The sequence below is a fragment of the Ptychodera flava genome, chromosome 5, assembly GCF_041260155.1.
Source record: "Ptychodera flava strain L36383 chromosome 5, AS_Pfla_20210202, whole genome shotgun sequence".
Taxonomy (NCBI): domain Eukaryota; kingdom Metazoa; phylum Hemichordata; class Enteropneusta; family Ptychoderidae; genus Ptychodera; species Ptychodera flava.
In genome coordinates, this window is record NC_091932.1 from 22,711,966 (window position 1) to 22,856,144 (window position 144,179).

Here is a 144,179-nt window from a genome sequence, read left to right on the forward strand (position 1 = left end):
TTACTTTTTAAATTATTGCTTGGACAACTCTACCTAACCATTTGCCCGACACGGATGTACTCATCTATACCATTAGACATGATTTTACATCCATCTGCACCATTTTCATCCCAACACTAATTGCATATCTAATTGCACGTCAGACCTTTGACAATATATAATAAATCGTTCTGGAGATGTAATTTAATCTTACTTAATTTTCAACAGGGTTTTATTCGACAATGTTACCAAATCCTCCGCAAAACAACTCAGAAGACAAACGCTCTTGTATATAATCTGTAGTCGTTGCTTCTTCATGAACGCCCTAAAAACTTAAATTGTTTTAGGACGTGTGTTCGTCTGGCAATGGTTAACAGACCTATGCACCGTCACAATCCTGAACCAACGAACAAAAGCAGATAACACGATAATGATTACATGACCTCAACATAAACTGTAATATACTAAGAGGACAGACAACACCAAATCAAACCGTAAGCAATATCAATATTTAATCGCTAAATATATTTTTGATCCTGGCTTAGTTGAGAGGGTATTAACAATAATTAGTTATGATGGATTATTGTAATACGGCCATCTTCTTAAGAAAATATTGCATTTGCGAATATTTCTCGGAGCTATCTCTGATAGCATTAAACCTATATGCAGGCAGCCAAGCGAAAGAACGAACTGAACCTTTGTATTGGGTATTAAATCCCTTTGTTGGTTCGGAAATTATCAACGGTAATGTAAACACTTAAGTACTTTAGCACTGTTAAAATTTCAGACTTACTCTCAATTTTAAGGGCTTGAAAACAGAGATACGCTGGGTATAGACGAGGAAACCTTAAAATCTTTTGCTGATGATGTACTTAATTCTAGTTGATGGTTGTGAAAATTTTCAAAATAAGCCGTCCATAATAATTAACATTGCAGATGGCGTTTTTGAATAATCGTTCTTTCCAATAGACGGTTTAACTTGTCAAATGTTTACTTGACTGGAATGCATAATGTTTGACAGGACGTTCACTACATAGAAGGTGGACGATGATAGACCTTACTAAATATTTAGCTGGGTGCGTTGTTGGTATTCATATACAGTATTGCAAAATGTTAACTTCAGTCAGATGTTGTAGTTCGGGCACAGTTTGGACAGGACGACATTGAAAGGATTGACTAGACAGGATTCTTGGAGCACAGATGTCTAGTCGGTGTAATGTTGCTCATAATGATCTCGTAAGGTCATTATAATGCACGGTTAATAAGGATTTAGTCTTTACGAGCAGGGGTATGTAGAAAATAAGCAACTGGTGAAAGTATGAAAATCAGTAACAACAGGTACTCAAAATATTCTAATCCATGTAGGTCCTGTCTTCATTACCAAGTTTGAATAATGCAATTTCGCTTAGTGGTAAAAATGTGATAAACAAAAACTGTTACAGTGATTTTTTTCCGGTATTCTTACTCTGAAATTTAGAAGTGTAAAAACACACACATTTATGAACCTCAACTTTAACAAAGTGCGTTTTTAAAACACTTTGTCAGTGAGAATCAAGCTTGATTAGCTGGCATTTGGAACGCTCTGTTGATGAATCCTGGCAATACTTTTTACAGATCGGCAAAAACCTGCAACGGGAAGTCTTCATTGTTCATTTCTTATCATCGCAAAGACGACATTGCCGAATAGGTGAAATGGACCAAAATAGCATTAATTGCTACCAAAGGACCGGTCTACATCACAAAAACATATACTTTCCTGTTCTATTGTAACAACGGTTTTTGCTCTATAGCTTATCTTAATATGCTATTACGAGCATATTGCTTGTTAAGGCACCTGTGTCTACATATTATGGTGTTTTTTCCCTAGGGGACTTAATTTTCAAAAGTGACAAGGTTTGCTCTTTAATGCGACCTCTACAATGCAAATGGAGAAAACAAACATCTTCTCCCGAGACGTTTTCCGCTCAGCGCTTGTACATCAGGCGTAAAATTCTATTAACCCTTATTTAGGTATGTCCGGTAGTAAAATGAAAATTAAATTATTTGAATGTGTGCTCCGAGCATATAGATTATACAAACAGTCATCTCGGAATAATGGTCTGAAAATTACGATACCTTGAGAAACGGGGATTTTAAAGGAGACTCTGTCAAGTTGATAAAACATTGTTAATTTCGGTACCTTCAACGTCATATCCAGTGTCGACTATCGATGGTTATGAAATTTTGGAAGATGATTTGCTTTCGGTGACGAAAGTACATTAAAGTTCGTGAGTTTTAAGTTGATTTTGTTGACTCATCGTGTGGTGGTGGATATCTAGAAAGCTATTTATTACAGAAGCAAGATATCAGGTAAAATGAATAATAAATTTGCAAAAACTGCAGCAATATATTCTCAGTAACACTAAATGTATAAGATCTGAGACTCCTTCAGCAATTGCAACCGCCACATACAACGACTCTTGTTTTATAGTTTTCTGTTATAATATATCATACCTCGTCTTACTCAGAACATACCCAGTGTGTTCGCGTATGTTTTCACCCGTGGCAATAGCATGGCCTTTAATTGTTGATTGCTGTTAGTCTGTAATTCTTTTATAAGGATTTGTAACACGTATTCTTTGGCTAAAAAGAACGCATAAAGATAAGGTACACGTATACCTGCCACTCCGATCACGAATATGACGTGATACAACAGAACTATGGAAAGTGTTTTCGCGCTCGGCGTGTAACCATCATCCTTGTCGCCTATCGGCCATAAGCTGTCGTCTTCTGGATACGCATCCGGGTCGAGCTCTGCCACCGTGGATACTTTTCCTTTTTCCCAAATTAGTCCAGGCAAATGAGGTCAGAAAATATGATCCGCGCAAGGCTTTGTCCCTCGGATATCCGATGTATGCAAATGAGCAACCAGAAAGCAAAATATCGACTGAAGCGCGGGCGCTATTTAAAATCAAATGATAGGAATAGTCTCGCGATTGCTGATTTGCTTTTAAATGGCTCTATCAGACCACCTTCATGTTTTTTCTCCATCTCTAAAGCCTACTGCGTAGAGTGAAGAAATACGGTACCGTTGGCAGAATCTTTGTGCTTTCACTGCCAGTCAATATTATCACACAGATTTATACATCATTCCCCGTGGGCTTTTGTCTCATTGGAACATTCCATCTGAGACTGGGTGAAGTCGATTAGCGATCAAACGAAAACGTGCGTCCACTGTGCAACACAGCCTTTCAAAGTATCCAATCATAAATCCAAATTACGATTAAGTTAAACTAAGTGTAAGAGGTTCGGTGGATCTGGCAGGGTGAATTCACGGTACAGTTGCACTACACAGCACGTTTAATCAAGCTGACACTCCTCCGGTAATAGAGTGTCTAGCCAGAGATCTGCCGCGCGACTTTTTGTACCCCCGTCCAAAACAAAGTATAGTAAGGGCTTTTTCCTGCGCTGTTCCTAAATTCTGACGACAAACATGTTCTCACTAAACGAAGAGCCGACACCAATACTGACCAGTTATACAATGCAAAAAGCAAGAAGCACAATAGAAAATCTACGGTCATCAAAGGAATATATTTATATCAGCAAAGAACACTGCGTAATCCTATACTTCTAAAGATACTGAATTACTTGGTCTCTGTATTCTTAATTTTGCATTATTTGAGCTTACATTTTTAAAGAACAACATCTCAAATTCCTTGCAGAAACACAAATCATAACCTCCCCGACCTAAAAGGGTCACCTAAGGTCGCTTATCGGATTGTTTATCACGATACAAAATCTGCAGTATGATGCCCTCAGTGCAACCGAAAGGTTTGTATGGTTTTTATACAATTTTCATCATGTAGTGTATCGAGACGGCGACAGACGAATAAATGGAAGATGTCTTGCAAGTCCCGGGGCTATCGGTGAACGGATTTATGACGGGCTCAGGATGGCGTAATTTCGAAGCGCTCTGCATATAGCCTGTACACGGATAAAGGCAGCGTTTCCGATCCCTGCTTCTCCTTATGATGTACTTATGCGTCTCCAAGGTATCAATGCCGGCATCCATCAGTGTAACATGGCGAGGACATTGCACATTTCTTGTGACAACAAGTGGAGCACAGTTTAATAATCATTCGCTTTGATCGTTTAAACGTCTGCTGATACCGTGACACGAACGTGCATTGCATGGCCGATTAAGCCCCACATTGTGTGGTCCAAGAATAGCATTGTGATACATTTATGGGTTCATTGTAAAGTTTCTCCTCCAATAAAATTAAATCAACATGTTAATTTGGCTCCATTGCGTTCAAACAGGAAATCCATGTTCCGCCGTTCGTTAAAAAAATCTAATAAGTATGGGTCCACAGTGGCTAAGATGTTGAGGCAGTTTACATTCACTAGTTTCATCCGAAAAATTAATAAGAGAAATCGGGGGAAAGTGCTCCGCGTAAAGACAGGAGCGTTATGAAACTTCTAACTACTAATAGATACGAAATGTAAAGCTCCAGTTGTTATAGATTTCAGTAACCAAGGACCTGTATTAGTATGCACAAGTAACGATAATATAGCATTTCCTACAAACTGCCACGTAGCTTTATCAAATGTACTCTTGCAGTATTTGGATGTGAAGTCCGCTAAATACAACATACAATTTCAAACTGTAGCGTGTATTTGTTTCTGTATTGGGGACACGTGCTTTCTGGCTCACTCACTCACAAGTTTTCAATCCAAATCACTCAACTGCTCGTTTTACCTAATCGAAAACGTCTCCCAATGGGGCAGGTCGAATCGAGAACACTTAAGCGCCCACAATCAATTCGTTGGTATTCTTGGCTTGAATGGGTTTGTTTTTTCAATTTTCTGGCGCGGAAATGAAGGCATAGAATTATCCTGTATTCTTGGATGAATGGCTTCCATAAACTAAGGTTAAGTTACATGTCAGCGATTTAGACATAGTGTATGGACACTGCTAAGTTACGCGAGACTATCGTAGAAACAATTCACTTATACATTACGTCAGCATAGCAATTTTCCATACATATCCTTTCACGCCGAATGCCCTTTTTTCAATTAACGCCGGTTTGTTTTCAAAATGAGCTCATGACATTCGAAGGGTAGTTGCATGCTTTCTTTGTTTCGTCTTGCAAGCGTGTTCCGCGAAAAATTGAGAAACTCAGCGTCTGTCCGTCAATGGACAGTACCTTTGACATAGGTTCTCAAGTTCCAATAGATAACATTCATTTCATTTTAACAACAGTGTCAGAAATTGGTGACGACGAACCGAGAATCGACGCTAAAACTCGATACCTTAACGACATTTCCCCAAAATGACAAGCATTGACTTTCAAGAATCAGAAAGAGGCTGGCTGACTGCATTACAACTGGAATAGTCGCTATTTATATTAATCATATGTGTGCACGTGCAAAGTACAATAGTAGCGATAATTTTTCTCAGTAATAATTATCAACTACTCGTAAATTTAGACTACGAGTGTCGTGTTGTGGTTGTAATGAAATCTAGACGTGTGTGCCCTGTCCGATATGAAGCGTACAGCGACAAATGGCGCCCGGAAATTTATGCAAATTTACCCTCTCCAGCAACATGACTCACTTTATTTTAGGTAAAGCACGATTACTGCAGACTTTGTCCGGTCATTATTTTGCGAATTCTTATCAAAAATTACCTTTTCTGTTTGTCGTCAGACAAGAAATAGTTGAAAAGCATGTCAGTCGGTATTCTATCGAAACTCGACACATATGTATCACCGCTTCCACATTTGCTCGTCTAAGTTAAGGTAGAACGCGCCCAGGGGACAGAAATTCGCGCTTTCAAATTTTATCAATTCTCTTCTGATCTACCACTTGTGGAGGCTCATTTTAAAGCTCTTGGTGAAAGGAAATTTTTCAACGTCTTAGTTTTTCGAAAATCTAAAATTTATTTTTCCCCATAGAGGTAACACAGGGATGGCGGCCATTTTGAATTTCAAATATCGGTAAGTCTTAGGTAATTTGTCTCTCTAGTACCATAATTTGCACGTTGACCCCCGATTTTTTTTTCTTGATTTTGAAAGTGAATAGTTGAAAGATAAGTTGAGGAAAATTTCAGCAAAAGTTCAAGTGTTTCACTTTCGAAGTAAGCTGCAGCCTGCTACTCTTTTGAAAGAGAAATTTCAGTCTGGAAACCAAAGAGCGTATTCGCAATAAATGCTTGGTGCAAAAAGTATCCTTTACTTTTCAAATAATGAAATATATCAGATACTTTAAGTCTGGATATAAATTTGAAAATGGGTTACTCAAAACAAAAAACAAGATCAGAAAAGGTAACATATTTTTTGTTAATCTTCGATACAATCATTCCTTTAATCAAACAGAGATATTAAACGGTATACAGCTATATTTGTCGTCAGATTGGAATGTTTAGGGCCGTGACAGCAGAAATATTTTTGTACAGCCGAATGCAACGTTATCCTCTCAATTCTCCAACGTGCCAATTTGTACGTAACTTGGCATTCCATGCACAAATCCACGGTAAATTGGGATATCCCCTCACTAATAGGAAATCGCTGACGGTGCACGGCAGTGTCAACAGAATGACCTTTCTGCTTTAAGGGATACATGTACATCAACAGTCAAAGGAATTGAGCCTTATTCCACATGCCAGTCAGATCGTTCCTGACAGACGAATCACTACTCGATATCAATACTCCTTCCTTAGCCGTATTATTAGACAGACTGTGACTCTTTTCTATGTTAACGTCTTTGAACAGATGTCATGTTGCCGGAAGCGAGGTTTGAATAAATGCTCATTAGTATATTTTCGACTTTCTTCCAATTTTTTCAGTGATATTTATCGCTAAAAGACATATATTTCGTAGACTATTTTCAACAAGAGCGAGTTTTCAAGCGATGTTATTAATTTTCCTTATATACAGACGCTGTTGCTTGTGTTGTTCAACAAGCTATAGCCATCTGAATTATGACAAACGAAAGCACCATTTTCCGTTGCTTGTGTGCGTAATTTTATCATGACATTATAATCAGCGATGATTAGCATAATAGTGTTAAAACCCCGATGAGCCACGTCCACAATGATTACAGAAATTAAAACTTAATACAAGAGTCACGTTGTCAACACTCTCTAGTGCTTTAAGGTTGAATTAGGTAGTCCTTGTGGATGACTTTCAAATTGCTACAATTCTTTCTGATCGACTCTCAAATTTCTACAATTCTTTCTGATCTACCATTTTTGGGGACTCACTTTCATGCTCTTGGAGTAAGAAAAACTTTTACCGTCTTAGTTTTCGAAAATCGAAAATTTTTTTTTTTTTCTCCACAGAGTGAACACAGGGATGGCGGCTATTTTGAATTTCAAATATCGTCAAATGTCAGGTAATTTGTTTCTCCAGTACCAAACTTTGCCCGTTGACCCTTGATATTTATGCTTGACTTGGGAAGAGTATGGTTGAAAGTTTCATTGAGGAAAATCTGAACAAAAGTTTAAGTCTTTCACTTTCGAGGCGCACAGAACTTTAAAAAAGTATTCCACATTTTATATAATCTGGCGCCTTGTCAGCCGACAGTTTTTATTGAAAGTAAATGCATCTATATTACGTAAATGTAAAATCTCTAAGTGGTATATGACAAATACATAGGAAATCTTGATGACTTGTCTCTATGCTTTAATATCTGAAGTGTCGCGATAGAAAAGGGGTTAACTATACACTCGACGTGAGTAGACTTTATGGCTCTATGCCTCGACACAGTCTCACACTTTGATTGAATGGCTATAAAGTAAATTTAATCCTGACATATATCTCTGTGGTAAACCTCACAAGCTTTATCGTTGACTGAATCTTTGGGTGGTGATATCGAAAAAAACGACCTGTATAAAAAACATTTATTATTCATGTTACGAAACTCAACGATGTAACTTTCTCTGAGCTTGTTTGAGATGTTAAATATAGTCTTGGCTGAAATGTTGTTTTTATTTTAACTTACTTTATTTTGAGCGCAGGCGTGCTTCGAGACAGCGGTAGGTTCGCGGGCAGTTGTTATGAAAAAAAGAATCTGATGAAATAATCCCTCCATTCTACCAGCAGCACGTCAATAAAAAAGTTGGTGAATTCAATAAAGGTCTGTAGGTTAGCCCATGTGTTGTGCATTTGCTATCGGTATATTGGTAGACAACGATCTGGTTCGCATCAAAGTAGTGTAATTCGAGAGTACGGGTCGATAATTACCGCTTGCTTTGAAGTAATATTACCCGGCTCATCAGATATGAGCTTCCTATTTCGAAATGTATATCATGATAAACGATGATCGTGTGTCTCTATTTTTGTCAATTGTTATCTGCACCAAACACCGCGGATGACAGACAGACAGACAGACAGGCAGACAGAAAGACAGGCAGGCATACATGCAGAGAGGCATACATGCATACATACATACATACATACATACATACATACATACATACATACATACATACATACATACATACATACATACATACATACATACATACATACATACATACATTCCTCATTTTCTTCTCATCTCTCGTTGTAAATGACGTCATCAGTCACTTTCCCATTGTCTTTGGTCACAGAATATGCACTCAATATGCAAATATTTTTCTAAGCTTGGGCTAGATTTAAAACAACAATACATACAGCTTACAAAAATATTTAAAACCCCCAAGAACCGAAAGAAAATGCTTAGTATGTAATTGTGGGCAAGTCGAGGACGAATACCACGTGTGTCCAACTGTACTGTATATAGAGAAATGCGAGCTAAATTCATTCCTAGTTATTTCTTTGACCCCCTGTAGAATATAAGTTTTATCAACTTATGTCAACACAAAACGTTTATTTACTGAATCAGCCGAGTAAATATATATTTTTTGCTTTTCAAACAAACCTAGATAAATTCCTCCTCGAATACCGTCAAAAAAGGTCAAATGCAGAGTTGTATTTTGTTTTGTATTTAAAAGGCCATTGGCCATATATATACGGAATAAATGATTATTCATATTCATATTCACTAAATATGCAAGACAGGTATACCGTGAAAGCGCACGCCCTATGTATGACCAGTGTATGTTGATGACACTTCAGAAACGCTCAGAATGTACAACAATCTACTTCAGCGTTTCGGTGATAGAATTGAATAAGGTAAAAATAAAGGAAAATAAAGTTGTCTGTTGAGCTTACGACTTAGTTCATTATGTGTTTGTAATTCTTAAATCTTTTTGTCTCTCTCTGTAAGTCCAGCTTTCTTTCTGTCTGCATGTCTGTCTGTCTCTAACACCCCTTTCCCATCTGTCTGTCGGTCCGCCTGTCCATCCGTCCGTCTGTCCGTCCTTCTGTCTGTCTGTCTGTCCGTCCGTCTGTCTGTCTGTCTGTCTGTCTGTCTGTCTGTAAGTCTGTATTTAATAGATAGACAGAAAGACAAACAAACAACAACACAATTGATAAACTGCAGTTTTGCCTTGAACTTTAATCGCTGTCATCATATTAGTTTCTCCTCGTCCAATTTGTCCATCTTTTCACACGATTAGAGACTACTTTGATCACGAAAGCTAATGCGCTGTGTTTAGTCAGGTGTGTTCATTTGGGAATTGCTGCATTGGTTTTGCTAACGCTAAGCCACCACTGAGCTTTGCAAAGTATCGTACATGTGTATCGAGTCAGCAGTTAAATAATCATGTTGACCTCGGCAAGGGGTAGCGAATCTTGCGCAATAAACATTACCTCGATTTTCAGACGTTTATCCAAATTTTTTCCCGAATTTTAATAAAGTTGCCAAGTCGCATGCATGTCCCGACTGCTCCTTGAGTGAAAATGGGGAAGTTTCTGCGTACATTTGATCTCAGACGACGACCACAAGTAAGTTGTCTGTTATTTGATGTATTTGATGCTTGCCAAACACCGTACATAAAGGAAATATTGAAATTCAACGGGGCTCCCGGAAAGAGCTATTTGCAAGGAAGCCATGGTTTCTTTACTTGAAAGCATTTCAATCACGACTCTTTCGACCACTTCATGCAGAAGATGAGTGGTTGAGCGAGGCGAGGAAAAAGACTCGATTCTTTGCGTGATCACAAAGTGTCAGTTGAGATTACTGCAGTCAGGCTAAAGTTTGCTAATGACTTTCTTTAGATGCTTGCACTGCATATTGAATCGGAAAAGAACCACACTGATATCACAGCAAAACACCAGTGTGTTATAATATTTGAAAACACGGGAGAACCTCGGCGGTTTGTGTTTATTTTCAGGGTTTTTCTTTGAAACTGCTAGGTCGCCGCCGATAACCCTGCATTCGAAATCGCATCATGTGGTTTGCAGTAAATGCTCAACAATCACTCGCGTTCTAGAAATCGATGGAATATCTCTCTAGAGGTGATCGGAAAGACCACAGAATCCCAATTTGAATACCCTTGTAAGCTACAAATCTCTCACAAAATCGTTTCGAGTGGAGTCCCCATGACAACCTCGCAGACAAAATTGAGTGGTATCGCACTTTCTCTCGAGCTCCCAGTCGAAATCTCTCAACTGTTGTGCGATCGAACGTGTGGACGAGGGTTTTAAAATGACTGGCTCGTCTACAAAGCCTACTATCAGCGCGTAGTTTTTCATTACAGGAATTTTGTTCACATCTAAAATTGTATCATAAGAATAATTAAGTGAATATGAGCAGTATGCGATATCAGATAAATATGTTCTCCGGTAACAGCGACGACAATCGTCAGCGTCAAATACACAACTTCGCCCCATGAACAAATATTATATGCGAAAAGCTGCCAACTCATAAAAACTGTCTCTTCAAGACAAACTATGCAGAGGAAATCGGTGCAACGGGAATTTCAGTCTAATATAATCATAAAGAAGCTACATTCGGTAAACTACCTTGCCGACTAGTTGACCTTAGTAATCATTGTTTTTATCAGCTGATTAACTCCGTGCCTTATCCGAGATTCAGATTCGCTCCACACATGGAACGGCTTTCACTTAAAAACCCAAATAACTAGGTTTTGTGGACTAGATTTGCAAGGAGTGCTACGTCGCCATTCTCAGGTTATTTTGTGGCACAAGAAAAGAGAGCGATTCCACGCACGCGCGGCGAAACAATCATCTGAAATGTCTTTAGTCAGACGACAACCCTATAATAAACTTGTTCGCAAACATGCCGTTAAGTCATCGATATTGTTTAATTTTTGTGTGATTTTGACGGCGGCTGTCAGATAATTGGCTGCTTCATATAGCACCGATCGGCGTACCAGAATCAGAAAATATATGCGAACAACGACCTACGGACAAAAATTAAGCCTGCAAGCTAACCCAGCCAACATCAATCATCGCAAAATTTGCATAAGATTAAGATATTATTTGCATATTATTTCGGCGAGCCTTATCATATGGGCATCAGCTTTTTTTCAATGCCAGGAATCTTCTGATCGAAGCGCGATATATTAATATTCATTTGCGCGACCTGAAGGTTCATTAATGATCATTTAAGTCACAATCCAGAGAAAGATTCATTAAATTGTAGAATTTTATTAACCTGTGAAAATGATCGAAGTTAGCTTCATAAATAACCAGCTTGTCTGATCTTTAGGACTACGTTTTAAAGTGGACTAGATCGCTAAATCTCATTTATTTGGTTTCATACGAGAAGACAACGGTTTCGCGTATCGTCGATGGTAAACATGTATCTGAACCGTCAGATATACCGGTGCTAAAGTTACCAGCAAACATTTGGGCGAGCATGTGCATTTTTATTCGTGTAGTCACTTCAGTCACCGTGAAATAAATATGCCAAGATGATCAAAATCTTATTATCACAATGTTGAAGCACACAGAAATACGCAACAAGACAAAGGTACACACATGCGCAGTAACAGCCCCAATACGTCGGCCTTGTCATCTTCAGCTTGCTTGACAAATCATAATAACGTCACCACGGAGATATGAACCATAAAATACAAAAATCTAAATCTCATTGCGCGCACGTCAAGTAGACATGTTATTTTGGTACTGAAATATCACCAATGAAATCTCACAATAAATGGTTTTGACAATGCAAATATACGCTACAACATCTGAACATCGTGAAACAAATTTTGTGACATACAATCATATTAGACGTGATATTTAATGTAAAGAATATCAAAGAAACAACATGGTTTTAACATCCTTTTGCCAGTTTTATGGCCGTTCTACACAATACATGTGGGTATAAGCCCACGTTTCTGTCAATTGAACACCTAAGGCGGTTGGCTTTGATGGACTGTTCAAATTAGTGCTGATTGAACGGAGATGAAAGAATTGAAGCAGTTTTAATTTCCTCCCTCCCTCCCTTCCTACCTCTGTCTGTCTGTCTGTCTGTCTTATAGAGAGAGAGAGAGAGACAGACAGACAGACAGACAGACAGACAGACAGAATTACAGACAGAGAGAGAGAGAGACAGACAGACAGACAGACAGACAGACAGACAGAATTAGAGACAAACAGACGGAGAGATACATGAACTTTTCCTCTTTTTTACAAAGTATGAATATCGGAAGAGTAATTTAATTGAATATTTTTTGAGGATTGCCCACAGGTAATATTTATCTTTTCATCACATGACACTTGGTTTAATCCAGGTTTGCAAGCGCTGACGATCATTGGTGATCATTAAACGGAATATCTCTGGAGAACACGTCTCAAACACTCTGATCCGGTTTTTCCACGCATTCAGGTGTACAATGCTCCGTTTTTAAATTGAATGTAAATCCAAGGCTAGCATTATTGCCTATGTCCACTGAAGAGAGCTTGAGCAGCACAAATGACAGCATTTTGAAAAACAAACCCGGTCTGAGCGTTGAATTCGAGGGACATGCCCTCTGATCCGGTACACCAAGACGAAAACAAATACAAAGACATAAAGATATATATGTATATTGTAAATAGATGTTCTGGCTGACGGGAGGAGCAGCACGCATGCGCACCGACTAGCGTCGCTAGAAAAATCAATAATCTATCTTTCAGCGAGATCTCACGAAACATGCGTGAATGGAAATTATAAGTGAAAAACGCGGGGGCTTGATCAGCGACGTATTTGTTCACAAACGGCGTTCTCTGGATTAATTGCCGGGAAAACCGTGGGCTGAAAATAATGGCATCAGTATTCTGTTACCTCGTTATCACCTATCTATTATGGAAGAATTGTCCATAATATCGACCGGGCTTTTGCGAAACGACTTCAATTGACAGCAATCTCATTTGGCGAACATAGTTTGGACTATTCGGACCAACACAGACTTGTGCTGGCAATCTTAAAAAGCAAGATTCTTTTACCAACATAAATTTTCAATCGGTTTTTGAACGCTAGTTATCTGCTGTACAACATCCTATACTGTACGCGATATATCTACTTCCAACCATATCTAGGAACTGGTAGCGTCAGTTGCAGAATAGAGAGAATCCTCTGGGAATCTGAATCCCGAAGAGAAAGTTGATAACGTGGGATGAAACCGCTGTGCCTCCCTGCTTTACTATAGTGACAACAAGAAATTACAATATCGCCCAATTTACTCGATGCTTAAACCAGATTGCATCAAGTTAATAATCCATTATCGCGTCCTAATATTCGATTTCTTATGTTATTCTCTTATCATCAACAATTCCCATAATGGTAAAATTTAACAGTTTTCCCCTAACACGCAGATAAGAACGTATTCATATATACATATATCACTGAGCGAAAATGTGTCGTATTCTGTGTTGAGACACAAAGTTGAAGCTCAGTAAATCAAGTACATTTTCAGGCATTATAAGAATGATCCAAATCGCTGTTTTTGTCAGTCGACACGCATATTAAGCATTTTAGTACTCGTGTCAATGATAGAGTTTAAAATGGGCTGGTTAATACATCGGTAAAAATTATAAAAGTCCGAATTAGAATTTGAATATACCTTTCACATTGACGATATTTCTTGACTGTAATTTGTTTAAAACATAGAAAGTATTCTCAGCATGCGTGTCTTGTGTGTGCGCGCGCGTTTGTTTGTTTACTTGTGTGCGTAAGAGACAGACAAAGATAGACAGGCAGGCAGGCAGACAGAGAGACCGACAGAGAGACAAACAGAGAGGTAGAGAGATAAAGACAGAGACATAGAGACAGAAAAAGACAGAGACAGGGCTTTGATCACGGTGATTTTACAGGGTAAATTTCTGCCTGTATCAGCTCCTTTATCTGTCAGACAAGCGGAGCTAGACCATAAAATGCTAGACTTGATTCTAGTCAGTGTATACAGTTCTCCGAAATTTGGCGATTTTGATTTTTCAGACCCTCCAACAGACCCTGTAAACACGATAATGGACACAGCTCTGCAAGAAACACCCATGCTGCAGTCATGAATTGGTCACAGCAATGATTAGTCAGACATTTTACCTCTGTAGGCCTATACAGTACTGTTCCATCAAGCCTGATTCAGTTCAGCTGATACACCTCTGTATCAAGTTTTCAGACCCTACAACAGAGGTTATTTCTCAAGGTCTATCACAGTTGTGATCAGATCTCGCTGCAGGCTTGTCCCGAAATCTTCCTGTGGTGTTGTAGCTAAGTAGTCGAGATAAAGAAAGCAATGTAGAGAAGCAATACAAGTCAGAGAGAAAGATAGGGAGAGAAATAGACAAACTGACACAAAGAAACAAACCAACAAACAGACACAGAGAGAGATGCAGATGGTTTCACGAGGTTGAAACAGGTACTTTGTATTGGGGATAGAAACAAATAATACCTTCTGTTTTTAAAACAAATTAAGATGCCAACTTCAGTCTGACTAAATCAATTTCAGAGAGAAAAGTATTTCAGTTTGTAGAAGATTTTAGCCAAAACGGGAAACGCTAGCAAATAATACGTAGTGGGAAGCAGATGGTCACATAATATAATCTTCAGCACGGGCCAAATCACATAAATTTCTAGGCCAGTTTATGCGTGCAAAGTGATTCCCAATTATTTTCCCTGGATGATTTATATTAGACTACATGTATGTAAGGTTCATGTAAAATGAAAGGGGGTCATCGGCAACAGTGTGCTTCCATCTCGTTTTTCAATTTGAAGACTTTCCGCAAAGTATATGGTGAGTAAAGATGACAACCATAAACTAATTTCATCATTTAATTTTCCGAACATCGCGATGCATTCATAATAAACTATAGAGAGTCATCTGTCTTTCTCAGAATCCATCGATGAATAAACGCTGTCCATATATTGAGCAGACTGTTAGAACAGAAATTGTTTGAGAAGTAAGGTTTCCTTAGAATAGTTACCCATGATTTGAAGGCTCTGTTTTAGACTCTCCTGTCTAGAAATGAAACGAACAGGGTCCGTAACCGCCCATTTTATTAGCAGAAGCCGTGCTAATTACCTTTCATATTCTCACTTGCTCATTTCAGGGACTCAAGGGACCTGTAAGGTGTCTCGTTAGACAGGTACAGCCTGGCATGGTTCAGCAAATAGTGTGGTTCAGTATCCGTTTTGGGGCTGAGGTTTCTAAAAGGTGCAGACTGGAATACGGAAACGTCCAAGCAGAGATGTAAGTTCGTCAGATAAAGGTTTTGGAAATATGCCATAAACTTAAAGTAACCAAGAAATACATATAGTGGTGCGGCATGGCAAACCCATTGTGCAATTTTTGATAAAAGCACCAAACTTGGCTCAGATGTGTCTTAATATGTGCTGAACAAATTCAGATACCGAGCCACTGAAAATCAACCAAAGCGTTGCCATGGCAACCATTTTTTCAAAATGGCTGCCAGACAGGTATTTCTCACTTAGTAAATATCAACTACATAAGTCGTTGGGTAACTTTAGGTTGAATAATTTCAATAAGAAACTGTGAAAAGAGTTATTTGAAAATTCTTTTAAATTTCTTCACCACCTGACTTGTTAAACGGGTAAATACAGGCAAAAACACAATTTCTATGCATAAAATGCACGGTATTAGATCCTATAAAAGGATGACGCTATGTCAGCAGTCAAGATATGTTAGGCCGTGGGCCAGAGGGGTCTACTTGCACCCCCAGGATAACAAACCTATCTTTTTAGAAGCCTTGGGATCCCTAGAATACGAAATAGAATTTTGACAGAAAAATATAGGGATGCAATAACTGTTATGGTCGACTTTTGAACGGTACCGCAAAATAACCATTTTGCTATCCATGTGCTTTTTTCTTGTAGTACTTGTAAGTCATCTGCTAAGTTTTTTTAACGTAATCTGACTTGTCGGATATCATTAGAATGGAAATTTATTCCTCTTTAAAATGACATATGTAATATGCAATATCTTCGATAGATTTTTTATGAAATGGGACCAAAACTTACCCAATACCCCAAAATCTGAAATTCTACCAATTTTTACCTTGGCATAAAACAAAAGGCAATGCTTTTTATGACATCTGTTTATTTGCTACAAGGACATGTCAAAATGTGAAATAGACTTTTGATAGGAAAAATATTGGGATGCTATAGGTCTACCGGTCATACTTTGAAGGGTACCGCAAAATTACAGTATTGCCAACTCGCATGCATTTTCGTTTAACCTGTCTTCTTGTAAGTCATCTGCTGAGCTTACTTTTTACATAACCTAGCTTGTGGGCTAACATTGGAAAGGGATTTTATTCTTCTTTTAGATGACATATTTTAATATGCAATATCTTCCATAGCTTTATAGAATATGACCAAAACTTAGCCTATACCCCAAACTTTATATTGCAAATCTTACTGTCACTGCTTATCTCAAATTCTACCAATTTTACCTAAACATATAAAAAGGGCAATTCTCTATATGCAATCTGTTTTATTTGCTACGGAGACATATCAAAATATGAAAGAGACTTTTAACAGAAAAAAATATTGGAAAAAGGGAACTGTAAAGTCAAAGTATTGCGAATCGCATCTTTTTTGTTTAACGTCAAATTCTACCGTTTTTTTAAATCTAGACATATAATAAAGGGTAATGCCTCGTATGAAATGTGTTTTATTTGGTATAACAGCCTGTCAAAAATACGAAATAGACTTTTCGGAAATACCTTGTGTGAAATATGTTTTATTTGCTACGAGGCCATGTCACAAATATGAAATAGACTTTTAACTGAAAAAATTTTGGGACGCAACAGCTGTCACAGTCATATGTTGAAGGGTACCGCAAAATCACGATTTTGAGACCCACGAACATTTTTTTAAACCTGCCTTTCTTTAAGTCATATGCCGGGCCTAACTTATACATAACCTGGTTGTAGGGTATTATTAGTAAAGCGATTTATTTTTCTTTAAGGTGACCTTTTGTAATATACAAATATCCGTTACAGTTTTCATGAAATAGGACCAAGACTTACCTAACACCCCAAAAGATTACATTTCAAATTACAGTTTATCTTACGTTCTACCATTTGTTTTGCTCCACCCAATACAGAAGGCAATATAATGCTTATATGAATTCCGTTTTGTTTGTATCAGACGTATGTCAAAATATGAAGTGAACTTAATATGATTTAGTCGCCACTGGGATCATATTTCTAGGGGTACACAGATACGGCAAATTTCCTGAAACATATAATTTTTTATCAAACACGTCTTTATGAAAGAAGTCAGCCAAAATCATAGTCACGGATGATCTCAAAATATTATCAGCATCGTATATTAAATTATTTTGTTTCAAGTTTGTTTTGTAAGATTTGACCTGAAAAGTTCTTATGTGGAACTCTAATTCAATATTTTTGGCAGAACAATTTTGAAAAGTAATTATGGTATGTGTTCTACTCGCTGTAATGGAGATGAAAAAAGAAAGGCATTATACTGATATTATACAACCAACTGCAACCAACTGCAAGGTGCGGAATTGAGCCTTTAAAGGTTTTTTCTAAACTGTATCAATGAGCACAGCTAACAGTTTGCTGATCCAATAATCGTTTCTAAACATTATACATTGCATCAAAATTACCTGGGCGTTCCTGAAGAAAAACTTGTATAGATATATCAGAAAGCTGGACTTTCTTCATAAACAAAATATTATGGAATAGATATGTCCAATATTTAGCTGCTCTAATGATAATTTCTAAACTTCATAAATAAACAGAAATTTAGCTAGCCATTCTTAAGTACTTTATGGCATTCTTCAGTAAAATATTTTCAGGATATATCCGATATTGAACCGATCTAATTATCGTTTCTAATCTTTACGAATTAAATCAAAGGATGTTCTATAGTTTAAAAGCATGTATCTGATACTTGATCGATCTCATTATTGCTTCTACACTCAGTATACTTTATAAAATAGTTCAGATTTAGCTGGGCTGACATGTTCAAAACGTTCAAAATTTGGTAATAGCTTTTCTGTATTCAGTATAGGAAGGTTCCCATTTGATCAGATAATTGGCCAGCCAACACTACCTTGCTTAGGTCTTGGGTATATGTGTCGAGTGGATAACAAGAAAATGATTGGAAAATAGTTAGGATTGTCGTTTAAACTTGTTGTCTTAGCCTATGTAAACACCATGTAAAGGAATAAAATACTCGCCAGCTGACTAGCCATGTAAAAGCAAGCAGAGATCCGGGGAGTGCCAAGCACGGACATGACGGAAAAAAGTGCAGCATTGTGTTTTAGCTGTGCTTTCCCTACCTTTAAAGTTTGTTAAAACAAAAGAAAGTGGAGTAATACAATTTAATTTATGGTGTCACGTTTTTGCATTTCAACAACAAATTATGTACGACCAAGAAATTAGTACCAAAATATACCATGTTCAAAATATTATAGGCATGAATCTATATATATGTTTATGCAATAGACCATTGACATTGACATTGAAATAACTCTAAAACCAATATCTAAATTATGAAATAGATATCAAATTACACTGGATCAGTTTCATGTGAAATGAATTATGAAAAGTAATGTATAAAATATAGTACATACAGCCGAAAAATAATATAAAAATATGATCGTGTTCTCCACGTGGTCAAAATTTAAACAGCTGCACTTATGTACTAATTGTAGTTACATGATAAATCTCTAACATTGACAATTATGGGGATATATAAGAGATTTCCGCCCGGAATGTTTTTGTTTTTAAAGTTAAAACTAGAAGGTTTGTTATACAGTAAATATCATTGTGCTTTTTGGTATGTAGGCCTACGCGTGAATGTAGATGAACAAGAGTGAGAGATTGGGTTAAATTCCCCCACAATTTTCCATGTCAGGCCTTGTGATTTAACACCCTGCAAAACTTGTCAATGGCTGACTTATAAAAATTAGAAAAGATAATTAGTCAATGTCAAAATATTGCACATATTCAATATTTCTACTCAAGAACACTCCATCCATTAGTAGAACATGGAACAGACCGTTTTTACACTCGGACGCATTATACTCTCCCCACCACAGCCATTGGGCCGATCTAGGCCTATTTGCAAAACCTGGTGAGTGTCGCACGTACCAGCTACAACTCTAAAAACGATTACAAATAAGAATAAAATAAAAAAAAACTCGAATAGTACCTTCTGATAGTCTAACTACACAGAACAGCTGACAGCTGATCATCGTAGGCCTATAAAACATTCAATTTGACAATTTTGAATCTTCCACTTTTGCCTTGTTGCAACCATATTGTAAATAATTTTATTAAGAGAACCCATTTTTCTGGTAAAATGAAATTATAAAACAATAAAAAATGCAAATAGTAATCTTAATATGCATTTATGATGGTAATACATCCACTATTCACCACAGAATCATCCGTAAGAGCAGCAACTACGGGATTTTACAGTAATTGATGGTCGTCATATTTAAAAATGGCCACCACACCAGAACAACGCTCAACCTGTTGGAATCGGTATCCAAATTGATTTTAAAACAAAAACATATGCAAATGGTAATCTTAAAAGGCATTTATGATGGAAATACGTCCTTTATTCACCACAAAATCATCTGTAGAGCAGCAACTATGGGATTATATAGTGACTGATGTCGCCATATTTAAAAATGGTCGCCACACCAGAACGAGGCTCAACCCGTGGTGGCTCGGTATCCAAATTGATTTATATCATGATAATCTACATTCGTACCAAATTTCATGCTTTTATCACAAAATGCACAATTGTTATGAAAATTTTGGTTATGCCGCACCACTAATATACGTGCCGCTGTCTCAAGCTTTTTTTGCTCAAAAAATGAATGCTTGATTTTACATTACTTTATGCTACTGTCTCAATTGCATTTTGAGAAAAGTGCAGAAATGAATATTGAGATTTATAAACAGCTAGGGGGTCTTTTCATCAAATGCCCGTGTTTTCCCGTATTCACACGGCTACATTGCATGTGGAGGTGATACGTACGGTTTCAATATATGCATACGATAACGAAAAACGCGCCTAGTGGCATCAGGGGCTGCTCTCAGAGTCTCAGGACAATAAAAATGTAATCAATTTCTCATGATCACATGGATACTATCATTGTTGGATTGGCAATAAATGCCAGGGGATGTATATATATCCCTTGGGACTTTGTAGTCGTTCTTGTTTTGTAAAGTGTCCATGCAACGACTTTCAAGGAAAGTGCTCGAAATTGGCTTGACTCACGGCAACAAGCAATGATCATGAACAAATCGGCGCGCTTCAAAGGAAATTCGTAAAAGAACCTAAAGGAACCAATCAACTTGCTCAGTACTTATCCCGAGGCGCGAAAATAGAGTTGTTTGATAAAGACGGGCAAGATACAGCTTTTATTCAGCCTGGGTCGTCAGCCAGATACGTTGGCAACGGCATGTTTGAAATAATCACAAAAAAATGTGAACGGCGGCGCTGCCTTCTGACGTATACAACCATACTTCATTCTTGATTCACTGAAAATCGTCAAGAAATAGTGCACGGTACGACCTGAAATCTCGCCTTGACCACCCGGTAAAGAAGCTGAAATTGATTCAAAGCCAGGCAGGCGCCTTCACGAAAAGTTGCATTCCGCAGTAAGGCACGTCTTTCTGCAGGGAATTTACGGAGACAAGGTCACAAGGTGTAACGGCCTAATTCTGTCCGGGAGGCGAGCTTTCAATTTACCGGAGTTTTTTTTTCTTTTCTTTCCAGCGATATTTCCAATATCTAGTCCCTTTGATCATTTTCTGGTCGACCGATAGCATTCGTTCGCACGTCTTAAATTGCGTGACCCGCAGGGACTGCATTTTGCCATACATCTTTTTTCATTCAGGAACATACCATTGAAGCGAAGGGGAGGTGGAGAAGATGGGAGACATAACATAATTCATGCATATTCTTCGTTATTCGTGTCACTGTTATTCATGGAGAGCTAACTATAATTTTAATTCCACATTCTAAGGTTACGAGTTTGTGTTGTTCGGTGCTGACTTTATAGAACTTTTCAAAGTGCCAGGGTGTTTTGCGTCTAATTCTTATCACCCCTGCAGAGTTTTTGTGAGCCATTCTTTCGACTAAATGGGACTTCATGCAGTATGTGGTTCCTTTGCAGTAATTCCGTCTTAAACTTCAACAGTTTTTTTACCGGAGAATTGTGCTTATCTATCCGGCTGTGTAATGTTGGCGCTGACAATTTCACCCCCAGGCGAGTGTGTGAAAATTGTAACGGTCGACTGCAGAAACACATTTTGAACACCTCGGTAGAAGAGACATTTGGAACCTGCAAAACGCGTACATTCGACTCACTTTCCACTTCATGGTCATGGTTGAGTAAATACACCTTCAAGGGGTCAAGAGTATCAAAAAAGCGGGAATGTCCCTATTCTAATGTTCCCACTCTTCATAATTCCGAAGCAATTTAGGACAAACTTCTATCAAATTTGTTGGTACTGTAGTATGGAACAGCATTCCAGAGGATCTCAAAAACATCACTTCCAGATTTAGATTCAAACGAGAGCTTAAAAATTATTTATTGGAGTTGTAGTTTTGTTGATTTTGTGACTCAGACCGTACATTAACTTTCTGTAATATCTGTCACTGTGATATATCAATCTTTCTTGAGTTTGGGGCTGAACTCGATTAGTGCCTAGGGCAACTATTTTTCAGTCCTTTTCTCATTGTAACGCCTTCAATGTGTACCAAATTATTGTCTTTTTTTCAAAGAGAATATGAGAAATAAAATTATTATTATCATAAGTCAGGTTCTTTTAGGGAGAGGGCCGTGGACGAGGTTGTTGCAGATTTTGCCAAGATATTGGTAAGTAGCATTCGGAGGGGGACAGCAACAAAGTCAGGGCAGACGACGTCATCCCCGTTACACCATTCCAATCTCTAACCAAGACTAAAGCCCAATAAGGTGTATCTTTTTGCATAGTTTACGATAATATGGTTTGAAATCAAATGCAGGTTAGGTACAAATGTTTTCTGAAGTGTGCACAAGGCGTTTTTAAAACATTGGCGACGAACGAGCAACTTAGATTTCAAAACAAGTGAATAATTTTTCACTTGCAAGTGTTACTGTGAACAACCGACCGAATTGATCGCGAAGGATTTAAACAGTAAGATGTTATTTTCAAAGACAATAAGGCTTAATAATAATCAATCCGAAGATTGGATGGTAGCAAATGCCAAACGACACAGTTAACGACAAATGAAAATTTCAAAATTAATAAACCTCAAATATTATATTCAGATTTTCATTTTTAGATACCCGTCATTTGAAAATAGGAATCAAATTGTTGACAGACAAAGCGTTCACAATTTCAAGTATGATTTTCTCGTCAAGTATTTCCGCCAATGGGGAAAACTGAAATTTTGGTCACATGACAGGAGTTACACAATATGTTTGGTAACTTACTTAATGTTGTTGCGCATTATTGCAACCCTTAATTTGCATATATCCAACATGGTAAAAGTGGCATGTTAGTAATGTTTATCTACTCTAAATGGCGCATCTTTCTGGCGCGACCAACGACTTAGAAATCAATGTTTGGCTACTTTAAATAAATGTCACCAGTTGAAATTTATCCCTTACACGATAGGGTTATTCGCGCAGGGTAGATGCTATAACCCGAGCCTGAACGGAGAAGGAAATCTTCCCAACATCTGTCGTTCACAGCTGCCATTAAGTGAGACAGTATACATATAATTTATAATCAGACATTCTTGTAACGTGCCATTATTGCAATAGATACGTCACGGGGGATCTGATATTGACTTAGTTGACATTATGAGCTCTGAAAACACGCGTCGAATAAATCAGTTATCAAATCGCCATTGTAACTTCAACGAAACTTGTAAAATGAAAAAGAACACATAAAATAAACTCACAACAGGTTGACTACACTAGTATTTTACATATTACACGTACTAAGTTAAGAAAAATGACTATTTGCGCCTTATGAATGACTGTGAAGTTTCATGTTTTAGGATGCACATAATTACGATATCCATGCTATTCATTAAACATTGTATTGTCCAGGTGTAAACAGTCACTGTTTAACTGGAATGGGATAAGGTTTTATTCTGCCGCAATCAGCAACTAAATCCACTGTCTTGTTTATCATTTTCGCCCACGAACTTCACAAAATGATTTACAATAGCTGGAAATTGAAAAAAATAATACAAAAATTCCAGTAATATCAAGTATTTTGAACAAAATCAACTTAGTACGACACAGAAATAAAATTGTGAGTTGATCTTGTGCCAAAATCAAATGCCAGGATGTAGGAAATCCTCCAAGCCGATTTCTTTTCCCGTATTTTTATTAGCCAATTTGGTTTTTATTGGATCGTGAGTCTAGCGTGATTTCCGATCTTGTAGTTTTATGGTACAAGCCTGTGCCACGCGCACATGTAAGGTGACGATGTGTTTTAACGTACGCGTTTCAGGGGGTTAGTCGGTACACCGAGATTTCCTTTGACAATTTTACACCCGATTCTGCGATAAAAGACACCGAGAGACCGTCGTAAAAAGCAAATTATGACTTTTACTCCCACTGGGAGTGTTTTGGAAGTGCCGCAGAAGATAGCAAAGCAATGGCGAGGTCTTTCCAATATCGTCGTGGTAAATATTTCATAGCGTTTTATTGCGTTACCGAAATTGGCAATTTCCGTCACATCCGAGACATTAATTCTGTCCGAGTCTTACATCATACTTTATTAATCTTGCCGATGTTTGACGGAACGCAATAACATAATTGCTTCTCCCCGCGCGCTCAGGCTTGAAAGCTCTGTGTTAGTACACTAGTCGGGGGTGGGGGAGGGTGAACGACAGGCGTAACTATCAAGTTCTGTGCGTCGCTCTGCATTTACATACATAATTGTAATTTCAAAATACATTTTGTTATTCTCCTAGTTTTTTAATATTATTTAGGTCAGAAATTCAGAAATACTCTGTTTTTGGATGCTGGAAACAATTTTTCACGGCCATCGCAGGAACACACCTTGATAAGTCTTTGAATTTTGTAAAAACACAATAAGCCAACAAGGTAACGTAGTACAATGTTATCTAGAGGAAGTACACAACTCATTAATTTTTTGCAGGCGCGGCGATTAAGTTTTATTCAGCCCATTTTCCGGGCATATTCATTGCAATGTAGAGGTATTAATTTCAAAACATTAGGGCGGAACACACAATGTATGCGCTCAGAAATGGCTCCCTATGGGGCGTCTACAATGCGTCTTTAAGACAGAATGCTCATTGCATGGGGACAGATATTTGGACTCTCAAAGCGTTCAATACGTGTATTGTCTACCACTTGTGAGGGCTTATTTTAAAGCTCTTGGAGTAAAAATAACTTTTACCGTCTTATTTTTTTTTAATTTACTTTTTTATATTTCCTATAGACTTAACATAGGAATTAACAAATTTTAATCATTTCAAAATATCGGTAAATCTAGGTTATATGTTTCTCTAGTACTAAACTATTGAATGATGACCTCTGATTTTTATTTTTGATTTGGTAAGAGAATGGTTTATATTTTCATGAAGGAAGATTTGAGTAAAAGTTTGTCTTTCAATTTCGAGGAGCATAATACATTAAAGCATCTCTCCTATTCCTACTTACATGTAAGATGAGGTCTTGCTTCAAGCGTTCATTGCAACAACCATAACAGCAATGAGAACAACAACGCTCAGATTATATGACGGCCCAAATTTTGATCGACGGCAACGGTGCGACATCATTGAACACCTCTTTGTAAGTACCAATTCAACAGTAAATGTCTCGTGATCAGAATAATAATGAGGGGTTAATGACAAAGATATGGTTTTTGACAAACATGTATCAGAAAAACAATCAAAGAAATTTGGGTCATTTGGACAAAATACTTTGAATGTATTATGTAGTTATTCTTTTCATACCTTAAGGCACAAAAATTACAGTGCTATTGGGCTATGATGTAAGAAATAACTCTGAAGTCGGTTGCGTATCAAATAACCCTGAAAGCGACGTACAGTGTTTTTCCTTAAATATCATAGCCTTGGGCATCTCCATCTAGATATGTGTTCCTAGCTCATGTACACGCCGATACGAAATAATTGCAGGCAAGGCTATATATGTTTTCGAGCCGACTGGTTTTATGATAGGCGCGTGTTCGCGACGCGACAGGTGGAAGTCCATGTTCCCGGAAAAGTCGAAGAATCAAATAATGAAAATTTATTACAAGAGAGGGAATGATGTGTAACATCATTGTGATAGATTTGCAGAATCCACCAGGAGAATCTTGGCCATACCTCTGAGCAAACGAATCCGCCTTTCTCACAAATTCCGAGACTGAAAGGCAAAATGAAAATTCTAGATTTTCATATTGACTGAAAAGTACGCGTGAACTCTAAGCCTCTAACAGTACAGATGGTTTGCCGTTTTACCGCACCAATACCTCTTGGTTACTGAAATTAAAAGTGATGCCGACTCGGCGAGCAAGCTACTCGGGCAAATCTAATAAAAACCGCGACTGAAATTACAGAAGAGTTTTGGCAGCAACACGTACTGCCTCTAGTGGGTTTAATATTGTCTTACTAAACCGCCTTCAAGGAATCTTGGCAGATAATTAAAATCGGTCGGGTTGAATGTAATTCAAAGAAGATACGTGTGCTCGAAGTTGCAATCCGTGACACAGAAACGTGTGCACACAATATCGGAGACTTAGGCATTGTAATTACAGCTTATTTCGTTATTAACTCGTTTACTAATATTGCATCACAAGGATTTGGTGAGTTTATTAACACCCCTTGACGAGTTATTCTTTATCGAGTAACGCGGGATGCCTTACCTTGCTTCTCGTATACAATAACTCAAAAAATTAGATCCCCAAAATATCATTGTTCCTCGGATTATTTGGAAAAGCTATTTTACTTTATTTTTTACTGATTGCTTGTAGTATGTATTTTAAAGACTGGCCACCATAATAGAGGCATTACATATACAGGCAGTGTTGACAGAACAAATTCTGAGCATTTCCGCATGCTCTCAGAAGAAAAAAAATCTGTAAAATGTGCGCTACAAAAAATGCCCTAAAAGTTGCAATACGGAAGTTTATATTTGCCACAATTTAAAGAAATAAACAATCGGCTACAGTAGAAACTGCGATCCGAGGAACAATTTGATTATTCTTCATTAGACTTACCCAGCAGCAGAATACAATGAACAGTCATGGCTATATGGAATGAACGCGATACTGAATATTGGAAACTCTATAACACTGAATGTCAACATTAAAGCCCGTTCATATTCATGATACATGGATTGAAAACCGTACGTGCTTTGCCGCACTGTCTACAAATTACATTTTCTTACGGTCCACAGATTTGCGTATGCTAAGTACAGAGAGTGCCTTCGAAGTGGAAAGGCGGTAATTTGGACCAAGTGTTTCGCTTCCTCTGCTGGCCGTCGCTACCTTGAAAACGTATGAATAAAATCGGCCTTAATTTTGAGAAACTAAAGCGCACTAAATGAATCAGAGATCATCGTCTGTGAAACTAAGTTAATTCTTACAGAATTGAAACCTTTAGATAGCATCAAGGTGACACTTCAACAGCCACATCGGTTGGTAAAAGAAGTAAAAATGAAAAGGAAGGACATAGAAAGACGACGAAGGACAAAGAATGCCAAAACAGGAAAAACCTAATTATAAGTGGTGAAACATGGTATTTTATGTGCGTAATTAGGCGAAGGACAACATCTCCAGGGCAGGATAAGATGAAGAGTAGTATTGTCACCCCATTCTGTTACGAAAATATTGTTCCTCGCCTTATTCTGCACTAATCACATAGTCCTTCGTCCTTTTTTGCAGTGAAAATATGTCCTTCACCTCATTGTGCAGTTAAAATGCTGGCCGATGTCGATATAAATAGCAGTCAAATTAAAGCGACCTGGTGCATATGTTTTCAAAAGCGATAGCTTTCAAACATGTGTGTTAAGTTCGCAATTGACCTTCAAACCATTTTAGGGTAATGCTGATCTTTTTACTGATTACGAAAACCGTGTGATAGTCTGGAATAGAAGCACTCATTGTAAAAACCGCTTTCCGAGTAGTATGGACAAAATCTCACACAATTAATACCACTCTCGCCCTTGGCTCGGGCATCATAATATTACAGTCGTGAGCGCTTGCGCCATACCATTGGCAGGCAATAAATCATGATATGGCCGGTCATCGTATGTTATTATTAGTAGAAATCTAATGAAATTGCTACCGAAATCTAAGCAAAGAATTCACTAGAAGAATAACTGGGCCGTCCCTCTTCTGGAACAGACGCATTAATTACAGGTACCTAATTAGTTTTTACTGCTTTAAAAAGGACGTGCATGCATAAGTAACTATTTCAGTTTACCTTCAGTAGCCGTCAAACATAAGCTTATCAGTTTAAGTTACACCAGGGTGGTGAAAGGGTTATACGCTATAGTGTACATATTCATCTTAAATCTACCAAATGCTTTCTCACTTATATTTTGTAACATGCCATATGCTTCCTGAATGAGTGAAGAGTAAAACGCAAGACAGCATAGAAAAGAAGATTCTCACCATTTGACACTCCAGGGCATCCTATATACATACATACATACATACATACACACATACACACATACACACATACACACACACACACACATACACACATACACACATACACACATACACACATACATACATACATACATACATACATACATACATACATACATACATACATACATACATACATACATACATACATACATACATACATACATACATACATACATACATACATACATACATACATACATACATACATACATACATACATACATACATACATACATATACCACTACACTCTCTATTTCACTAGGATTCAATCGTTATTGCAATACATTTAAAGGTTCGAACTGGTCTTCTTCAGCATACAGATGCGACTGGTGTTCAAAAGTATTATGTTATATACATTTCACTGCCTTATGTACACCGTCTTAATCCTGGAGTTCCTGCACGACTGTTCAATGTAATCAAATATGCTACTTCCCATACGTTGCAATAGTTCAACTTGTCACGACTTCCTCAACAGATGGTTCCTGGTCATGGAGTTTCAATCAACTCATGAATATCCAGAGATACAATATCGGTAAACGTGGAAATAACGAAGTAATCTGTATTCACCATGCCTAAGTCTCAAATATCGTGCGCACACGTTTCAGTATCACGACTTTCAAATTGTAGTAAACTTATCTTCTTCAAATAACATTTTCAATTCTACCTTTTTCAATTATCCGCCAAGCTTTCGTGATGTTTGTGTGAAGGACAATATGAAACCCTCTTGGGGGAGTGCATGTTATTCCGAAACCTACTGTGTAAATTCAGCCTTGGATTTTAATTAGTTTTGTCCGAATAGCCTGCTCACCGAGTTCGCGAATGCCAAACACTGCACCAGTTTCAATTTCAATAACCAAGGATAATTTCTCTCAAAAAGACGAATCTTCGTGCTTATTCAGCCTGGGAGTTTAAGATTGTTTTTCCGTCAACGTGCAAGCGTAGAACTGTTGTTATATATTGCCGCTTTAAGTAGTTTGCAGAAAGTTTTTGCGGATTTACTGCAATGTCTTCTTTCCCGGCAACATGGAATGAGCCATCATTCACCGGGCAGTTTCGTTATCGAAACACTGGCTTGACAAACCATATGAGGTGTGGCTGTGATTTTTAATCGGCAAGTCCATGCATTAAGAACTTGCAATTTCACGGAAAGGCCATTCCAAGCCAAACTCAAGATTTCTTTCCACGTATAATAGAACTTCGAACCTTCATTCTTACAATTTAACCTAATCGCATATTTTGTACGGCAAGTTAAGGCAGTGACGTTCCATAGAATACATTTGAGATAATTAGACAATGTCCTCCAAATGTTATTAATTTCTGAGATCAATTCTCCAGTGCACTTCTATTTGCGAAACAGTTCATTTGCCAACGGCCTCTAGGGTAAGATATGATGATCATAAATTATCAACTAGAATATCTGCATATACGGTTGTTCAGCTGTGTCAGTGCAATGCAATCGAAGAGACCCTTGCACATCAGTTTTTGCTGTTCTTTCAGAATGTTTACAGCCTGTCAGATCATGAGTAGTTTAGAGGTGGCATTAACAGAACTTTGAAGTCACATTTCGTCATTGCATGCGTCCGAGTCCGTTGGAAGGTATATTAGTTGTAACTTTTAATAAGATTTTCATTGTTTAAGTTCCGCGAAACAAATGCATATTCTTCTTCTTCCTATTGCGTGTTAAAGCGAAAGGTATTCATTTTGAAAATATGCATTCTTGGCAAAATAATTCTACTCCACGCCAAATTCAGTTGCCAACGATAATATCCGAAATCACACTTATGTTGATTTGATTACACGTTGAAGATTGGGCTATTCGACTTGATTTTGGAAGTAAAACAATTTCTGCAGATCGAATAAAATGCTAGAAAACACGTCAAAACCTTCGAACTAATGGAGCTTTTTGTGCTTTGTAATAAAGATGCCTGTACCAGATCTGTCTCACGTTGAATCTTGACGCTTCTATAGTGATGATTGACGTAAGAAACCCTTTAGTGAAATAAGAATGGGACTCCGAGCATGTGGTTCATAAAATCCCTTTTCGGTGTTTATCGCCGGTAAAGTCTATTGTTGAATTCACAAAGGTTTTTGGTTCGTATTACATAATCTGGGAAGTCTTTCCAGTCTGATATAATCCACTGTTTGATGGAGAAATACATCCAGATTGAAAAACGTTTCTGCACTTGCTATCTTGCCAAACCCGTTAATCCATGATCACTTCTGAGTCTTCTTTCCCATAGTGTTTTCAAGTAAGTGTCTCTTCAGCCGAGCCGTGTGACATAAATTCTGCAATTACTCTGGCATTAATTTGATACTCAAGAAATGTACAGAAGTAATGACGTGTATAGCTTCGTGATAGGGAGTAAGCTTATTTGGCGTTACACGGAATGTCATTATCCTGTTGGCGTGGTCTTATTGTGACATTGTCAAAGATAGAAAGATGAGAGAGGCCATAACTTGCTTACAACTGTAAAAATACGAGTGTGTATACGAAAGTTCCAGGCTTTATGATTTTCGTATTAAGTGACGAGCGTTTAATAGGACAAACGACATCTGGCGTACATCCTTACGCTAGCGATATACGCAGGTTACTCCCCTGTAGGCGCGCGACGGGGGCAATGTCACACCTTCCGTCAAAAATCGGCCTCATTTAAACCTGACCAGAAATTGTGTTTGTTTGCTTTTTAAGCAACGGATAAATTCAATCGTGACAACATGCTGCGGCACCTTGACCATGACGATAGTGAGCAACGAACTTGTTCTCACTTTCCTACATCTAAGCATCACTTCCATAACACTCCCAGGGGTGTCAAAATCATAATCTACCATTAACATCGGCCTGCCGGTGTCTTTTGTGGCAGAATCAGGCGAAAAATTGTCAAAGGAAAGCGCAGTGTGCCGACTAACCTCAAAATCATAGGGTAAAAAGCACCGTCACCTTACGCATGACATAAGCTATGTACCATCAAATCACTACCTTTGAAATCGCATTTGAATTTATGATCGAATGAAAACGAAAGTTGTTGATACGGAAAAGAGAAATTAGATTTGATGATTTCCCACGTTTTGGAATTGGATTGAGCTCAAAGGTAGTCGACCTGACGATTTTATCTCGATCTCGAAATTTGATTGGGTTCAAACCGCGTGATATTATGGAAATCGACTTGCATATTGTGTTAAAGTGTTTGACACAGACGTAACAGCATTGCCACTTTCCTTATAATTGCAAATGTCATTAGCTATATAGGGTGACTAGACAAGAAATATAAAGAGAAAAAAACATGCTGCCATGTACTTTTTTGAGCTATAAAAATCGAGGGTACATGCTTATTTCATACGGCCCAAATTTCTCAAATTTGAGCTGTTAATTAAAGATGTGGAAGAATTACTATTTCCTTTCAACAAAGGTTTCTAAAACGTCTCTCCGCAAATGCATTTAAATTTGCTAGAAGAACAATTGAGACGCTGTCCAAGCACGGAAGATGCACAGTGATTTATTTATCCAAAGCACAAAGAAAACTGCTTTGTCAGCATTTGTCATAAATTCATTTGTTACAAATTAAGAAAAAAGTAAATCTTGCAATTTTTTCTTAAGATATGACTCTCAAAAATCACTTTTTGAATACATTTTCCGATATGGTTTCATATATAGGTTGGTTGTCGAAAGTTTCAAAAATAAGACAATATTACAATGACACCGTGTGAAATTTCTGCATGCAAATCAACGGAATTGGATGGCAACGCACCATGCTATCAGTGACATAATTTTTCTTTCGAACGAAAGTGGCAGGGAAATAATGGTGTAAGAATTTTTGCAACTTCTCCCTGCCTATTTAAACTAACAACCTAAATGGTTAGAGTACTGGAACATATAGAAAACATGAAAATATCTCAAAAATCCTATAATATCGGAATAAAAATTCTATCAGTCTCGGTTAAATGGGTGGAATTTCATATCACAGGCTAATGTGGAATGCTCTTATTTTTTTCGTCTTCTTTTATCCTCCTCGTAAACAAGCGAAACTTGTAACAACCTCGTCCACAGCCTCTTTCCCACGAAAAAGAACCCGATATAATGAGAGTCAGCAAATTAGAATACCGACATATCAATTTTGTAAACTCTAACCCACAAGGTTATCTTTGATCAACCGTGCCGATAGACGGGGAAGGGACCAGCGTCTGCGCGCGTCGTGAGTTCAAATTGTCAATTCTATCGTGGTTTGAAAAATGTGTTCCTTCAGGAGATCATAATCATGTCACAATCTATAGGGGGTTGAAAATGTTAGCGCCAGTATTATACAGCTGGACAGATAAGAACACCGCTCTGATAAAATGTTGAAACTTCAGACGATATTACAGCAAAGGAACGGCAGACTGTGAAGAAGTGATTTCTGGGGTCATTGAAAGGTCAAAGGATGACCTGGTGCATCTCGGGAGAGATGTACAAGATTGGGCGCGATAGTCACTGAAAATTGAGTACACAATATATATGAGACCTTCATTGAACAACTTGGTGAGGTGTGGAATTGAGATTAATGTTTGCTTTCTAATAATGAAAATTAAAAAAAATATCGAGGAGCAAAAATATAATTTGAAAGGTGCGTGGTCTCACTCCTGTGCCTTACTGGCATTACGCTTAGTGTAAAAAAGTTAAGATGCATGCGAGTGGAGTCTCCATGGGTCATGTATTTTAAGAAGTGTAAGTGAATGTTCCCGCTCGACTGAAAAATTATCAAAAAAAATATCATAAAGATCACCAAAAAGAAAAAAAAACTGAAGTTAGTTGAAAGCTTGTCTCCCCGAGTTAATTAGGCCGTCACAATGCGCGACCCTGTCTACGTAAATTTTTTCCTTCAATCGTGAACTTTACCTTGGCGGTACACAAGTTTTGCGAGAACACCTACGAAGGTGTCAATCAATTTGAAGCTTATTGGGAGATGAAGGTAAGTTTTCAGAAAGTGTAGCGAATCAGTCACCTCATATATTTCACTAACACAGGATGAAGTACCATTATCAGAGCCATAAATGTATATAGTAATTTGAACGTGCCGTTGCTAGCGTCTCCGGCTGACGAACGACACCGAATTGAATCTGTATCTTGCCCGCCTTTGTTTAATGACAGGATGTCGACAGGTTTATCAGTTCCTAAGCTCATTTTCCTTCGGAGTATTCTGGTTCACGTACGAGCACTGTTTGTTGACACGAGACTCAAGCCAATCTGCATAGCTTTCTTCAAATGCTGTTGTATAAAACAGTTTACAAAATACAACTACTGCAAATTCGCTCGCAAAGAGTGCTGGCACATTATTATTGCCAATAAATCAATAAACGAATTAGTGAGACTTTGAATACATTTTTGTGGCGAGATTCTGAGAGCAACACGCTATGTCTATGTCCACACAGACTTCAAACCTTGCGTATCACGCCAGATCGCCTTAAGAAGGCAGAGAAAGATGCCCCTACCTGTACATTACTTTTGACGTCCATTTATGCAAAATTTAAAAATCAAAATCCGTTCATCGGCTATTTAGTTAGGCAATATTTGAAAGTACAAACGAGAAAAGGCTCTTCATCGGCTATTACTGGTGAGACAACGGTACCCGAACATATTTATAGGTTAGCTTTGTTCTATAGTCAGTAATAAACTAGTTTATTGCTGTTTATGACAAACTCTCATACTTTTACCTGTACGTGTTTTCTTTTCAGGTAACTGATCAAGTATGACAAATCCAATCTTTATCACCGAGCTATTGTGTTTAAGTAGCATAATACATTCTCTGGTGTTAGAGGGCCTTCTAAACGTTCATTTTATCGACCTTGACCTAGCGGATTTTTTCAAACTGTATAAAGTCCTTGTTGGTAAAATTTACATTTGATATATATTACCAGAGTATACCCAAATCTCATGCAAATCATCGTCGTATAGTCGGACACCACCACAGTGCACTTTTTACAATTTAAACTGGACTTAACATTATCCACCCAAAACACGCACAACTGTACATCATTTTACGATGTCTCGCTCTGATATTATATTGTGGAACAATCTACCGTCAATAGTTTTATGTCGCGTATGTCTTCACACATGTCTACAAGTTAAGGAAGAATTCAGCTATCGTCATGGATTCTTGTAACAGCAGAAAATCACCCATGTGTTGCCAATCAAAGCAAGTTTCGATATGAAACGTTTCAAACTTTCCCTTGCTACTCTGTCAACTATGTTTCATCTGTGTGTTGCCTTTCATACATATGGCTGTGACGTTGAACTATTGTCATTTATACACAACGATGCTTATCTAAACCTGATGGTAGCGATGGTCGACGGTGCTGAAACGATAGCATCGCTGTTCGCTGAATCCTGGTAAGATGGCTAGCTAGCCGGTACGAGCTGATGTCATCGGGAGTCGTGCAATGCGCCATTTAGAATTTGAAACGTAAATAACACGGCTTTTGCTAATCAAATAGGCGGTAAGTAACCCAACGTGAGATTTATAGCAAACTCTCCTCTCCGTTAATAGGGTCATCTTCTATCTGACGAACGGGCCTTCAAATTACAGGTAACTACTCTCATGAGATTATGCTTATCTTCTTCAACGTTCAGTTCTGACAGCCAAGCTTAATACACAGCTTTACATTCATCGGTGGCTTCTGAGAAAAGACAAATGGAATTCATTCTCGCAGTTTGTTATAAACACTCCAAGATGCTAGGAAAATTAAATGATGAAATTAGTTCGTGGTTGTCGTCTTCACTTAGAATCTAATTTGTTGGAGATTGAAGCACGGGCTAGAAATCGCTCAGTTACCGATGACCCTGTCAATGCTAAAGATTAACCCCACTCAGCTTTTCTAGATGCTCTACCAGTAATTACTGAGGGTCATTTATTAGAATTGTTTACCTGCCTGAGCCACAATGTGAATTACTTAGATTTGTTGACGTGTACTGAATAGTGACTGCTCATCTTACGTGAGCATCTGCTTTCTATTTTCAATGTTTTCTTGTCGGCTGATATTTGTCTTTTATAACTTGCATGTCGTTTTTCGCTTAGATCGTCCATCCACTTCATGCTAACTCTCTGAAATTTATTCACATGGCTAATGTCCTACGCTGCCCTGTGCATGCTGAGAACTAGTTTTAATCCTACTAACTTCTTTCCTATCTGTCTCTCCATCTCTGTCAGACTCTTCGTTCTGCTCCCCTCTCTCTCATTCGCTCTGTTTGTCCCTGCCCGTGCCTCTGTCTGTCTGTCTGTCTGTCTGTCTGTCTGTCTGCCCGTCTGCACTTGCTTACCCCATATCGTCTGTTTAAACAAGTACTATCGGCATTGAATTACGAGTGAAATTATTTTCTGAAACAAATTGCATTTTGGGTAACAGTCTTTAATACAAGAGGCGTATACGGGTCATAATTATTTTCTTAACACTCTGTGTAAACGTATAGACGAACCTAATTTTAGGTTCATTATTTAATCAAGAACTGAAAGCTAATCGTGGGTGCTTAGGCTTAGTTATTTGAATAGTTGTATCAATGTTTGAAAATGATTTCAATGTACTGAACTCAAACTGAATACTTTAACACATACTTGCACACCTCGTTGCCATGCGATGCAATAGAATACGTTCTTATCAATGTGTGGATGTGCTGCATATCACCGTTATGGGATTTGGTGAAAATATGAAAATAACTGTTGTATGAAATTGAATATTTGGGCTATGATAATTGGTTCGCAACCCAATGCAATTTCCCCATAAAATTTGATAAACTGGCTAATACTAATTCCATATCGTAATTCTTTTGGATGGTACAGCGGTACATGTAACTTCTTTCCAAGCCATCAATCACTTGTCAATCACTTCTTTAGGCTCACTTTTCTTAAGGAGAATTTTTATCCTGCCGTTGACGCTATCAGAGCCTACGTAGGAAAGGAACCAGATAATGAATAGCCGGCGTTTCGAAAACCTCTCGATAATTTATCGTTAAAGAGAATCCTTGTTTCAGGAAACTTAGATTGCTCAGATTGCCGACAAGCCCTCCCCAAGCCCTTTTTACTCGAAGTAGGCCCCTTGAATGTTCGTTGAATGAAATTGTCGTCAATTTTACTCGTTTCGTAAAACACTAGATCAATATTACGGGCAAGTCCTCGACAATAGATAGGCGTTAACGATAGGTTAAGGACTCCAGCTGCCATTATTTTCAGCCCACAGATTTCGTGAAAATCAATCCCGAAAACACGCGTCTGCGAGCCAAAGCACTCATCAAGTCCGCACGTTTGTCACTTTAAATTTCCCCCTGACGCGCGTCTTTCGGGAGATGTAGCCCTGATACTTTATTGATCTTTTGGTAAGGACAGTCCTCTGTGCGTGCTTCTCCTACTCGTCGTCTGATTGCTATATACAATTAGTTGGCTATTATTTGTTATTGTCTACGTGTGACAGATGTGAGGTTATATGCCTTCAACATGGAGTTCAAATCGATAGTTTGTTTTTCTAAAACAATGATTTGTGTGTAGCTTACGCTCTCACAGGCCTCATTTCCAGCACAGAGACAAATAATCTCACATGCCAGCCTTGGATTAACGTTCGGTAGGAAGCGAAAAGCACCTGGGATATAGGGGAACGGGTAAACGAGATGGCAAAGATTTTGACAGATGAACAGGCAGGCGGATTATCTGTTGTACAGTAAGTATACATGCTAACAATTAATCATGGCTCACATATCTCATTTAGTATTGGCGATTCACGACGTGGTCCATTAAAAATGCATAGCCGAGATGAGTTCACGGTCGTTGCCTTAGTTCAAAACGAGGCTCTCAAGTTCCGGTGTGTTCATCGTTGGTATAATTTTGATTTCAGATTCGCTCATCCTCCCCCAGAGTCTACAGTCACTAATTACAAAATCATATAATTTTAGAAAATTATTAGAAATAGCTGACATTTCCGACTGATTTGAGGTTACATTTTCCTGCAAAGAGGATTTCTGTAGACTTCAACATTATACCCGCCGTTCCAGTATACGAGTCTGAGTTTGTCGACTTAAAGTTTCTTGAACATTCTTGATTCTGGCTATGTAAACCTCGCATTCATTTACGATGGAACAACTTACTCCAACAAATATTCCGTGTATGGCGATCGCCTAATAATGCATGTTTGACTTTCCCTTTCCGTTGAATTCACTGTCAGAAAAGGACTGATTATGACTATTTCCTATTTAGAAATATGCAAAATTATTCGAAAAAAAAGATGTCTCGAGTGAGATCCATTCTTCACAAAACATGAGGACTATTCCTTGCATATCGTCACGCACATTCACCGATAACGAGAGGGAATACGGAGCTTCTTCATAGAATATGACATACGGTGGTATAATTTTAGCGTGATGCAAAAGGTATGAGCCAGTACCGAGTAAAGCTGATGAGATAAGAGCAACCCTGCATCAAATCTCTCATCTCCTAACCGTAATCACTAAATAATCGGGTTTTATTTGAATGGTCCGTCAAATCCAACAGTATCAGGTGTTCAACTGACAGAAACGCTGGCTTATGCACACCTGATTGTATTCTATAGCGTTAGACGAGGGTAAAACTAATAAATATTGGTTAATCTATTATTGCTTCTTCGCCATTCTTCATAAACATCTCATACCTGTCATGATTGCGTTTTGCATAACGGATTTCTCGTCATTAAAATGGTGTCTCGTGTCTTTTTGCAATATCACGGTACTGATACTGTCGGGCGTGATTGATGATGTTTCAGCATAAACATGAATATTAGACAAGCGTATGGTGATACAATGATAGATTGTCAGTTATTGTGGTTCGTTAGGCAAATATGACAAAGCCTCCGCATCGGGACGACTGCTGCACGTTGGCTTATCTTTGTCTAGTTTGAGGTCTTCTGTTTGCTGCAACATAGTCAGGTGATATTGTCGGTCATCACGGCAAGACTTTAATTTAAGGAGGAATCAAAACTCACGCACTTGTCAAAATGTTTAAGAACAGCTGTTTAAGAGCTGGCGATTTACGCATGGGCAATGCGCAAAATCGTTCTCTTCTCATACGAAACCAATGACAGAACGCGAGATTTGAATGACTTTCGACCACGGAATCGCACCTTTCTGGTACCTGCACTGTAAACTGAAGTGTTCAAAGATAGAACACCAATTAAACGCCTTTTTGTAACACTTTTTGAACGCGTCTAGACGTTCAGAAATTTAACACTACGTGTTCAACTAACGTTCAATTTTTGAACTTACGTGTGCAGATTTTGAACGCTACGTGTTCATCAGACATGATATTGAACACAATGGTGTTCCATATCTGAACACACGTTGCACATGAAATGTGTTCAAAAAATTGAACGCATTTACGCGTTCAAAGGGCTGTAACACTTTTTGAACGCATGGACGCCGTTCAACGATAAGTGTGTTAAAGGCTAGAACACATGATGCGCGCTTGTTGAACACCTTTAATTCGGGGCGTTCAGGGGGTGTTCAAGCCTTGAAATAACATTACAGACCACTGATATTCAGTAAAATTATTTTATTCTAAAATTACACAAAACATTTTTAGAGTAAAATACAATAATTTACTGTAAAATGGGCAAATAAACATTGCCACTTTGTATGTAAAGTTTGTCAGAGGAAAATACCAACGGTGTTAACACCCTCCTATCAAAAACAGAAGCATTAAAAAATCACCATAAACACTGTAGATCGTTTTAAAAAATATGAACAAAGTAATGACAAAACAGGTTTTACTTAAATATTGTGAATTACGTTTTATGTTCATGCTTGTTTAAAACGTACAAAAAATCTAAAAAAGCTCAAAATTTGGAATACTTATTGTGTTGAAAACACGTATATGTATGAAATGCATACTCCATTTTTGTAAGATGGTTTCTTAAAGACATTTCCTCTTGTATAGACAATTGTAAATTTTGAAGGAAAAAAAGTTAGTCAAGGCTTCTCTAGTGCACATGGTATATAGTTGTCCACACTAAAGTAAACACAAGATGTCAAGTTGTCAAAGTGTCACAGTAAGGCACAACATGCAGAAAGTGTGGAAAGTGGGTCCTTGGCAGGGTAAAACCTATTTCCTTGTCCAACAAAGTCCTTCATAAACAGAAAGGTTTGTTTGTTTGTAATATCTTTAAATAAACCCTGAAATAAATCTGTGACATTTCAAAATCTACATCTCAGAAATTTAAAACATACTGATTCGTAAAGACCTTTCAAATTCTGGTGTACCCTGCTATTAATTTTTTATACAATTTTTTTTACCAAAATGGTAAAAATCACCCTTAAAATAGAAAAAATGTAGATTTCATCATAACTTGGATATTATGGTAATCCCTAATGTCTTAAAAATGTCTGAAATGTCTTTAATGTCTTAAAAATACAAAGTTGCAAATTTCTGCATAATTTGAACAATCTGAAAAAGGTTATCAGTAGAGGTCTATGTCCAAAATATCAAAACTGTTCAATTAGCAGTTTTGAAGAAGATTTTTTAAAGATTTTTTGACCAAAAATGACAAAAATTGACATGAAATATAAAAATTTGAATATTTCATCACAACTAGCACAAATTTGACTGAGGTCATTCTTAGAGACATGTTTACCAAATATTGAAGATATCAGTAAAAGAGAAGAAGATTTTTGCCAAAAAATAGCAAAATTAGCCTCAAAAATATAAATTTGCATATTTCATCATAATTTGAACATATCTGATTAGGGTATCCCTGGGAACCTGTAATCCAAATATTAAAGGATTCGTACATGTACAGGATGTTTGAAGAAAAACCTTTGGATGTACAAATTTAAGGACAATGCTACTCATCCACCTATTTAGCTGACAGCAAAGCTAAAAACCAGTTGCTAAGTACAAGAGACGTGTTGAGCTACAATACAAAATAATCTTAGGTTTGGTAGCAGGCTATGATCAACTAAATGTTACAGGGGCATAAGCTTTCAAAGACGTGAAGTCTCCTTCATCAGATACACGATGGAATGAAAAATTGAAGCAGAAAGTGACAGAAAATTCAGAGTGAAAATTTCAGAACATTCAGTAATTCAGAGTGGACATTTTTACTCTGAATTTTCTGTCGCTTTCAGCTTTAATTTTTCATTCCACCCTTGCATCTGATAAGGGAGACTACACATCTGTGAATGCTTATTCTCCGGCAACATTTAGTTGATCATAGCATGCTACCAAAGCTTAGATTAATTCAGAACAAAAATACAGAAATTTATCAAAATTCAGTTACTGACCCTTGGAAGTTTAAATCTACATTATAGATGAACTGAGGTTCTCAAGCTTGTTTCCAGACAGCTACCTGTACACTCATCTTCTTCATTATCTGTACCACCAGCTTCTGTAACAACTCTTCGATTTTCAGTTAAATCCAACTTTTTACATCCTGAAAATAATGCAACAATAGGTAATGGCGAGATGAGACTTTAAATGAAAGACAAGGAGCTGATTAGGTTAAGGAAAAGGGGAGACTTTCATATACAGTGCCTCTCTTCAATACTGTTACAAAATATTTGCTGCTTCTTGTCATCAACTGATTAAAATAAAAAAGCCAAACTCTCATCTGCTGAAACAATACATTGTATACTCTACGATGTTTAACTGATGTTTTACATGCCATTGTGTCTACTAAAAGACATGTGTTAGCTGTGATTACGCAAGGCGTATCGATCGCGCTCAGGTCAAGGTTATCGCTATAGTTGTGTTCGTTGACCCTTGACCCGAGTGAGATCGATCGATAGGCCATGGCCAAAAGTACCAATGCGTATTCACAGCTAGTTGTTTGTATACCAGCCACTGAAAGAAAAAAGGTTTCTTCACGTAGTTAAGCTATTTCAAGGTACAATACAATTAATTTCAAAGGATAATAATACAGATGCTTCAAAATCTAATACCTTTTACTGTTTTGGAGAGGAAACTTACCCTTTCTGGTCTTGCTTCCGCACGATCACGACTTCAGGGTGCGCTTACAAGAAAAATGTCGCAACTTCCGTTTTGATGCATCATGGGATAGGAAAAGGCACCAAATTTGAACACCAAGTGTTTAGAAGTAGAACGCCTCTTGCACGCCGATGTTAAAATTAAAACGTTCATGGTGGTTTTCTGATTTTCTTTTCAAATTGTGAAAATTTCAACCCGTAATAAACGTGTAAAATTATTTTGTATACTTCCTTTTGTAGAAAAACATGCTTTCAGCAATTGTAGACCGGAAATATTTTTCACTTAGTGTGAAATTCGTTACACCAAAATCCGTGTACGTTTGCCGGACAGCGAGGCAGTAGTAAATTTAATATAGCCATTGTAAAGTAAAAATCACAAAAGATTGTTAATTGTTTCACAGTATTGTAAAATTTCTGTGATGCTGAGTTTTTGAACACTTGAAGGAGATGGTTGTTAACACATCGTGTTCAGGTTTAGAACATCATTGTTAATAATATGAACACTAGTGTTAACAATATGAACACTAGCCGTTCAAATTTGAACACCGACATGTACAGTTTGAACGCGTAAAGACGCGTCTAGCGTCCACTATTTTTACAGTGCACAGTGCCGTGATCCATGGTACGTGAAGTTTCTACACTGATAACGAAACTTTCTCCAGACTTGTATACTCGTTGAAATTATCATTGATGAACTTTGCACAAATGAATACCTGTCCAGCGAGTAGTGTACTCCTCTCTGGTTTTTCAAACAGTCAGTTAATAGTCGCGCCAGCGGCTTACTGACTACGCATGCGCTTATTCATAATATACTATGCGAGTAACCGGAAGTGTACCCTTCTTTCTCATGATGGGCGCCGCCATGTTTTTTTTTTTGAGTACTCGTAAATAAACAAATACGAAACAAAGTACTATGATATAACATGCCTTTTATAAAATATACCTCTTTTATTAGCCAGTAAATGTTATTATACACCTTGTCGCTGATACAAAGTATCGTTGATATAGATAAACGGAGAAAACTGTCGTGCATATGAACGGGGGCATACGCAAAGAATGCTGGGATTGAATTATAGAAGAGCGCCCCCTGTGTCAATAATTAGATTCAAAAATTGCAAGTTTTTAGACGGAACGCTATAGTTTTCAGCTTGCAAGTGGAAGGTGGGCAGTGCGGTTACCATTGCAATGATAATTATTGCATAGTACGTCCCTTGTTTAACGCCATAGGCTGTTATCATTGTAAAAATTGCAAATTTTATCCAAAATTTTTACACGCTACAGAAAATCTATACCTGCCCTGCTGCAGGGTTTGACGTCGTGTAAGTACGTGAACTGCTTTCATCAGAGGGAAACTGGGCATAGTTGTCATATAAACGTTTATGAAGTAACAATTACAGTTTATCATGAATCAATACAAATAACATTGCCAATCTTAACCCCTGGCGCGACACCAAGGGCTAAGCCCTACATATAATATTAGTCGCGCCAGCGGCTTACTGACTACGCATGCGCTTATTCATAATATACTATGCGAGTAACCGGAAGTGTACCCTTCTTTCTCATGATGGGCGCCGCCATGTTTTTTTTTTGAGTACTCGTAAATAAACAAATACGAAACAAATTACTATGATATAACATGCCTTTTATAAAATATACCTCTTTTATTAGCCAGTAAATGTTATTATACACCTTGTCGCTGATACAAAGTATCGTTGATATAGATAAACGGAGAAAACTGTCGTGCATATGAACGGGGGCATACGCAAAGAATGCTGGGATTGAATTATAGAAGAGCGCCCCCTGTGTCAATAATTAGATTCAAAAATTGCAAGTTTTTAGACGGAACGCTATAGTTTTCAGCTTGCAAGTGGAAGGTGGGCAGTGCGGTTACCATTGCAATGATAATTATTGCATAATACGTCCCTTGTTTAACGCCATAGGCTGTTATCATTGTAAAAATTGCCAATTTTTGTCCAAAATTTTTACACGCTACAGAAAATCTATACCTGCCCTGCTGCAGGGTTTGACGTCGTGTAAGTACGTGAACTGCTTTCATCAGAGGGAAACTGGGCATAGTTTTTATATAAACGTTTATGAAGTAACAATTACAGTTTATCATGAATCAATACAAATAACATTGCCAATCTTAACCCCTGGCGCGACACCAAGGGCTGAGCCTACATATAATATTAGTCGCGCCAGCGGCTTACTGACTACGCATGCGCTTATTCATAATATACTATGCGAGTAACCGGAAGTGTACCCTTCTTTCTCATGATGGGCGCCGCCATGTTTTTTTTTTGAGTACTCGTAAATAAACAAATACGAAACAAAGTACTATGATATAACATGCCTTTTATAAAATATACCTCTTTTATTAGCCAGTAAATGTTATTATACACCTTGTCGCTGATACAAAGTATCGTTGATATAGATAAACGGAGAAAACTGTCGTGCATATGAACGGGGGCATACGCAAAGAATGCTGGGATTGAATTATAGAAGAGCGCCCCCTGTGTCAATAATTAGATTCAAAAATTGCAAGTTTTTAGACGGAACGCTATAGTTTTCAGCTTGCAAGTGGAAGGTGGGCAGTGCGGTTACCATTGCAATGATAATTATTGCATAATACGTCCCTTGTTTAACGCCATAGGCTGTTATCATTGTAAAAATTGCCAATTTTGTCCAAAATTTTTACACGCTACAGAAAATCTATACCTGCCCTGCTGCAATTCCCTGCTGCAGGGTTTGACGTCGTGTAAGTACGTGAACTGCTTTCATCAGAGGGAAACTGGGCATAGTTGTCATATAAACGTTTATGAAGGAACAATTACAGTTTATCATGAATCAATACAAATAACATTGCCAATCTTAACCCCTGGCGCGACACCAAGGGCTGAGCCCTATATAATATTAGCAATATGATTAGAGTAACGAAAAACTGAACAGTATGCAAATATTGTCCCAATTAGATACAAATTTGTGTTTGGTTCGCTATTCACATAGACTTTAAAACCGTCGCGCTGATATAAGTCATAGTATACACTAGCCAACAATCTGACATCCACGGTCCCAATGTTCGATCGCACAAGATTTAAAACATTCAGAGAGAGAGAGAGAGAGAGAGAGAGAGAGAGAGAGAGAGAGAGATATCAAATTTGTTTGCGGCTTGCGGTGACGCCACTAAAAACGATAGCGTGTAAGTAAGAAATTTGGAGCTTACACCGTCGTCAAGTCGGCATTCTGTAGTCTTCTCAACCATCTTTGAGAGATATTCGATCGATTGCTGGCACGCTGATAATCGTTTGACATTTATGGCTAGCCATACGACTCTGAAACGCAGGCGGATGTGCGGAGAGCTAGTATTTCCACAAAAGAAAATAAGCCGACATTTTTAAGTCCCTCGTGTATTCAAATATCATCACGCATCGATGCTTTTCCTGCGATATCGCTTAGGTTAGGTGTTTTATTTTTCGACATTCAGCAATTCAATACAGTGGTTGAAAAAACGTAGACACTTTTACTCAGCTTTATACCATGCATAAAGGTGAATAATTTAGATGAGCCATTATACTCCTTTATGCACCAGCATAAAGGTGTAAACAATAGGAACACTTGTCACCTCCGCCACACACCTTTATGCGGGTTCATAAAGACGTTTGCAACAGAAGAACAACTTTATGCAAAATTATGCAGTTGCATAAAAGGGTTTAAATCTGTCTTTTGGTCCTGTGAAGCCACGATGAAAAAAAAATCGTCTGTAAAACTTTTGATTCGACAGCGATAATCCTTTTCTCTCAACATTCTGTATTCACGTAAAAAAGTGCGTTTTTTACTCAACTTTTCAAATCCTCAATTTCTGCATGTCGTTAATAGATTACATGTAGCAGTGTTCTCAAGTCAGCCACCCATGCAATCGTACAATTTCTTTCCGCTAGCCCCTCCCCACTTCAGCTTTAACGTTTACTTCTATTTTTGCTATACACATCGATGTTTCATTCAAACGATGATATATACTTATGATGTTTTACAAATTCAATGTGAAATCATTAAAAGAGTCACTAATAACGGTGATTTTCCCAAAAGTACTCAAAGCTCTTTTCAATGTTGCCAGAAATTTCCCTAAGATTGATTTTGGCTTCTTCGCGAGAGTAACGCTTTAAGGAAATTATCATAGAGTAAAGTGACTTTCAACATGAATTTCTCGTACTACTCAAATCACCCGGTGACATTAAATGTTTGTAGCATTTTTTGTATTATTAAAACCAGCAATCGGGAAGATTGCGCATATTCTCGAAGATTAAAAACAAACTATGTGAGAAATTTCGTTCGGCGTCTGATCGTCGGGTGATATTTATAAATTGTTAGATGTCACATCGAGCATCACGTGATTCTTGATCTGCTGAACTGCGACGTGGTGAAATATCTGCATGACATGATTTGTAAAGCTCGATGGTGGCTTGGAGTTCGCAAAACTCATGCAGCAATTACCTGGTTAATCCGGCTGACTAAACACAGCGCATTAGCTTTCTTGATTTAAGGCTATGGGGTCGGTTATCTCTAATCACGTGAAAAGATGGACGGGTTTGACAGGGAGGAAACAACGTGATGCCAGCAATCAAAGTTCAGAGTAAAACCACAGTGCATATCTATGTGTGAATTAGCTTGAGAGAGAGAGACAGACAGACAGACAGACAGACAGACAGACAGACACGCAGAAACAGCAAGACACGGACAAACAGACGGGCAGACAGACGGACGCACAGACAGATGTAGACGTACCACAAATAGAGACAGATAAACAGGCAGAAAGACAGACAGACGGCTGGATGGACAGACAGACATACCACAAATAGAGACAGACAGGCAAGCAAAATCGGACGCATAACTTGAGAATGGTACAGATAGATATGTGAATCATGCAAAGCGTGGCAGCTAGATTTTATCCGCCCTGATACAGAAAAATATTGCAATAAAAGGTTCATCGACATGCCAGTATGCAGATTAAGGATATACACTTTCACTGAAATCTTCTCAATCTAGCTATGTCGGCCCTTGAGACAATCCTAACATAGCGAAGTGTAATGTTATGTTTTTACTTCCAGCATAGACCGGAAAAAAATCTACCAGCGCGACAATATTCGTCATAGGTCGGATCGATGCATAGGTACAAATACAGACACACGGCCTATTCTCGAGGTTAAAGTAGCTCGAATATTAAACGACGAGTCGGAAAAATGTTCTTACTTGACAGAAGGAAACCAGGTTGTTTATAATGCAACTAATGCTAGACGTGTTTTTAATCTTGCAGTATTAGGCATACTGTATTTTTATCTCATTCAACCTGATCAATTTTACGATGCTGTCGAGTGCCGAAGCTGCCAATAACCCTTTACAACCATGTGTAATGTGATCAACATATACGCATCAGATGCACGATGATCATGCTTATCTTGCATACAACACAGCGTAAACGTGTTAACGACGATGGAAAAGTAGCTCGCAAATTTTCTGACGTGTTATTTAAAGCTACATAGGCCTCGGGACAATAGCAATAGGGTGACAGGAGAGTGAAAGAAACTATTTTTGTCCAAAAGTGAATGACTCGTTCTTTAACATAAGTTGGAAAATTGTAAACCCGTAAGTTGGATGGTCACGCATGGGATGTGACGGTAATTTGTTTTACATTGAAAGCCGATGTAACTTGCCACCTTTCATTTTATGCTCTGGAATATCATATTGTATAAATGAAATGGGAATTACTATAAACATGTATGTAAATATGTATGTATGTATGTATGTATGTATGTATGTATCTATGTATCTATGTATGTATGTATCTATGTATCTATGTATGTATGTATGTATGTATGTATGTATGTATGTATGTATGTATGTATGTATGTACGTACGTACGTACGTACGTACGTACGTACGTATGTATGTATGTATGTATGTATGTATGTATGTATGTATGTATGTATGTATGTATGTATGTATGTATGTATGTATGTATGTATGTATGTATGTATGTATGTATGTATGTATGTATGTATGTATCTATGTATGTATCTATGTATGTATCTATGTATCTATGTATCTATGAATCTATGTATCTATGTATCTATGTATCTATGAATCTATGTATCTATGTATCTATGTATGTATGTATGTATGTATGTATGTATGTATGTATGTATGTATGTATCTATGTATGTATGTATCTATATATGTATCTATGTATGTATGTATGTATGTATCTATGTATGTATCTATGTATCTATGTATCTATGTATGTATCTATCAATGTATGTATCTATCTATCTATCTATCTATCTATCTATCTATCTATCTATCTATCTATCTATCTATCTATCTATCTATCTATCTATCTATCTATCTATCTAACTATCTATTTGTCTGTGTATTGAATTCATTTCCGCGATAGGTAAAACTCTTTACATATTAAGTACAGTAACATACAGAATAGCATACATGAGTGCATGATAGATTAAACCTAATATGTGAAGAAGAATAGTTTTCAATGTGGAAAATAATTGATACACATAGGGGTTTATCGTGTATCTACGCCTCAAACAAAAATCCTTTATGTGATCAGCCGGGTTACTTCAAGCATTAGGCAGTTCGGAGTAAACCTAATTATTGACCCGTACTCTCATATTACAGTATAATCCTGCAAAATAAGATCTTTCTCTATCGATATAATGATAGCAAAAGTACAACAAATGGGCTCACGTATCGACCCTTTTTTCATTTCAGTAACTTTTATCGATGCGCTCTTCAGTGAAGACAGGGGATATTTAATCTAATCTGTTTTATAACAGACTGAAGACGACAGTTTCACTGATGTATACCACATTCCAAGTTACCCTACGGTTAACTAGGAAGTTGAAAGAAAGTTGCATTGCAGTCATTTACACTTGCGCCATCCTAATGATTTGTGCTCCGTTCGAACGGATAAGTAAATCGATGTTCCCGTACAAGTTTGAAGCACCAAGTTTTTTGAGAGGCATTGAAAACCGTTGTAGGTTTGACTCGACATTATATATAGAGGTTAAAACTCTCTCACCGGTGCTTGGTTGTTGAGCCGCATGGTTTACTCATCGTGAGAATATCATTACGCCTTTACCACTGCGGAACATCATATATTGGAGAGCCAAGACAAGTTAACAGAGTTTCCTATGCGTGGATTATATATCACACAAACATTTTTTTTATTTAGACGTCATTTCATGAATATTGGTCAATTGACTCGGTACTAGATGATTTAAAAAATGGGACACTCTTCTTAAGACAACAGAGCGTTAATAAGTACTTTCTAGATGTACGTATAAGGGAACATAAATTTTATCATAACTATAGACTCAGTCAGTTAGTTATTTGTTGATGCTGCTGATGATTAGTCATTGGTAAATTTACAAGGGAAAATACTATTTTTGGTTCCGGGACTAATACCATTTCAGTGTAAGTAATGGGCAACCATTGAAGAATTTATCAATTTTATTCTTCAATTTATTGATTCAGAAGAATTTATTTATTTCACCTCTCTTGCAAACTGTTAAATCAAGGTGACACCAGAGAAAGACTTGTCTCGACATTCAAACGCTTTTTGGCAGGTATCACAAGCTGGTAAATAAATACGATATCTCTCTTCGACAAATGATCGCCGATGGCATCAGTGACATTTGGCCTTAGTTGGTGACCACTACCTATTTGACTTACAGATTGATATATGGCGGGGGCCACATGTAGGGCAGGATGCGCTTACCATTTTCGAAATACCTGACATCACTTCTTGGTCTTTTGGCCAGAAGTCCATATATCTTTCTTTCATGATTTTTACTTTGTTGTGTGTACCGGTGCGTTACTCTCTGTTCTGCGCTGTTCTGTGTCCGTATAGCTAGTGTATTATGAATTTCGACCTAGGGGTTTCGGATTATGGATTGGTATGATTGCGATTACTTTACATACATTTACATGTCTACCTGGAGGTGATTTCAGTTCCAGGACTACAAACTACAAATGCTCACGGCCTCTTAAAATTCCTAAGCAAGACAACATTGATAATCCTGAAAAACTGACAGCAGCAGAAGAAGTCAATACACCCGTGGCCACTTTAGTGTTGATTAAGCCTGTCTGGAGCAAGCAGAAATTCTGTTTGTATAAACGAAACAAAGTGGCGGTCGATGTAATAAATGTAAGGTTCACTATCGGCACCCCACTGTTAGGATTGAGATAACGTTCTACTAAAATGTCTCGCCTGCCCAATTCAAATCGATCACAACACTGCACTGTAGACACGCTGTAAGTCTGCACTCCGACAATGAACATCAATAGCAACGGTCGTGAATATCATACGGCAGCTTGATTGTTCAAAATATAAGACATTGTGGTGGCAATTTGGCATCCAGCGAGGTACCACAAGGAGCTACAAAAAATAAGCAAGCGACCGTTTTAAGATAAGCGTGGAGGGAGCCAGAAAAGTTTGGTAGAGATATACATGTATCAGGACAGGTTCCCTTCAACCGGAATGAGAAAAGTGTCGTTCATATGGTTATACACATGTGAATACATGTACATGTAAAATGCTACCCCGACTGTACTTTACTCTTACCTTTTCTCTCGTACCAAGTGAAATTGGAATACGTTTATTCACGGTTTGTAGGAAAGAAACATGGCTTAGTGCAAGTGAATGTTTATTTCGAAAGTTTTGCAGTCAAGACGGGCGATGTCTGTAATTTAATTGCTAACATTTTATCAGTGGCATTTTCTCAATTCCCGCGTCTGAACAAAGTCTGAACACGACACTTGCGATACACGCTGTAGTATCGTTGGTATTCATTCAATGCAATATTGAAATCGACACAAAATGTGTGATGTTCTGTAACACTGACTGCATTTGAAACACATGAGTTTTACCTAAAACAAATACTGATAGGGCAAATGCTGTGGTCAACATCATTTGTATACAGTGTATTTTATAATCACTCCCTAATTTCAGGCTAATCGGCGTGTCCACGGGGTACCGATAGTAGGATCATTATCACCACTGATACAGGGTAAAGTAACCGTTTTATCACCCTTCTGCAGACAGAATTTCTGCTTGCACCAGACAGGCTTGATCAACACTAAAGTGCCACGGGTGTAAATCAATTTCATTTAATGTAGGTCACACCAGGCCAGAACTCATGTATCAGTTATTAGTAAGCCTTAAGACAAAAAATGGCACGTACATTATTTGAGGCTCAACGGATGTTACATTATTTTGCGGATAAATTCTGTCCATTTAATCAAATTTTGTATGGTTCACATTGCTCCTGCGAGTTGAACGATACAAGCTTGTGTCCGTGGGAACGGGAAATAGATGTTGGCTTTAAAACATGGCAACCAAAGCATAGCGAGGACAAGAATAAACCAAGCGAAACTTAGTAAGAAAACAAGATGACTAGGATCTTTGATAAGGCTTCAAGAAAGTCATAAAGGCGCTAATAAGCACCTATTCATACCCTGCTTCCGCCAACAGAGCTTTGCTTTTCTGTTGAAAAAAAATAACAAAGAGGGGGGGTTGCAGTCTCTTCGCAAATACGACTGAGGAAGAATGCTAAACTCCGCTAATGATTTGGCTTTAAGAAAAGACTTGCCTCGCATCCAGAAGAAGGCTTTATTCCTTTGATGGTTCGGATACATCCATCACATACAGAGAAAAGGTCAGCCTGTTGACACTGCCGTGTACCGTCATCGACTTCTTATCAGCGAGGGGATATTCTAATCCACCGCTGACTTTGTGGATGAAAGCCCAAGCAATGGATGACTTGGTCCTTTGGAGAATCGAGGAACGTAATTTTGCATTCGGCTGCACAAAAGGTCTTCTTCGGTCACAGCCATCAATGCTTCCAGGTGAAGTTAAAATGAATCGGCACAAAGTTATCTCAATCTGTAATCCGTGAAAGAAGGGGATAGCTGAATGTTTGCTCTCAGAATTGTTCCACGAAGATGAGCCTTGAGCTGTTGTTGATACTTCGCCTGCATTGCCCATCACTCTCTGAAAGTCGAAAATCTTTTTTGACGTTATTGCAAAGACAAATTGTTTTTCACCCTGACAATATTGCAAACTTTTTTTTTAGTGTTTTCCCAATATCAATTCTGCTCGTCTACCAATCGCCGTAAGCATATATGCACTCTGCGGTAGCCGAGACTAGTACACCAGGAATAATTATGGCCGGATACCGTCATAGTCTTTGCAAGATATTTCATTGTATTGGAAAGTCAATTGTTTACGAATTCGAATGTTTTACGAAAGAGAACTGGCTGTTGAGTACGGACCAGATAACGTGTGCAATGTTATATGGTGCTACTGACCCGGGGATTATATTGCGACAGTGTTTACATTTGCATAAATCACACTGCATATACACTGTATACGGGCGCCATTTGTCGCTTTGGTCTCGCGCTTTTAGGCCTAAAAAAGACACCATGGCACCAGTTTTCAATATTTACGAGAAATGATCGGTTTAAAACTTTACGAAAGATTTTCATTAGTATCACTCTAAAAGCACAATGAAGTACGGTCAATAGAAATATAGAATCAGTAATCAGATACAATGGTGTCGCTGGTTATTTATTGAATTTTTAATGCCTGCCATTTTTATTATACGTGGAATATAAGTAAGGCGTCAATATTTAATCTGAATTCTAAATCCGTCTTAGGCTGAGTTGCAACTGTGTTCATCCAATGCAGTCGGCACAGCTACAGTCTGTTGTCTGTACTCTCATTTTAATGGTAAGCTGTTAACAAGAAATGACTGTCAGCTATTGGAACTTGAGAAACTGTCAGGGTCTCTTTCCACTCACAGGCAGATGGTGATCTTCTCGGGTTTTTGGCGGAGCACACTAGCATGAGAGAAACAAAGCGACCACGAGATCTGCTTAGCAAAACCTGCCACAGGCTTCAAACCTCATGTTTCATTCCGAGCACTTATCTGCCGTAATTGGAAAAAGTTGAATCTCAGCCTATAACAAGATGCGTACAGAAAATTGCATGGCGGTCCTTCGACGTTGGCCAGCAGCCTAGGCGATGGAAGGCTCGCACAATTTAGCAATCTCGGCACATCCTGTCTGCGTCGCCAACATGTTTAACTTAACCTTAAGGGTCATTAAACGAAACGGTTGACTCAAGCACACAGGATATTTACATTCCTTCATTTCCGCACCAGAAAATTGAAACAACTCTAAAAGGTTCTTTCAAACACAGAATATTAACCGATGGTTCTAGCCACCAAAGTGTTATCTTTTCGACCTGCTCCACTAAAAGGAGATATTTCAGATTAGAAGAAACGACCAGCGAAGAGCTTTTGATTGAAGACTGGCGAGTGGGTGAGCGAGAAAACCGCGTGTATTTAATATACAATATTTTACCGATTTCCCATTTCGAATACGTTCAAAAAAAACCATTAGATACAGGGTGGCACTTCTCTGGAAATAATCGAAAGTATCTTTCACATCTACATGATCTGTAAAGAAGAAGATTGTCACAACTTGGGGAAGTGTTTTTACATTCTCTTGAAACACGATAAATTAGCAGTAAGCCCTTGTGTTTATATATCTACAAAACACACACTCTTCATTTAGTTAGAGACTTATACTGTTCTTTGCCTGTGCAGTGAGAACGTTTGCCCTGGAAAGATATTGCACTTACTTTCCCTCTCTGTCTCTCTTTTGCTCCTCAAAGATATATATTGATATGTCTCTTTCAAGCATATTACATATATATATACACACACACATCACACACACACACACACACATATATATATATATATATATATATATATATATATATATATATATATATATATATATATATATATATATATATATATATATATATATATACAAACATACATACTATAAACTTTTGAAATCTTCACGGTGAAAAACAGTGCTCAATACTTGTATGGCAGAGCGATTTACGGTAAAGATAGATAGAAGTAGAAACAGGACCCAGGCGTTACTCAGAGTTTCACGCTACATGTGTCGTCTGATGATCGCTACAGAGGACACATGTAGCGAGAAACTCTGAGTGACGCCTAAGACGCCTAAAAATGCAATTACTCCTGCCGTTCCATTACAACTTGATTATAATATAAGAAACAATACTTAATTCAAATGAAAAGGAATGAAATAACAGACAAATATTTCTATTAAACAGTTAATATCACTTAATATGTTGAATTATTAATTCATAGCCCAGTGTGTTGACGCGCACGAAAAGCAGAAATTAAAACCGGGAAGAATCTAATAATGTTTAGGGTTGAAACGAGGGTATACATACCTTTTACTTGTATGAACGTCAAATTACTTTGAATTCAGCTGTGGAGCGGCAGGGAGGGACTTCAATTGAATTGCCGACATGGTAAAGTGGGGTCAACTTCATTTATCGATTGAATTTTATCGGAAGAGTAACTTTATAATGATATCAGCGAGAATGTAAAATACAGTGGTACCACTGCTCTTGAATCACTAAATGTGGGGTTAATTGACCATGCAACGCATGCGCTCTGGTATCAGCAGGCGTTTGAATGAGTAGAGCGAATAATTACCTTGACTGCATTTGTTGTCAGCAGAAATGTTGAATGTCCTCAGAGTGTTAAACTGACGGATGTCACCATCGTTGCGCCGGAGTCGCCCATTAGTATTGCAATAGGAGAATCAAGGGTCGCTGGCATTGAATACATCTCCCCTGATATATATAGTATCACTGGTGCGTCGAAATTACCCTGTCTCAATTCTCTCCTATATCGTATTTTCTAAAGTTTACAAACAGCCATGAGAATCAAATAGCAACTCCCAGCTATTCATCTGTGTCGCGGTCCCATGGTACCTCACAGAAAAAATGAACAATATCCACCTAGAATATCATATGCATAGCAATCATTACGCCACAGTTCTTCCACAGTGATAAACAATGTGATGAATGACCTTAGATGACCTTTCAAGATCAGGAGGCGCAAGCCTTGTTTTTCTAATATAAGATTTAGATGTTCTATTAAATAAGACCATAAAATCAACAAGCAAAGTGTACTTTGTCGGCACCAAATACTATCCCTTTGCTAATCATTTATAGATATATGTTGTTTGCATTTAAAATCTTGGGGTAAGTTTTGCAATAAGTTGTAATGTTTATTTAATCTGTTTATTTATTTATTTATTTATTTATTTATTTATTTATTTATCTATCTATTTATTTATTTATTTATTTATGTATTTATTTATTTATTTATTTATTTGAAGAACTACTCTTTCTCAGAAAATTAGCAGCATTACATGCAAACGCCAGCTTGTTACTCAACTCGTTTGAAATGGAGGAAAAACATTTCAGTGTGTGCTTGATTAGACCCTGGATGTCAGCACGCCGTGAATTAGCAGTACCAGATCCACTCAATCATTCACACTTAGTTTACCGTAAACCTAATATCGATCTTCTATGATTGGATACTTTGCTTAGTTCTACACACAAAGTCAACGCACGTTCTTATTCTATTTCTAATCGACGTTACCCAATCTATAATGGAATGATCCAATAAGACAATAGCCCATGGGAGTAAGGTATAAATCTACGCTGTAATACTGACTCTACTCACAGCAAAGAGATTCCGTCGACGGCGCCGTAGTTGCTGAATGTACGCAGGAGGGATAGGAAGAAGAAATCTGTTTCGATATTGTCATCTGAAAGCTAACCAGCATAGTGGCGAGACCCTTCTTATCGTTTTAACGAGAACAGCGCCGCTTGACGGACAACATTTTCCTTTCTGGTCGCAGATCTAGGATATCTTAAGTTATAAAGTGTTGGCACCGACCATACGTTCTCTTCACTCTGTTGCTTGAACGGATAAGGGGAAAGAAAAGCTAATCCACGATGGCGGAGCTCGACCCTGATGCGTATCCAGACGACGACAGCTCATGGCCGATAGACGGCACGGATGATGGTTACTCTCCGAGCGCCAAAACAGTTTCCGTAGTTCTGTTGTATCTCGTCATATTCGTGATCGGAGTGGCGGGTAGGTAAACCTCCCTTTTATCCTTACTGTCGTTTTGCAAAACAGTACGCTAGTCAAATCCATGATAGAAGTACAAACTGAAAGGCACTCTTAAATAAAGCTTTACTTTAGCCATCGGTACCACCCAGACCATGTTATTGCTGATATGAGATATGTTATCGTCGGAGAAGTATTAATTTAATTCGACGGTAGGATAGCTGTTGCAAAAATCATCCAATAAAAGCTTGATATACAGGTGTGTTTGAAATTATATCAGTATTTGATGAACAGATTAATATTACAGGAATATGTTTTCTCTTGGGCGATGGAAGGAAATTTACAATACAGCGATACAACGGAAATCAATTTGGCTTGTCATATAGGATATATTTCCAAATACTCGATCTTAGCCTCGCTCCTAGATATTAACTTGAAAGCGCAAAACCTCGGTACTTTGGCTAAAACAAACCCATTTTTTCTAGAATCGACAAACCCGTGCTTACGGTATAACGTCTTTCCCGATCACAGGTATTGATTTAAACCATCCTTTTTCTCGAGATGGCATTTTGCTCAAAACATATGCTGGAATCACACGAGTAATTTTTATTTCGCCATGTTGGCAGACCATAAAAACTGCCGAGAAGCGCATTTAAATTTTATGACTGATTCACCAACGCTCTAGGGAGAAAATGTATATTTTTCCAATTTGCGGCGTGAAGGTTGTGTGAAAGAGCAACATTTACTTTTTAGAATTAGTCCCCTGGAGAAACAGTCAATTACATAAATATGGGTCTCTTAAAAGTCAGTACATATATGATTTAACAGTATATCATGTAAATATTTGAATAACATTAATTGCAAATGACATTTTAGAAAGTATTTGGGTCATACAGCTCAGGCCTTTTCTTTGACAGTTTTCGATGATATTTCCTTCATATTGTTTACCTATTCTTAACGGTTACTGCAAATCTACAATGGAGACTTCCAGTCACAGGTTGTGCTCACCTGCAAGAGATCTACGCACATTTACCAACAGAGCATATCTAATGCTTGTTAATAAGAGATTGATTTTTGTCAAAGGCAAAACATTTATAATACCCTAATGCTTGTTAATAAGATTGATATTGTTATAGGCAAAATAATTGCAAGACCCTTGCTTGTCGAGAATAAATTTGCTTAATTTTGGGCACTTCGTCTTTTCTGAAACAAGAACGGCATGATATGAGGGGCAATGTAATTATGTCATCTTGTGGTTGTTTAGTATTCTTATACTGTCATCGAAGTCTTAGTCCCTGAACAATGAACACTTTTAATTGTACTCAAGTATGAATTAAAATACATAATTTTCAATGGGAGCCAAGCACATCTTGAGCAAGTATTCTTCGTATTCTTTATCCCCATATGACTTGTGTATAAATGTTTACAAGCACACTGATTTGAGAGACATTTGGAAACTTAAGTTTTTGCAATATTTGAATGAGTGAATTGCCACTGATTATTGCGGAACCGACAGGACGATTTACGCTTGTTTACGTGCATGGGGATTTGGTACGATCAGAGATTACTCCGAGAAATGTGCGCACATGAATATTTACTCACGAAGCTGCTCACGTTAAAATAATCCACCATGATTTATAATACCTAGTTCCCTGTCAACTTAGTATTATTTAAAATGTCTATTTATTGATGAAATATAATTTTTTACGGTATGACTTTGCGTTATCTTCCCCCTGGGTTGATTCAGGGTATTGCTATGAGATTTCTTCAAAAGTCTTTAAATATTCCATAGCAAGATATGTTATCTTCATGAAAGCTAAGGTATAAGCGGATGAAAGAGTAGCTTTATTACAAAAGAGATATATTATAAGAACTACCCACTGGTTTGCGTCTTAATGGACGTAGGAAAACCTCTTCCCCCTGGCTCAAATTAATGGCATAAGTAAAGTTTTGACATGTACGGACCATATTTAAGTAAATGCCGAACTTTCGTGAAAAGAGAAGCTGTAACATTTATCAATACTAATCTCGCTTTAGAAAGTCAAGAAAATCATTTTTGTAACGCAATATATATATATATATATATATATATAATAAAATGAAACATTTTATTATTAAGTTTGCATATGCATAATCAATGAAACTCATTTTATATCTTTGGAAACCCTTCAAAACAATAGTGTCATGTTGTATCCAGAATGCCATAGGGGTTTTTCTGCATCTTTGGTTTGAAGGTACCCGCGTTGAATTCAACGAATGTTTGGAATAATTCCATTTCGAAAACTTAATTGATTAAAAAATAAAACTTGGCATCCGCGTTCTTGAAAAGGCGCTGTCGAGTAATTGTAGATTGGGTACACAGTGATACGCATGGGTATGTCTGTAATAGAAAAGATTGTACACTTTTCTCGATGAACTGAGGAAGCTCAATTTATTCAGAAGCTATTGATGGAAACCAAAATTACAAAGTAATTACCACTAATTACCGAAGTCAGCCCTGTCATAGAATCACGCTATCACTAGGTAGAATCCCAACGTCAAACATCGACTGAATACAACGTATACAGCAATTGATTAACTAAGTAGAAGTTGATGGTCCCTACGGAAGACAAGCCACAGCTGAATGTTCTAATCTCGAATCATCAATTAAATTCCATTTCCCTTGTGGTCTTCGCACTTTCCCGATAAGTGTCGTAAACAGCCCTTTTACGATAATGACATAATTAGTTTTTTTACACTGTAATCAGTGAAGTCAGAATTTCTATGTCGCTGCGTCTATGAATCCCGTGTCCAAATAATTTGTCACCGTTAAAATGGCGCCACGTCTTCTTGTTATACGAGTCCTTTTGACAGGTGTGTGATCATTATTCGCACCAGAAGGGGAAAAAATCCACGGGCAACATTAGCAGCTGCGACTGCGGGACACAGAGAGTAATCTAATCCGCTTAAATTCAGATCTCATTTCAGCGACAAAAATCTGCCCAGATTACGAGCTTTTTGCGTCTAATTGTATCAAATTTTGACATTTGTCGAATTTCCTCTGGTATCAGCGGAAAGCCAGACGTAATTGGGAAGTGCATCTGCTGTCGGCATTATGAAAAAAGGGGGTTAATAAAATATTACTTTAAGGAAAGCAAATTATACAAGAGGCAAAGTGTACAACAATTATTCCTACTTCGAAGAGTTATATATCGTTATTAGTTTTTTTCAGGATTAATGCCAAGAGTTATGAAATTGAATTCACAGGCCGTCATTATCTTTGTTTCAGTCAAGAAAACAGTCCCTACGACAAGATCCAATGAAATCCGTGAAAACAATTTCAGCTTTTACCATAATATAGACTTTGCAAGATTGAAAAGCACTGCAAGGTTTTTGTATTTGTGCCAAGAGTGGAAGCTTATATGTCAATGGAGATCGGTTTTTTCAGTTATGCGAATAATAAAAGTATGTGTGCAAGTGTGCTTCGTTTTTGTTGTTTTTTTCCCCAGAAAATATGCATGCATTTATGTATGTATGTATGTATGTATGTATGTATGTATGTATGTATGTATGTATGTATGTATGTATGTATGTATGTATGTATGTATGTATGTATGTATGTATGTATGTATGTATGTATGTATGTATGTATGTATGTATGTATGTATGTATGTATGTATGTATGTATGTATGTATGTATGTATGTATGTTTGTATGTATGTATGTATGTATGTATGTATGTATGTGTGTATGTGTGTGTATGTATGTATGTATGTATGTATGTGTGTATGTATGTATGTATGTATGTATGTATGTATGTATGTATGTATGTATGTATGTATGTATGTATGTATGTATGTATGTATGTATGTATGTGTGCATGTGTGTATGTATGTATGTATGTATGTATGTATGTATGTATGTATGTATGTATGTATGTATGTATGTAATATATGTATGAAATGTATCTTAAAAAGTAAAAATCACAACATTGCAAGACACACGGCAGACGCGTGTTCTTGGTTGTTTCACTGAAGGAGTTCGGCCTCCAAGTGGAGATGTGACTCAACAAATAAAACAAAATCTCAAGGGGTCGTTGTCTGCGTCAAGAGACACACATCGATCACGCCGCCTATGCAGCAGTGTAAGTAAATGAACGAAAAGTGAACTTCCGTAATGAAAATAAATGGCATTTACCAGACGTTCTCATTTGGAATCACTTACAGCGATATTCAATCACTTACAGTTTGCACATACCAAAGTCTACTGACTTTATCGCACCTACACCACAATGCGATACGAGTGTTCGTAGTTTTCATTACTGTGTCGATTGGCTGATTGATAGGTAAAGCCCCCTGCTGGGTATTTGCTGGTATATCTAGACACCAGTCGTGGGCGAAATTGACGTCGACATTTTTCTCTCCGCATTATGATTGATAACGAAGGATGAGAGACGTGTCGTAAATATGAATGATTCTGTCTGTGTGAATGGTAAGATGTTGGCCGATACCAAAGTCCATGATTAGTTTTGAATTGCTGTTGAATATTCGCACCTTTGGTGTCCCACAACTTCTTCTCTCATTAAACGTGATTTCTAAGATGGAAGACAAAACGTCTTGATGAGTAAGACGTCTAGACGTGATCAATGTAAAAGAAGATGCCTCTTCCAGAAACATCCGTTGATGAATTTCAACGTAGATCAGACGGCTATAGTTTCGAAGCCACACTCTCACTGCGTATTGGGCACTCGTACGTCAAATCTAAAGACTCGAGAGCATTTGCTATAATGTAAAACTGCTAGAAGAACATGCAGAAATACGCTCAGACCAACAGTCATTGAAATTTGACATGAAGCACTTTAATGACGACTTGGCCACCTGCATTCTCAAAGAACTGTTATGTTGTCAGTCGCCATGACATTTGAAATGAGCGCGTAGAAACCCTTTACAACAACTTACAATACTAAACGTCCTTCTTAGAATCGCCTCACAACTTCTACATCTAAACTCAAACTGACGACCGAAATACGTGTAATCATTAACATGTCATTAATGATAAAGTTAGTTCTTCTCTGAGATGTCTCTATTCACACGTCTACACAATGGACAAGGATAACATGCAGAAGATGTCATTTCTTGTTTGGCAGTATGTAGTGAAAATACAATGAATGACATTCTTTTTCAGAAAGGTAGTCGCACCGACTAAAAATCAAAATCATCTCTGTCTCTTCATTTTGTGGAAAACACTTTCACCCGAAATGCAAACGAAAATCAAGTATGACGTAAGGCTGAAGAAATAGTATGGGTAAGACAGCTAGGCAGACAGACAAACAAACAAACAAACAAACAAAAAGATAGATAGGTGAACAGATAAAGTGATGGATTTAGGCAGACAGGCAAGTGGATAGATGGACGGGTGGGCAGATAGATTCACCGATAGCTTGTTGACAATGGTGCTTAAATGCTGAAGTAAGACTTTTACTTACATTTTATCAGTACCGATATCGGTCAGAGACAGCATGCAACGATAGTGACTTTGTGTTTATGCACTACAGAGCGTAGATGTGAAATACAGCTCTTTGAATGAACTATATTTCGTGTAGCGGTAACATAAATTGGCAATGCAGAGGGTTTTATTTTCAATTAGAAATCACTTCTGCCATCTTGTTTCCAACTAGTCCATCCCGACGCAGTACTTTTCACCGTCACATTGTGTATTTAAGCACAGAGAAACATAAACAGAGTCGCAACGCTTGCATGCCTTTTGTTCCATGGTCGTCTCGGTAGACTATTGGCTTTTCATATTAAAATGAGCTTCAAAGGTGTTAAACTTTTTGGAGGCTTTGTTTGTGGTTGATAATTACACGAGATTATGCGAAAAATACGACGAGATGGCACCGTACTGCCAGTCGCGTAGCAACCATAGTTACTTTGTGAGCTCTCAGGCCAGAAACACTGCTTCACGCCAATCAAAACATAACACGCCAGCAGTTTCATAAACATGTCCTTCCTTGACGCACGTGTAAAGACGGTATGTCTGACCGTAAACCATTGAGTAAAACCAGACAGTATCGATAAAAGACTTTCAAATTTGGTTCAAACACACTCATTATATATTCATAAAAATATAAGAGGAATTTTTAAAACGGTAAAAATCACTTTCCTGAAGCTCAAAACACTCCCGTTTTCGCCAGCACGTCAATTCCGCTCAGCACCACACGACAACAACTACACAAACTTTGCCGAACATACTTTCGCTAAACGATTGGCGAAAAACCGAAGGATGCATGGTCGACACTCTTCGGAAATGAGAGGCGAGAGCAACCTGAGGCGAGGCGAACATGGATGGGTTACGTAACCGCTTCACGCCTTGAACAATACGCGTTGCGACTCTGTCCATGTTTCTCTGTGATTTAAGGTAGAACGCGCCTCGGGGACAGATATTCGGACTCTCAGACTTTTACAATCTTTTTCTGATATAACACTTATGGGCATTCATTTTAAAGCTCTTGGTGTAAGAAAACTTTTCATTGGCTTAGTTTTTCGAAATTCGAAAATTTTATTTTTCTCTATAGAGTTAACACAAGGATGGCGGCCATAATTTCAAATATATATAATCTCGGGTTATTTGTTTCTCTAGTACCAAAATTTGCATGGCGACCCTCGATTTTTAATCTTGATTTTGAAAGAGAATGGATGAAATTTTCCTTGAGGAAAGTTTGAGCAACAGTTTAAGTCTTTCACTTTTGAGGCGCTTACTATCTTAAGATTATATTTAGTATCTTCACTTTCGTAACAAAGACTATGATTTAGACAATTGCACGCCTAATCAAACTTGAGGAATATCACTGGATAATTTAAAACATTGATGGTTCAAGTGAAGATATGTCAACTTTAAAGATGTGGTCTGGTAGCCAACTCTTAAATTTATGATTGCAAATTTCAAAATTCAATTCTTGACCATTTCAAACAATGGCCATATGCGTCACCATGTCCATATAAAGAACAAGTCCCCTTTAAATTAAGACAGTCAGGGAATCACTCTCCAGTTGCTCTACGAGAAGCCGTCGTTGGTACTGAAAGATAGAGTGCAAAAGGGGTCATGATACTTAAAGGACCTTAGCAATCACCTCGTTAAATACCCCGATGTACTTATTTACGCATCCTGCCCGCAAAAAATATTGACCTCCGTATGCACAGATTTTACATTAACAAACTGTGCTGACATAAACAGTGTTATCTCCTAAAGGAGACAACTGCTTGGCCTGCTGTCTATTTTTTTCTAAAAGATGTTTACCATCTCAGGTGTGAACTAAGTCTTAGCTCAATGATACTGTTACACGATCCATATGCATGTGTGACTATTGGGATGTTATCGTCGTGGGAGGGCGTGAAAAGCTTGCATTTAGTGGCACTGAGTTGGCATTACAGGTAAAGCAGCCAAAGTGACGAGTCAAAAGTGTGTAAGATATACCTGTTCTTGCAAAACTATCAATCAAAATACAACTCGATTTTTCTTATACTTTTAGTCTGTCCCTATCGCAAAATCTTACTACATGTTCTAATGGTGTCTTCTGATCGCCATATACGGACTTAGCGTGCAAAGGAATACACGCTGACCAATCACAGTAAGCTGCCATATCGGTTACCCAGAGCTCTTTTCGCGCCCACCTGACCCTAAAAGATAGCAAGGCAATTAGGCCTCCAGAACTGTTTTGACAAAGTCAGCCTCCGAATAACATGGAGAGTTGCATGAGAAAGCGCTTCACCCAAACTTTAAAGAATGCTCTACACGATTGCCATTACAACATGGTAGAATCAAGAAAGTTAAAATTCGTAAGAGAGTAGGTCAGACAGTCAGTTCACCTTGCATTTCAAAAGTCGGTGAATTTAAGGAAGTTTGTTTCCATAGTATCAAATTTTGCACTGTGACCCCGATTTTCCTTCTGTATTTTGAATGAGAATGGTTGAAAGTTTTCGCGAGTAAAGACTGAACCAAAAAAATTAGCCTTTCGATAGCGAGGCGCGAACTTCTCACAAAACTGCGTCATATTTGCACACGTCTCTCTGAAGACTCTGTTGTCACCGAAGAAACTGGCCGTGTCGAATACAACACGTCAATCAAGTACGAATTCAATCAACGCTTGTCCCACCCGACTGTATTTTACAAACGGCTTGGACTCCAATAATACTTCATCACGTTTCCTATTCGTGTATTGAAGTGATGTGTTGACCATCGAGGCTGGAATTAGTGGGCCCGTTGATGAGGTCCTAGGCGGCGAAATATTGTCACCGCTTTTTGTACATACTAGTACTAATATCACACGTTACTGTTCTAGTAGCATAGCCTGTGCGATTTATACCATTCTCTATGGGGAAATATCGTATTTAAACAGTAATTGCGCCTAAATATCGGTAAATGACAGAGTCGAGCACACCAAAACAATATGGCGTCCGATCGTCACCCATGAATCCCCTCGATGAGACCTCGCATTCTATCCTCATCACGTGATGAGAAATCACTACCGTTAATAAAGCGAGCATTTGTAATTCCAAGGGCTTTTAAGGAGGGCGACCTCAATTACTATGGTTAATTAAGGCAGCTGTCAGTTGAAAAGGGACAGGTTTATCTGTGTGCGATTTCTATGATTGAAATCAATTTGCACGCAATCAGTCTATTTCCCATGTTGCGTGTTATTTAGTACTTTCGCAACTTCAATTTTCTACTTAATATTATTTACAGAAATGAAATGTAAATTTGAAAGTTTGAGTTCTGTTCTTCGAGACAGGTCGGCTTAAGCAGTAAAAGTTTGTATATGAACAGGTGTCGGTTGGCTCGGTTTCATGTAATATAAGGAACATCTTACTGATTTCGTTACATACCACATGAAAACCCGCGCTTAACTGGGTCCCTCGGAGAAGGCTTTTACAGCAGCAGCGGGTGCGTCTAAGGTTTCACTGTTCTCATACCATATCCCAATTTTTTACGAAATTTGATGCAATTACTATCCGCGCAAAATATGTCTTCATTGTGCGGAGTCTGTAAATAGAGTAGATAAAAGCCTGTCATTACACCGGGGGAGATGCGTTTCCGCACCGGTGTGTAATTTCCCACGGATCTTGCTTTGGCGGCGTTGCATCTCAAACGAACATCGCAAATCCGGAGGGAAAAGATCCTTTTAAAAGATGGTGCAGTCGAGTTTCAGATTTTATGCTGCCTCACCTCAGTATGTCAGAAATGAAACTAGATAACTCTGTAAGATCACATTGCTTTCAGGTTTCTAGAACTAGAAATGGTACCAACACTACCATTGAAAAGATTATTTGTTTCTTGTTCTACGAGTAAATTTGCCAGATATTTTTTTTTTTGATTCACGGGGCTTTGCCACTGATGATAATGTTGGCGCAAGTCTGGAAGTTCCCAGTAAAATAGATTCGGTGTTAATATTTACAGCGTAGAAGACATTTACATGTAAATAATAAGCTATATAAAGACTACATAGACGCGATCATACACATGCCCAGAATATTTCTTTCGATTCTGTTACCCAAAATCTAAGTCTAAGTAGCTCCATTTATGAAATAATTAGAATTACATCAGTTCGGAGGCTGTAAATCTCTACTGCCAAGTAAATGCAACTGATATCAGAGCAAATAATTGGTAGATGCCTTCTTTCTGGTTTGTTATATCGGGGAAAACTTTTACGCGATTTATTCATGAACACTACAAATCCGTCTCCGAGGATGACATTTCTTGGGGTGAGAAAGAATTCGCGCGGTGTTTTCAAAATCGAGTCCTGCAGTGCCGATCAAAAACAACGGCTTCCAGCCAGAGCTAATCGTTCATATTTAGACGATATTAAAGACGACTTCCATGGCGGATGCAATCGTCCTGAAAATTCGCATTCTTACTAAAACACCGCAGGGCAGCGCCTGGATTTTCTCTTGCCCCATCTAGGTATATTAAATTTCAGATATTTTCAAGAAATGTCCTGATCAATGCAAGCTTAAATTTCAAACTAATCTTGCTCGGTCGCCGAGTTTCTCAGCAAAAGCAGGACAGCTGAAATAAAGTCAGTTTGCATAGAGAGTGTATGAAATCTCGTGTAAGTTAACAGAGACCTCCATTTAGATACGTTTCCGCCGATAAGTTACTGGTAGGTGCTCTGTGTCTTGCTAACTGCCCTGTACCGTATCTGCTTTCAGAAAATAAGTCAAAGGCGAAATTAATGATATACCTCCTTTTAACCAAACAAGTGGCCTTAGGCCATTTAAAGAAAATTCTTTGTTTGCCGTCCTTGGATTTTTAAAAAACCTACCAGCCAGCCAGGGAAAAAACAAACACAGACAAAAAACACAAGTGTATTAACATACGCTCATTTTTTATTTGGATTCTTTTGGAAAAATAATATTTTTATTTGTAATAGTGTTAACATCGTGTTTCTTTTCGGGACTTTCTCTGAAAACCTATCAGCACGCGGACTGCAAACAAAGAATTTTATTTAAAGCGCCTTAGCATGTTTAACACAAACTCATTTGGAAGAACAATGTTACATTGTTACGTTGGAAATAGAAAACGAATCTGGTTCTGTTAGCGAAAGCTAGTGGTGTTTGTTCACAAAGCGTTCGATTGTTCAAATTAACGCATCGTAAGTCATCGCTCAGAGTGACATGACTTACTCTTTTATCGGCCCATGCGTGATAAAAATGTTCACCTGCTGGTATTTTGTTCCAAACAGCACATGTGCTGCATTCGATGAGTTTCATGGATAAATTACAGAAAAAAATTATTTGGTTTCAATCATTGATGTTATTTTTTTAATTTATTACGTGACACACAGTAATCTCTGATGGAATTCCACAGGTCTTATCGCTGTTGTAACAAATCTTGTGAATAATTAGGTGAATTTTAAAGATACCCCCGATAGAAATTGTATGGAGAATACAGAAAAAATATTTCGTAATATTTCACGATTCGATTATCCTGTCCACTACATTTTGATGATTTTTGAGATACCTGTTTTATTTTTCTGTACTTAAATTTTGACAGTTTGAAATTCTTACTTGTCGTAGGCAATTTGCCAAGTATCGATACAGCGACCACAAGGTCCCAATAATTGATAATTTAACTATTTCATGTATCTCTCATTAACTTGATACCCTAAACGTTTTGAGCACGAAGCTTCCTTGAGGACATTCATAATGAACGACGCGACTTATGTACACAGTCAACTTCATCCATTTAAAGATTGGAAAACGATGGCCCACATCCTTTCGCTTCCGGTGAGATAATGTGAAAACTCCAGCTGTAATTGAAAGGGGTCGGAAGTCTCGCGGGAAGATGATCACTCAACGAGAGCAATTACCGACTCTTGCAGTCGTTGATACAAGTGGTTACTATTTTAGCACTTCCTGATTGAGCTGTGCGTTCCTCGCCATACGGGTTCGATGAATGCAAACTTTTCCAACCGATGAATACGCGCGAAAAAAACTTTCACACAGGTGCAATCAATCAAGTCGAACCATTAACCCATCGACATTTTGGTAGTGCCGAGTGCAAGTCTCGGAGCTTTGCGCACTATATTTTTGTCGCGTTAACGAGGTGGTGCGGACCTGCCCGCACGAGGAGTGAGCAATTCTTGAAATGACGAGTGACTTCACTTTTTCCCTAATTCGCTGTCAATGATGTTTGTTCTCTCGATCGAAGACGGCGTTGCCTAGGTAATCGATATAATCGCTCAATCATGGAAACCGCCGTGCATCAATCTGGCTGCTAATTCACTCCAGACCTCGAAACATGAGCGTGGGTGAATATAAATGAAGCTTGAGTGTCTGGCATCCAATTTGAAAGTGATAATCGTAGTTGCGGTTAAACCGTCAGGGAAGAATTGTTATTCACCGTGTTCAGCAAATTTAGAACACTTGTGCTACAGCAACAGCTACGTAACCGTAAAAGATAAGTGATAAAAAGTTCGCACGGTAGCTGCAATATGGAGGGTACTGTACAGGAATTGTAGTTGGCGTCAAAATTCATCAAATCACAATGACCTCGATAATGCCAGCGATAGGAGCATTCTTTAAAGTTTTTAAGTTATAGACAGCCGCTAACAAATGGTCAAAAATGGCCATATTGACTATCTTGACACAAATTAGCGTCCGCCTAAATACTGATGTTTTTTTCCGTATCCCAGCAGCAGGTGAGCATTTTACAATCGGAGTATTTACCTGTAATCAATTCAAAATTTGCATAATCCAATAATGACGCAAAAAAAACTTCCGGCTATTTGTCAATTATCATTGTCCATAATTATTGAATCATCAGATGATGGCTTTGACGTGATTAAGATTTGCCATATTCATCAATCAACCAATCAAAGGCATTTATTTTGATGAATTTGGTCCTTTGTCAAACCTCAGGAAACATTAAACTCATGTGATGATATTAATCGATTCCATCGTCACAATTGTATTCGGGAATCTCGATGCCTAAAAGAAAACTAACATTATTTTTCAGTTGAAAACTTATTTTCCGTTGTATATCCATCATATGGGGACGTTGAGAGATGATTAGTGTTTGAGTGGACGTCTAAAGTTAAAACAAGAAAAAAAGAAATAAAGTGAGTCGGATATCAGTGAAATGCATCAAGGACACCATCTGCGAACTGAAAAGTAACTTTTTATTGAGTTAAGCTGCGATAAAGACACATCCCAGTGAATGATAAACATACCAATCAGATACTTCAATGGCCTCGCATTTCAAGACAATAAAAATGACAAGGCGATCAAGCCTTCTCATAAATTTCACTCGGTGCGGTCAATATTTATTTACGATGTACCGGTACGGCGCGCCAATGTTACAAAAATATTTATCGATTCAGTGCAAAAATAAACTGTCTTTCTCAATTGAAATAAAAATTCGGTCTCATTAGGAAGGAAAAAGTAAGAAAAGTATAATTAAAAAACAAAAGACAGAAATGTCATTTAATACTTCATTTTAACTTGAGAAAAAATCTTTTAAGCGTAATTAGGAAATAAACAATTTTCAACGATTTGAAAAAGTCATACATCCATACTTATCGACATATATACCGTATAATAGTTCGCGAAAAGGTGCAATGAGTGCTGATTTTACAAAAAGAAAAAAGAAAAATATGTTACACAGTGATACGTCCACAAAATTCACAAGAAAATCACTAAAAATCACTACTACCACTCGGAAAAAATAGTACAAAAAATAAAACGTGAACCACATACAGAAAATAATTGTAAAAGAATCAGACAAAAAAAGCCATGCATACATAAAATTATTATGTACTAAGAAAATAAAAAGCACTACGTCTCATAATAAACGTATTATAGATAATCAAAAATATAATATGAATCACCAGCCGCTTTGACAGTAAAGAGAGAAAATCGGTGAAAAAATTCGGCAGTGATGGCTCTAGACAAAAGTGGATCTCATCTACAAAAAAATAAAATAAAATAAAATAAAAACGAAAAAAATAAAAAATGCCATGAACAGAGATACAAAAAAAACGCGTGGGCCTGTGGAAAGAAAAAAATAAATGAGGACTCGCCACAGCAAAAAGAAAAAGAAAAAAAAAAAAAAGAAAAAAAGAAAAAAAACGAGCACTCGCCACAGAAAAAAAAACAACAAGCCCGAAATTACAATTATTTTATTCAAAAAACTCATGGTTCACGTTTCCTTCGATCGATGAATCCCCAACAGCGGGGAATCCGATCACCACATACTCCAATGTTTGACGAAATATTAATTGAGCATTTCAGTGATAACGTGACATCTTGAAACCTAGCTCTGTTTGGCTGGGCCCTGCTCTACTTGAAACCATACTTGATGAAATGAAGTGGGCAATATCACCTACAGAACGTCCAAGTTAACAGTGAATAGTTCCAGAGAGTCAAGTTAACTGAGCCAATTTCAGGCAGTCCACAGGTCAGATCACGAGCGAGACGTACAACCCATGACCCTTCATAGCAACACTGCGAAGAAATCGATGCCTTAGGCGCGGTATGGCAGGGAGCCCACTGCAGGCCTTCCACCGAGCCGCACTGTCATCGCCGTTTGGCCTACATGATTTCTACACAGTTTTATACGTATGGTTCGATACATCGGGTTCAAATACCATGATAATAAACCACCTCGTTGTTTGCTAATTCCTCGTCTATCCTCAAAGATCACCCAAATCATGATAAAATGAATAGTTTTGAAGAAATCTGCCGCATGTTGAGAGAACGTCCATCGTTTTCCGTGTTCGACAAGACGAGCGACGCAACTGTACAAGCCTTACGACTACGAGTATGGCGAGAGTGTCCGGCCTTCGCAACGCCAGACACTCTCACTATACTCGCAGGGCTAGACCGGCACATACACGACATGTCGATCCCCATTGCAGAAATCTTTATATCCACACAGTCCAATATATGGAGCTACGATATTTGTGCAGTAGCCTATACATAGCTCTGGGTGGCAGGGCAGGGCTGTGAGTTACCGGCGTTATACGGCCTGGCCGTATCCGGTAACTCACAGCCCGGCCTTGCTGCGGATCCGTAGCCCTACCACTCCCTTTGCTGGTTGTGTTGAGCTACAGTGTACAGAGAAATAGCGGCTGCTTGATCAGTGTTTGTCAAGTCGGGCGCGTTCGCGTTCTACAGGTACTACTACTACTAGTGAAAACGTTGCCTCGAATTTAAACGGAGTGTTTCAGCCCGAGTATTTTTGCCTTTGCCACACTCCGTTTAGAGGCTAAACCCACGGGATACGTGTGTGGTTCGATACATAGCGGCCGCTGCTAGCTTTGCATGGCAGGGCTGTGTACGTGTTACCGGCGTTATACGGGAGGCCGTGTCACGCCGGTAACACACAGCCCTGCCATGCAGAACTAGGCCGCAGAGTGCTGCGTGGTATGCAATTTTACTATGCATACCCACACGGCGGCCGCTGTGTATCGAACCACACGTAACCGTGGGCTAGCGGCAAGCCATCGTTTTGTTGGGGTTTGGGCACAGACTGTCTATGATTTGGGAGAGGCGGCCCTACACTTTACAGCGAGGGGATCGCTGGTTGCCGGCGTGTAGGCCTACTGTACTAGCGACGGGACCGCCGGCCCGCGCTGGCTTACCACCTCGAGTGTACATTGGAGCGAGGGGACCGCTGGCAGCCGACGAACCACCACGAGTGTTTTGTCCACTTTTAACCAAAACTGGTAACTGTTTAATATAGAATGGGACGTGTCGATAACTTGGACGTCCATGAGATGATATTGAAGACTAGAAGCTGAGAGTTATCGCTGAAATACCCCAAATATCATGTCCAACATCCGAGTGTGGTGATCCAAAACCCTCTGGCATTAAACTGTAACAATCATGACGTTGACAATTATTCAATTTTCATGTTGGGCTTTTTCTGCGGGGTGTCCCACTCTGTTTTCTTTTCTCGAACGGGCCTCTTTTTTTTCTACTGAGTTTTTTTTTTTTTTTGGTAACCTCTTTTTTTTTGTAACCTCGCTTTGGTTTTTTTCCCAAGCTGACCTCGTTTTGGTTTCTTTACAGCCTCAACGCCGGCGCGATCTCGGTCGACTTTTCAATTGTGATTCTCTTTCTTTTTTTAGTCAGACCTGATGGTGGTTCGTTTTGTTTTTTGGTAGTAGTGCAAGTACTATTTGTGGTTTTGTTTTTAATCATTTCAATATTTTTTGTGTGTGTGCTTGATTTTTTTCTTTTTTCCCTTATAATCAGCATTCATTGCACCTTTATATCAAATACACGTGTATGTGTACGTCAATAAGTATGGGAGTGTGGTATTTCCAAATTTTGAAAAGTTTATCTTCTCATTACGGTTTAAAGAATATTTTACAATTAAGCATTACATAACATTCTGCCCTTTTTTGCAATAATACTTTTCTCGTTTATTTTCTTCCGTAATTCCATCGAATTTTTATTTCAATCAAGAAGGACGGTTGCACGTCATCTTATCTGTACAGACACATTCAAATATTTAATGACACGTATTTTCAAATGAATGCTATTTTTATGAAAAGGTACATTAATAAAATGCAATGATATGGACGAAAGAGCTTTTTTCTTATTATTCATACACGTTTAAGACTTAATTTTTAGAAAGAAAATTTGACAGTTTATTTTTACTCTATGACGATAAATATTTTTGAAACATTTGGCGCGCCGTAGTACGGGTATGAAGCTTGTGGGCAGTTCAATTTTGTCGCGTATACTTCAGTGGAGGCGTCTGTCTGCATACTGAGGAATATTGTACAAGACAGTTTTAAGCCAAATGAATATTTACATAAATATTATCGATATCAGGTCATGGCATATTGTTGCTTAAATTTGTAGTCTTTTAAACACTGAAAAAGGAAACGGGATTTTCAAAATGTACGCTGTGGTAGAAGAGGCATACATGGGAGATTGCAGTCGTTTTGAAAAATCAGTTGTAACATAGTATTTCCACCTGCACTTGTATCACTGAAGGAAATCATAAACATCTCATACGTGGCAAAAAATATTGCTAGATAAGTAAATCCTTCATTGGAGAAAGTTTATGTTTGAATCGAGAAAAAAGTAGCGAGTAGAGATTTATGCACGATGAAATAATACCCCACAGGAATTTCCAATTTTCCTGTTTCATTTGGTCCCATTGTTGTGTAATCAAACAAAATGAAATGCCCGCTGACCCAGCGTCGTAATCCACGATCCTGGCTTCGGGTGTTTTCGGGCTTCCTCGTTATTTAGAAGCAAAGCAATTTCCAGCTCTGATATCTCTATACCTACAAAAATGTAACCAGGAGCCATCTGCATCTCACATTAAAAGTCCATCACTCGGAAGAGACTAAAAATGAAACCAAGACTAGATTCGATTTGATTCTAATAAATTCTTTGCGAACGTTCGCTCAGCATAAGTATTTATTATCTGACAAGTGATCATGTTGCAAGACCGAAAGTGAGTAGAGATAAAGTCCGCAATTTATGTCCAGTAAACAAGTTTTATTCCTCCATTCTGTGGCGACATTAGTAATAAATAATTAATAGTTTATTGGAAAATATCACTGATAATTGCAAATGTATTGAAATCTCTAGATGTTTTGCCATATCATTCATATTTTTACATTTACAAATAGGTCCAACCAGTGCGAGTATGTGGTATCTCCTAACATGATACGACAGAAATCCTATATTTAAAAATATGTTGTCATAATAACCATTAATGTGACAAATATTTACCAGTCTTACGAAAGGACCGAGCCAAACTATTCATTATCAATTTTACACATTTAACTATGAAAACAATAACAATAATAATAATCATCATCATCATCATCATCATCATCACCATCATCATCATCATCATTATAGATGATGATGATGATGATGATGATGACGATGATGATGATGATGGTGCTGATGATGATGTCTACGATGAGAGGTGTCAACTGAAGGACAGATTCTTCTTCAAACTTCAATATTAGTAAAATAGTGAAAAAATCCAAACTCTTGTTCCAATATTGCACTCAAATCTTGAAGCAAAATTGTTCATTTCTACTCAGAAAAAATGTTTGTAGATTCCAATGCCCCTGAAAGTACAGTACGATTGAGACTGCTTTCCAAATCTTAAAGAGACGGTGCATGCCATGAGAAATACAGTACCAGCGGCAAGATTTTAATGTGTGGCGCCAACTAAATGAGCTTAACATTTGTCTTCTGTACAGCATTCAATAATAAACAAATGACAGGTAATGGGGCTTGCCTCTTACTTTTATACATTACCACAGGAATTTCAGGCTAAGCTGTTCGATAAGTGCCTCTTTTCATTATTGAAGTGTCTAGGTAAATGGATTTTATAACTTCATTCTTCATGTCATACTTATAAAGCGTATCGCACACTTTCAACCTGTAATAGCATGTCAGGAAACGCTACACGGATCTCTCTAGAATTGCCAAACATAACGCCGGGGGTATATCTGAAGTGATGCAAACCCCCTGTTTACATCTTCGTTAACTTTATCGCACAACGAGCCATGCGTGCCTTTTCAAAACTGTGTCTTCGGTAAGGGTCGAGCGGTAAAATCGAAAGATCGGACGTAAATGGCCGTAAAACAGCCACCATATGAGCAATGATTTTTACCGCTGACGCACGCCGAAGTCGTAAAGATTCTGACACACATCGAATAACGTTCACTGGCAACTGATGGATTTTGGAAAATTCTGAACACTCTAGGTCCGGCAGAAAATTCATTGTTAACAGTGCTTCGTTGTACATGCTCTTCCTTGTTCGTCAATTTAGTAACTTTCCTTACGGCTCAAAAAGTTTAAGAAAGATCGATTCGGAATACAGATCGTTCTTGCGGAAGAATTTAACTCTGATTTTTCCCCTTTTTGTCAAGGAATCAAGATCTTTAATTCAGATATTCCAGATTTGCTCTCGCGAACGTTCTTCATTCCGGGTGCCTGAACTCTGTAATGGTTCAGTCAGCTGTACGAGTGCCTCTCCGAGATCTCGGTTTCATCATGTCGATGGTACGTCCTTCTGTCTACCCGCTTTTCCCTCCGAGTTGGACTCGATATAAATTTATGACCCTCACGTCTCCGCCAATTCACCATACACGCACTATAGGCTGTACCAGATTACGCATTTATTATATCCCGTATTGTGAGATTCGAAACTTCAGTACTGAAGTGCTACGCATAGAAAATGAAAAACAGTGAGATGATACAGTTAATTAATAACTTCTTCTGTTTTTAATTTTTAATAATTAATTCCTAACGAAGGAATACAGTTGGTTCCAGACGTTAGCCACTATAATCCAGTGATAATCTCCTTGATATGTGAAACAGATCAGGGTTACATAGGGGATTTTATACTCCTCTGATATTGTAAAACGTTCAGATACAATTCTATGTTTAAGAACATACGTTTAGTTGTGCGGCCTCTTAGACGATGTGTATGGAATGTTTGAAGGTCTGCTGGTCAGGTGTCAAACATATGTCGATATTTCAAAATCTCCTGCTGTACGAAATCGTAAAATGAGTCGAGGGTTAATGCTTACGGTCGTGCGGTAGCTATAAAGGCCGTATGGGTTCGTCAAGTGTAAAACATGGCAATATGTTCAATAATGTATCGGGTGCTCCTCAAAGTAGTAAAGCATATGTTCAGTTTGACATCACAGACTAAATGGAAGAGTTCAACATTGTTGCCATGGTTAGATCTAATGAATGTCGAACTATCGAGGCATATCAGAAAATGTTTTACTTGTCTCCAAGCTTACATAATTTATATCCCTACGGCCTACTCTAAACTCAAACTTCCAAGAGGGCCGCACGTGCCTTTTGACAAAAAAGTGAACTACTCAGTTTTTGCATGTGTCGACACCTTGCTCCCGTTCCATCCAATTCCCAGTGCAATCTGGTTTCTCCGAGTAACGAGATAAATTTTGCTGATTACCACAGCCGAGGGAATCGCTCCCGGCAAAATACGGTAACGCTTCCTCTTTCGCTGAACAAACAAGCGAGCAATTGGCGCTGCGTGGTACGGCTTAACAAGATCGGGCGCATCATTTGCGGGTACACCAACCACCCCTGTGTGTTGCGACGAAATTATAACATACCCAGAAGGCAAAACGTTCCACCGGCCAATCATTTACACCGGATACCTTTCGGTCATTTGCAGAAAGGTCGAAGGGGTCAGCGACATTACTCTAAATTAATTTCTTCGCACTGATTTAGAGCATTTTAAGCAAAACGGATTTACAGATACACGTGTTCGATGTAGTTTCCACACGCCTAGAACTGCTGTACTGCCTTGCATCTGTCATCCATGTGATGGAAGCGCTTTAAGTCAGTTATCATTCAAATCTCTAAATAAGTTAGTTCCTCTCGAGTCACCACAGTTCATCTTTCTATATTTTCTTTTCCCGTTCTCTTTTTAGTATTCTCTTCAAGAGACTTTGCTGTCGTCACGCGATGTATAAATCTCTTGCTTGCGAACGTAATTATCAAATCATAATCTCCGCTGTAAGAAGTTTTGTTGTAAATTATGCAGTGTGACCAACGTTGAGTCACCATACTGCAGGATAAAGATTTGGAGTATTAAGTGTTTTGGGACAAATGATGCGAGAATGAAAAACGCCACAGTTGCCATGGAAATCAAGAAATGGCATGCAGCTTAACTCCTTGACGGTTCTTAAGTAGCCCTTGCACGTTCTCATTGCAACCTTTAGAAATCTAAGAGTTATCGGAAATGACAAACTCGCCGCCGCTACTCATAAAACATGTATTCCGTTGACGCGCGATTGCAAACATCACTGACACAGAATATAGAGCTTTGTTCCTGTCGATGATGTGTGACTATAGCAGGCGGAGATTTTGTGATCATTGGCAGCAAACAAAAATTGTATCAAACGCCGTCAGCAAATTCGCCTGAGCGAAGTGAATTTTTGGTTCGATGAATGCATTCAATTACTACGCAATGGAGATGTTTGATTGTGAGGATTTCGCTGCGTGTATCGGGGCAATAAAAATGTAAATGCGCTGGTTTTGAAAAATGGTTGCACACTGCATGAAATCATATAGCGTTCGAACGTGTTAGCTTACCGCAGTGTAGGTAGTATTCAGCGAGTTCTCTGCGATAGTTTTGGTAAATATTTATTTACGCCATTTCTTTCACTTGGAAGTTACTGTTCTCCCGTCTTTTTCAACGGCAGCTGTCTTGCTAGAATCAGTAACGTGATCAGTACTCGTTTTGTTCTAGAAGTGTTGTAAACGTTCTGTTATAGTTGTGTGGAATTTCATACTAAGGTAGTATGCACCTCGAAGTGAAAGACTTAAACTTTTGCTCAAATTTGTCTAAATGAAACTTTCAACCATTCTCTTACCAAATCAACAATAAAAATCGGGGGTCAACGTCCAAAGTTTCGAACTAGCGAAAAAAATTACCCAACATTTTGCTATATTTGAATTTCAAAATGGCCGCCATTCCTGTGGTAACTCTATAGAGAAAAATTAAATTTTGGATTTTCGAAAAACTAAGAAAACGAAAGTTTTTCTTTCTCCAAGAGCTTTAAAATGAACTCCCACAAGTAATAGGTCAGAAAAGAATTGTAGAAAATTGAGAGTCCGACTATCTGTCCCAGAGGTGCTTTCTACCTTAAAGCCTATCTAAAGGGTGTCGTCAATTTCGATCAAATCTTGGTGAATTTTTGAAAACTACTGCGTTTGATATTTTCTCCATGGCGATCATATTAAACAAGTATTTACGTGAATTTCACCAAAATATCACATTTAGTAATATCACATTATTTTTTCTTCTTAGTAGTTTCCATTACCATAGTTGTTTTAGCACAAATTATTTGTAGAACATAGTTTTCTATGAGTTCTTCGGGCAATTGTACGTAATTAAATTCTATTTCTGTCTTCTAGTACCTGCATGCTTAAGACTGTACAATCTTGAACGATTTCGACGGACAATTGTGTTCATTATAAATAGTGAAGTGGAAGGCCAAATCGTTCAAGTTTAAGAAAGCATAGTCTCAAAGAATTCAATTAATTGTAAAGTCCCAATCGATGAAGTCTATGGATCTCTTTTGGTGGACTAAGACACCAATTGTACAATTAATCTACAAGCAAGCCATGAATTCGAATTAAGTTATTGTCGTTTCATTTTCGCCATACCTCGCGATCATAACATTTATACCGCAGGTTCTTTATATCCACAGGCTCAATGGTCAGAAATATTTTTATGTCAGATTTGGGATGGAGCATTTGCGCTCAGGGGAAGTTAATACAATTGAAGATATCGACGCAGAAAATATTGCTGAACAGGTGTCTGCCTGCACTTTTGTGAGGAAAAAATATTCCGAAATGACAAGAAAGTGAAAGAGTTAATGTTTTGACAACATATATGCATGCATGCTTACCTTACTTCAGAAAATAACACTCTAAATCTTAGAAGGTGCATGCAATAATTGATTGTCCTTATTTTTATTTGCCCTAATGAAATATCATGTTGCATCCCAAAGGTTAAAAAATAAACTCATACGCATAAGTTGTCAGGTAACAATTCGGTATACCTTTGATATGCAAGATTAACATATTACGAACCTGTGTCTTGCACTGTGCATTTAATGTCTTTTAAAGGTTGCATTATAACTTTTGGTACATTGGGAAAGAAAAAATACCTGCCAGATTCACACTGATATCACCCTGTTGACAGAAAGTGCTTGAAGTTTTATGTTTCTTTTAATTTGACGATGTGAAATTCTTGTCAATATGAAACTTTTATATTTTGCGGAATTTGTATGTCATGTGAGACAATATGGCTGCCTGACATGCGAACACAGCTTCGCTTGTCTGTACAAATTTTCATTTTATACAGCCTCTGTCCTTGCGACTTAGAAAGTATGGGCGCTGCCAAGTCCTTGTGGATATGCCATCAATAATTTTACATTTGAATGCTTTCCTGGATGGATCCGAGTGCGTGACGATCGCCACCGGTTTCGTCCTCGTGAGTGGCACAAGACCCTTCCTGGCAGAGCGTATAATTGCATTGTTCCACTGGAGTGGGTATTCTCGCTGAGGAACGCTGATCACAGACTGAATGTAAATTGTGTAATTAGCCGAACGCAGTAATCGCAAAGCTTGTTGTTGACAGACAGTTGTTGAAAAATAAACAAAACCAAACTTCTGTTATAGTCAGATAATAGTTACTGAGCAAGAGGCTCGAGTTATACGGTATTATTGTTTGTCGTATATTAACATTATAGCTTTTTTAAATCCGATTAAATTCCATTTATTTTCTTCATTTTCCTCGATAATACAGGAAATACTCTGACAGTGTCAGTCGTTGCCCTCAACCCTCACCTCAGAACGGTGACAAATCTATTCATCTCGCAGATGGCGGTGGGGGATTTGACCTTGTTGCTCTTGGCGATGCCCTTTGACGTCATAAGCACGTATGTTTTCCAGGTGAGTGGCGAACTTTTGATGGAATTCCTTTCAGAGATGGCATGTCACTTTTTTGGGGGATAATTTCGTGTTTCTGTGTCTCCGGGCACAGTTGGATTTTGTTCGGTATCCGAGTACCGTCACTGACATAGAGCCACGATGATAGAGGTGAGATACGCATCTTGAAACTGGGCCGATGATTCTGTTGATCGTATCATCAACGCTTTTATCACACTTTCCTTGCAATATTGTCTGATATAAGTACAGACACATGAATAGTCTGTTGAAATTAATTTATGATGGCAAAACACCGATTTCATCTGTTAATTACGAGTCTCAGTAACGATATGATATTACATTACATGGAAAATGTAATAATCTTTGACATGTTAATGACAAAATACATGTGTAATGGTGAACTGTGATCGCAATCTTGACAGACAATGGCCGACTTAATTTCTAAGTAATGAAAACGCCGTTTCTTTTATCTCTTTACGACCGTTATTCACAGTCTAAATTAACATGTATGGATTGAAGCCCTGTCGAGTCTTTTGAGATGACATAATAAATTGACGCCCTCTAAGTATGCAGGGAGGACTGAAAAAATATGCGAGATCTCTGAAGGTGCAAATCACATACTCTATGGGGCATGCGTGATCACCTTGGCAACAGAATACTCACGGCACCAACTTTATTGATGCTAACTTCTTTTGACATTATCATAACTCAGGACACTAGTGGTCGAGACATCTTCGGCTGATAGATGACACAGCTCGAGCTGTCGTAAAACGCGCATATCCTGCGCGTACACATTCATTTTCCCGCGAGTTACTTTATGGTGCAATACGTTCGCAAGGTTACACGAATTTTAGGCATCCTCGTCACTATATTAAGAGGGCACCGACGTGTTCACCTAACAGATTCTATTGCTTCGATATTGCAACTCTGTCTGGTGTTAGCATTTCAGACAATTCGAAAGGAGGTAACGCAGCAGGCCAAGACACTCGAATCCTTATACATCCTGCCTATGATAAGCTCTATCGTGTTTCTCTTTGGCTGGTTGGCTGTGGCTGCATATTAATTACCAAATTTTGTCTAGTAAGGGCGGGAAAAGAGTTACTATTCGTAGAGAGACAATAATTAAATAATGTGTTGGGTGTGTACGACAGGTACTGACAGATATCGATTCTATCAATAAAGTGTTGATATTTTACCTCAAAATCGACAGATATTGGTTTTTATCGATCCAATTGTGTGCTATAGACAAGTGTGAATGTTGGAAGCTTATGAAGAAATAGACAGCTGGACACTTTCTGAACAATACACACTTCCATATATGGCAAATGTAACCATGTAAATACAAAACTGACGATAACTCATATTGGTAAAATATTTTTTGATTTTTAAAGAAATGGAACTTCAGTGGTGAATTCTGCAGTGTGGTATATTTCTTCCAAGATTACGCAATCGCAGTGACTGCTTTCACCTTGACGGCAATGAGTATCGACAGGTAGGTATTACACAGCAAGAGAAGTCCATCCAAAACTTACCCGTTCTTATAACATGACAACGTGTTCTTGTCATTCATTCTCATCGCGGTCATGGAGAGAGGTTTTTGTGCACCGTAAATGTAAGTTCAGTCACAGACAAGGAGAAAAACTTATCTCTTCGTAGGCACCGCGAAAATAACCGCCACTTTAATATTAATTCCTAGATACCCAATGGAGATCAATACTTGATACTTTACTTGTCCAATTTCAAAAGAAAACTATGTTTTGTTTTCGCTGTTGTAAAAGATATTGCTTCAGAAATTCATAGAGTTGCCTAACAATATGAGCCTTAACAATACAACTTTCATTTTCAAGGCAAGTCTTTGATTCACTTTTCTATAACACTCACCAAAAGACGATTTTAGAGTAGTTTATTGAGAAAAAAATATCATTCACCTCTTAACATATTTAAATCCGCTTCAACCTCTCTTCCGGTCTTCCAGGTTCCTGACCCTATCTCGACCCATGAGGGCGTACAGCATTCGCTCGGCCAAGAAGTTCGTCGCAGTGGCGTTTCTGGTCCAACTACTGGCCGTATCTGCTGCCTTGCCGAAGAGTCATTTCAGTGACGTTACGAAAATGCCAGTGCTTCCGGTCGCCGCCAATAATGAGTCGGCTGGGACGGTATGTCGGCTAGTCCTCTCGCGATCGGCTTCACTGAAGTTTTCACTCACGCGAATAGCCGTTTTCTACGTTGTCCCGCTCATCATCATTACAATCGCTTTCACGAGGATAAATGCGTTTCTAAAGTCCTCCGAAGCGCAGGTGTTACTCTCCGCAAATTACAAGATCATGGCTGCCTGTAAGAGGGCGCTAAAACTCCTGCTTACTCTCATCACTCTATTCTCAGTGCTGTTTCTACCGGCGACCATCGACAGCATTGTCTCTGTGTTCGTCCGCGATGGTTTCTCCACCTACAACAAATGGTACTCCCTCTGCGAATTTCTGGCCGACACCTTCTTTTACTCGATCAGCGTCTACAAACCATTCGTGTACTCGCTGTTGAGCGTTAACTTCCGACGCGGCTACCGCAACCTCATCTGCTGTCTCCGTAACAACCCGAACAAGGAGAGCATCGTCAGTCAGAGCGACGATTCGTCGACGGTGGAGGCGAGTTCGCTGTGGTCGTACTACAGCGGCGCCGACAGTATAGACGCCGGCAACGTTGGAGATCGACTGTAAAGGACACGCAGCAATAATTATGAAACTTTAGAAACTGACAAAAAAGCAGTATACCATAATATATTTCAAGTTTTACGTTTCGAGTATCCCTCTGATGAGTCGAATCATGACTCAATCCTTTATGTTTGTTTTTTCCCGCAAAGTGTTTTATTTATATTATGCATATTTTATGTCATTATTGGAAGGGCGCCAGCGTGAGTTCTGGGAGGTAATGCTTCTTGTTTTTTTACTATGGCCTATCAACTACGATTGGACTGCAGTTACAAGAATCTACAACTATTATCTGTCATCGTTCGAAAGGGCGTCACCGTGCGGTTGGAAAGATAACATACTCTTGTTTTTTTGGTGTGGAACTTCAAATGTCGTCTGAGTGTGGATCCCAGAACTATAGAGAAAACGAAAGAACTAAAATGATGTCACCATTCTGTACCACAAACGGAACAGACCTGCGCATCCTTTGTGACGTAAGTAATAACAGATGCTTAAATGCGAAGTACTTGCATTCAAATAAATATATGAAAACAACATCCTAATGACTTATACTGTCAATGATAAAAACAAAACAAAACAAAACAGTACTTAATAACGTAAGACTTTAGTTCGGCACCTTTATTTGAAAGAATAGAATGATAGCTTACATTACGTAAACAGACATGATCAAGCTTTGTGACGTGACAATATACTTAACTACATCCAAATGAATCTATAAAGACAAGTTGAACCCCTGAAATAACTTCTACTCTCTATAAAAAAGATTAGAAGTGGTTCATAATGAAAAAAAATAAATAGCATTCACAAACGTATGACTTTAGTTCGGCCCAGAATGTTAGCTTAAATTAACCTAAAATGTATTATTGACAAAGGGATAGAAGTCGAGTGCTAAAAGTTAATAAGGCTTCGTACAGTATCACCGCTACAAACTCCTGTGGCAGGTAAAGATGGTGTTTGAACTGCTCAGTATAGAGTAATAATCTGTCATGATCGATCGCCATGATTTGTGCTGCTACCTCAGAGAAAAAATTAATCGTTCCTGTATACTTGTCCCTCTTTATTTACATAATGGCGCCGGTTGCATGCACAATTACTTCAAATGTGTTAGTTGTCTGTCTGATGTTAGTGTGAACACGGCACATCCGTCGACGGACTGCAAATAAACTACATAGTTTTCCCTCTATAAATTTATGTTTGTTTATTTTCAAATCTGTATCGTAACGTTTCGTGTGACTGTTATTCTTTCAGATCAGCCGCCACGATACGTCCATGAAATGTCCATATTTTGCCTATTCCGCTAGCATTGGCGGTTCCTTCGTTTCTCAGAGGTAAGACACCTCGCTACGGACTATGGATCCTGAGATAATTTGAAGAAAAAAATTGTACTTGAATACAGGGCAATGTTAATCCTCAAGACTCGAAAATGTTGTATATATATGTATATATGTGTGTATAATATTTTTGGCGTAATTTATGTTAAACACTGCACATGAAGGCTTTTCTGAAAGCAACCTTGTCGATTCATCTGCTGCTATTATCAGTTCTGTGCATGTGGCGCTATCGGATGTAGAAAGCCTCCGATTATGTGGCAGACGCCTTTCACTACGACATGTTGAACTTGAACGTATGTACGTAAAAGGAAGCGTACAGCCTTTTGAAAAAAAACTTTAGATTGTGTACACGTTGTGTCCTGCCGTGAAGAAAATCACACCTAATCGTGGTCAAACCACTCTTTTTGATACGAAGAAATAGTAAAAGTATAAACTTTGTTTATCTATATTCGTGTGCAGATTTAACAAGGACAGGTTGTTATTACATTTATCGCACATAATAAAGTGCACAATTTTCCTGAATCCAATTTCGCATTAAGGAATTACGTTTTGAGGGGGGGGGAGGATTGACACCAAACTAAGGAATTATGTTTCTAGTGCGTCACGATCCCTTACGACAAACTTACGTACAACAAGAGCGCCCTCACAGGCAAGATTAGCGTCAGTTTTCCCTTTTGAACGAGCCTGGTCCCGGACGAGCCTGCGCTTGGGAACCATCGAATTTTGAGAGTTCTAAAATTCCAAGCACATATCTCAGTGTCACGTATCTGCAATATTTTATCCTCAAAATCATTTGATATGCATCAAAATGATTCAGCGTTTACGTAGCTTTTGTTGCCGTCCAAGTAATTCATCGGATACCAACATTGATGATGAGGAAACATATTCCAAACTCACAGACTTCGCGAAGAAGTACGAGGTACACAAACAGCTAGGCCTATTCAATTTCTTTTTTCTTTGTATAACTGCAAACATTCCAATATTGTTAAGAGTTAATATCAGTCATTTGCTGTTCATAAAAACGTTTCTTTCAATCATGCGGCCCAGTACTGACCATAAACAGGCTATTCAAAACAGGCACGGGAGGAAAGTAAATGACGTTCTCAAAACAGTTCCCCAGCGGTGTTATTACTTATTCTGTTATATTCATACTCTGAGCTTACTGTACCTGTACATCTCTTTCAATAAGAGGAGAGATCCGAAAGAATTTGACGTTTTTTCTTATCTTTCATTCAGATCGGAAGCGCAGTTTACACAACCGACCAGGCATACTACAAAAAAGGCTGCTGTTTCTTGAAATTTTGGAGAAAGCGAGATTTCCTCCTGACTTCTCCATACCTGATCTCTGTGTCTCACGTGAGTAGTGAAAAAGTTATCCGACGACGTTGAATGTCAGAACGGCAGAGTTAGAACTACACAGTTTGTTCAAAGTGGGCGTACAAAATATTAACGTTTGCTGATAGAAATTGTAGAAAGTGAACAATTTCTTGTAGTTCCATGTAGAACATTTAAAGTCATCTGGCAAAAAATTGGACCTTCATACATATTTTTAATATATCTCTAACAATGTTATAAACGTAATTTCATTTACTTTCACTATATACCGTTCGAGGACAAGACGCATATACTACGTTTGAAAAATTAGATTTGATTACATTCCTTACTGTATGTTAAGGGGGAGCATTCGACTCTTTTCTTTACCTATTCATGACCGTTATGCATTTAAAAATGTTTATTGTCAGCTAACACCGAATTTCTCATCCGTTTATTGACTGATGTGGTTTCTTTTTTAGGACGAAAACGGAGACAGCTTCCGAAGTTGCACAATCGACATGTTCTACTACGAGCTGAAAATTTCATCGAAGTCAAATCCGAAATCTTTCAAATTTTCACTCATACCGTGCAGTGACAACAAAGTTTTTCGAGTAAGCAAAACATTTCTGATTTGTTACTTCTTACTCGCATTTCAATTTGTACAAGACACAAATTGAAAGACGAAAGGGGCGGCAGAGATACGGATTGACTGACATGGACAAGAAATCTACAAAGAGACGGACTGACAAACAGAGAGATAGCGGGACAGATATGTACATACATACATACATACGTACGTACGTATGTACATACGTACGTACATACATACATACATACGTACGTACGTACGTACGTACATAGACAGACAGACAGACAGACAGACAGACAGACAGACAGACAGACAGACAGACAGACAGACAGACAGACAGACAGACAGACAGACAGACAGACAGACAGACAGACAGACAGACAGACAGACAGACAGACAGACAGACAGAGTCTTGTCAGGTAGCATTTTCTGTGTGTCTAGATCCTTAACCTTAATATTTATGAATTGCAGAAGAAACTAAAATTCAAGGTCACAACCAACGGCGCCGAAGAATACAGCACATTGATGGATGCAATTTGGTTAATGGCGGAGTATGCAAAAACTGCCAGGCACGTGACAGCTCGAGCCAATGAGATGAACGACAACGAAACATGAATCGAATGCTTGACCTTATCGTCTGAGTAGAGTAAATAAGAGGTATGGAGATATATACGTCTGTTTAAGGGACGAAGTCGGCCATTTTTCATGAATTTTGTTTGATGCAAGATTCTACTTATATTGTTTGATATGTTGAAAGATACTGAATGAATGGGTGACCATGCACATATTTGACCCCGGTTTTAGATACGATACATGAAACCATCGCGAAAATGAATTAATGGTCATGACCAACCCCTTGACTACCAAGGCCAATGTATTCCTATATACCAGGCCCCTTATGTAAATATTGATAAAATCTGGGGTGTGGTCATTGCATGACACTGCTTAGAGTAAAAATTAAATAAGTACCAATAAACCATATATTTTCTGATCAGCATGAAATTTTCCACTTTTTCATACATAAAGTTTGTATATCTAGGTCACGTGACTGATCACATGACACTTCATGTGACCAGAGTTGACAAAGAATATGAATATTTGAAGCATCAGGACGTGTTTTGAATCCATAAAATGATGCAAAGTTGAATACAGTTGCAATTTTCATGGCATTGTCTTTACATATATGTAATAATAACTACCCTTTACTTTATTTATAGATGTACCTATTTAAGATTTTTCTTACAAAAGGCAGAGTAAATAAACCATAAACATCAGCATCTGACATGATTCTGTATTTGAAAATCAACACATTTTATATTTGTAAACACCTGCTTTAAGTCTTCCTTGCAGAAACATGCATCTAAAATGGTTATGATTTATCAAAAAATATTTCACAATATTTAAAAATACATTTTAGGGAACAACATATCACATGACCAAACACATGACCAGTCATGTGACCAGTCATATTGATAATATGGCTGCTATAAAATTTCACTGGCTTATAGTAAAATACTGTATTTCCTCTAGTTTCATTCACGAATATTGCTGTTAATAGAACATATTTACATATAAATCATTTGTTTTCAATAAATAAACATTTCATTTCATTAAAAAAACCCATAAACATCTTCGCGATCGTCCGTACTTCTGAAAACTGTAAACAATCAGCGCGATGCTTCAGTGATCAGCCTGACCTTTCAGGGTCGAGGTCATGGGTCACGACATTTGCTTCCGGATTTTGGCCATATTCGGACGTACGGGGGCGCAATCACATTCAGGCCAGATCGGAATACATCAATCTTAGTTGCGCTGCGTGCAGGCGCCGAAATTACGGGATTTTTAGCGACAAAAACGAAGCAAATACGCCCATTTAACTGTGCCGGATATTTCCGGCACTCAAGGTATATGGTAATTCAATATGGCGCCGAAATATCCGGCGCCATAGGTAGTCAAGGGGTTCATTTTCGCGATTTTTTCATTTAACTTGCCTAAAACTGGGGTCGAATATATGCATGGTCACCCATTTATTCAGTATCTTTCAACGTAGTATCTTGCATCAAACAAAATTCATGAAAAATGGCCGACTTTGTCCCTTTAAATAGTGACACTGTCACCTTGTAATTTTGTCTCATATCTGTTAATCCGAAATTATCAATCTCCCACTCTCGGAAAATGAAAAAAATACCACCAAATCTCGGTTGTGGCGCTACTGTGTATGGCATTACAGTGCTGGTTCTAATGCAAATTCGGAATGTTGCCAAGCTATAAGACATATAGAGAAAGTCTAGTTCAGGCGTAGTGACCGTCTTTTCAATGAAGGTATACCATGTACTCGATTTTTGTGTAAATATTCGATTTTAGTTTTAATGTATGTCTTATTTATAATTAATGTCCACTGAAATGTGAGGAGAAAGTGTAAAAGTAACAGCAGCCAGAATGATGTTGTGCAGGTTTATACCGTGTATCATTACACGTAATTTACATGTAAGACCAAGCAACATCAAGAGCGCTGCCCCTCAGTATTCGGAGTCTTATCACTGTACCTTTTTGATCTACCATCTGTGGCCTCGGAGCTCATCTCGAAGCTCATGGAAGTTTTAACGGCTGATATCAGAAAATATTTGGTAATTTGCGATACCCTCGATTTCAAAAGGGAATGGTTTAACCTTTCCTTACGAAAAGCTCTAGCAAAAGTTTAAGTCTTTTACATACTCTAACCTCGTGTACATTTATTTTCAAAAACGATACATTTTGAAAAAAAAAAATATTTTATTTACCGAAACAAATGCATTTATGGATGTGACAGCACGGTTTTAGCCTACATTCTTAGTGCTGCAATGACTTACTTTTAATTCTTAGGCATCCGCCTTAAAGCCATTCTTTTATTTTTCATCATCCATTCTCTTACGCTTTCTTCCAGACTGATAACGACACAGGCCCCTCATAAAACTTCAAGCTCTATGGTTAGCTGACGATAATTGTGTGGTTAGCTGGTATGAGATGCACAGATACTGAAGAGATCACAATAGTCCGTATGCTGTACAGTGGCCGCGATGGGAAAAGTCCTATGGTGATGAGAACACTCTTTCGGCCGCAAGATGACCCTATTGATCTGCATGATATCGTCAGGGTGACGGACCTATTGCAACTCGAATGAGAAAGCTGCTTCGGGCCCTTACGAACTCCCATGACCTTCGAGGTGACATCTTGGCGTAAGGGTTGTGATCTTGAAATCTGAGGCAATCAACGACAGCGTTATGCTCTGACAAGTCTACCCTTGAAACTGCAAATTTTGATAAAGTTTTCTTTAATATTTGATACAAATTGAACTATATATGTATATGGCTATTAAGCACAAGTGTTTTCAAATAAAGGTATATCAGTCGTTACAATCCGCTTGCTTTCTGAATGATGAGATGATACAGTTGGCAAGTGATAATAATTTGCCCGTGAATGAGGTATGTTAAAGATCCATTAGCTGTAACTTTGGTCATTTTTTTATTTTGTTTGTTCGGTGTATCATCTGTAGTTTCTGGTTTGAATCCTTGAACCATGGAGAAATTCCTAATATTTAGCTCATAACTATACCCTATATGAGTATAATCTGCATTATTATTGTTCAAATTTTGTATTTAGGTCTGGACTAGAATACATTTATCAACAATAACAATGGTCATTTCACATATACAGGCTGTGTTGGCAAGCAGGACACCGGGCACTGGTCATAATGATAAGATTATAGTAAAATTCTGTAGTTGATACATTGAAACAGAGTAGTGAAAAATAAGTCAAAAGTTACAGCTAATGTCCCTTTAAGGTAGAATTATGTGCCTGGAGACAGTATACAGACCCTCAAACGTTTACGATACTTTACGGTCTTCCACTTATTCGGGTGAGCCCCATGAAACTCATGGAATGAATAAAGTTTTCACCGGCTTATTTTTGAGAAAATCGAAAACTCTGCTTCCCCCAAACGAGTGAACATAGGAATAGCGACCATTTTGAATTTCTAGCTTAAATGTTGGTAAATATTTGGTAATGTGTGTCTCTTGTAACAATTTTGCACGGTGAACCTAGAGTTTTTCTCTTGATTTCCAATAGACAACGGTTTAGAGTTTCATTATGGAAAGTTTTAGAAAAAGATTTTCAATTTCGAGTCGCATACTACCTTAACCTTAATAAAACATTATGCAACGCATCCGTATAATGACCCCAAATTAACACTATTGTGTAAAAAAGTAAAAGACATTTATTTCGCAGAAACAAATACATAATTTATCTCATTGTGGATAAAAAGGGTAAAAGAAACCATTTTTGATACATTTTGATGTCAACTTTGTGAAATGCAATGTCACTACAAACGCAACATTGCGCAAGAAATTCAAGCTGTGACTTTGCCTCTTCATGTAATTATATACAGCAGGCGTTATTTCAATGTTTAGTTCGCGCCTCGAAAGTGAAAGACTTAAACTTTTGCTCAAAATTTTCTCTAGGAATCTTTCAACCATTCTCTTTCAAAATCAAGAATAAAAATCGAGTGTTACCGTGCAAATTTGTATTTACCGATATTTAAAATTCAAAATGGCCGCCATCCCTATGTTAACTCTATGGAGAAAAATAAAATTTTCGAATTTCGAAAAACTAAGCCGGTGGAAAGTTTTCTTACACCAAGATCTTTAAAATGAACCCCCACATATGGTATATTAGAAAATAATTGTAAAAGTTTGAGAGTCCAAATTTGTGTCCCTGAGGCGCGTTCTACTTTAATGTTATATTTTTGCTTGATAATATAAGGTTATTCACAAAATACCGGGATTTATGTACGAGTACACCTTACAGCGGAGGTATTGTCTGAGACGCGTAGCGATTCAATTTTTCCGACAAAGGTTATTGTTAAATAATCAATAATTTCATAATAGTTTGTTACTTTTGTTGAGCTCATTGGCTAAGTTTTGCTACATTTATCGTTTATTTTGAGTTTATGGATAATCAATTGTACATTACTTTTAAACTATAATTTTGTCACGTAAATGGGTTATTGTACTAAGCATAAGCTTATTTAACTTCATCATCGGTCATTTTGTAATTTTTGGTTGCCATTTTGGTTTATGACGTCATCGAGCCTTACCGGTGGCCCAAATTTTTGGAGAAATAGCTAATTTTGATCTACACATATATGCAAACCTCTGTGGCGAATTTGGCACTTTTGTCATCCTTGTAGCGTTATGTTTGCTAAGCCATCTATTTAAACAAGATGGCGCCTGAAATTCTCAATATGTCCTCAATCCTGCACATGCGTGAAAAGTCTGATGTACTTACTTCCGTGTCCATTCCCGTCATTATTTCCTTTTTTTTTTGGAAAACAAAATTGATTTTAAGGTAGACTTTTGAATATACCACAACTTACATAGTGATGTAATAGTCGGCTGTCAGGTGAAGAAATATGCAAAAAGTGACCGAAAGATGTTTATTCAGTATTTCAATGCCAGCAACCTAATATACTAACTTGCATGCGGAAAATTGATAGAGGCAGCAAGTGTACGTTTTGGCAAAATACGTCACTTTTCAATAACTTTCATCACTAATCAAAACATAGAAAGGAAGGTCTAGCAGGCTCTGTAGTATATCGATGCAATTCAAGTAGATACATTTCCTTTCGAATAGCGAAGTGAAATAAAAAGATGGCAAGCATAATATCTACTTCTTAGAGAATTAAATCACATAATAATTGAAGTGGAACATATGTAAAAATGTTGATATGAAGCCTATTTTCAAAATTCCATTAAAGTTGCTGATAAACTAATAATCTGCGTATCATGTCCATCAAACGCTTGACATAAATAAGTGACAAATATTATACAGAGGTCAGTACATTAAATTTTGATATATTCTCTGAATTAAAAGAGTCCATGACATATTTGCAAACGAGCTTTAATAGGTCTGTCGTTCCCCATCAAACTTTTCGGCAGGACCGCGTAAACGGCATCATCAGGCATCATTTGTCGGAACTGTTGTCTGCCAGGCATCAGTTCCGAAAAATGATGTCCACTGACTTGAAAAACGAGATTTGCGCATGCGCGAAATGGGATGTAAACGAAGATGTCGTCTGCGGGCGAGTGAAAAGATAGTCGAGAAATTTCTCGGTTTATCCTACTTTCTGAAGAAGAACTGACTGCTCTTGTTTCCAACAAGGACTCATAAAGGACGAAAACGATAATCAAAGGCGCATCGAACGTTTTGCAGAAGTATTGCGATGCTGTTGGGAAAATTTTTTTCTTGCTGAACCACACCAACATTATTACATGCGACAAGTTTTGTGTATGGTACGTTCTTATGCATGACGGCGGATGAGGTATGTTATAAAACATATTTTTGACCGGCCATTAGGGCAACAGCATACGTTTATACCCCGAGGGACTGTGAGTCACCTCCAAAAACAGGTGCTGCTCTATCAGTTCAGAGTTCATCCTCCTCCCTGCACTTATGCGGTAGGCAATGCAACACGTCCAATATGCAAATGTGGTACCCAGCAGGATGATGCCAAGTTTAATCCGACATAACCTTTAACAAGTAAGGGCACTCCTAAAGAAAAGTATCCGAAATTCTCAAAATAAGTCAAACAGTGACACAAAGTTTCATGGTGTAGCAGTGTATGGTGTTACTTTATCCTGCTTTGTTCAGGGAGTTTTGATTACAATCCTCCCAGTATTTGTACAATTTCTCCCTGGCCATTTTCAATTGCTGTGTCCAGGGGGCGTTTTCTCCTCACGTCAATGATATCAGCTCTGGCTTTGTTCTGTAACAGGAGTCTGACCACAGGTGCACTTCCACACAGTACAGCCATGTGCAGTGCCGTCATTCCTTCGTTATTTTTTCGGTTTATGTCCCATTTAAGAGTTGTCCCGAGGAGGAATTTCACCACATTATACTGCCCCCAACGTGCTGCCCTATGTAATAGTGTGTCACCCCAGTCATTCAGCTTAGCAATGTCAGCCCCATGCTCAAGAAGCAACTTGACTGCTTCCAGTTTACCACTCACGCATGCTGTGTACAGTGGAGTGTTCCCATATTCGCCTGTGAAATCAACATTCCCTGTTTGCTCATACAAAGCATTAATTGATTGCAGGTCGCCCTTCCTTGCGGCAACGTGCAACTGGCTCAGTCGCTGTGTGAAGGTATAGTGTGTTTCGATCATTCTTGATGTTGACCAGTGCTGTAGCATGTTAGCGATTTCATGTGCCGTCATACCCCGAAATTGCTGTGCCTGTGGGCCAACTTTCATTATGTACAGTATTTCATAGTCGCAGAGAGCGTACAAAGGAGCCACCAACTTGTATCGATCATGTAAGGCAACCAGGTGCAACAAGTTGAAACCGTCTATCTTATCCAAACCATCTCCGGTCTTCAGGAGTTCGGTCATTGCGAACTGATCATCGTTCCTTACCGCATCAACAAGGCGTGTTTCCCGTTGTAATTTATCGTTGCATTGCTGGTCTACTGTTTGATACACAAATGCAAAAGTTAAAATACATATGAACTCAAAATGCTCCCGTGTTCCCGTGCATGATGCAGTTGTATGTAAATTTACACTGTTCTCTGACACTATTGCCATGAGTTTGTCACTGCGTTACAAATTATACTAATGTACCTTCAATCACAAATTTGCTAAGTTTACGAATTAGTGATTAGCTACAATGAAAATGCTAAATTTCTTTCATTGCTGTCATATCATTGAATCATCATTTTATGTAGCATGTTTAATGGACACAGAGTAATATCAGACAGAGTGGCAACAGCTATTGTTTAAGGCGTGAAGCGGTTACGTAAGCAATCCATGTTTGCCTCGCCTCACGAAGCTCTTGGCTCTCTTTTCCGAAGAGTGCCGACCATGCACCCTTCGGTAATTTTCGGATTTTCACCAATTGTTAAGCGAAAGTATGTTCGACAAAGCTTGTGTTGTAGTTGTCGTGTGGTGCTGATCGGAATTGATGTGCTGGCGAAAACGCGAGTGTTTTGAGCTTCAGGAAAGTGGGTTTTACCGTTTTAAAAATTCCTCTCATATTTTCATGAATATATAATGAGTGTGTTTGAACCAAATTTGAAAGTCTTTTATCGATACTGTCTGGTTTTACTCAATGGTTTACGGTCAGTCACACCGTCTTTTACACGGCCGCCAAGAAAAGGACATGTTATGAAACTGCTGGCGTGTTATGTTTGATTGGCGTGAGGCAGTGTTTCTGGCCTGAGAGCTCACAAAGTAACTATGGTTGCTACGCGACTGGCAGTACGATGCCATCTCGTCGTATGTTTCGCATAATCTCGTGTAATTATCAACCACAAACCAAGCCTCCAAAAGTTTAACACCTTTGAAGCTCATTTTAATATGAAAAGCCAATAGTCTACCGAGACGACCATGGAACAAAAGGCATGCAAGTGTTGCCACTCTGTCTGATATTACTCTGTGGTTTAATGGACTTTGATCAAGTCCTTCAAGTTGTATATTCCAACTTGTAAACGTTCATTTAAAAATACAAATTACAAATTAGCTGACGTGAAAATGCAAAATGTCTTTCTCTGTTAAAAAAAACTTTTCTCAGCAATATATCAAGTAAGTCTCCTTACCTATGGCTAGATCCTGCCAGTTAAATTTAACTAAAGGTCATTAAATATGCATATTACTTAATTACTTTTGTAAAAATGGTAGCCGACTTTCATTAATGTCGTATTATAGTACCTTCGATATAATGAGGGCATGTTTCATGAACTTTGATCAAGTCGATCCAGACATATATTCCTTATTAGGAAAGTTCATTAATTATACAAAACAGTTATTGTATTGACGTACATGTAAAATTACTGTGTTAGGTCTACCACGATTTATATATTCCTAACAAGTCATCGTTGATGACACAGTCCCCGCTTGTCCATTTTGTTATAATCTTTGGTGTCTAGGTAGCTGTGGTCTAGGTAGCTGTGGAATGACATTGATGCAACTTGTAATAGGAGTATTAGTCTTGATGGGGCAGGGAAATGTGGTCATTAAGAAGTATCACTGGAGTGTATATGTTGAGATCTATGGGCACATAGGTCTATGTCGTTGTTCCCAATTTGAAACACATGAGGCATGTCTAAGGTATGGTTCTAAATCGGGAAAAAAGATCAGACCTCTAGCTGTATTTGCCAGCCAAAAAATACATATGTGCATAATAAATGAGGTACAAGATGTGACATCTTAAGGTCTAATATCCTATCAAAATTTGAGGGTATAGAACATGTGGTTACTGAGTTATGCATATATATGTATAATGAAGGTCAAAGGTCATTGAGGTCACGTGATATTTTGAAAAAAAATTGTATTGCTAATTAATCCCTATATGCCAAAATCAGACCTCCAGCTCTATTCGCTTGACCAGAATTAGATATGTGCATCATTAATGAGGTAAGGCGTGTGTTGTCATAAGGTCTCCCATCCTACTAAATAAAAAGAACATAGCACTTGTGGTTACTTATTTATTGACATAAACGTATATTTTTGGTAAAAGGTCATCGAGGTCACATGACATTTTGTCAAATAGTTATCCCTATATACGAAAAATCAGACATCCAGCTCTACTGGCTTGCTCAGAATTCGATATGCGCATAATTAATGAGGTACAGTATATGGCGTCATAAGGTCTCCAATCATACCAAATATGAAGGGTGTAGCACTTGTGGTTACTGAGTTATGGATAAATATGTATATTTGAGGTCAAAGGTCATTGAGGTCACGTGACATTTCGTCAAAATGTCTGAGATATCTGCGTGAATGGATGGACTCACGGATGGACTCACGGACGGACATGACTCAACCTATAAGCCCCCTGGACTTCATCCGTTGGGACTAAAAACTGTGTCACTGCATCCTTTTTGCAATATGAATACGATGAGAAACTAAAGTTTTATTTTTCTTGGCCTTATACATTGGAGTCTATGGAGAACTGACTTATACATGGGAGTCTACGGACGTATAAACTAAAAAGTCCTCCAACACGGCCAAATTTGATCACATTGAGAAACAAATCGGCGATTATCTGTATGGTGTAGGGTACTATCCTTGTGCAAAGTTTGAAAGAAATTGACCAGGGCATGTCTAAGATATCTGCGTGAACGGACGCACGGACGGACGGACGGACATGACCCAATCTATAAGTCCCCCCGGCTAAAAAGAATTGGCACAGGCATATCTCAGATATCTGCAGTCATGAGCCCCTATGCATGGACACAGCATTAATATTAATATCATCCTGGAACCCCTGTGGATCATATCTGGGGAGCCTGTGGATGGATATCAAATACAGGAAAGAAAACAGCCGTAACACAGCCATTTTTGATCAAATCATTACAAAAATGGGCATGCATATATATGTGATAGGGAATCATATATGTACCATTTTTCAATGCAATCGCGCCCGGCATTGCTGAGAAATTATGTGAACGAACGCACACTGGTAGTCGTCAAATATAGGAAACAAAATGGCCGCCACGCAGCCATTTAAGACCGGTTCCAAACAAAAATCAATGTGCATATGTATAACATATAGAGTAATCTATGTACCAAGTTTGAATGGTATTGCTCCTATCATCAAATCGAAATTTGCGTGAACATACGCACCAACATCAAATACAGGAAACAAAATGGCCGCCAGACGGCCATATTGGATCGGATGGTAAAACAAATAGACGTGCATATGTGTGGCATAGGTAATAATCATTGTATAAAGTTTGAATGAAATTGCTCCAGGTGTCCCTGAGATATCTGCGTGAACGGACGGGCGCACGGACGGACGGACGCACGGACGCACGGACATGACGAAACCTATAAGTCCCCCCGGACGGTGTCCGTGGGGACTAAAAAGAGGGGAAAATTTGTGATAAAACGATTTGAACATTTTGGGTTGTGATCAAGAAAGGGACGTAATACCCTAGAATATGATACATATATAAAAAAAACTTTGGCAAGTGTGATAGATTACAGCCATCGTGTAAACCTACACATAATCGGCAGGACATGTATATCCCTGAGTGATTGAATCGGTGAGTTACATCTCCACAGTTATGAAACTCCGGAAAGATTACTTTCATTATGAGAGATATTATGCAAACTGTGTTCAGAGATTACGTCACTTCAATCTGATCCTACTGGGGTCTTACCTCTCTCCTCGTCTTTTTGTGTCTCACACTCAACATGGTCTTCCTCAATCAATTCTGAATTTTGTTCTTCTGTTTTTTCAATGATCATTTTTTTGAAGTTTCTCATCTGTAAGAACCTTTTCCAAGCCACTCGAATTATAACTGAAATACAGAAGAATTTTTCTTTACTTTTCCTAACAAGTCAGTGTTCAATATAACTTTATGATCAACGAAGACTGGGCATGTAGATCGCTCCCGGAAAAGATATACATTAAAAGTGGGACTGCCGAACTTGAACGACAAGAGAACACATGACATCATAAGAACATGATAAGAGCGCGCAGAAAGTGATGACGTATTCGTTACCGTTATGTTCACGAGCGCGCATCTTAATTCTCTAACCTGGTATTCAAAGCAAATTCCCTTGACTGTTTGCGTCGGATTTGTGAGTCGGAAAGTTATGCCACGGTCACTCTAGTGTAGAGCGCCCTCGAGCGACGGATCTAAATCTAGTGCCCAACAAGATGAATGGTTTGTTCATTCTAAAGAACATAAATTAACATCAAATTAACAGTCATGTGAATAAAATCATACAGTGCAGGTTAACTAGTATAATATAACATTGTCACAACAGTTAATCCATGATAGAACTGTATTTATCAGGTCAAGAGTGTCCGGAAGCCAGTAGAAATATTTACTCACCTAGTATGAACAAGATGGAGCCAAGAGCGATACAGATGTAACACAGAACCTGGATACGAAAACAAATGAATGTACATTAGTGTTTCTTTGTACATTAGCGTTTTATATTATATATATATATATATATATATATATATATAATATATATATATATATATATATATATATATATATATATATATATATATATTGCTAGACGTGGAACTGTCACGACAAGTTCCACGTCTAGCAATACCTATGCCCTGCGGAAATATATATATATATATATATATATATATATATATATAACACGATTGGAACTAATTTTGGATAATTGGATCTTCCTATTTTTTCAATTTCTCAAAAGCGTTAGGCGCCATTTAGCTGAATGTTGCAATATTACAAATTACTCATAAAGACAAGTGTACTACTTGAAAAGAAAAGCAGATGAGCTTACATTTGTAGATTAAACCGACATAACTTCATCATACAAATATCCCAAAGTAGTTCCAATCGTGTTATATATGTATATATATATATATATATATATATATATATATATATATATATATATATATATATATATATATATATATATATATATATATATATATATAAGAGAGGCTGCAGAAAAGAAACGTAAAATAGAAAAGAACGACATTTGTGAGAATATAGACGAGAAGTAAACCGAAATAATTGAATTTAAACAAAATACTGTGCGGAAAGTCCTACCCAGAGATCAAACACCCTGCCTTATAACACGTTCACGAATAAATAAAAAGATTTAATGCTTTTTTAATGCAACTATGTTAGGGTTAGCAACTTGAAAGGAAAGCTTTTGCCGTCAGTCTATTCGTCCGTCCCGCTATTGATCCCTGACTGACACGTACGCTTCTTGTGAGCAAAAAAATTCAACGAAATACGAAAGAAAGGTGTTTAAAGAGCCAGAGCTTAATTCAGAAACTGCCAACATCGACTAATGGCAGAATTTACCTTGGGGACAGATATTCGGACTCAAAGGCTATGATAATATTATTTTAGCCCTACCACTTTTGATGGCTAATATTGAATCTTATGGAGAAACAAACGTGATCACCAACTTAGTTTTGTGAAAATCGGGAATTTATCCCCCCCCCTAATATCTCACAGTAATGGTGGCCATTTTGAATTTAAAATATCGATAAATATTGGGTATTTTTTTTTCCTTTAGTATTAAAATTTGCATGATGACCCCTAATTTTTATTCTTGGAAAGAAAATGATGGAACATTTGCTTGGGGAAAGTCTGAGCAAAGTTTAAGTCTTTTCTTTTCGAGGCGCATACTACCTTACTGAGTATTAAGTTAGAAATTCTGAAACCGAAATATTCACTCCAAAATTATCGCTAAATAGGTGCATCACTTTCTTATTAGGTTTTTAGAGCTGAAATAACTACGCCTAAGATTATTTTATATGTCCATGAGTGTAACAATTTCTAAATTGAAAATCGAAACTTTACTTATACCTTGGTATCGGTCAATAGCTCTAGTTCCACGAAAGGTAGTGCATCGGGCTTCGGCAAATAAATATATACAGCACCTCCAATCAAAGCGCTTACTATCAACTGGAAAGAGGTCATAAAAGCAAGGTTAACAAATACACAGTATCACCATACAGTGAATATCTCTCTGTCTCTGTCTCTGTCTCTGTCTGTCTCTGTCTGTCTGTCTCTCTCCCACACACATACATGTATGCATGCATGCATGCATGCATGCATTCATCCACCATCCATCCATCCATCCATCCATCCATCCATCCATCCATCCATCCATCCATCCATCCATCCATCCATCCATCCATCCATCCATCCATCCATCCATCCATCCATCCATCCATACATACATACATACATACATACATACATACATACATACATACATACATACATACATACATACATACATACATACATACATACATACATACATACATACATACATACATACAGTCAGTCAGTCAGTCAGAAGTGGAAATTGTTAGCAAATGATGATTCGAATAATAACATTTTAAAAAAATATATTATTTAACAACTCAGAAGGGTATAAAAGCCCCACTAACAGAAATTCATTTCAGGATAGAACTTAAACAAAGTGAATATCACACACTGACAGCGTTTCAAAGAAAATCTTAATATTGTCATTTTATAACATGAATCCACATCCACACCTTGCGTCGTTGGCAGTGCGACTTGTCATAAATCGGCAAACTTTGCATATATATTAGATTCGACTCAGCACTGTCTGACATGCAAATGGATTGCTAGTACATCCTTTCATATCAACACTTGAAAAGATCCAGGACAAGAGGTCGCCTCACAAACAAACTTCTTTCCCATATTCTAACAAAAACGGTTTGTCACATGTGTCAGGATTTCTAAAGATCAGGTTGATGTTACACCCATGTCACCGGCAAAGATTTTATTCAATGTCAACGGCGTATTTGTAAGGATGTGTCAATCTAATAATGGTGACGTAATGACGTCACAGACAACTTGCTCATAAACCTGTGAATAATCAGTGCCTCGGCGAGAATTGTTGTCGTTTTTTAATTATCATCTGAAAAGTAACCGGTCCAGAAAAAATCCTCGATGAAACTGTCGAGGTATATAACCCACGATATTGATGCGGCAAAAAACTAGGTGTTGAATGTAGTGTTCTTGGTGTATTATAGATTCGCTCTAGAAAACACAGCACTTCAAAGGAATTATTTATACTGTTAAGTGAATGGAAGGAATTCTTTTACCAGTAACATGTTTCTAAATAAATGTCTTCCGTGTAGACGGCTGAAATTTCATAATCGATATTATTATCATTGCTTTTATCTCAATTGAGGAAAGACATTAATTTATAATCTTCCTGTCACGCTGGCAATCTACGCTCTCTTACCCTCTTTGAAGGTAGCTATTATAAGCACATATTACTAGTGAAATGTAATGGTATATGTCCCCTCTCTCCAATCCAAGTCCTTGCTTGTTCTACATATATGATAATGTTAGGTCACGTGCAAAGTGCAAATTTAAGAAAAAAAATAAGTCCTATTAAATTACGCTTCAACTACCAAGAAAAATGTCTGATTTACTGCATTTTGGTAAAAATGATAATTAGAGTTTTATAAATATCTTTCCCTACTTTCAAATATATCGAAGCTTTTTATGTCTATTATCTTAATGTTAATATGCCGCAAGTATTTGTGGTGACCTTGTCTGACCTCAGATCACTGACGTCATGTCGCTATGCGTTCACCCTCTATGCTACAGTGAATTTCATTTTGTCTGCTAAACTCCGTGTGATAAAGTTTGTTTCATGTCAATAGTTGTTTACAATAACCTAGTATGGGGTCACTCCATCCGACCGGAAACTGAAAAAGCTTAAGAATTTGTAGTTGGTATTAAACCTTTCAATTATTGTTGTTACATGTACATGTATGTTTACAATTAAACAACGTACCGTAAATACCAAACATTCTAACTTTCCCTATGAGGCCATAGCCCATGTGCCAATTATCCGGAAGTCAGACCAAATACAATAGCCTCGGTGACGAGATATGGATAAAAATTTAAGCATAAAAAGTCCTATATACTGTATGCTTTTTTATTAGTTATTAAAGCCGTTGTTCAATGCGTTTCCTGGCTGTGTATCGAGACTACAAAATATTTTTATGGATCTTGATGCTGCCGCCTTGCCGCTAGAATGGTAGGTCATGACCCCGGATACTTGTTTTATTACCCTACCGGCTAAAACGACGATATCTCCATGGTTTTCGGGTTTGTGAAGAGATTTTAAACGTCGCACAAGTGAAGCCCTTATACAGAGGCATTCTCAGATCTTAGTGTGGATGCGTGACTCCAAGAGGCGGTAACTTTGCCGGCGAACATCTCAAGGGGGTTAACTTGACGGCCACATCTCAATGGGACAACACCACCGGCAAACATCGATGATCTCGACGGTAATTTTGCTGAATATTTCGCGTCACTTCTACTTGTTTCCGTGTACCCAACAATACGCAGAGTTGTTTTGAAACACGATTTGAAATGGCAGTAGTCGCCAAAGTGTGATGAACACTTCATCGTTTCCACCTTACAATGGTTAATCCTCTAATTCACATGGGCGTCTCGAAGACACCTGGGTGTGAGTGAGAAGGTTTCAACGTCTTAGCCAATACACGTATGACTTCATGCAACAGTAATTTTTTTTTACCAAATCAAAAATACGTGTGCTTCTCGTAACCCGATCTATATAATAATATTCTAAACTCTCCGACCCTAAATATTTTATCGCATATTCCAATATTATGAATTATTTGCGAAACTTTGTTTTTTGGGGGGTCACATCCAGACAAAATTGTAAAGTTATACTGAGTTCTCGACCTCCCTTCTCTGTTTCCTGAATAAATTAACCTTCTGCACAGCCAACCAATTAATAAGCCACAAAGGTTTTGGGATTTTTTTTTTTTGTTTTTTTTTTGTTTTTTTTTTTTGTTTGTTTTTTTTTTTCATTTTACCTTAGCCCGTAGTACACTTTTGTCTCGAGAATTCGTCAACAACGACGTCGTTATTTCATGATGAATTCTACCATATGGATGAATATCGTCAGAGTAATAACATCAGCTCGTCATCCGTCGGTTAGACGACTAGACGGAAAGTGGCAACTCGATTTTTTCGTCTACGATTCCAGATGAGTTTAAAACCAATAACAGATGTCTTTGCCTATTTACCATTGCTTGCAAGCTATCTTAAGGTTCCAGGACAAGAAATTGACCTCTTTAATCTTACAATTCTCTAGTGATTAATAAGCTTAGAACCCCCTTACATTATACACTTTCGGAAAGCCTATATATAGGGGAAGATTTTGGTAATCACAGTGTCACCATTGTTTACATAACTATCACGTGACAGGCAATTTGCATAACCTTTCAAAAATCAGTTTTCCCTATGTTTTGTCTCAATACTTCAAAATATCTGACTCAAACTTGCTGGAATGCAAGCTATCTAAACACTTTTCAAAAGTGTGTCTCAGATTTTTTATATCTTGCTTAGTTTTTATTTGAGCACAATATTTTAAAGAAATCAACTAGGGTTAAATATACCGCTTTGGAAGTTTTTCTATCATAAAAATTGTTTTACAATTACGTAAAACCTAACAAGGTTTAAAAAAATTCTGAGACACACTTTGGAAGATCCTTTAGGACAGCTTGCACTCACACAAATTTCAGCCACATATGTCAAAGCATTGAAACAAAACATAGGGAAAAACCGATTTTAGAAAGCTTATGCAAATTACCAGTCACGTGACAGTAATGCAAACAATGATGACACTATGGTAACCAAAATGTTTTCCTATATCATTGGTCGCCATATTGAAAATTTTAACTCGCTGGTGTACAAGTACTCGCACAACCTTCAATTTTCATCCATCTAATGTATAAATCTCTAAATTGCTATTGTTTCTTTCGTTTCAAGTTGTTTTAAAAAATAGCATATTTTGCTGGATCGTTTGAAGTCAAGATAAAACTCATTAATGAACAATATGGCTATTACAGAAACGACGAACACGCTTAATTAGCAAAACGTTGTTGTTCCTAATTTTCTTCTTCACACCGCATTTTATTAACATAATTTACCAAAGCCTCATTTTTTGAACTGGTGAACATGATCCGAAGTATATCGACATAGATGTGAAAATGCAGTTCAACTTCAGCTTTTACGATTTGAGATACGCAGCGCGAGTCATTCAGATGTTGGGCTCTTATGACATGCGGGACGCGGCCATTGGGCGGATTCAACTTGACTGTCTTTTCTGTTATGACTGGAACTGAATTGTGTATTTTGCGTACCCTTCGCTGCAACAAAGATGAGGTTTATGAGAGAAACAATACGAAACAAATATTTGGACTGTCGGGTAAGTCTCTGACGGTTGCCAACCCGGGTGGCAAACATGCCAATGAATGTTTTTAACTACTCACCCCAAAAGCAAAGATAATAATCGCCACCAACGACTCGACAAAGCAGACAGCCATTTTACTCCTAGACAGTAACCGCTGTCGTTTCAGCTGTGAGCAAATGACGGCGTCTTCGACTATGTTGTCGGAGAAAGATATACCACCGACAGTTTAACGTCGTGTCATACAGCTTTGGTTATACACCCGAAAGTCCTTGCCGAATCTCTTGTCAGCACTCACGATAAGTCTCGTTGCACATCGGTTATATAGTTGGTGTCGGCCTAGGGACTGTGTACACACTTAGTTAATAATTCTCTGTATAATATGGCACTCTGAGTATGCTCGGAACTGGATCATCCATAACCTTTGAATGTCACTGAAAACGAACCGATCTATCGTAAATCATAGGAAGTCTTCTCCACAAAGGGTGCTACATTTTCTGGATTTAAGTAAAATATCTTGTAAATGGGTCAAACGTTTTCGGCACGTCGAGGATTTGACAAGCGAACTCTATGCTGCCTTGTCCCATAAAGGTGCGGGATTGCTGGATTGCCAAAATAGCTTAATTTGAGCTATTTAGCAGCTAATCAGCTAAAATAATTTATAGCTGTAGCACGCGATATTTAGAAGCTATTTAGTGATAATACCTTTTAGCCATTGGCCGAGATATTTAGCAGCGCTCAGGGAAGTTACTCTATTTAATTTCATTTCCAACACGAAACCCGATAGTAATTTCTAGGTTCTACAAAGGTCATCCACTGGTTAGTGAGTAGCGAGTCTGAATGAACCGTGCCGTGGGGAATGTCGTCACACCTTCGAAATATAAACTATGTTATCGTCTGTTGACAAATAAACGACACTCATCATAAAAATTTTCAAAACGCTTCAGAGATCTGTATGTCTTGTATGATTTTCATAAAAATTCAATTCTATATGATGTGCACAAAATCTTTGGGACGCTAGACTTGCAGTTTTATGAAGAACAGTGACAGCTGTTGTATTTCTTACGATATCTTTTCATTGGAAGTTCAATTGCATTTTTTACCTGTCCTATTTACAGCCAATTTCTAAACCTTATTTATTACAAAACATTATCCAAATGAATATTGCTATTTCACATTTTTCGAGGTCACATATTATTTTCTAGGTAGAAAGAGACCTCCATGGTTCTACAAAGTTTCGGATACATTCTTTATATTTAAAACTACCATGAACGATTGAAATAAAACATGACTAAATACAAAAATAGTTGAAAATAATTATTTGCGCTCGGATCGGTTACTCATTTTACTTTTATTACAACCATAAAACTTTATAGTTCTTTCTGGGTTCTACATAAGTCATCCACTGGTTAGCTGGTAGCTTGCTGATAGCTCAGAACGGCTATTAGCGGCTAAAAACGGATAATAGCTTGAATAGCTTAATAGCTGAGCCTTCTAAGGACTCCTCGCTGGTTAGCTGGTAGCTAGCTATGAGCGGCTATTAGCGGCTAAAAACACTTCATGGAAATTCTGAATAGCCTTAATAGCCAAATACAGCTACTGACAAGCTATATATGTGGCTAATGTGGCTAATAGCCATCTAGCTATTTAGGGGATATTCAGCAATCCAGCAATCCCGCACCGTTCTCGCCTTGTCCGAGGTTTTGACCTAACAAGCGCAATCGAGAGTGACCATGACGACTGCAATCTTTCTTCTTTACGATTTTATGGACTTCCCTTCCTTGTAGTTGTTTCTTTACTATTTCGTGAATAACGGTAAGTCAGTTAGAATTGCAAATATCGCACCAAGATTTTATTGTTTCCATTTTTCCTGTTCATATCCGTTTATGAGAACTGCGATACACCCGATAGTAACCGTAAATTCCTACCCAAGTAGCCGTATCACTCCACAAATAACTAAATAAATAAATATTATAATCAGGTTAAACAAATAACTAAATAAATGAATAAAAGATAAATAGATAAATAAAAAAGTATTATCATATACCTACATTCACGTGTCTTTGTAAAGCTATGGGAGAAAGCGCCCTCAGATCCGTGCATTTTCTTCATGTATCACGCTCCGGCAAGGTGCCCAAATATGGGCAATCGCGTGCATTTCTTAACTATCTCGATTATGGGCTGCGTTCGATTATGATCCTCGGGGAGCCCTAAGTGACGTCATGACGTTACGATGGGGCTCCCGGGGGAAGTGGGAAAATCGAACGTTACCGGGGGGGGGGAACAAAATGTCAGACGACAACAACAATTCAGCCGGAAATCAACTTAGATTTCGCCACAGATTAGCTATTTTTGCCTGTTTATTTTCAACAACTCCACCATGTCACGTCAATTGCTTTATTAACTGTACCAAACAACAATAAACAATAGGGCGATTTTTCTCCATGAGCACTAGTGTTGTCTGTTTGTCGCCCGTTATATTGTTATACGGTGCCCCACACACTTCCCCGACTCAACGAGCAGGGGCGGTGGAATCTACCCCGAGGTACCCCGACAATGACGTCACAGGATAATCGAACAGAAACTGGGCCGCGCGCCCCGGGCCGCCCAAGGGCGCCTCGAGGATGATAATCGAACGCACCCATGGTTACAACACGCGTTGCTATCCGCAAACGTTCCATTCGTACACAAAGCCAGCGCGAGATTAGGAAAACGTCCGCGCGCTCAGATCGTAGTTGCGCGTGGCGACAGTGGAGCCGCGACTGTCACATCGGCTTATTTTTCTAAATTCTGGTAAAATTCTGTGAATACTAAGTTCGTGCCTGTTCTGTATAAATTACAAGAAACTGACATAACGCTTTTGTCCTTCTTACACCTCGATTTCAGCCTGGATCTCTGTTGGTCACGTAATAGTACCCCGGGAATAGTACGCATATTGCTTTGCGCGTTCTAGAATTCTGCAGGTAAAGAAATGACGTCATTATGTATGTCAATCCGCGACGGGAAGCGGCCATCGCTTTATGAAAAACTGACACAAATGGCGATGAATTTTTGATATCGCACGCATTTTTATCTCATAATGTTGAATATTATGTAAACTACACTTTTATCATTCCATAACTTCATAAAGTATATGATAAAACCTTTACGGGCCCTCGCACGCTGGGGCCCTTCCACTGTACGGGCCGTAAAGATTAAAAACATAAATAGGCCCTATATATATATATATATATATATATATATATATATATATATATATTATATATATATATATATATATATATATATATATATATATATATATATATATATATATATATATATATATATATATATATATATATATAATCACATGAACTGGCCCGTATCTCCACCTGTGTGACGTACACCAGCACAGATAAGAAATCCAAATTTACCGCTGTTGTACGTCATCAACCGGAACTTTTTTCCTGCAATGGTACCGTTCGTACGTGCACGTCGCGACACAGACCGATTTGTCGTGATCGATGTCGTGCTCTCATGGCATTTTGACAAAAAGGTGACCCGATAAATCCAGATACGGAAACATAGAAGGCATGCCCAACGAAATTTCGAGTCGCTAAAGCTTTACTATTCCCAAGAATCGAATGAGGATACCGTCGATCGTTTGGCTCAGTAACGTCACGGTTCCAGTTGCAAGGCTAATGTGGATATCGTCGTACCTGGCGATCGCCAAGCGACGTCGTACCTGGCGATCCGATATGGCGATAAACCCGAAAGATACACAAATATCGACGAACAACGATAAATTTCCTTCATCACACAAATACTATTCCGTTGTTTCTCGATCGGAATCAAGCCTAAGCTGTCGAACTGTAGCGTAAACTCTGCAGTGCAGCGCTGTAGAATCCGATGCATTTCGAAAGTTGACTCGGACAACACTCACAACAGAACAGAGTTCCCGTCAAGTAACAAAATTGGAAGTACCTACGGGCGATATATGTGTCACAGCAAATATCAAAGTCCGTATGACGAAAACATTGACGACTGAGATGGCCACCGGCGGAGACCGGTGACGGCAGTGCCCACTACAAGCGTACACTGTGTGTGTCATCGATCTGAAACTTTCGGGCTCGCCAAGGCCGTAAACTTGTGAGCATCTCTAAGAATGATGACTACTGTTTCGATCGTGCCGTTGCATTCGCTTTATAAATATAATTCTAAATATTCTAAATAACTCAAAATACTATCGTTATCAGTCGCCAGCGCGGTGAAAGCTATGCCCGGCGATGGCAGACTTGCCCTGGCATCGCTCCAGCGCGAGACAATGATTGACACGCGCACGTGACCGAATCCGTATGTCTGATTGGTGGAGATACCATTCCATGTATCAAAGTTTTAGCTTAATGGGATTTATGAATGAAAGTATACCTGTAAACATTTGCACATCTCCTGGGTGATGGACCGCTTTACTCATTCAATATAAGTAATCCGCGTAAATAAAACACAAATCGCGATAAAAATCATGCAATTTGTTAAAATAATTTTGGTCCATCCACATCAAAGAAAATAAGAAGACTGTTCATGTGATAAATATATAATCCCATGGAATTTTTCTCTGTTTGACGTCATCGTATACTCGTGTTTTTCGCGGAGCCCCACAACTTCTCGCCTTCGGCTAGTTGTACGGCTCCGCGAAAAACACTCGTATACGATGACGTCAAACAGAGAAAAATACCATGGGATTATATATAATATATATATATATATATATATATATATATATATATATATATATATATATATATATATTATATATAATCCCATGGTATTTTTCTCTGTTTGACGTCATCGTATACGAGTGTTTTTCGCGGAGCCATACAACTTCGAGCCGAAGGCACGAAGTTGTGCGGCTCCGCGAAAAACACGAGTATACGATGACGTCAAACAGAGAAAAATTCCATGGGATTATATATTTATCACATGAACAGTCTTCTTATTTTTCTTTGATGTGGATGGATCAAAATTATTGCAACAAATTGCATGATATTTATCGCAAATTTTTTGTTTTATTTAAGCGGATTACTTTCATTTAATGAGTAAAGCGGCCCGTCACCCAGGAGATGTGCAAATGTTTACAGGTATACTTTCATTCATAAATCCGATTAAGCTGAAATTTCGCTACAGCGAAAGGTATCTCCACCAATCAGACATCCGGATTCGGTCACGTGCGCGTGTCAATCATTGTCTCGCGCTGGAGCGATGCCAAGGCAAGTCTGCCATCATAGCTTTCACCGTACCGTGCTACCGACGGATAGCCATAGTATTTTGAGTTATTTAGAATATTTACAATTATATTTAAGAAGTTAATACAGTGACACTATCGAAACAGTAGTTATCATTCTTAGAGATGCTGTGGCTTTTAAAATATCATCAGTTTACGACCTTGGCGAGCCCAAAGATTCAGATCGATGACACACAGAGTGTACGCTTGTTGTTGTGGGCATTGCCGTACGTCACCGGTCTCCGCCGCGCCGCCGGTGGCCATCTCAGTCGTCAATGTTTTCGTGTTAAGGACTTTGATGTTTGCTATGACACGTATCGCCCGTAGGTACATCTCAATTTTGTTACTTGATGGGAACTCTGTTCTGTTGTGAGTGTTGTCCGAGTCAACTTTCGAAATAAATCGGATTCTTCAGCGCTGCACTGCAGAGTTAGGGCTACAGGTCGACAACTTTAGGCCTATATGTCTTCACTACAGCCTTCCGCTGCAGGTTTGATCTCGATCGAGAAACGACGGAATAAATTGTGTGATGAAGGAAATTTATCGTTGTTCGTCGAATGACTTTATGCTTGTGCCTTCTATGTCGCTTTCCCGAAGATTATACGGTACTCATTTATTAAGTTGAACTTTCGTTGAGGTGTATCTTTAGGGTTTATCGCCAACCGGGATCGCCAGGTACGACGTCGCTTGGCGATCGCCAGGTACGACGACGCGACGTCCACATTGAGCCTTACGACTGGAGCAGTGACGTTACTGAACCAAATGATCGATGGTATCCTCATTCGATTCTTGGGAATAGCTAAAGCTTTAGCGACTTGGAATTTCGTTGGACATGCCTTCTATGTTTCCATATCTGGATTTATCGGGTCACCTTTTTGTCAAAATTCCATGAGCACGGGCGGGAGCACGGCATCGATCACGACAAATCGGTCTGTGTTGCGACGTGCATGTACGAACGGTACCATTGCAGGAAAAAAGTTCCGGTTGATGACGTACAACAGGGGTAATATGGATTTCTTATCTGTGCTGGTGTACGTCACACAGGTGGAGATACGGGCCAGTTCATGTGATAAATATATATATATATATATATATATATATATATATATATATATATATATATATATATATATATATATAACAAAATGTATACAATGTGCCCTCCCGGTTATCACAATAATGGCTGTTTGGCAACCCCTGAATAGGGCACAGAGAGTACGGAGAGTAGTATATTATATATATATTGCTAGACGAGGAACTTGTCGTGCTTACTCTACAGACTGTTTCGTGCGCTTGGCAATCGTCAGGAGTGATGTTGGCGGGCTCGTTGCTACATATATATAGGGTCAGGTGTATATGCAAACGAGGCGGTTGTTCTGGCGCGTTCAAGTGTTAATGAGAAGGACTTGCTTCTGTGTCTACATTTCGAAAGAAATTCTGTGTGTTAATATATATATATATATATATATATATATATATATATATATATATATATATATATATATATATATATATATATATATATATAATAATAATAATAATAAAAAACGATAAAAATAACCAAATGTCAGGCTTTAAATGTATACATTCTATTAAAATCCTCATTGTCCAATCCTCCATTTAGTATCCGCGACGCAAATACATCCTAATTCATAATGGGGTTCGGCAGAAACAAAAATATACGCACTTGTGTAGCAAACAGAGAACAATACATCAAGAACATTTCAAGGCGTTTGTACAAGTTCTGAAAATCTTGTTCAAAATGTTACTACTCTTCGCGTTTGACATCTCTTTCTCGTACTTTCAAGTTGGTGAGGTCAGCTGAAAGTGAGCATAAATTGTGAATTATAAGTGATATTTAACAACTTCCCGTTTTATTTGATAATGTATATTGTATATTTAATATAAGACAGTAGAGAAATGTACTTTTTGGCTTGATAGTACCAATGCGCAGTTATTGTAAAATCATGCTGCGTTATGACCGAACAGCGTCACGTCACAGTTTCAATTTGACAACCTAGTCGAGTCATTCATTGCAAATATACCGCTGAGGGCGCACATCATCTGTCGTGGTACATGCACGACGGCAACTTTTGGGAACCCTTAAAAGACTTCTCGTTAGTTTATGTGAAATAATGGAATATCTTTTCACTTAATATCCAAGTAGTTCAAATTTTTCAAAAGGGTTGGGGGCAGTGCCCTATACCTGACAATTGCAATATTACAAATTATTCATAAAAACAAGTGAACTGCAAAATGAGGAAAGGCAGGTGAGCTTAAATTTGCAGATTAAACCAACATTACCACAATATCCTATTTTCACAAATAAATTCCAATAACATTTTCTGGTATATAAGCTCACATAGCACAATTTTGATACTTAGTATGCATGGACCTCCAGCTCGGCGCACCAGCGTCAACATACACAGTTGCTAATTTGGCCATTAGGGTACATTAATTATACTCGATAAACATGCAAGTTGATGATAAGAAAAGCACCTACATTTGGTATCTCAACATCATGAGCGAGCCTGGCGGTCGATACAAGAAACAACCATACTTAAAAAAAGGAAGGGGAATATATACGATGCAAAACAAAACAAGAAGTACTCTGTTCGCCGTTTATTGTGATTTTGATACACCTGCCAAAACAGACGAATTCAGTCATGTGACCTCAGGGCGCTCTCCTCTACCCCTTAAGACGGCCGTTATGTTAATCTTGGGATATACGTGAGTAATTGAGGGGCTTGGTGATTTTACGCAATCCAATTTACTGTATTGTCAAACTATTGTATGGCCATTTTGTGATGTTTATGATTTTGGACTGCTTTAATGACGATTTCATTTGTGTGTTTTGACAGGCGAAGTATTGTGTGGGGGATTACTTTCCACAAATGAATAGGGTTACACGCAGCGATTAGTCGTGTTTGTCAGATAATGACGTTTTGTCAGTTAGTCACCGTACAAATGTGGCCATTCGGAGCTACAAGAGCGCCCTCGCAGGCAAGATGAGCGCCGGTTTTCCCTTTTGAACGAGCCTGGTCACGGACGAGCCTGCGCTTGGAAACCAATCGAATTTTACGCGTTCTAAAATTCCACGCATCTTAGTAGCAACTTTCCACTGTCTGCGTATCTGCAAGAATTTTCGTCTCCGATATTTTATCTTCAAAATCACTTGATATACGTAACAATGATTCGCCGTTTACGTAGCTTTTGTTGCCGTCCAAGTAATTCATCGGATACCAACATCGACGATGAGGAAACATATTCCAAACTCACAGACTTCGCGAAGAAGTACGAGGTACACAAACAGCTATTCAATTTCTTTTTTCTTTATATAACTGCAAACATTCCAATATTGTTAAGAGTTAATATCAGTCATTTGCTGTTCATAAAAACGTTTCTTTCAATCATGCGGCCCAGTACTGACCATAAACAGGCTATTCAAAACAGGCACGGGAGGAAAGTAAATGACGTTCTCAAAACAGTTCCCCAGCGGTGCCATTACTTATTCTGTTATATTCATGCTCTGCGCTTACTTTACATGTACATCCGTTGTAATAAGAGGAGAGATCCGAAATAATTCCTTGTTTTTTAATCTTTCATTCAGATCGGAAGCGCAGTTTACACTAGCGACCAAGCATACTACAAGAAAGGCTGCTGTTTCTTGAAATTTTGGAGAAAACGAGATTTCCTCCTGACTTCTCCATACCTGATCTCTGTGTCTCACGTGAGTAGTGAAAAAGTTATCCGACGACGTTGAATGTCAGAACGGCAGAGTTAGAACTACACAATTCGTTCAAAGTCGGCGTACAAAATGTTAATGTTTGCTGATAGAAATTGTAGAAAGTGAACATTTTCTTGTATTTCTATGTACAACATTTAAAGTCATCTGGCAAAATACTCGTACCTTCATATGTATTTCTTATGTATCCCTTATATATCGTGTGGGGACAAGACGTACGTTTACAAAATTAGATTTGATTACATTCCTTATTGTATGTTTTTATTCATGACCCTTATGCATTTTAAAGTATTACTTCTCAGCTATCACTGAGTTTCTCATTTGTTTATTGACTGATCCGGTTCCTTTTCAGGACGATAACAGAGACAGCTTTCGAAGTTGCACAATCAACATGTTTTACTACGAGCTGAAAATTCGACGAAGTCAAATCCGAAATCGTTCAAATTTTCACTCATACCGTGCAGTGACAACAAAGTTTTTCGAGTAAGCAAAACTTCTCTAATGTGTTACTTCTTACTCGCATTCCAATTTTGTACGAGACACAGAGATTGAAAGACGAAGGGGGGCGACAGAGATATGGATGGACTGACATAGACAAGAAATCTACAAAGTAGATTGACTGTAATACAAAGAGATAGAAGGACAGACATATGTAGGAGTACATATACATAGATAGATACATTGATAGATACATTGATAGATACATAGAATTTACATACATACATACATACATACATACATACATACATACATACATACATACATACATACATACATACATACACACACACACACACATACATACATACATACATACATACATACATACATACATACATACATACATACATACATACATACATACATACATACATACTTACATACATACATACATACATACATACATACATACATACATACATACATACATACATACATACATACATACATACATACAAGACGTACATACTAGACATACATACAAGACATACATACATACATATATCATAAATATGGACAGACAGACAGACAGACAGACAGACATAGTCGTGACAGGAAGCTTTTTCTGTGTGTCTAGATCTTTAACCTTAATATTTATGAATTGCAGAAGAAACTAAAGTTCAAGGTCACCACCAACGGCGCCGAAGAATACAACAAATTGATGGATGTAATTTGGTTAATGGCGGAGTATGCATAAACTGCCAGGCACGTGACAGCTCGAGCCAATAAGATGAACGACAACGAGGTTATGGAGAGATGTGAATTGTTGTTAAATAGTTACACTGTCATCTTGTAATTTTGTGATATATTGAGTTAATCAGAAATTATCAATATTCCACTGTACATGTCGGATGATGAAAAATTACCACTAAATATCGCTGATGGCGTTACTGTGTATGGCATTACAGTGTTGGTTGTTATATATATTCGAAATGTTGCCAAGCTATAAGACATACAGAGAAAGTGTAGTTCAGGCGTAGTGACCGTCTTTTTCAATGAAAGTATACCATGTACTCGATTTTTGTGAAATTATACGATTTTAGTTTCAATGCATTGTCTTAATTTATAATTAATATCCACTGAAATGTTAGAGAAGTGGACATTAATTATAAATAAGACAAAAGTAACAGCAGTCAGGATGATGTTGTGCTAGTTTGTACTGATACTATCAACACCAACGTCTCTAAAGAGCCCTGCGCCTCGGGGACGGGAAGGCCTATTTGGACTCTTTACCGTTTACTATACCTTTTTGGTCGATCATCTATGGCCCAGAGCTCATTTCGAATCTCATGGAAATTTGAACGGATGATATTGGATAATTTGTTACTCTAGTTCATTTGTACGGTGACCTTTGCTTTTTTTCCTTTCTGTATGAAAGGGAATGGCTTAACGTTTCCTTTCGGAAATCTCTAGGAAATGTTTAAGTCTTTCAATTTCTAGAAGCATACTAACCTTATGTGTATACTTATTTTTCAAAAACGATACAAAAAAAAATATCTATTCAGGGAAACAAACGCATGACAGGTCGGTTGGCGCCTACGTTCTTAGTGTTGCAATAACTTACTTTTAATTCTTAGGCATTCGCCTTATAGCCATTCTTTTTCTCATTATCGATTCCCTTACACTTTCTTACAGACTGATAACTATACGGACCTTTCATAAAACGTCAATCCCTACGGTTAGCTGGTGATCATAATTACATGGTTTACTGGTATTCAAGTGATGCACAGACAGTAAACAGACCCCCACCAATAGTCCGTGCGGAAAGTCCTACCGCGATAAGAACAGTCTCTTGGCCGCAAGATGGACTTTTTGACTTGCATTATGTCGTCGGGATGTTGGACCTATTGCAACCTGAGAAGACAGTCGCTTCCCATGACCTTCGAGGCGACGGTTTGGCGTAAGAGATGTGATCTGAAATCTGAGACAAGCAACGATGACGTCATACACTGACTCGACAAGTCTACCCAGGAAACTGCAAATTTTGATAAAGATTTTTTTTGATATTTGATACAAATTGAACTATATATGTATATGGCTGAGCACAAGTGTTTTCAAATAAAAATGTTTTTGTCGTTATACGGATCCGTCGGTTTCTATACGTTGAGATGATACAATTGGCAATAATTTGTCCATTAAAGAGGTATGTGCAGGTAAAATGCCCCTGGGGAACAGATATTCTGACTCTCAAACTTTTACGATACTCTACGGTCTGCCACTTGTTGGGGCACATTCTGAAACCCATGGGGTAAATAAAGGTTTCGCCGGCTTATTTTTGCAAATTGAAAATCGAAAATTGATTCCGCCCCCCCCCCCCCCCCCCCAAGAGGTAACACAGGAATAGCGACCATTTTGAATTTCAAATGTCGATAAATATGTTTCTCCTGTACCAAATTTTTCACAGTGACCCCTGATTTTTATTCTTGATTTCAAAAGGTAACGGGTTCAACTTTCATCAGGGAAAATTCGAAAGTTTGACCAAAAATTAAAATTCAACACTTCGAGGTGAGTAATACCTTCAGCTTAGTAAAACATATTATACAACGCATCAGTAAAATGATCACCAAATTAACATTTATTGTGTAAAAAGAGGAAAAGACATTTATTTCTCAGTAACAAATACATAATATAGACCTAATATTCCGAATATATACATATTTCCTGGTCAAGTTTGACAGTAGAATCCTGCTTGCAAATTGAGTTTTCCCGACTGTAAAGATCAATTGGGGTCAAAGGTCATGTAGATACAGTGAAACCGTTAAAGCTATACATTATATATATATATATATATATATATATATATATATATATATATATATATATATATATATATATATATATATATATATATATATATATATACGGACAATTTCTTTTATATTTTTACTGTTGAGTAGCCATCCACCGTATGGGAGTTTGTGTCCGAAAATGAACGCAAACTGCATGTCCTTGTGTTCTGTTCTCTCGCTCTGACCCGCTTAGTTCAAATTCACAAAAACTTCAAGCCGTTTCTCACAGTTGGCTAGTTTAAAACTTGAAGTGACTCATTTTGAACTGCAAAGGTACGAGGATACACCCTTCGATACATTTTACCTAATATCAACTTTTGTACATGTGAAATGCAAGATCGCTACAAACGTAGCATTAAACAAGAAATTCAAGCTAAGACCTACCCCGTTGGAATAGATATGTTATAACACAGGTGTCGTTTTTCAAGGATTATTCTTAATGTTATTATATCATTATGTGTTTTTCCTGGATATTAAACAATACGCATGATTGTACATAAAATGTCAATTTGGTAGGTATAACACAGTAGATATTTTTTCAGGGGATTTTCATGTATTTTTTTCAATGAACTTTGAAAGTGTGAGAAGGCTGAGGCAAGTCTTAAAATCTAGGAAAGTGCGTCGCAGATTGTCTCCGGCGGCACTGCACTGAATTGAAAAGTCGGCTACAAGTATGCTTTGTTCCACGAGATCGGTGCGTCGATGTATGGCTGAACAATGAACAATATGGATTTACTCTAGCAAGACAGTGCCTTCTGTAAGGGATGTGAGAACAAATCTTCGGTTGCGGGAACAAGAACATGCTAAACTACAATCAACAGCTATGACGTACACGAATATATGAAAGTGATGTACCCCATCGAAAACGAAAATGACCGGTCCCCCTCCCCCACGCCAAGTGTTCCGAAAGCACACATGAAAAAACTATAGACAATACAAACTCATCAAAAATGCAAACAAAATTAAACTTCTGGTTTGAATGTTACCAATTTGAAGTAAAAAAGGAATATTCTGGATCAGAAAGTCTTTATCTGACGACCTGTTTACTTTAATTTCATTATTCCATATTTTCACGGAAAAAAATTATCTGAATAAACTCCCTTCTTACATAAAGGCAATGAACTCGTTCAATAAAAAGCTTATTTAAAATTTAAACTCGATTTTATCGCATCTTAAGTTATGGTGTCTTAATTTTACCTAAGGAGCCTATTTCCTGTCTAATGACTCTGCCATTCCTAAGAGTATTTTATTCCGTTTATTATGAAATTTTTCCTAAACTATTTGAAAAAAATGTTCCGTGCTACATTTTTGCGTCTGTTTTCTCCAGATTTGTGTCACGATTCTGAAATACACCGAGAAGATTTTTTTTGAAACATGACGGAATGACATCCTTGCGTCTTAAGCTGCTGATACTGAAACGTCACGACAAAAAAAATTGTATACCATATTAAATAAATGAAAGTAAACGCGTAAAACTGAGTTCGGGCGATCACACAGTACCACGCTAGATCTCCCAGGCCCGCCTTTCCGCATAGTCCATTCGGTTGATAGGACGCATTTCTGAAATGCAATACAATATAAATATCACAAAATGATTAATCACAGAAAAAATATTGCCGTGTGGCACGATTTTAAAACTTTACAGTGCAGTGAGAATAGAGACACGTAACGGAGGGAAACCCATTGACCGACAACTAAGTGACTCTTCGTCGTAGGACAGGTTTACGCCCTCAGCGTTCACAGTTAGCAGCGAGATGGTATGATTGAAGAACTGTAGGGCACATGCACCTGTCGATCGACTACTAGACGGAATAATTGGACATTGACTAAAGAATCGATAGGTACAGCTGGGAGACGATGAGCCAATATTTAACAGGGAGAATTAGTTATACTGCAGATTTCATGTCGCAAGCTTTTGTGCGAACTTGTTCAAAAGGCTTCTCTAAATTGCTCAGTTTATCAAACAAAGTTTCTGCCTATATTGCACTGCAAGTGAACGCTATGATCAGCTTGTAGACGGTAGAAAAACTCTCAAAAAACAAACCAAAATAATATGGCGATGAGTCATGTTGTCGTGCGAGGGCTTTCATCCGTTCAAAAGGCAGTGTATACGTATTATTGATTATAGTGCGAAGTGCAATAAAGCTTGACATGTTTGTTTTACAGATAAAGTGTGCGACCAGGCTATCAGGAAAGCTAGCTGTAAATAATAAGAGGGTGAGCGATTATCTTAATTGTATGACATCATGTCTATTTCTTTCCAATCGTGACTGCATGTATCCACCGTCCATTTCCCTGTATTGTGGTGCGCCTTGCTACAGATATGGTGAGAATGGGGTGACCCTTTCCACACCAGAGTTTGGTATGTCCCTACCGCTTTCAATTGAAAGGATGGGCACAAACACAGGGAAATGGGAGTGAATGTATTAAATAAAGAGTGGTGCCGGGTTACAGCGACTAGTGTTCAAGATATTTTTAAAAGAGGTAGGTAAGGCCAGTAAGAATAATTCAATTGTTCCTCGGGATTGCAGCTTGTACTTTAGCCAGTTTGGATATTTTTGAAAATTGCGGTATATACATGTATTGCAACCTTCAGAGTATCATGATTGTTCATATTTTACAATTCTTTGCTTTCTCCTGAGAGCAGGCGGAAATGCTCAGTTTTTTTCTGTCATTTCTGCCTATATTATGTAGTACCTCTACAATTGTGCACATTTTGTAAAATCTAGATTCCAATCATCAGTATCAATGTATCCAGAGTAAGATTTTGGTGGTTAGTAAAAAAATTCTCGCTCCGTAGCTCTCCTCCCCCCCCCCCCCCCCCCCCAATAAAAAACAACAACAACAACCAAAGAACACTTTTTTCCTCTCTGGCCTAACTACACAATTCATGTTAATGAAATGGAATGAATGTTGTAATGGTTACAGGAAAGCGCTAGGCGTCAGGAATGTAGGCATGCATTTATCACCACAGAAACCCCTTTATAAAGGTATAGATGAAAAAAAAAAATCCCATATTTTTTTCTTTACCCAGCATCACCACCCCTGATTGTCTCTGCGGCCTCTGCCAACGGGCGCCGGCACTGAATGAACCATTCTCGGCGGCATTACTACATTAGCTGCGCAATTTTTGAAAAAAGTAGCGAGAAGAAAGGTGCGTTGAATTTTTGCATTGCAAACACATTAAAGCGGGAGCGAGAGGGCGGTATAACGGTCAGGCATTTAATAGCAACTGGCAGGCCTTACTACCCATAACGTCACAGCCGAACCTCAGAATGTCTGATTATGTGAATAATTGGAACTGTCCTAGCAATAAACGTTGCTATGGCCAAAAAGGTAACACTTTTCTTTGATTTGATCGGGTTTCGTAACAGGCCAGGTAGCGAAATGATGGGCATTGCTACAGCTGACAAAAGTCTGGAATCTTCAGTATACTTTGAAACGCCCCACTGACTTCCTCACAAATACATGCACGGACAATATTTAAACAATGTTTTGAACTCTTTAACATAAAATTCCAATGATGCGTTGTAAAGCGGCGAATAGATATTTTTGTCGCTGTAATTACGGTCTCATTCGGCTGTAACGTTACGGTCTACGTCACATTAACAAACGCAATAGTTCCAGTTGACAACTTACGCGCACATACCTCATCCTGATAATGGCAGTAATGGTAAATAAAAATTTGAATAAGGAAAGAGAAAACGAAAATTGATCATCATAATTGTCATACGCTCGGGGGCGTGAAACATCACCCACTGGTTGGATGAGAAAGTTAAACTTTGCTAATGTTTGACTGCTGTTCGGTGACTGTTCGCTAAGTTGTTCATTCAAACAACAAACTCAAGTAGTACGATTGCTTATCACGAATGTCATCGTTGTCAGCTTCGTAGCCACTGAGGGAACGTTTCTGAACTGAGTAACATGCTAGGGTCAAAGGTCAAACATGCTTGAACGGTTGATTCGGCAGCTTCTGTCCATCGAGAGGTGTATTTGTGCTATATATGAATCTCACTAGCGTAACTGTCGGTGTCTGTGTGTCGATATCTGTGTGTCTTGGAGACCACTAAGTGAAAGGTGAATGGTTTAACCCTTTGAGCGCTGTAATTTTCTCCCGCCAAAATTTTAGTGCAAAATCTTACCAATTTGTATTAATTTTTCTGTAATTTTTTGATAATTTATGACCGAATGGACATAACATTTCATTTGCTACTGCAACAGTTTTTTTCTCAAAGTTTTGGCAAAAACCTGGGAAAAATTAACTGGGGTTTATTTTATACAGGGGACAAAAATAGACTTTGGCGCTCAAAGGTTTAAATAGCTCTGCCAGAGGCTGTCTACTTACGTCGCCCGGGTCCAACCTTACTGTCTTTTTCAAAGGCTTTCATTGCGTAACACGACAACAGAATTCCAACAATCTGAAACAGAAGAGGAGTCGGAATCACTGTACAAGAATGAGGTTTGATACACAAAGGGTTTTTTGAGTAAAAAAAATGACAAAAAAACCCCAACCGAAACAAACAAAACAAAGCAAGAATGTATTGTAATATGAAACCTCACTTTGAACACTTATCTCAGTGTCACGTGTTTAACAGTAAGATATGATCTTACCTCTAAAAAGACCAAGGTACCACCAATGCTTGCGGAATAAGTCAAATTGTCTATCAGGAATTTCACAAACATGTCGTAACAGCCAGTCTGCAAAACGTGTGCAAAGCATCACGGTAACAATGTCAAAATCGGAACAAAAAACTGGTATTGACAAAGCTATTATACAATAAGCTATAATGAATATATATAGCAGAATAGTCAGTCAATCAATAAATGACTGTGATCATACCATAAACTACGCACTTAACTACCCAACAACAAATGTCTATGCAAATACTGCAGCTTAATTTTGAAGCAATAGCGCACGCTGTTTCCATCAAGACTTAAAGTTTAGGTTTAAGTACTAATATTTTTAATTGAATGAAGTAAGGGCGAAATTGAAAGACTTAAACTTTTGATCGAAATTTCCCCAAGAAAATTTCAAAAAATCTCTTTTAAAATCGAGAATAAACATCAGGGGTCACTGTGCAAAATTTTGTACTATGGAATCAGGTTACCTTATATATTCTGATATTAGAAATTCAAAATATCCGCCATTCCTGTATGTACTGTATGAATGAGGAGATTTCGGATTACCACAAAAATAAGACTGAAAATTTTACTCACTCCAAGAGCCTCAAAATGAGCACACAGAAATGGTAGATGAGAAAATTACCGTAGGAATGCGAAGGTTGCTCATTTAAGACAAACAAAGCAACCCTTTTATTTGGCTCGTTTCATCTATTTTACAAGAAATGCTGAAACATACACTTACGTCATAGAGCGAGGTTGGGTCCGTGGCATTTTGATAACAGGATTGTGTAATGTTTGGGGTTTCGTATTCCGTGTAGTTCTGGAAACCGCAGCACATGAGCTGTAAAACATGTGGCAGATATGATTGTCAGTAAGGGGAAGACGATTATTGTGGTTTTCCAGGAACGAACGAAAAGTGATTTAGACTTTTCTCAGTAACTGTAAAATGTTGAGGGGCTAGATTTTAAGCAGAAATCAAAACGAAAATGCGCGAAGCTCTTCAAAACTGACGACTATACCCATGGACCGTGCTATACCCTGGACACATATGGCTGACGAGATCTCGAGAATCGCTTGAATAGACCTTTTCCCGGCGAGATCTGGGGGAGGGGGCGGGGGGCAGGCAGAAACTCGTTGACCAAGGTAAATGAAAAACACTTTACAGTCTCTAACATAAGATTTTAAGGTCAGTTCTGGTACGTCATGATGCTGGGTTAACCCCCATGGTCGTAACATTTCTGTAATTCACAGTTGCAACTCAAGTTCCTAAAAGATTTCAATCCGTATTGTACGGATAACGAAGTGTAACGCGTACTATGCAGGGTTTCCCGTCACTAGAACCGTGAAAGCATCTTACAAGTGCCATAAACGCAGTAAAGCGTCTAGTCAATGTGAAAATTCCAATATCAGTCATGACAACAGTCGACCGAAGTGAGGACGAAATGAGAGCATGGGAACAATTCACCTGGTCCTGAACAAGGTCCTTCGTTTCCTGGTCGAGGTACTTCCAGCCTATCTTGACATATGAAAGGAACTGAAACATTGGAGGAAATACATAGTTAGCGGAAAAAACATCCAAACAAAGAGAAGAACATTCTTAAGCGACTTTTACTTAAAAAATTGTTTCACTCGTTTATACATTGTCGAATTGACGCTTACGACGAAATCGATGAGGTTAGGCCTACGTGTAAAAGACTAACAAAATACATGAGAATACGAATATTGTAACATAGATTTTCTAGTAATAAAACAGTATTTCTTGTACTGATAATAATTAAACTTATAATTATGCTGAACGTTAGAACGTTGAACAACGATATCTTCCTATGTAACCATTTTTCGTTGCGCATGTGCATGACAGATTGAGCTTTTGGCACTACTCTCAAGGCAGAGCGGCCAAGCGACGTCACAGCTATGGAAGTCTGATGTAAAATAAACCGGGGAAATGAAATAACTACTCACCTGTGCTTCCATAAAATACAGGAACAAGGCGATTCCGATTTCTCCCATGAAGAGCATTGTCAATATACCCATATACTGAGAAAGAGAGAGAGAGAGAGAGAGAGAGAGAGAGAGAGAGAGAGAGAGAGAGAGAGAGGGAGAGAGAGAGAGAGAGAGGTTATTACGTTTAAAACCCTGACAAAAGAGGAACAACAAGTGGTGTACATACAGCAAAGACAGCGTGTATCTTTGCTGCCCTGTTCCAATTTTGCCACAGTTACCATGGAAAGAGAAAATCTAACCAATCAAAGATTTTAAGCAGGTGGCCGCTTTTTAAAAACAGCGCCCTCACATGGGCATTTTGAATACCAAGGAACGCCCCCTTGACCATATATGGGCACATTTAGATTACAGGATTACGGATGACTGTATACCTTTAAAGCAAAACGAAGAATGCAAATGCATAAAGATGTTCGGTTCCAGTCATCAATAAAACACAAAAAGTGGAATAATACAAGTTTGGCGTATTCCGAATTCTCACATCACAACTTGAATAAAAAACTTGGGGTTTTCTCGATGTACTTCGATATCACAATAAAAAGACGAAACGGTGACACTCACGAATTTCAGCATCGCTTTGTTCTCCACCAATGCGCCGCAACATCCCAGAAATCCTGCGAGAAAAAGTTCAAACGTAAGCACGTGAAGCAGTGTTCTTCGAGAAGCATGGTAACATGCCTCAGGCCCACTGTTCGGTAAAGAACCTCGTCATAAATAATTTTGGAGGAGACATCTTGAGGACCACTGTTACACTTGAAATGTTTCCCTTGCCGTGTGAAAACAATATGCGACAACTAGGACAATCAGCTCGTCCATTGACCGATCGAAGACTATCCAAAGAGATTGTGCGATATTTAGAATGGTGTGACCAAAAGTTAGCAATCGAGGCTTGCGTACTGTACCTTTCGCTTTACAAAATTTATGCGTTATTTAGAGTGACGCACCGTTGATTTTGGTGTTTATCGGAGTAAGTATTTTTTTCGATGCAGAGGAAGACAAAAGCGTGATAATTCATGTTGCTATAGAGAATAGCTGAATTTGCGTTTATTTTTTTTTTTTTTTTTTGGTCACTAATGGCAAAACATTCGTGCATGGCTATTGGTCTAACACTTTTCAATATAATAGGACCCGATCCAGGCAAAGTCAATGGTTTGGCCAAAGTTTTCGTCGGGCCAATCTCGGCACAAATAGGCCTAACCTTGGCTTTCCCGGTGGACATTGGAATTCTGAAGATAATTTTCACAGCAAAATTAAAATGCATTTCTGACATCAACATTTAACTAGGTCAACAACAATGGTAGGCCTCTCTTTGTTGTCGCTCGCTTTTCATCGCCGATAAACCATCACAAAAGGAGTAGAGCCATCGCATTCAGCTATCTAGTCACGATCTTTAAATACCAGGGTTAAAAGTCAAGAGGTCAGAGAAAAGGACAAGCAGAAGGCAGTAAACTACAGTTGACTCTATCCCACGTATTGCTGGAACCGTCAACAGTTAACGAGGTTATTAAGAAAAGAAAATTGGCTCCACTCGCACCGGCCATAAAAAGCTTCCGAGCAACGTGTCCAGTCGCTCGGTTCAGGATCTTTATACCTGCTAGGGTTATATGTTAAAATGTCACTGAAAGGCTGAAAAGGTAGGCTGTATGTATACATAGTAAACGATAAAAAAGCTCGTGGCATAATCAACATCGCGGTTTCGTCTTTTCATTTCATCACGATGTAGAGAAATCAAGTGGCTCTTCTAGGAAGAATCATAATAAGTGCGAGAAAATCACTGGCATTAGACATTATTTGCCGGTTTTCTCGATTTAAGATGTTATTTACATTGGTTGGTATTTTTGAAAACGTTGTTGACAACACTTGCCCCAAAACCCTGCTTGCAGACAAAACGGGTGCAGTGAACAGTGACGTAAGTTTTGACATCTGCAAGACAAACATAAAGAATGGGCGAACGTCCTACCGTAGTACGGCTTACCGTAAATGGGTGAACCCCCCCCCCCCCGGCCCCCCAAAAATAGTGACTTGTTCTCTTCAAACAGTACTGAACAAGCTGAAGTATTCAACACATATTGTGTATTCACGATTGCTTTGTAGAAAGAGCCTTGAATAAATTCTTATTTGATATACAGCCGCAAAATACAGACACACACACAAAAAAATCGCTAAAACGCTAACTTTGTCCCTTTCAACAGTGCTAAACATGCTAATTAACATCCTTCGGAAACAAGGGAACCGTCATCTGAACACGATTATACAGTCCACTTTGAGAAATTTCGAGTATCATGTTATTGTTTTGTCAATACCGGTGAAAATGATTGTGACGTCATCACCCAGATTATTATTGATAATGTATCTGATTATCCAGCATTGTGGCTCCAGATGTTTTCCACATCTACAAATTCACTGGCATTGCCAAAACTATACAATAACAGCAATAATGTACCCCCTCAAAGCCCCATTCTCATAATGTACTCGACTTCGTCTCGTACATTATACTGAGCAAAGTTTTCCTTTGTCCATCATGGATGTGATATATATATATATATATATATATATATATATATATATATATATATATATATATATATAGGGTGTGTGTGTGTGTGTGTGTGTGTGTGTGTGTGTGTGTGTGTGTGGTGTGTGTGTGTGTGTGTGTGTTAAATATCATCTTCTCTGTTTAATTATACAGACTTGTATTTCTCAGGTCAAGACTGCTTGTTAGAGGATAACTCACGGCTGTTAAAATATTCACTCACCTATGATAAACAAGAGGGAGCCAAAAGCGATGCAGATGTAACATAGTGCCTGAAAACAGAGACAAAACTGTGATTGTAAATTAAAGAAAGAGCAACAAATTATACTGTGTGTGACAGACGGAGAGCGACAGAGACGGAGCAAAGACGACAATAACAGAAAATAAGAGCTACTTGCATTCCTAAATATATCACTGAACTGTTAAACAAAAAAATGTTAGCATAAGAAATAAACCGAGGTATGAACATCAAGCACTTAAATAGCGTTTACGGTAACCTTAAATAGACCTTATTGGGTTTGTTGTGCTTTCACGACGAGTTCGCCACAACATTTAGGAGGGACGTGAAATTCGTGCAACTTTCACGTAAACTTAATTTCTTTGCGTGGCGATCACTTTCCTAACTCAACGACATTCCATAAAAGTTGTGATTTTCAGTACACTGTTACTCTGAAGTTTCAAGAAAACCTTTTCAAAGCGCCCGCTTCAAAGTGGCGGAGTGAGACTGCAGCATCGCGTTAATGTCGGGAAAGCATAGCAAGCATTTCTGGTGGTAGTTGTTCGTCTAAATTAACCGAAAAATAAAAAACCATTACATGTGCTTACGCACAATGGCACATTCTACCTTAACCACTGTAGGTTTAAAACCAAAGAGTTCGCTATAACCGTCTATCTATCTCTTACATGTATTTACACATACACACAAACGCGCACCCGGTACGTGGAAACAAATCAATTTCATTCCATCGTTAACTCCGAGTCCAACTGTCAGGGTTGATATTTCGGAAGTTAACAACTTCAATCAGCATTAACAAGAGATTCTGAAACCGAACAGCCTCGGTTTATTGCACAAATTTATTTATAAATATATCTAATCATAAACTCCATATTAACACCACTGGCATACCTTAGCACCGGCAAAGAGCTCTAGCTCCGCTAAAGGCAAAGTACCTGGCTCCGCTACCAAAACATACACAGCTCCTCCAATCAGAGCGCTTCCAATTAACTAGAAAGAAAACGCAAAGTAAGATTAACTCAAAACATTCAAACACCATAACGAATACTCTGTTGTGAATACAAATGGCAAAATGTTTCCGAATATTATACTTCCTTTCCGTCCTTCCTCACATTTGACGACATTCTCTCTCTCTCTCTCTCTCTCTCTCTCTCTCTCTCTCTCTCTCTCTCTCTCTCTCTCTCTCTCTCTCTCTCTCTCTCTCTCTCTCTCTCTCTCTCTCTCTCTCTCTCTCTCTCTCTCTCATGGATAGTGTGTGTGTGTGGGTGGGGGGACATATAGCAGTATACGAAAACACACTTTATTATAAATCTTTATTCAAAAACTCTTTATGTCTTTGGCTCTCTTCGTTATTTTCAATTCTCGTCCAACGACAAAATCTTTCATGTACACAATATATCATACTCTAAAGGAGGCTATTAGTTCTTGAGTTACATATTCATGATGCGTGTTGACAATTCTACAATATATACGTCGGGGCTTTCATCACATTCTGTCCGGGAAGGGTTGTGTTTGAAAGTTGGCGCAGTGACCTCGCATAACCTTCGCGGACGCAGAAATGTGAGTTTTATTGTAGGTGTTTTGACTGTTCACCTTTCCCTACGATTGAGATTCAGTATGTACACCCACTCCTTATTCATGATATTCATTAACAGTGTAATGGATAGAGACTTGTTGACAATAGAAATACTGCTGATGAACAGCAGATTGAAAAACCTTCTTTGAAAAAAACACCAACTTATTCTCCTTAGTTTTTCACATGTTGCACGTGTGTGTAGTTGATTTCACACGTATCTGATCGCTGCACCACTCCCATTTGGCAATGGTTGCCCTAAATTCCGATGACGTCTATATTGTAACGATGTCTCCAATTTCGACGTAATAATGCCGATACAATGACGTCACCCCGGATAGTATGCTCATAAAACCGGACGAAAGAAAGGATCACTACAGCGCTGTCTCTTTTTATGGTAGTACGCACCTCGAAAGTGAAAGATTAAAACTTTTGCTCAAACTTTCCTCAATGAAAATTTCGGCCATTCTCTTAAAAAATCAAGAATAAAATGGGAGTGGGGAGTTGTCACCATGCAAAGTTAGGTAGTATAGTAACAAATGATCTAATCAAGAATAAAATGGGGGTCAAAGTGTAAAGTTAGGTACTGGAATTCAAAATTACTGCTATGTGCTAACTCCATGGTAAAAATAACATTTTCGATTTTTGAAAAACTAACTCCAAGAGCTTTATAACGGCCCCCCACTAGTCGTAGATCAGAAAATAATTATCAGAATGTGAGAGTCCGAATCCCCTCAACGCAATTTACCTTAAATCCACGTATGAACAATAGTGGTTGGTCAGAGATGGTCTTTGAAACCACAAAATACTACTAGGGTCATCCTGGAGGATCGTGGCAATCATGTCATTGCCATGAATAATCATGAAAAGTGTAAATAACTGCATAAACTAGCAAAGAAAATATGAACCTTGATGAAATAAATTATGAATAAAAGTAATACTGTAGTTATTCTGTCATTCATTATTTTATAATGAGTTATCAAAGAGAAACAAGAATAAAACATATTAATAAATCGCAAATAATAAGTAAATAAAAAGATAAATAAAATAACAAACAAACAAACGAATCAATCAATCAATCAATCAATCGATGTTCTAGCGCTTGGTTTAGTTTCAAGAAATCAACTTTCACTTATTATACATTAGGTACGCTGTCTTGTTGTTCAACGCGTTTCCTCTGAGCGCCTCCACTACTTCAAGGTGTTTGTACCGTGTTGCTTAGCCACATGGCAGGCCAAGACTCCGGGATACTTGATTTATTACCCCGGGCTAGAAACGAACACATCGCCGCGGATGTCGATTCCCGGATACGGAGAAATTTGAAACGTAAAGGTAAACTGATCGTTGTGAGGGTCACACCGGAGGAGCACGGAGATTGTTTGCACAAGGAGGAAAAATTCTCAGTGTTTTCTATAGGCGCGTGACTGCGAGGAGCTTTACTGACCAACAAATAGCTCAAGGAGCAGAATGCTGAAAATTGCGTGTCGTTTACACTTCGTTTCCTTGTGTACAACAAACAACTGAAGGTTGTTCTGGAACATTGCAAGAAATGGTCTAATAGCTAAATAAGTCGTTGTGTAGAATTCAAGATTTTGAGGTTTATAGTTATTAAAGATTTGACACGAACATGTCGAGAGGAATTACTCGTAGCCGTAAGAGTGTAATCACAGCTTAACAAGTATTTCGCCAGTCAGTGGTTTAATCCTATTCTTCATCTAGGTTGTACGAGCAAAGCCCTGTGGGTGCCAGTGTGTGTGTGTGTGTGTGGTGTGTGTGTGTAAAGGTCCCCGAATCCTTACTAGAGTCAGGTTTCTAAACTAGTAACATAAGACGTCGTGCTTTTGAAATGTAACGCCGACTGATTACACAGGTAAAACACTGGACTTTTGTCTCGAGAAATCAACAACAACAGCATATATTGGCGACCAACTATTTGACACATGCTTTCATCTCCATGTATCATACACCATGTCGTGACTTCAAGATTAATTCAACGTGTGAAAATGGGCCACGTCAACTCGTCATCCGTCGGATAGACGATTGGGTCGAAAGTGACCGGAATCGTCTGTAATTCCAGAGGCCAAAAAAACCACAACAGAGGTCGACGCCTTAGGTCGTGGTTTATAAACTTATAGGAGCATTGTCAATTAATCCATGTGTGACCGCCACTAATCCTTAACTTTTTGGTAAATCAAAAAGCAGTACCCAAAGGCGCTTGCTACAATCGAGTGTCGCCAAGATCGCTGTCCGCCATATTGCAGCTTTGAGCATGTTGACTGCATTCATTTGACCGTCAAATTCTCGTTGAATGCACGCAATAACAAAGAGGTATAGAATAGGAAACAGAGGCATATGGTACGCCAAAATAAACTGATCTCTTTGTACGTATAATATATTTTTGCTTACTATGTTGCTCGTTCGCCCGCGCTTGGCGAATGCAACATATAACTCGATATATCGATTTGTAAAAACTGTGATTTGGGCCTCGTTGTGGGGAATGACTCGCTGTAGTTTTTTTAGCGTTTGGTTTCATAGTGCGTGATGTAATTTCGATATCTATACTTCAACTGTTTCAAAGTAGTTTCAGGTCTTGATTATGAGAATGTCAAAGATGTAATGATTTGGCAAATTTATTTAATACCAGTTGTTCTAAAGGAATAGCATTTTACTGCATCGTTTCAAACCCAGGTAAAACACATTAATCAACGCGGTGACTATAACGGCAACTGGGTGTTCTAATGATACTATTTATGACGCAGTACCTCGACAATGCGTTGTTCTTACTCTCGTTCATTGCCTTTTGTTAACACATTATTCAGCAAAGTCTCATTCAACTTTAAGCAGTTAACATTGGCCGTCCAGATTTTCGTCTAAAACTTCATAAATACGATAAATACAGTTTTCTTCAGGTTCAACATCACCCCACAGTGTGAGACGAAAATGAGGACGGTGGCGATTTCGTTCCGATGTGTCACTACGACTCATAGGACATGTCATGGTCACCACAGCATGGATAACACTTGAACTTGTTTTCCATATCAGTGTGATTTGTTTACTTTGTGTACCTCTCGCTACACTCAATGTCATGGCTGTGTGCGAAAATGACACATGGCCAAGTTTCTAACTACAAGGTATCTCTGGTTGAAAACCAAGTCAAAAAATGTTAAAAACTACTTACCCAGAGAATGAAGTTGATGATCACCAGCAACGTCTTGACAAAGCAGGCAGCCATCGTGATTCCACCTTGACAGTGAACGCCGTCCTTTCAGCAAGGAGCAATGACGGCGTCGTATTCGGGGACGTCGCTCGTGAACTGCCGGAAGTTTAATGTCCCCTCAGCTTTATCGACACACCAGAACGTCTCCACAAAATCGTTGGTCAGTTTCCTCGACCAGTCACGTTACACGCCCCTTTGAAGTGACGCAAGCAATGCGCCTTGGCAGGTATACCGGTTACGCAGATACTTGATTCCCTATGGAGAGTGTGCAGCTTGCGAAGATTTGTGAGGTTGGTCGCCGCCGGATCACACAGGATTTGGTTCTCAAAGACGACCCCTTATTTTCTCCGTTTCAGCCGCTTTGTAAACGCCACTGAATGCGAGTCGATATACTGTGTAAATCAAGCGCCGTCTTCTCTCAAAAGGGCGTTACATTTCCTTGATGCCAACTGGTGAATGTCTTGTCAATGGGCCCAGCGTTGCTGGTACGTCGAGGCCGTGACAAACGAACTCAGTGAGTATTCAAATCTCGGCGATGCTGAGCGTTTGTTACCAGGTAATCTATGCGAGTCAAAAGAACATCAATGCATGACTGGCGCTGCGGTCGTGATGATTTTCAATGCTTTGATAAAATCAACAACGGAAGCGACAAGTTTGAAATTGTGGACAACGGGGCCTGGTGAGGTTGAAGCCGGGGGGCCAATAGTTACCCAAGCGAATAACAGTATTGTATTTAGTTTGAGATAAAACTGCACAATTGCGATAAATGGGAGAAGTATTTCGTCAAAATTACATACCTTGTTGAACAAACGATACTTCTTTGTTAGAAATTGATCGTTGACTCAGTGAATAAATATTCACGAATAATTTGATTTAGCGGAGTATCGATCTTCCGGTTTCATGCGCGTGCTCTTGGAACGCGGACGGCATTCTGCCGCAACTTGAAACGATCGAAGGCGAACGCTTTGCACGAGAGAATTTTATCTAGCTTGTGTGATGGAAGCGCGACTGGCGCTGTCTTGCGTAATCGCGTCAATCGTTCACTTTCATTCGTTTTGTTTTTTGTTTTGTTTTGTTCACCGTGTTGCGTTGAGATGCCTTTGTACACAAAAAGAAAAGAGCTAGATAACTGAAGAGGGCGCAAGCCTCATAGGATCAACAGGTGGTCTTTGGATTTGAACAGTTTGGCCTTCTTTCGCGCGGAATATCTTTTTTATTTAGGGCAGTGTATCAGTGACACAGAGTGACTTACAGAATGACTTACTCTTCGACTCTTCGACTGTCAGGTGAAGAAAGATATGCAACAATGAACTTCTCCAAACTGTTCTCTGTATATCTTTATTCATTATCAATGCCAGCGACCCAGCTAATGCACTGACATGTCATCCCTGAAATTTATAAAGACACCAAGTATGTTTTGGCAAAAATATTTCACATTTCAATTACTTTCGTCAATCATCAGAGCGTAGAAGGCAACAACTGCCAGTCTCTGTAGTGTGTCGATTTCATTTAAAGACATTCAGTAGAAAATATTTCTTTATAAATGCGGGACGGAGGAAGAACAGGAAAGCAGGCGCTGGCATAATTCAAAACTAAGTATAACCCATACATAAACCTCTGAAGTCGGATTAAATTTAGTTGACTCAGCTCTGATATATTGGCAGAGGTTCATTATAAATACTGGAACGGATTAATAAATTGCTATGACTTTCTCACGAAACTTGCGGTCTTTCTAAACCTAGGTACGACTGACATACCTCGGATGTTTCATCAAAGTCAGTACGTCCCTTTTGATCTAAGTATAGGCAAGTCACATAAATTCATCAAAATATTAAAATGACAATGATCAGTATGTCACGCTCATCTAGCGTTCGATAATAAACCCGATTTCCAAAGTAACTAGGATAGGATCAATGTATATGCATTAAGATTTAATTTGATTTGGTTTGATTCGGCCTTCAATCATCACCAGATCTAGTCCAAAGGCACACTGTAATATTGTCATCTTAAAAAGTAATTGATCTATGACTTTGTTCACGAACGTTCATCGTGTAAACGTTCCATCATGTCTATCGAAAATACTCAACCAGTAGTGGGTGTGTCAGAAGTTTGTCTAAGGGGCTACGTACGCATACTTGAAATGTCGGGAAAGAACAAAGCCAAACGAAACCACTTCTGTAATAGTGCAGACTCTAGATCACCACACGTACAACACAGGCAACGGTTCAGCGGTAACAGACTGATAAAAGAGAGACAGCACTGGCAGCCATGGCACAGATCTTCAGCATATGTCTGTCTTGTCCTTCTATATTTCTTGTGCCCTGTCTGGCACGCTGGTTGGTGCCACACTGACAAGCATATATCATGAAGCTCTAAGAGTTCAGAGTTCACCCCCCTGTCCGACATCAATGCGGTAAACATCATGGTGCATACAATACATGCAAAATTGGTATCCATGATATCAATGACAAGTTTGACCCGATATAACCCTAGCAAGTAAGTGCATTCAAACAGCCTACATCAAATGCAAAAAATAAGTCAACCTGTGACACAATGTTTCATGATGTAACAGGGTAATTAAGGTGTTACTTTTCTCCTGCTTTGTTACTTTTCGTAGCACAGGCATCTCGTAAGAGTTCGTGAATTGATGTATGTCCTCCTCTTTCAGCGTAATCCAACGGTGACTTTTCCTTCTTGTTTTTCTAACTGTCGGGTCGGCTCCATGTTTCAACAGCAAACTCACAACGGGCACGCCGCCGTACAGAACCGCAAAGTGCAGAGGGGTAGCGCCCTCATGGTTCGTCACGTTTTCGGAACCAGTGAAGTAGTTTACGAGTAGGAACTCGACGACATCGTACTGGCCCCACCTTGCTGATCGATGGAGTATTGTATCGCCCCATTTATTTCGACGGTGTATGTCTGCATCGTGCGACAACAGAATTTTGGCGGCTTGGAGTTTACCGCTCACGCATGCGCTGTACAACGGAGTATTTCCGAACGAGCCGCCCACGTCAACGTTGTCATGTTGACGACACAAGGCAGTCACTTTCTCGACATCTCCGTCTCTTGCCGCGACGTGAAGTTCGCTCATACCGTCCTCAAACTCGCAGTGGCGTTTGATTTTCTGCACAACTTCCTCGTGTTTCATTTGTTTAGCGATTTCCAGGGCTGTCATTCCAAAAAGTTCTTGAAAGTTGGACGATCTTTCCACTCCAGCACTCACTAGCTCACCGAAATTTCTTAAGGCAAACAGAGGGGCAACCATGTACTTTCTGTCAAATATAGCGATGTAGTGAAGACACGTCAAGCCGTCTTTCCTCGCAAAGTAATTTGACTTCTTCAGATTGTGAGCCATGCCGTAGAGGTCGTTCTGTTCTACAGCTGTGAAAACCGCCTCCTCAAAACTGGGCCTGTCGAACGCACGTGGTGACTCTAAAGTTATGCAATGACAGACACAAGCGAAACACATTAATCAAGACTAAGAAAACTTAGAGGGAGATACGTTATTGTGCTTTTTTCGAAAAACGGAAATAAAATTAGAATGGTTTAAAATGTCATTGAACAGTGGTACATCTTGGTCAAATTTCAATATCAAGCTACCATATGCCAATGCATTAATCACATTAACAGTAGACTCCCTGTGTGACCCAGTAACATCCAGTTCTACATCATATGAATGATATTTCCCCTTGCATACATAGGACAGCCAAGTTGAGAAATTGTCCTACGTGTTCCAAAAGAGATATGTCTCTGAAATTTACATTTTCACATTTACAAGGCAACACACTCTGCCTGCACTCTGCCTCCTAGGCAAATTAATCTTGTACCCACAAACCATGAGGGTGTAAAATGTAGGTCTCAAAGACTTGGCTGTCGCTGAGCGCGTCATTTTTTCAATTAAATATTTCTGTGTTCATAGTGACGAGTTTTACTAAAATACTTTTGAGTTCAATTTCGATTATTATGAAACACAGTGATTATTCTTCAAGAGTCCTTCATCATTATACTTTGCGTGTCCAGTCATCGCAAGGATTACGATGCCCTTTTTAAGGCAGTTCGCGCCTCGAAAATGAAAGACTTAAACTTTTCCTCAAACTGTCTTCAATGGACGAACTTTCAGTCTTTCTCTCACCAAATCTAGAATAAATATTACGGGTCACCTTGCACATTTTGGTACAAGAAAAACAAATAACCGGAATTTTACCGATATCTGAAATTCAAAATTACTGCCATCCCTGTGTTAACTCTATGGAAAAACAAACTTTTCGATTTTCGAAAAAATAAGACAGCGAAGATTTTGATTACACCAAGAGCTTTAATATGAGTCCCCACATGTGGTAGATCAGAAGAGAATTGTAAAAGTTTGAGAGCCCGAATGTCTGTCTCCGACTCGAAGTTCTATTCCACCTTAAACCCGACGCTCAATTTTGAGGCATGTCTCCGATAAAAGCCACCCAGTTTACAGGGCACACTAGAAACGAGAGAAAGCTCTGCCGATGTTGAGAAACCTACCGGGTGCAGTATTTTGGTGACTAAGCGTCACCTGGGGTACATCAACGACGGAGGCTGCAGAAGAGCTGTCCCCCTCCCTTGAGCTCGTGCTTTCCCAGTCTAAGCCACTATCATGGTCTGGCGGTTCCTGGTTGATGTACATTTTATTGTCGTTCCCAAGTTGTGCGAATCCACCCGTGCCCGATTCACCTAAACGAAAACACAAACAAGCGAACAAAGAAAACCAAATTGTGACTCGTATTGCAAACATGCTCCGCCTTTTCGTCGTGAACAGGTCGACAGCTGTTGACGTTTGCTCTTTCGTGTATACTAACATTTTGCAGTTCGCAAAACACAGTGAATATTGACTCAGAATACAACGCGTACTTCATAACTACGGGGACATGAACCTGTGCACTGGCTTTTTGTAGCATTCGCCCAGAACTGAACGACCTAAACTTTCCGTCAAACTTTGCTTAAGGGAACTTTCGACCGTACTATTTCAAAAGCAAAAGCAAAATGGGGGTGTTACAGTGAAAATATTTGATACTATGGAAACAAACTACCCTAGATTTACCGATATTTACAATTCAAAATGGCTACCATCCCTGTGTTAACTCAAGGGGAGGGGGTGGAATCCAATTTTCGATTGTAACAAATAAGACGGTGAAAACTTGATTTAAGGTAGACAGATATTCGGACTCTCAAACTTTTACAATTCTTTTCTGATCTACCACCTATGGGGGTTCATTTTTAAGCTCTTCGGGGAACAAAAACTTTCAGCGTCCTAGCTTTTTGAAAATCGAAAATTTTGCTTCATAGAGTTAACACAGGGATGGCGGCCATTTTGACTTTCAGATATCGGTAAATCTTGGGTAATTGTTTCTCTGGTACCAAAATTTGCACAGTGACCCTCCATTTATATTCTTGATTTTGAAAGTGAATGGTTGAAAGATTTCTCGAGGAGAATTCAGCAAAAGTGTTGGTCTTTCACTTTCGAGGCGCGTACTACCTTAACTTGATCTTCAAAATGAACCCTTTAAAAGAGGTAGACTGGGCCATTATTTGTAACTTTTGACCATTTTTTACCTCGGAAAATTCCATGTTGGAGGCTCATATTTGTTGCAAAATGTTGTTTTACGAAGAAACAAACATGATTAGTGATGTTATAGCCACATAAAACTGCTAATTTTTGTTCAAACGTGTTGCCCTTCCGAGCTCGTTTGTTGACGTCTGGCGTGCTCAGCGTGCTGGGGAGAACACAGATATGGTGACGCCGCGATCACGCCAGATGTACAAGTCCACGTTTATTGCGGAATCAAAACAACATTGCGTCGTGGATTGCCAGACATCTGGCTACGCAACGTGCTCGGACAATGGACTACGACGTAAGTGCCGGGCATAAGTAATGAATATTTATTTTGAAATTGCTGTAAATGGCTCGCGCAGGTGCAGAAGAATGCCTACGTTGCAATCCGCGTGTCAACAGAGTTTGTATTTCTGTCCGGACAAAAATTGAAATTTTCGTTGTAAAATCACATGTTATTTAGTTGTAGGGCACGTAATGTTTCCGAATAATATGCGATTCTCTGTTATTTGACAGGCTATTCAACATGAGCCAGTGATCATTTCAATCAAAACTAACGGAAAAATCGCAAGAAGATACAGCTAATGGAACTTTAAAAGAGGTAGACTGGGAAAGTATTGTAAAATTGAGAGATTACGATATCTGTCCCCGAGGCATTTTACCTAAGGGCCATTCATCAAATCAGTTTAAGCAAGAAAGTGAATGAATTAAAATTGAAGATATTTCCAAGAGGCCTATAGTCACAGGAATCATGGGCCGAAAGCCATATTGTGGCCAAGATGAAACCCTGAGGCTAGATAGAACGCGCTTTAGTTTGGAGCACATATGTAAAGGAAATTTGGCAGCAATGAATTTCTTACTTTGTGCGCAATAACACACTGATATCAGAAGATAAATACTTTTGCAGGAAAATGATATTCACAAGTTTTCTGGCCATGTACTAGATTTAAAAAAACAGAAGAAGTAAAACTTAAAAAATAGTTTCTTATCCCATCACGGAAGTATTATTAATAGAACACACGTCTTTTCTTTCGATTTTTAAAATTCTATCCCTGAACCCAACTTGAAGATTCAGACACACCTTCTTGGCTGGGACATTTGGAAGGTTTATTCCTACTTTCGTCGGGTGGGAGCGTTACGTATCGGCCGCGTCTTTCTCCGGATGCGGCTCCATGGGTGTGTGTGTACTCCGATTCTCCACCAGGTGTGTCGGTGACTACATCGCCTGGCACAAAACCGGGCCCAGTACAGGCGTCTGAAGTGGAAACTGACGCCGATGTCATGACATTATTGTTCCCAATCTGTACCATACGCGCATAAATAATTGTCGGGTGGTCTGTAGAGGACAAGCAAAATATACAGAATAAGGGATAACCCTCTTGATTTCCAACACCTACAGTTGATAAATTTTTGAATGAATTCGACGGTAGTAATGAACACCTTTAAACGAACATTCACCAAAACTTTCTGAAAAGTGCATAATACAAAGAGAAGCCCTTTGTCACAGAAAAGTACGATTCTATAAAATATAGAATGTGCACTGAGATCATTGGGGTCCGACCAATCACCCCGGTGTGAAGGAAAGTAATTATTGATTTACTTAAAGGGATATAGTCGTCGGAACTGCGCTCAAAGGTCGTATGGGACCCATACGAGCCATGGCAACAATGTATCCAAGGCACGATGGTGATTGATGACAGTTTAAAACATGTCTGTCGTAATCTATCATCGTATAACTTAAATGTTGCAGCTATGATGATGAGGTGCATCTTGATATCGTGCACGAAATACATTGTTTGTAAACAAGAAACTCGCACAGGCGCAGTTCCGACGACTATATCCCTTTAAAAATGACTCGTGGATATTATGATACAGACGTGATGCCTGAAAGTATAATAAATACGCTCTGTAGCATAAAATGACGAAACCAAAGAAGACTTTGCCAGTAGTGAGCTGTGATTTCTTATACGCTACAGACATCGCTGACATCATGCCATGAGTCGCTGGTTTGGGACTCGTCCACTCTAGTAGTCCAGGAGTGAAAAATTGCCGACTCGGAATATTTTGTTTTATGGATACTTAACCTCTACATTATGAGAAAAAGGGGATTTATATATAGGCAGAGGGTATCCAAGTGTGTCGACGATATTACGTTGGTTTTCATCATATATTCAGACTTCACAGGTATCTATTCTCCACGGCAGTTCCAATAAAACTAGGCTTTTCAGTGGGTATGGACCTGAACAGATGTCAAAATATGTTGGTACATATCAAATGAACATATAAGAAACGGCTTTATGGTACTCTGCCTACAGTTCAGGTTATGTTTGCATTTTATATGATACTAATGTTTCCATAGGGCCAAACGAGCACTACATTGATTTATTATGAGGAATATCTATTATATATCAAACACTTTAATAACACAAAGTTGAACTGTGTCAGTGTGAGCCAATAGCTGCACCATCACTATCCATGTATAGCTTTTCAGAAAAAAAAACCAGTCATAATATGTTTATTGCCCCACACTAATCTCACCCATCAGTAAGTACCAATCTGAATGAGGAGGATTATCACCCTGAGGGCCTATGCTGCAATAGACGGACGTGATTGAGGAGCGATAAATCCATTTAGCGCTCACTTGGTCCGTTGGTTTATTGTAGAGAATATTGGCTTGTAATGGCTGTTCGTGCATTCGAAATTTGTATCTCTGTAATACAGCCAATAAATCGACAAACAAATGAATAAAAGATGACACAGTGCAGATGTATGCGTGATCTATCTTTTGTCGGAGTATTGGCTATTTCGAACAGATTTTCACGGTATACAGATCTGTATAATCAGTCCCTTGGGTGGAAAATATCTCTTTTAAATATCTCCATTGTATTAATTACTTACTGACAACTGTAGTTTTGTTTTTGGGACGGCGCCTGCTTGATCCGTCGAGTCCCTGCAAACCCTGCATGTCTCGGTACATTGCCGACAGTCCGGGCAGACGACGTGCCTGTCGATTGCCGGATAACTTTTCTCACAGTGGGAACATTGATTCATCTTGGTTGGAGAACGCCATCAACTCTGTCAACAGGATTGTTTGCAAAACGTTTTCCTTATGACAATTTCTGCGTGAGTACATGCTTGTTCTGTTTCTTGTGTCAAAGAACGGTTTTTAGTACAAAGTGGTCTTTGGCTTCGCTATCCTCTGCAACTGATCGCTGTCAACGATTATTTTGGATCACATTAGAAAATTCAGTAAAATGAAAGCGTTTCTTTGAATTTTACATCAAATCACTTTCATTTTCCGTACCACAAGAAACATGCAGTATTCTGGCTAGCCTATCACGTAATTGTAAAAGGACACCTGTTAAATGATCGTGGCTTAATTGTTTGTTACAAGTTTTGCATCACACCATCTACCTAAGGGGAGCTGCTTGTAACCCAAGTCAGCCCTGATACGGATAGTTTTGCAAAGCGACAGCCTACCTGCATGTTGGAGAAGAGTTGCTCTTGCGACTCATGAAAGAACGTGGTTGATAGATTTTTAGCTTCTGATAAGTTTGTTGCTTCGTAACTCTTGGTATTTATAATTATTTGCCAAACAACCTGATTCAAAATGTCTATTCACTGCTGACATCATCTGATTCAGTAGTTTTCACGGTGTTTAACTTAGCTTATCGTTACCCCTTCAAGGAGCTCAAACAACCGCACTGTAAAGTTAAGTGTTAAAGGATAGAACACCAATTAAACGCCTTTTTGTAACACTTTTTGAACGCCTCTAGGCGTTCAGAAATTTAACACTACGTGTTCAACCAACGTTCAATTTTTGAACATACGTGTGCAGATTTTGAACGCTACGTGTTCATCAGACATTATATTGAACACCATGGTGTTCCTTATCTGAACACACGTTGCACGGGAAATGTGTTCAAAAATTGAACGCTTTTACGCGTTCAAAGGGCTGTAACACTTTTTGAACGCATGGACGCCGTTCAACGATAAGTGTGTTAAAGGCTAGAACACATGATGCGCGCTTGTTGAACACCTTTAATTTTGGGCGTTCACGGGGTGTTCAAGCCTTGAAATAACATTACAGACCATTGATATCCAGTAAAATTATTTTATTCTAAAAATACACGAAATATTTCTAGAGTAAAATACAATAATTTACTGTAAAATGGGCAAATAAACATTGCAACTTTGTATGTAAAGTTTGTCAGAGGAAAAAACCAATAGTGTTAACACCTTCCTATCAAAAACATAAGCAATAAAAATCATCATATTGTGGATGACGTTTTATGTTCATACTTGTTTAAAATGTAAAAAAATCATCTGAAAAAGCTCAAAATTTGGCATACTTATTGTGTTGAAAAACGTATATGTATGAAATGCATACTCCATTTTTGTAAGATGGTTTCTTAAAGACATTTCCTCTTGTATAGACAATTGTAAATTTTGAAGAAAAAAGAAGTTAGTCAAGGCTTCTCTAGTGCACATGGTATATAGTTGTCCACACTAAAGTAAACACAACATGTCAAGTTGTCAAAGTGTCACAGTAAGGCACAACATGCAGAAAGTGGGGAAAGTGGGTCCTTGGCAGGGTAAACCTATTTCCTTGACCAAAAAAGTCCTTCATAAACAAAAAGGTTTGTTTGTTTGTAATATCTTTAAATAAACCCTGAAATAAATGGGTGACATTTCAAAAATATACTTCTCAGAAATTTAAAACATATTCATAAAGACCTTTCAAATTCTGGTGTACCCTGCTATCAATTTTTATACAATTTGTTTTACCAAAAATGGTAAAAATCACCCTTAAAATGAAAAAATGTACATTTCATCATAACTTGAATATATCCGATTCTGGTAATCCCTAATGTCTTAAAAATGTCTGAAATGTCTTTAATGTCCTAAAAATACAAAGTTGCAAATTTCTGCATAATTTGAACAATCTGAAAAGACTATCAGTAGAGATCTATGTCCTAAATATCAAAGCTATTCGGTAAGCAGTTTTGAAATAGATTTTTTAAAGATTTTTTGACCAAAAATGACGAAAATTGCCATGAAATATAAAAATTTGAATATTTCATCACAACTAGCACAAATTTGACTAAGGTCATTTTTAGGGACATGTTTACCAAATATTGAAGACGGCAGCAAAAGAGAAGAAGATTTTTGTCACAGAATAGCAAAATTAGCCTAAAAAATATAAATTTGCATATTTCATCATAATTTGAACATATCTGATTAGGGTAATCCCTGGGACCTGTAATCCAAATATTAAAGGATTCGTACAGGCTGTTTTGAAGAAAAACCTTTGGATGTAAAAATTTGAGGACAATGCTACACATTCACCTACTTAGCTGACAGCAAAGCTAAAACCAGTTGCTAGGTACAAGAGACGTGTTGAGCTACAATACAAAATAATCTTAAGTTTGGTAGCAGGCTATGATCAACTAAATGTTACAAGGGCATAAGCTTTCAAAGACGTGAAGTCTCCTTCATCAGATGCAAGGGGGATGATGAAAAATTGAAGCACAAAGTGACAGAAAATTCAGAGTGAAAATTTCAGAAAAATCAGTAATTCAGAGTGAACATTTTCTCTGAATGGTCTGTCGCTTTCACCTTTAATTTAAATAAGGGAGACTACACGTCTGTGAAAGCTTATTCTCCGACAACATTTAGTTGATCATAGCATGCTACCAAAGCTTGGATTATTTCAGAACAAAAATACAGAAATTTATCAAAATTCAGTTACTGACCCTTGGAAGTTTAAATCAACATTAGAGATGAACTGAGGTTCTCAAGCTTGTTTCCAAACAGCTACCTGTACACTCATCTTCTTCGTTATCTGTACCACCAGCTTCTATAACAACTCTTCGATTTTCAGTTTGATCCAGCTTTTTACATCCTGAAAAAATGCAACAATTGGTAATATGGCGAGATGAAACTTTAAATGAAAGACAAGGGGCTGATTAGGTTAAGGAAAAGGGCAGTGCCTCTCTTCAATACTGTTACAAAATATTTGATGCTTCATGTCATCAAATGATTAAAATAAAAAAGCCAAAACTCTCATATGCTGAAACAATACATTGTATACTCTACGATGTTTAACTGATGTTTTACAGTGGAATTTGACTGAGTGTCCGGTTTGCCTTGCAGACCTCGACAAGTCTATACGTTGCTTATCATTAGAAAAGTAAACATTTGCAACAAATTGAGTCTGTGGTGTCAGATTACAACCTGCGGCGAATGTTTCCCACACACTGTCTAGCCTACATTCTCAGCAAGCTTACTTTTTCACTACTTGTACATGTACACACATCATCAAAGTTTTCTTTTGGGTATTTATTTTGATTTTGGAACTTTCAGAAGAAACAAGTAAATTCTTTTCAAAAATAAACTTTTCTTCTCGCGATTTCAGCAATCACGACAACAGTCCTTTCATCACAGAGTCTGTAGCGATAGCATGTCCAGAGCAATCTACACTACTGTATCAACAAGTTTGCACACAACAAACCTTTTCTCTCAAGTTGATCGGAACGTTATGAATATTATCAACCAGCAAAGTCTTGACACTCCTACATGAAATGTTTTTGCTGCCTTCTCTCCTGTCTCAGATAAATGAAACTTCCTTGGCACTTTTCTCAAATACATGACAGCTACAAAATAGACTAGAACAACAGTGTTTATTTTACACACAGTGCTCAACACTGTGACAGTGCATTTTGTGCCATTAAATAACACACCCAGTGTTTCTGAAAAAATTCACTGTATTTTGGCACGTAATTTCCCGGACGGCATCATACACGGCAACGGGTAAGTTAGCATGGAGGAGACGGTGATATCTCTCTGCCTTCAAAATTTTCTTCACCTTGCTGAAGCATTGTTCAACTGGGTCAAATCGGGGAATACGTTGGTGTAAAACTGTACTCAATTCCAAGGGTGTCAAGCCAGTCGGATAGAATCAGTTCACCTTCGTTGCGATGAATCGGTGCATTGTCAGAGATTAAAATGTCACCCTGTTGCAAAGCACGCTGTCCATCCTCGCCGAACGATTGCACAGCTTCGTGGATAAAATGGACATATTCGTTGGTGTCAGAGCCGCCTTCAATTACACGATAATGTTTCACGCCGTCATATCCAACCAGCAACTGCAATGTGTACATCGGTGACTTCATGTATCGGCAAACTTCTACGCACGGTGTTCCAATCAATGAATGTCCATACAGAGGTTGACCTGTTGTCACTTTAATGCCAGCTTCATCCATAAATTTTGCGTGAATCGGTTACGTTGACTGACAAAATCAATGAACACTTGAGTGTACTGCATATTTCGCAAAGTAAAACGATCTGGCAATGGCGTTGTCATCTTTTTGAATGTCCATCTACCACCACTCAATTCATTTCTCACTGTTTTTCCTATCGTAGAAATTGAGACGTCTGTAAGAGAAGAATGCTGTAAAAGTTCGTCGCGAATTTCCTTGTATTGTATAGATGGTCGAGAACGTTTTAAAGTCTCTATGAATTCAATGTCTTCTCTTCCTAACCTTTTTGTTTTCCCGCCGCCGTGTGGCTTTGGTTCCACAGAATCAAAGTCGCAATATCGTTTCCACAGCCTTTGCACCCCCCTTTCATCCAACTTGAAAGTCTTGCTTACAGCTGTTAAAACACCTCTGGGGATTTGACCTGTTCCTTTGTCAGCTCCACAGTCTTCAAGTTCTGTAACAACAAGTTTTCGCAGATCTGTACTCAACGGACGTCCACGCTCGTAGTATCTTCCTTTGACTGAGGTCGACGCGCTCAACATTTCTGTGTACGTGTGTATGCCAAACGTCGAGGCAAAATCAATTGTTTATAACAGTGGGCTATACATTGTATACGAACAAGGCGCATCTTGTCTCGATTCAGTGGAAGAAAGCAATTGAAGAGAGGGGTGTTGCAGGAGTTCAATGTTTTATTTTTTGTTCAAATTTATGTATTCTTTTTCTTCTTCTTTTGAATTCGGGGAAAGAATTTATGCGATAAGTACTTTCATTAATAAATTATTAAGGAAATACAGTGTATATGTAACAGCTGGGGAGAAAAAGTACATAATTTACGACATTCCCTAAACAAAAATAGTTGAAGCTTTGGCGGGAAGGAAAGTTGATGGTATGCAAATTTTGCCAGGCTCACAACATCAAGTACCTGTCGCCGTGACTTCGTTGGCACTAGAGCTGAAAGTTTCGAGACAAAATGAATACGCCTAGAGTCAGTCCGGTTGATGTTGAACACTTTCTTCGAGATATAGATCCTACACTCGAAAAATATGCCAGTGAGTTTCGTCGTTTGGACTTTGTTAATACAAATCACATGAAATTTTAAAGCGAGGGGACTTGGAGAAGTTCACGTGCAAAGTAAGTGATGTACATCGAAGAATGCTGCTAAATGCTGTAGCCAAACTACAAACCCCTTGTTCAAGACTAGGTTTGAGGGATGAGGAAAGTCCAAAGAGTGTCGAAGGACTCCAAACTGACAACTTGTTCAAACCCAGAAAGCTAAGATATAAACAAACCAGAGAAGTCGGTGAAAACTCAGAATCTCCATCACCTTCCTCGAGCTCGGCGTGTGGTTCAGTACGGATGGAAAATATGGCGCCAACAAATTTCCTAGACACCTATAAATACAAGTCGCCCATTGACCGATACATCGAACAACGGCAAGAGGAGGTCAGATTGCTGGAAAGAGAGCTGAATTTGCTGGAAGAGCGTCATTTGGTCATTTCGAAAAAGTACTGCCACCCAAGTTCAAGGTTACCAGGAGAAAAACAGTGCGGAAAATGTCATTTGTATGGGTCACACAGGCGAGACAAGTGTCCGAATGGACCGTGTAAAACTGCCGAGCAGTGCGGAGATGTCAACGCAAAGGGCCATGAAGTCGAAAAGCAGAGCTGAATGATATTGTGTCCAAAATACAGAAAACTAAAAGTGATGTCAAGAGCAAACAGCAGACCATCGACATAAATGTCAGGCACAGAACAGCATAAAGAACTCCTTCTCAGAGCGTGTTCATGATCACCTAATACGGAGCAATCAAGAGAAATACCTCTTTTTGACCAGCGCTGGTGAAGTTGTTGTGCGTACCCAAGAACTAGCAACGGACAAGGCTATACTCCAGAAGTATTATAAAGGAAAAATACCCGAGAATATAGAAGTTGCAAGTGGTACATTTCGAGCGATTATTGAAGAGTTCAACAACACTCATCGACAAGACGGCGTATTTGCCAAACCTCGCAATAATCCAATCAAAGAAAAATTGGAGTCGAACCCAGTATTTCCAGTGAAGTTCCCCACAAGTCGTGCAACTTGTGATAGTTCAGAAGATAAATCATCTGATGATGTTGAAGATAGTCAAATCCATCCTGTTGAACAGCAGCAACTCGACCAGGCCATACAGAACAGTTTGCATTCAAGTCGCAGTCAGGATAGACACGCTGATCCTTCAAGTTCAGCAGTTAGGATTCCGCGTCCTGTATCACATGTCGATACTAGTAGTCAGCTGTCTCAAGCTTTACCTCAACGACAACCACCGCATAATTATTTCTACTATGATCCGTACGTACAGATGAACCAATATTACCCCCCTTACGTATATTATAACCCAATGTACGGGAGTCCTTTCTATTCATCGACGGTTCAGCCTCCTATTATGCCGACGTGTCCAGCCGAGTCACAAGAAGAAAGTGAGCACAGAGCAGGGAATACTGACGGTGACAAGTCTTTTGAAATGCAGGAATAGATTTGTGGAAATAAGCAAACATGAAGCAAAATACAAAATAATCACGTCGAGAGTCTCTCGTGTTTCGTAGTAGTTATTTTTAGTACATTTCCTCTGAACACTCGCCGATCTCCTTTGGACTAATTTACCTATGTCGTTACTAGAGAAATTACATGCCAAAATACAGTTCATGCATTTAAGCAGAAAATCTGGCTGTATGAAATAACATTTAGCCTAGTGGTATTTCTTGTGTTCATGTGAAATGTTCATCAAATGTCCGTTGAGTAAAGTTTTTAATCGTGTCATGTAATTGAGGCAAGAAAAAGAGGAGTGTAAAGGTGCATCTTAAGTAGGATTTATTTGTTTACAACTTCTTAAAGTTCCCAAATCAAAATAAATACCTGAAAGAAAACTTTGATGATGTGTGTACTTGTAGTGCAGTGTGCTTGTGAGTGGCATGCTGAAACAACTGTCGTGATTGTAGACTAGACAGTGTCTGGGAAACGTTCGCTGGAGGTGTAATCTGACACCGAAGACTCAATTTGTTGCAAATGTTTACTTTTCTAATGATAAGCAACGTATAGACTGTCGAGCTCTGCAAGGCAAACCGGACACTCAGTCAAATTCCACTGTACATGCGATTGTGTTTACTAAAAGACATGTGTT

The 144,179-nt window shown here is 38.4% G+C and overlaps 5 protein-coding genes and 1 long non-coding RNA gene across 7 annotated transcripts in view; 1 reads left to right on the plus strand and 5 right to left on the minus strand.

Annotated features, from left to right (window-relative positions):
- Nucleotides 1-54,628: 54,628 nt before the first annotated feature.
- On the plus strand, nucleotides 54,629-83,954 carry LOC139133281 (phe13-bombesin receptor-like). The gene is made up of 7 exons (XM_070699808.1): nucleotides 54,629-55,050; nucleotides 77,851-77,996; nucleotides 79,385-79,485; nucleotides 79,969-81,171; nucleotides 81,947-82,026; nucleotides 83,266-83,385; nucleotides 83,823-83,954. The coding sequence occupies exons 1-4, from the start codon at nucleotides 54,909-54,911 to the stop codon at nucleotides 80,705-80,707; spliced, it is 1,128 nt and encodes a 375-aa protein (XP_070555909.1). The 5' UTR covers nucleotides 54,629-54,908; the 3' UTR covers nucleotides 80,708-81,171; nucleotides 81,947-82,026; nucleotides 83,266-83,385; nucleotides 83,823-83,954.
- Nucleotides 83,955-88,173: 4,219 nt separating this feature from the next.
- On the minus strand, nucleotides 88,174-102,074 carry LOC139133282 (ankyrin repeat and SOCS box protein 2-like). The gene is made up of 5 exons (XM_070699809.1): nucleotides 101,785-102,074; nucleotides 97,289-97,387; nucleotides 95,807-95,855; nucleotides 95,126-95,266; nucleotides 88,174-91,432 (listed from the first exon to the last, which is right to left on the minus strand). Exons 1-5 carry the CDS (start codon nucleotides 101,836-101,838, stop codon nucleotides 90,627-90,629), a joined length of 1,149 nt encoding a protein of 382 aa, XP_070555910.1. The 5' UTR covers nucleotides 101,839-102,074; the 3' UTR covers nucleotides 88,174-90,626.
- An 11,689-nt stretch (nucleotides 102,075-113,763) lies between these two features.
- Nucleotides 113,764-123,426, minus strand: LOC139133283 (tetraspanin-7-like). The gene is made up of 8 exons (XM_070699810.1): nucleotides 123,381-123,426; nucleotides 121,186-121,238; nucleotides 120,586-120,660; nucleotides 120,089-120,157; nucleotides 119,366-119,464; nucleotides 118,612-118,698; nucleotides 118,346-118,418; nucleotides 113,764-115,560 (listed from the first exon to the last, which is right to left on the minus strand). Exons 2-8 carry the CDS (start codon nucleotides 121,195-121,197, stop codon nucleotides 115,505-115,507), a joined length of 471 nt encoding a protein of 156 aa, XP_070555911.1. The 5' UTR covers nucleotides 121,198-121,238; nucleotides 123,381-123,426; the 3' UTR covers nucleotides 113,764-115,504.
- An 856-nt stretch (nucleotides 123,427-124,282) lies between these two features.
- Nucleotides 124,283-129,123, minus strand: LOC139133287 (uncharacterized). The gene is made up of 3 exons (XR_011552554.1): nucleotides 128,980-129,123; nucleotides 128,144-128,743; nucleotides 124,283-124,382 (listed from the first exon to the last, which is right to left on the minus strand). It is a non-coding gene; the product is annotated as an uncharacterized lncRNA (long non-coding RNA).
- A 384-nt stretch (nucleotides 129,124-129,507) lies between these two features.
- LOC139133286 (poly [ADP-ribose] polymerase tankyrase-1-like) overlaps nucleotides 129,508-144,179 on the minus strand; it is a 16,460-nt gene continuing 1,788 nt past the window's right edge. The window contains exons 2-5 of one of the 2 annotated variants that reach the window (XM_070699816.1): nucleotides 136,659-136,835; nucleotides 134,842-135,096; nucleotides 132,695-132,883; nucleotides 129,508-131,614 (exon numbers count right to left, since the gene is read on the minus strand). In XM_070699816.1, the coding sequence (XP_070555917.1) occupies nucleotides 130,698-131,614; nucleotides 132,695-132,883; nucleotides 134,842-135,096; nucleotides 136,659-136,737 (1,440 nt within the window). In that variant the 5' untranslated portion in view covers nucleotides 136,738-136,835 and the 3' untranslated portion in view covers nucleotides 129,508-130,697. The remainder of the gene's footprint in view (nucleotides 131,615-132,694; nucleotides 132,884-134,841; nucleotides 135,097-136,658; nucleotides 136,836-144,179) is intronic. The other variant, XM_070699815.1, reaches the window with a different exon arrangement.
- On the minus strand, nucleotides 140,654-141,025 carry LOC139133585 (uncharacterized). The gene has a single exon (XM_070700317.1). It carries the CDS (start codon nucleotides 141,023-141,025, stop codon nucleotides 140,654-140,656), a length of 372 nt encoding a protein of 123 aa, XP_070556418.1.

Coding starts and splice junctions, on each gene's coding strand:
- LOC139133282 (XM_070699809.1), bottom strand. CDS start 101,838: ATGGCTGTCTGCTTTGTCGAGTCGTTGGTGGCGATTATTATCTTTGCT. Junction 97,388..101,784: donor TTATTATCTTTGCTTTTGGG/GTGAGTAGTTAA, acceptor ACCTCTTTCCAG/TTGATAGTAAGCGCTTTGAT. Junction 95,267..95,806: donor CTCCATCTTGTTCATACTAG/GTGAGTAAATAT, acceptor TCTGTATTTCAG/TTATAATTCGAGTGGCTTGG.
- LOC139133585 (XM_070700317.1), bottom strand. CDS start 141,025: ATGGATGAAGCTGGCATTAAAGTGACAACAGGTCAACCTCTGTATGGA.
- LOC139133281 (XM_070699808.1), top strand. CDS start 54,909: ATGGCGGAGCTCGACCCTGATGCGTATCCAGACGACGACAGCTCATGG. Junction 55,051..77,850: donor ATTCGTGATCGGAGTGGCGG/GTAGGTAAACCT, acceptor TCGATAATACAG/GAAATACTCTGACAGTGTCA. Junction 79,486..79,968: donor ACGGCAATGAGTATCGACAG/GTAGGTATTACA, acceptor CCGGTCTTCCAG/GTTCCTGACCCTATCTCGAC.
- LOC139133283 (XM_070699810.1), bottom strand. Junction 118,699..119,365: donor ACCCAACCTCGCTCTATGAC/GTAAGTGTATGT, acceptor CACGTTTTGCAG/ACTGGCTGTTACGACATGTT. Junction 115,561..118,345: donor TAAGGTTGGACCCGGGCGAC/GTAAGTAGACAG, acceptor ATTGCATTTCAG/AAATGCGTCCTATCAACCGA.